At 34.7% G+C, this 144179-nt stretch overlaps 9 protein-coding genes and 1 non-coding gene across 43 annotated transcripts in view; 4 read left to right on the top strand and 6 right to left on the bottom strand.

The window, feature by feature from the left end:
* The first annotated feature begins 1336 nt into the window (after positions 1-1336).
* On the top strand, positions 1337-4481 carry LOC18439899 (pathogenesis-related thaumatin-like protein 3.5). The gene is made up of 4 exons (XM_006850054.4): positions 1337-1650; positions 1947-2144; positions 2765-3006; positions 3873-4481. The coding sequence occupies exons 1-4, from the start codon at positions 1605-1607 to the stop codon at positions 4095-4097; spliced, it is 711 nt and encodes a 236-aa protein (XP_006850117.1). The 5' UTR covers positions 1337-1604; the 3' UTR covers positions 4098-4481.
* A 1589-nt stretch (positions 4482-6070) lies between these two features.
* On the bottom strand, positions 6071-21827 carry LOC105421083 (uncharacterized protein At4g14342). The gene is made up of 5 exons (XM_011627156.3): positions 21212-21827; positions 17952-18049; positions 17759-17844; positions 17488-17611; positions 6071-6493 (listed from the first exon to the last, which is right to left on the bottom strand). Exons 2-5 carry the CDS (start codon positions 17955-17957, stop codon positions 6446-6448), a joined length of 264 nt encoding a protein of 87 aa, XP_011625458.1. The 5' UTR covers positions 17958-18049; positions 21212-21827; the 3' UTR covers positions 6071-6445.
* A 5350-nt stretch (positions 21828-27177) lies between these two features.
* On the bottom strand, positions 27178-30572 carry LOC110007748 (uncharacterized). The gene is made up of 3 exons (XM_020670615.2): positions 30396-30572; positions 29896-30177; positions 27178-28505 (listed from the first exon to the last, which is right to left on the bottom strand). Exons 2-3 carry the CDS (start codon positions 30166-30168, stop codon positions 27747-27749), a joined length of 1032 nt encoding a protein of 343 aa, XP_020526274.1. The 5' UTR covers positions 30169-30177; positions 30396-30572; the 3' UTR covers positions 27178-27746.
* A 3950-nt stretch (positions 30573-34522) lies between these two features.
* LOC18439901 (ras-related protein RABA4d) lies at positions 34523-42886 on the bottom strand. Its single transcript, XM_006850056.4, has 2 exons — positions 42130-42886; positions 34523-35141 (listed from the first exon to the last, which is right to left on the bottom strand). The coding sequence occupies exons 1-2, from the start codon at positions 42354-42356 to the stop codon at positions 34697-34699; spliced, it is 672 nt and encodes a 223-aa protein (XP_006850119.1). The 5' UTR covers positions 42357-42886; the 3' UTR covers positions 34523-34696.
* A 3687-nt stretch (positions 42887-46573) lies between these two features.
* LOC18439902 (translocator assembly/maintenance protein) lies at positions 46574-58673 on the top strand. 23 transcript variants are annotated; one of them, XR_016052810.1, is made up of 13 exons: positions 47089-47207; positions 48137-48348; positions 48532-48588; positions 48725-48784; positions 48962-49030; positions 49193-49285; positions 54169-54273; positions 54353-54430; positions 54608-54640; positions 56456-56584; positions 56919-57024; positions 57103-57356; positions 57602-57926. XR_016052810.1 is itself a non-coding variant. In XM_006850057.4 (11 exons), the coding sequence occupies exons 2-11, from the start codon at positions 48235-48237 to the stop codon at positions 57291-57293; spliced, it is 1002 nt and encodes a 333-aa protein (XP_006850120.1). In that variant the 5' UTR covers positions 46574-46813; positions 48137-48234; the 3' UTR covers positions 57294-57475. The 23 variants fall into 23 exon arrangements, 13 of the variants coding, with proteins under 13 accessions (XP_006850120.1, XP_088719127.1, XP_088719129.1 ...); XR_016052808.1 differs by lacking the exons at positions 47089-47207; positions 54608-54640 and adding an exon at positions 46576-46813; XR_016052812.1 differs by lacking the exons at positions 47089-47207; positions 57602-57926 and adding an exon at positions 46576-46813 and having other exon boundaries at positions 57103-57475.
* A 2740-nt stretch (positions 58674-61413) lies between these two features.
* Positions 61414-65794, top strand: LOC18439903 (uncharacterized). The gene is made up of 2 exons (XR_016052813.1): positions 61414-62051; positions 65253-65794. It is a non-coding gene; the product is annotated as an uncharacterized LOC18439903 (transcript).
* A 31446-nt stretch (positions 65795-97240) lies between these two features.
* Positions 97241-102803, bottom strand: LOC18439905 (transcription factor bHLH130). Of its 2 annotated transcripts, XM_011627158.3 has the most exons (7): positions 102071-102803; positions 100889-101464; positions 100101-100444; positions 99237-99407; positions 98751-98816; positions 98522-98590; positions 97241-97606 (listed from the first exon to the last, which is right to left on the bottom strand). In XM_011627158.3, the coding sequence occupies exons 2-7, from the start codon at positions 101448-101450 to the stop codon at positions 97538-97540; spliced, it is 1281 nt and encodes a 426-aa protein (XP_011625460.1). In that variant the 5' UTR covers positions 101451-101464; positions 102071-102803; the 3' UTR covers positions 97241-97537. The 2 variants fall into 2 exon arrangements, with proteins under 2 accessions (XP_011625460.1, XP_088719124.1); XM_088862998.1 differs by lacking the exon at positions 98522-98590.
* A 25015-nt stretch (positions 102804-127818) lies between these two features.
* AGL26 (tRNA (cytidine(34)-2'-O)-methyltransferase) lies at positions 127819-133778 on the top strand. Of its 11 annotated transcripts, none has more exons than XR_016052818.1 (7): positions 127819-128032; positions 129592-129692; positions 131545-131660; positions 131904-132045; positions 132652-132736; positions 133054-133107; positions 133330-133435. XR_016052818.1 is itself a non-coding variant. In XM_020670867.2 (7 exons), exons 1-7 carry the CDS (start codon positions 127843-127845, stop codon positions 133606-133608), a joined length of 840 nt encoding a protein of 279 aa, XP_020526526.1. In that variant the 5' UTR covers positions 127819-127842; the 3' UTR covers positions 133609-133778. The 11 variants fall into 11 exon arrangements, 3 of the variants coding, with proteins under 3 accessions (XP_020526526.1, XP_006850124.1, XP_088719140.1); XR_016052821.1 differs by having other exon boundaries at positions 131904-131962; positions 132612-132763; XR_016052817.1 differs by having other exon boundaries at positions 131904-131962; positions 132612-132736.
* A 3464-nt stretch (positions 133779-137242) lies between these two features.
* Positions 137243-140164, bottom strand: LOC18439907 (receptor protein kinase-like protein ZAR1). Its single transcript, XM_020670786.2, has 2 exons — positions 138144-140164; positions 137243-137968 (listed from the first exon to the last, which is right to left on the bottom strand). Exons 1-2 carry the CDS (start codon positions 139336-139338, stop codon positions 137370-137372), a joined length of 1794 nt encoding a protein of 597 aa, XP_020526445.1. The 5' UTR covers positions 139339-140164; the 3' UTR covers positions 137243-137369.
* A 2549-nt stretch (positions 140165-142713) lies between these two features.
* LOC18439908 (uncharacterized) overlaps positions 142714-144179 on the bottom strand; it is a 7890-nt gene continuing 6424 nt past the window's right edge. Inside the window, exons 5-6 of the mRNA XM_006850063.4 lie at positions 143865-143963; positions 142714-143237 (exon numbers count right to left, since the gene is read on the bottom strand). Coding sequence (XP_006850126.2) covers positions 143087-143237; positions 143865-143963 — 250 coding nt within the window. The 3' untranslated portion in view covers positions 142714-143086. The remainder of the gene's footprint in view (positions 143238-143864; positions 143964-144179) is intronic.

Here is a 144179-nt window from a genome sequence, read left to right on the forward strand (position 1 = left end):
ATGAAGTGGGAAAGAGAGTGCACACATATATCTTAGAGCATGAAGTGGGAAAGAGAGTGCACACATATAGCATGGCGTGTTAGAACATTGATTTTATGGTTAAAGAGATATATCTTGGAGTTCATACTGTACACAAAATGTCCATGACAAAAAGTTATGAGTTTCCTAATTCTTAATTGAAAATGAAACAAAGGGACATGGACATTGGACCTCCATAGCATAAAAAATATACCTTGCCATATTTTACACCAATAGGTAGTCCAACATCTGCAGCACAAGATGGACGGTAGAGATAAAACTTACCCCACAAGTATTCTTACAATGGCTGATCTCCATCGTCCGTTTCTAGATGATGTGCCTAAGTATATTATGGTACACCACACAATTTAGTGACGAAATAAAAGGGCGAAAAGTTTGTACAAGGTTGGAACCTTATAGGAGCAAGGTCACAGCAATCTAAGCTGTTCATTGTATGCCGTTTCTCTTTTTTTGGGTCGATATGGCGTTTTAAACATCGATCTGGCATATTTTTCTGTTATTCTTTTTGGTAGTAGTGGGATGTTTGAAATATCAACCCGCTTTTTTTTTTTTGTCTAAAATAGTTGGTCCGATATTTCATATACCGATGCATGCATGCACGATACATGTGCAAGCATGTAAGGTACGTGCCAACATCCATAATTACAATCTCTCTGTGTAATTACTATAAATATGCACTCTTTGTGTGTGTAAGTGTGCGTACACGAACGAATGCGTTCATACACTTGCACAAGGATTTATATTATAATTTCACATCCAAAAAGTTGGTGAGCAGGTAATTCAATATTTCAAACATCGGACTGTAATTAAAGACCCAAAACATGAAAAGTACCTTACAATGAGGTTGTCCCGTATCAGGGACATGTTACAATCCAACTTTTTGGTAGACCTCTAGGCTCCCAAACAGTTTTACAATTAAAAAATTAAAAAAAACTGATCTGATCTAGTGTTGCAAATACGGGATTGACAATCAAACTAAAACAAAAAAAATGTAAATTTTGAAAACACTTGGAGCATTCTGTAATATCGAAAATGTTTTCCCTTATGGTCGTAAATTTCCTACCCGTTTGTCTAACTTTACCCGTGAATTTATGATGACAAGAGAAATCTATCACAACAACCACAAGAGACAAATTAATTAAACATCTTGTCCCTTTTACAACTATTCCAACTCATTGATCTTGATTAATATTTTGAAATTAAATCAGAAAATATAAAGAATATTAAATAATTCATATCTCTGAATATATATATATATATATATATATATATATATATATAGAGAGAGAGAGAGAGAGATATTTTTCTCTATTAATAATAAAAAACAATAATAATAATAGTACTATGCTTAACAAGAAATCCCACCTTGTGAAGAAAAGATATTTGAAGTTGTCTCTCATTTACGAGTGAGAATTAGTTGTTTCTCTTTTGAATCCGATTTCGGTTGTTTATGGGTGACAGGTTGGTGGTTATTCTTGAAATTTGAAAACCGGAGTTATTTTGGGGGACATTTCTTCCTATAAATGTGCATTTAACACCAAGGACAAGGCATCATCACGACCACCATGGCCCTCCGCTTCCTCATCTTCTTCCTCCTCATCTCTTTTACAGGTTTGCTCTCTCTCTCTCTCTCTAAAAGATGAAAGTGTTTCAAAGATTTCTCTCTCTAACATATGAAAGTGTTTCAAAGATTTCTCTCTCTCTCTCTCTCTGTTCAAAGATTTCTTTATTACTCTCTCAAGGATGAAAGTGGTTCAAAGATCTCTCTCTCTCTCTCTTTCTCTCTCTAGAAAGATTAAATGGCATCTTGAGAACCTCTTTGTCAAGAAAGATTAAATGGCATCCTGAGGTCTATTATGGGTCTCTTTCTCTTTCTCTTTCTTCCTCATCCATAACTATCACTGCAGGCGGTGCAGTGTTCACCCTCAAGAACAACTGCCGCTACACAGTGTGGCCCGGAATACAGCCAGGCTCGGGGCACCCTGTCCTCGCCAATGGTGGCTTCAGCCTGCACCCAAACCTCTCCGTCTCCGTCACCGCTCCCAACAACTGGTCCGGCCGCTTCTGGCCACGCACATCCTGTCACTTCGACCAAAATGGCATTGGTAATTACTTCTTCATCCCTTCCCTTCTCTCTCTCTCTCTCTCCTCTACTTCTTTAGGTTTTTTAAAGGCAGTTATAACTAATTGCTAGAGTTTTCCATTAAAGAAACACAAGAAAGGGGTGATGAGGTTAACATTTGATCGATATGAATATTTACTATGAAAAAAGTATCCATGTCATTGTATCTCAATGATATTGGATTAAAAGTTGTAAAAGATTGATAAATTTATCTTCATCATCGCAGCCTTTTCTTTATGATTTGGGGTCCCGTGGCGGCTCTATTAAGAATCGTACATTTAGTAAACGACCCGTACATTAAATACTGAAATTTTAAAATAACATTTAAAAAAAAAGGGAGATTCTTTATTCAAAACCAGCTCTTATGGATCATTGTTTACGAAAATAAATATAAAAATCAGAGTGTTGTGACACTAGTGCTATTGGCAGTTCCACAGATAACGGGTGATATTTGAACATAACAATTGTTATTATCATCATAATGGGCGTGTAACATAACGGTCCTCACGGTTATATCCCCGTTATACCCATTTTAAAAAAAATTGGCATTTCTTTTTTAATTTGATAAGAATTACGCATTAATCATCAAAATAAATTGTACAGGAAAATGCGTCACCGGAGACTGCGGTACGGGCCTCCAATGCACAGGCACCGGCGGAGCACCTCCAGCATCACTTGCAGAGTTCACCCTCAACGCTCCTGTTGATTTCTACGATGTCAGCCTCGTCGACGGCTACAATATACCTGTGTCTATTTTCCCGAGCTTAACGGCAAAGGGTTCAGCTGAGTGCCATGCGGTACAGTGCGTGGGTGACTTAAACAAGAGGTGCCCCAAGGCTTTGCAGGTAAGCATGGATCATAAAATAATGAAATAACGATTATAACGCTCATTACATCTGTTATAATAAAATACTGTCAGATCTGTTAAAATATAATAGTGTTATAGGACTCGGCTGAGTCAACTCACATTCGCCACATATGCAAAGCCAAGTTGCCCCGAGTCGAGTCGTACAAGGATGCACAAAAATAAAATCTAAAAAGTTGTAAAAAATATGCGAATGGTTTGTATGTCTTTTTTCTTTTTTTTTAGGGTTTTTGCCATAATTTCTATTTCTTACTTCTTCTTTTTTAAAATTATAATTTCTATTTTTTACATTTTCCTATTTTTGGATCGTTTTAAAATCTCCCCATCTATAAATCAATTTTTCTTTAGGTCCGTATTTTTCTAATTTGGACTCTTCACTATTGTTTTGGTTCTGTTTTACTTTTAATGCCTTTATTTTATTTTTCATACTTTTTTAACTTTTCCATTGCTTTTCTGCCGTGTAAGGGACTCGGGGGAGTCCAGCCTCAGCCTCAGCCAATGGCCCAGTACCGTACCTTGGCCGAGATAAGTCTATATAATCTTAATTTCTGGGAGATTACTTTTAACATTTAAATCGGTAGCGGAAAACTTGATAAGTCGAATCCGACTCACCTGAGTTACTCACTCATTAGGCCGTCGAGTTCAGAACTGACACCGAAACGAGCCATTCTATCCGATATATTTTATTATCATTTTTGTTGAGTGCCAATCCTGACTCAAGCTCTGGGGACCCTGGCTAGTCCGATCCATATCATGTTGTCAAGCACTGGTTTACAATTACTATTATTTATTCCCTGATTTATTTGATATCCATTATAACTTGAAGCTATATTTTGAACGTTGCAGATGGTTCAGGGGGGAAGGTTGGTGGGGTGCAAGAGCGCATGCCTCGCATTCGGGACACCGGAATACTGCTGCACCGGTGCATATGCGAGCCCCAGCACATGCCAGGCGTCAAGGTATGCGAAGGCGTTCAAGGCCGCCTGCCCAACCTCATATAGTTACGCCTACGACGACGCCACCAGCACGTTCACCTGCCCCGGCGCCGATTACACCATCAAATTTTGCTGAGGTGGCTTTGTGGCTGTCTGGTGGGAGGGTGGTTTTTATTTTCCCAGTTTATTTCCATGTTTTCTATTTATTTACACTGGTTCAAAGCAAGGTGTTGATGTAGTTACTGAGATTTTATGGATGGTAGCTTGGGAAGTTGAATAGTTGGAAGCAACACTTGGGCTTTGGTGAGTTGGTAGCTGGGAAGTTGGGGGAGGAAGACATGCTTGGTTCATATGTTATTTTTTTTGTTAAAATCGAAGGAAAAATAATTAAATAAATAAAGGAAAAAGAAAAAAAAGACAGAGACTTCAAAATTAGCTGCTTCTCTTTGGGCCTGAAGAAACAATGTTAGGAATTTATGTAAGTCATTTCAATTAATGTGAATTCTTCAAGGCCATCTCCTATCTTGTCTTTGTAAATTCGCTTTATATTGTAATAAGAAAAAATAGTCTAAGCTTGAAAAACCTTTCAATTGATCATCTCGGCGATATAAAGAAATAAAGAATTTCAAATCTTAAAAATAATGTATCTTCTAACATATTATCTAGACCGTCTATTTTCAAGATTTTCAAGTATTAATAGATCTGCTTGATTTGTACCATTTTTTAAATTTAAAATTTTATAATAACGGTTAAACATAGATTTCAAACCGTTATAAGGTTTCTCGCACCTGAATTAAAAAATTTAGATGTGTGCCTTGTATATTATAAAAGGGTAATCTTGTACAAACCTTACCCGATTAATAAAGGAAAAGGCTGGTCTTATACAAATCGCACCCATAAACCGCACCAATTAATAAATGGAAAAAGTTTATATAAGATTTAAACCTTATACTGTAAAAGTAAGATGCACCAAAAAAAATGCATCGAAAAAGGTTATTTCATCGCTAGAAAATTCTCCAATTGATCAACTTGACCTCGATATATATGGATATGAAAGACAAAATAAATTTCAAGCCTTAAAAATAATGCATCTTATAACACATTATTTAGACCGTTCAGCTTTAAGATTTTCAAATGCTCATAAATCAGCTAAATTTGCACCATTTTCAGAGTTTTCAATTTCATTATAGGGGTGAAAAATAGAGTTTTCAATTTCATTATAGGGGTGAAAAATAGACTTTCAGGCTACGATAAGAGTTTTGCCACAGCAAATACAATTTTCGGCCAGAAATACATCTTTTAAATAGATTTTGAGGTGGTCCTTGCGGTGCTTGTTTAAGGTTGTCACTTACCCTGAATAAATCCATGAGTTTAGTCAAATGCAGCAGCAGTAGTTAGTTGCTCTTTTCATCAAACCGCATAAATGGCTTGAACCATAATGCAACTAACTAGGATGGTTGCGCTGAAGCCAAGCCAATCAAGTTTGGCCCCTCATCACGCCTTCCTAGTAAATTTTTTATAGCTTTTCTTTTATAATCTTTAAGCAAATCAGCCAAATTCAGATACAAGGTTTGACAGAATATTGTTTATTTTTTGACAATCATCCCCAGCCCTTAGATCAGGTGGCTAATGTGATTTCATAAGATACTTTTTCAGACTTTAAGCATGATTCATGGCACTCCCCCAGCCGCCAGATTATATACCTTATGGCTAGAGGTGATTGGAACCTTCTGGTGCGAAAATTACACAATCCTATTGTATACCCTCTTGACAATAAATGAAAATCTATGGCACAACATGCAAACCAGGAAAACACCCTTGGGCATAAACTACCCTCATATTAATAAATGGGAAAATATAGAATGAAATCATTTATCTTTGGTAGAAGGTGATCACATTAATCTATTGAATGTGAAATTGGGTGGCTGCAATTATTCCATTAACCAAGCTCAAACTTCAAAATAATTTTTTTCAAACTTTATGACACATCCAAGCTATCAAATTTCACATCGGATGTTTGTGAGTAATTTTGACTACCTTGTGTCAAATGTTAATGGTCTCATTGTAAACAATCCCTGATAAAATTCTCAAAACTGTTCAATAATGTAATTGCCACCGGAATCTTCTATCATGCATAAAAGAGCATAACATTTTTGGTGCAAAATACAAAAGGGCATACCGACCACCAACCCCAACTTTTGGGGTTTCCACATCACCTCTCAACTACAGAGTTTCTAAACCATTTCAAAAAGCAACCCTAATTTAATTTACCAAGCAACCCATTACTCAGCGGGGAACAGCTTCAGTTATGACCTAAAAGTACTGAAGGAATATTAAGTCCAGGTTCCTAGGTAGCACATTGGCTTGCTTCGAATTACAGAATCAACACGATGCATCGACAGTTTCTAGTACCGAAAGTAACAACCTTGTCATCACTGGTGCACACAAACTCCAAGTGCCATGCATGAAGGGATATGGGACACTTCAATCTTCTTCTCTCTCTGGCGGTAAACCACAGGGCAACAACATTTTCTGCAAGAAGATATGAAGTTTGGTGAACCGAAAGCAAGTTGATGTAAAGTTCTATGCAAGTGGCTTATCTCTACTAGCATGTCAGGAGAAAACCAGAAAATCTAGAAGCAAACATGTGATTCTATCTTGATATCTAGAAACCAACAAATGCGATAGTTTTTTAGGGGGGCATTTGCTTGCTTTGCACTGAGAAAGAGGATAAACTTTGCAACATGCGAAGAATCAAATATGGATATTTAGGGCAGTAAGACAAATGTTTACTCCTCGAAATAAACGTGATCATACTAAAATCCACACTGATGACGAAGTTATTAACCATTGTGCACCAGTTTATAATGGCCAGCAACAATGAGCCATCAAACAATGTCCCTTGATTTCTACTATGCATATATAAGGCAGAAAAGACCCATCAAGTTATCAGTTGGTTCTGTACAATTTTTGGCTAGTTAAGCCATGTTACCTCCTGTGTCCAATCTAGTACTGAAGCTAGAGATGCAAACAACAAAAACATTCCCCCAAAAGAAAAACATTTCTGTAATTATGATCAACCAAAACAAAACAAAACAAAATTATACATGCAATAAACAAAACTCTGGACATATCTTCCAAGGATAAAAAACAAACTATTTATATACCATAGAAAGACCAAAAGATTGCCTGCACTCAAGGAATTATTTGAAGGAAAACATATATAGACCATAGAAAGTCCAAAAGATTGCCTACAATCAAGGAATGGAGGGAACAAACACCTTAGTTGATGCAATTTGCGAGACCAAGATCAGAAAATAAGTAAGTGATGCCTGACACCCCGATCAGAAATGTATGGGGAGACTTAAGCAAAGTGGGAATAAAAATGCATTTCTCAAAGGACGCGGTTAGCATAAGACCAAGACCGCATATCGACAAATGCGGGCTTGGCAATAAATATGTTTTTTAAATATAATTTGATCCTAATTTTTAGAGAATATATAATCTTTAACATGGAGATCATGAATATGAAAAAATAAATAAATTAGAAATAATAATTATATTAAGGAAACATTTGGACCGTTAGTTATAATTGTTTTTAGATGGACCACCTATTTGCATCCATCTTTAAGATGGATACTTTATACCTCTGGACCGCATATTGTACAAATGCAGTCCAGCCCGCATGAAACAATTGTTCTCTCTCAAAATATAGGAAGAGGATATAGATATGAGTATCTTATCCAACCAAATTAAACATTTGCTCGTATATGACATAAATGTGTCTATCAACACATCGATGCTTATAGATAGCTTATCATAATGCACAATATCAATTATCTATATGAATTTTCTACAGATTATATTTTTACGATATTGTATTTTTAATCATTTCATATTTGTAAGTATACTTGGAGTATCGAGCATCAATATAAGTGCTTACACAGTACATCACCAATACGTTAAGCATATACAAGTATCCATGCATCACAGTTTGAGGGGAAATATTTGAGTTTGTTAGTAGACAAGATGTAAACCAGTAAGTACATGTCAAAAGCCATATCCAAATACTAGAGCAATATTTCAACATAAGTCTAACAAAACAATAAACCTAACAATCTTTCAGTATTTAATTCAGGTAATCAGTAAAATGGCCTATGAAGACAATATCTTGATGCATTTGGATGAAAAAATCATGCACCAATGGACTTTCTTTGGGATGATTCTAGTGGTGGTTTTACCAACAAGAGTCACATAACGGCGCCCCATAGATGACATCAGTCCAAGAGAAAGATTACTGGTCCAATGTAGGTAAAATAGTTTGAAACTACAAAATATTTCAAAAGTATTGATTGATTCTGGGGTTCATCTGTAGTTCTGTACTACCCATTGTTGTTATACTGCCTTTGTATTAGACGCTACCTTCCTGGATTCATTTAACAGATCACCCGGACTGTGGGATGCCCCAATTTTTGACATGTACACCTAATTTATAATGACATCCGTAATAACTCTGGGACTCATCTCAATTATATCTGAAAAGAGATTTTTTTCTCCAAGGTTTCTTTCTCTCATCAAAGATTGACTCCTATAAGAAAGAAAAAATGACATAAATAACAAGGGCCAAACCAAATTCCAAAGTATTGCCAAATCATAGATCAAATACAAGGCAAGCCCAAACAACTCAAGAAGCAACTTGTTGCCCAAAATACGTCACAATCTCATCATACGCCATGACGAAAACTGATTTATAAAGGGACGAGTTGATGTGTAATCTGATTAAAACATTGGAAAAAACACTAATCTTTCATTGTAAGTAAGATGGGTAGTATGAAAAGAACATGCATTCTTATTCCTAAGATAAAAACAGTGTTCAAAAAATCGACTTGGCCAAGGTGTACTCGGGCCCTGGCTGAGGCAATTTACTCGGGCGAGTCCCAGTAACTCGCCCGAGTCCAGTGCATTTTTTTTTTAAAGAAAATGAAAAAAAGCACATAATATGTACATTTAGTGCGAAGCTTTCCAACATCAAATAGTCCATGGCTTGTTGGTTATGCCATGGGACATTGGCGGCCTCCTTAGCAGACGTTGCAGATTCGATTCCTGATGGCTGGCGAATTTTTTAAAGTTCCTATGAAATAAAAAAAATGACAAGTTTTTATAAACAAAGGGGTGTTCTGCGGAGATTTGAACCCTAACCATACGAAACTACACATAAACGATAACCAGGGAGACTTGATGACTTGTGTAATATAAATATGATGTAAAAATAGTTTATAAAAATGTTGTACAGCCAACTCGCCTCGCCAATAGAGCGAGGCCGAGTTACTCGACCAAGTCCTAGTGGCCTTGGCCGATTTCCAAAACCATGGATAAAAACATAAAATTCCATTGGCTGCTCAAAGAAGTTTTCAAGGCATTTGCTACCTATTTAACTTCCATAGGAACGTCTGAAAGAGATCAAGGTCAATAGAGTAGGTGTTACCCAAGACAATAGTAAAGATGCACCAGATGCCAGATATTAATGGAACTTCTAGCTGTTCTTCATGTAAAGTTAGGAGCATCGTGAATATGCAAAGAGCTTTCAGAGTCGTGTGTGTGTGTGTGTGTGTAGGGTGACTTTTTTATGAGGTGCCCACCTTATAGTATACAAGTAAGGCGCACCGCTAAATTTTGCTGAAAGATGTAGTTCCAGTGTCGAAAACCTTACAATGGCTTGAAAATCCATGTTCAACCCCAATTTTCAAATTTAAAATTTCAACAACGATGCAGATCAAGTAGAAATATAAACACTTTAAAACCGTGAATAGACGGTCCAGATAACTTGATACAAGATGCACTACTTTTAGGACTTGAAATTCTTTTTTTTTCTTCATATCCATACATCTTGAGGTTGAGATAATCAATTGGATGGTTTTTCCAATTTTAGAACTCTTTTCTACCAGATTTTTGACTTGCATCTTACTTCTATAATATGAACTTGCAATATATATAGAGCAATAATCTAATGCAACGGTTGTATCATAGTATAATGCAATGACACTTCTAAAAAACCATGTTTGTGGTATTTGTAAGATCCAAAATTTTGCACACACTCTTTCTTCATCTCAATAATTAATCCCAAAAAAAAAAAAAAAGTTCAATTTGAACCCTAGATATAGTCAAAATGAGTCCCCTCCAAAAACGAATCTAGACCACTCATTTGGTGAATTTCAAGATCTTGGCCTTTGTAAACTCAAAATCATTTTTTTCTTTTTTAATATGTTTTCATCTAATGATAATAAAACCATCCAAAAAAATTGGAAATGGAAAAATTCGTCTAAGACCTAGATCTAAGCATCTTACCAAATGAACGGCCTATGTTAATTGGGCTAAAAAAACTTTCTAGGCTGTATTTTCAATTTTTTTCTTTTTTGTGATTGTTCATTAGAATGAAAAGAGTGTATATTTCAAAATTTGGATCAAACAAATGGCCATAACATGGTTTTTGAAGGTTGTTGCATCATATTACTTTGCAACCGTTGCATGAAATCATTGCCCATATATATATATATATATATATATATATATATATATATATATATATATATATAGATAGATATATGTGTGTGTGTGTGTGTGTGTGTGTGTGTGTGTATGTGTGCGTGTACATTATGTTAGGGTACTCACCCTATAAAGCATTTTATAATTGTACTCAACAAATTTTTGACATTTACATACCCTTGTTTGGTAATACAATATTTTCTTTTTAGTAAGGGTATAAAGGTATTTGGTCATTAAGAGGGGTATGCCATCATCCACATGGAGTGTGACATCACCCACATGAAGCACTAGATGTCACTAGTGTGCTACATGTGGGTGATGTCACACCTCATGTGGATCATGTCACACCCCTCCTAACGATCAAAAATACCCTTACTAAAAATGCTCCATGTGCACAACAAGGAATATAAGAGTCCAAAATTTGTTGAGCACAAGTATAAAATACTCTATAGTGTGAGCACCTTAACATAACCTTATATATATAAGAAAACGTTTCCATACATCCAAGGCTCTAAACAATCAAATTGGTGCCCACCTCAAAATTTTCACTAGAAGAGGTTGTTTTGATTCCCAAATATCTTCAAATAGATCATCTCGACCTCAAGATGCATGGACATGAGAAAAAAATGGATATCAATTAGAAATAGTGCATCTTGTAATGCATTTTTGGACCCGTCAATTTTCCAGATTTTCAAGTTTTCATGGATCTGCTCGATCTACACTATTTTGAAGCTTTAAATTTTATAAGGCTATCACAAAGATTTCTAGTGTTAAAACCACATTTCTAGATACTATTTGAAGGTGCACTTTACTTTGATTGTTTAGAGCCTCAACTCTATACAAACCGCACCCATATATATATATATATATATGAGTAAACCTTACAATAGCTGGGTTGTTAACTCTAGACAAACCTATACATACATACATACATACAGATATATATATACATCATCATCATCATTTTAGCCTTTTTCCAATTAATTGGGGTCGGATACATGAATCTTAATTCTCCACTCTGCTCTATTAAAGGCCATATCCTCAATGAAGCCATAAATCTCCATATCTTTTAGAACTATTTCCAACCACGACCTTTTGGGCCTACCCCTTGCCCTTTTCAGTCCTTCCATTTGAACTAATTCGCACCTCCTAACAGGTGTTGTACTTGGTCGATGCCACACATGGCCAGCCCACTTATGTCTACTCTCTCATTTTATTGCCTATTGGTGCCACGCATAAATTCTCTCGAATAGATTCATTGTGAATTTTATCCCTTCTTGTCTTGCCACTCATCCATCTCAACATCCTCATCTCCGCTACACTCATTCTATGAGTATATTGTTTTTTGTCTGCCCAACATTCGACCCAATAGAGCAAAGCTTGTCTCACCGTTGTCCTATAGAACTTGCCCTTCAGCCTCATTGGTATGCGACAATCACATAAAATTTCAGTTGCACACCTCCACTTCGCCCACCCAGCTCTAATTTTGTGTGCGACATCATCCTCGATCTCTCCATTTTCTTGGATTATCGACTTAAGATATCAAGAGTGCAGTCTTTTTGTACTTGTTGACTGTCAATCTTAACTACTTCCTTGTTTCTACTCCTGTTATTACTAAATTTGCACTGCATATACTCAGTCTCAGTCCGATTAATTTAAAAATCATTGGATTCTAGAGCATCCCTCCAAAGTTCTAACATTGTGTTGACGTTGTTTCGGGTCTCATCAATCAAAACTATGTCATCTGCGAACAACATGCACCGCAGTACCTCATCCTGTAGGCGTCTAGTGAAGTCGTCCATAACTAAGACAAAGAGGAACAGGCTCAATGTTGACCTTTGATGTAGACCTATTGTCACTGAAAACTCACTCGTCTCTACACTAGTTGTTCATAAAGTCGTAACCGCTCCATCGTACATATCTCTCACCAAGTCGAAGTAGTGTCTAGAGATACCTCTTTTTTCCAACACCCGTCAAATCCAATCTCGAGGTAGTCTACCATAAGCTCTTTCCAGATCAATAAAGACTATGTGGAGGTCTTTTTCCCTTCTCCCTAAACTTCTCAATCAATTGCTTAAGTAGGGTATATATATATATATATATATATATGGAAAATGATAGAGTTAGCCATGCTGCTTAGATAACTATTTACGCCCAACGGCCGAGATTGAATTTGGGCCGATTTGACGATCACGATCTCGTTTCGTATTTTAATTTTAATTTTTTTTCTACAAATCCAAATCACTTGAAAATTTAAGCGTGTATTATTTAAAAATTGGAGAATCTAATAAAAATATCAAAAAAAAAAAATTATAAAAAATAAATTGACCAAAATACCTCAGAAACTTTGTAGGGGTATTTTGGTCAATTTATATTTTACGGATTATTTTTGTAATATTTTTATTAGGTGCGCCTTGATGAGAAGAACACCTAAAATATTAAGCGATTTGGATTTGTAAAAAAAAAAAATGAAAATGAAAATACGAAATAAAGTCGTGACCATCAGAGGCCCATATTGAATTTGGAGCATTGGCTATATATATATATATATATATATGAAGTTTCTATAAGGCCTAAGCTTTTTGAAAACAAAATAAAGCCTCAAGTCAAATCCTCATTTGGAAAACACTTTCGGCAATGGAAATCTCCATGATGGCTCTAAAATCAATTTTCAACACCGAAAATAGAATTTGAAACTCAAAAAATGATACAGATGTTGCGGATCATGGAACACTTATTTTTAGGGCGAAATGGATGATCTAGATAATTTGTTACAATATTACACTATTTTTACAGCTTGAAATCCTAATTTGTTTTCACAACTATAATGTTCAAGCCGATATGATTTGATGTAAAGGTTTTTCGATGCTTGAATTGCAATATTCAATGAGTTATGAGGTGAGGCTTTACTTATTTTGATAGGACTGCAATCCTATCAAACCATTTTCTTTTTATAATTGTACTCAACAAATTTTGGACACTTATATATCTTTATTTTGTAATACAATAATTTTTTAATAAGGCCATTTTTTGTCATTAGGAGAGATGTGGCATCATCCACATGGGGCGTGACATCACCCTCTTGAAGTATTAAATGCCACTAGTGTGCTCCATATAAGTGATGTCATACCCCATGTGGAAGATGTCACACGCTTCCTAACGATCAAAAATACCCTTACTAAAAAAATGCTCCGTATACAAAACAAAGGTATATAAGTGTCCAAAATTTGTTGAGTACAATTATAAAATGCTCTATAGTGTGACCACCTTAACATAACCTTGCATATATATTTGTCAAGGGAGTGGCATCTTTCAATCATAATATGCAAGGCCTACCTCGAATGCCTTGTTTAATGGGGACACAGAGATCATTACATCTAAAGGAGGGTTAAAATTGAAATAATGGCAAGAGCAAGATACAGATCATCCTTTTGGCTGGCCTAGGTGAGAGTGGGATTCAAGTTCTATACCATGTGCTGCAACCAAACCACAATAAAGCACATATTCAGAGGAGGGAACAGTCGAACAATTAGAAGGGAGTCCAAATGAATAAAATATTAATGATTGGATCAGAACCTGCTAGCCATCCATCAATGACAATACCAGCTAACGCAGTCTCTAGGATTGAGGTGCATGGCTGGAGAAAGAAGTTAACCGGGTTGAAATATTATGTATTATGTGAAACCCTGGACAGTAGAAGATCACTGGAGGGGTAGGGAACCTTTGGAATAGCTAGTAGTAATGGTAGGTTCTCCTAGGCAAACTTAATCAAACGAATAGGAATAAGTGCTACTACAAGGATAGAGCGGAATATGAAGAGACCATTAGAACGGTCAAGGATAAGATGGAAACAGAGATAAAGCCGCTTGGGATATCTTTTTCTTTTGTGATGTACTGACTTTGGATGTATAAATCTTTCGAAACACACATTCCCTTTGTTTGCCAAACCGAGTGGGTTTTTGTATATACAGCACCCAGCCTGTGATTTGCCAATTTTTTGCACCTTGTATACTTTTCTTTTATACAAACATCAACAGATTCAAAAAAAACAAAAAAGGATATCCTTTGATGGGTTAACCCTAGAGAATGAAACATGGGGGTGAAAGAGACAACATGGCTAGAAAGGGGAGGGGATAGAGTATTAAAAAAATGGATAACCTTGTATTCTAGATCAACCATGATAAATTTGAGGCAGAACCGAAGAAAGAGGTAAGGAAGAAAATAGGGAGAGGGCTGGATGACAGCTCATATCAGTGAAAATCTTAATGTAGAATGTAAGAGGGTACTTGAAAGGTTGATAGTAAAGGACTGCCAAAGAAGATTGGTTCGATGAATTCGTACTACAAAAAATCTAAAGCTGGATTCAGTGGATGCTCATAATGTTGAGGTAGTTTTAGGAAGAAGATAGTGTGAGTTGGAAAAACTCTGTGGCAGGAGATCAGAAACCAGTATTATCTTGGTGAGGGCTGAGTTGGAGCTGGTTAAAGAATGGGAGATTATGCAGAAACATTCTGTTCTCCGTTAAATAGAGAATAAAACCTTAAGTTTCTAAATAAGCTACATCTGTGGTGTACGGGTCCATTGATCGGAGCAATAGAGAGTTTTGGGAGGGAATGGGCCTAGTAAGGAAACCTTCGTGGGTCGTTGGTACTTAACATAAGGGTGGGGAAGGTGGGGGATTGGATTTTGTGGGGCCCTTAGAATCAGCACAAGCGTTGAATGCCAAAAGGGGTGGAGTTAAGAAAAGTGATGGATATAAAAACTGGCTTTTGCACAGAGTAAGCCTCCTCTTGCATCTCATAATCTTGGTTTGCATAATCTTGAGAATTTCTACAAGCACTTTTTGGGCCCCTATCATGTGGAAGGCAATAACACAATGTCGTCGGTTTGGTGCACAATGAGGCTCATTGCAAATGCACTGGATTCAATCATGTATAAATGTCCTCTGAGAGGTCAAACATGGGCTTAGATATAATAGCTAAAGATCATCAAATAAGAGTGCACCATTAGAAACCCCATGTCATAGCTCAGTGCTTGGCCTAATATATATAAGCTAATATTATGGTCAAGGGCACCTCATGTATATGTCATGCAAGACTTACAGTGAACAAAAATATTTGTTACCCATCAAAGCAAACAGAAAAAGAAGGAAGCTCGCCCCACAAGCCCTTCCCAGAAAGCTCCTCCTTAACACGATCCTTCTTAAACATGGTATGACATCAGACACACAGAGATCCCCGATCCAACACCATCCATCCTCACGTCAGTTAAATCATTCCCCACCACAAATTGCATGATGTTAATATGCATATGCTACCAAAGGAAAGCCGGGTCCAGCAGGCTTCCGTAGTATGATTATAAAACTTGATCAAACCATCTAGAATGTCAAGCAAACCTGTTGGGACATACAGATACTATATGGCTTGAATCAAAATAGCCCTAGAAGGCAATCCAAACAGATATTATGTGGGACCACATACCAATGAAGGAAACTCATTAACCGTCCATCAAATGGCTGAGAAGTGTCTGTCAAAGAAATTAGGCGGGGTCTACATTAAAACTCAATACCTTCTGACTAACACTTTATAGTTGATGTAGCACATATCTTCGGAGGCAATGGGATGGCTGACAGGTTAGCTAAGTTTAAAGCTGATATGAATTGTATGGGATGTTCAAATTTTATGTCGCCTGAGGATATTTATAAATGTAACCCTATCCTCATTTCTTTTAGATAAGTATCTGTGCTTACATGAAAACTAAAAAACTTCCTTCAGAAAAAACCAAGATGTTCATCCATTATTATAATACAACTAGACAAAACTTGACAAGATAATGAATCCCTCTTGACGACTAGGCATTTCTCTCCTATATATAATGTGGCCACTGAAAAAGGACCGTGAAACTTGGAGAAGATGATGCTTTCATAGTTGCAACAGCCAAACAAGCTATTACTAACACAAAAGGCAGAGACAACTGTACTAATTGCAAATGGCTGATTGATCACTTCTAGGCAATTGCCATCTTTACAAGCAAGCAGCTGCATGCCAGGAAGACGGTTGAAAATGGAAATGGTATCAATTTGTTCAATATGCTGAACAAACAATAGTGAAAAGTGGAAACAGTTGCAATGATATAGTCAGGTATAATTGTTTCAACAATGAAAGTGCCACAGAGGGAGCAATTTAGCCATCCAGAAAGGCAATTAACACGTTATGCCCCTGCTTGCCTAATAAGCTTTTTCACCGCTTTCCACTATCAATCTATAAAGAAAACAGCCATCTCAAGTTAGTATTTTCTGCCTTATCATGCCTTGCCCCTTTATGTCTTCCCTAGCCAGTCCAATACAAAAACCATTTCCATGCTCTCATACTTTATCACAAATAAAACAAATCAAAAAAAAAAAATAAAGAGAATACACACACCAACTCTTGACCTCATACCTCCAATGTAGTGCACCTTCTAACATGATTCACTAGAAAAACATTCCAACAAACCTTAAAGGATAACGAAGAAAAACACCTAAAGCCTTCCACCCACTTATAGTCCAATCAGTCCTATAACCCAAATGCCACAACTCTCTGTGAACAGGCTACTGATTTGAAATAAATAAGACTGCACCAGTCAGTTCATGCAAGAGACACAAAAATGAGAATCGACTGCTATATCATCAAGCCACACTAGTTATATAGAGAGACTTGAACAGTTCATGTTCCTAAGAATGAGCAAAACATGTGTTATCTTAGAGCTATTGACAAAGCTCATTTATGATATTATCTGATCTGAGGGTGAAAAGGCCCGACCACAATGCACTTAGATGCTCCATCACTTTGCAAAGAATGAAACCTAACAAAAGGTGCTTTAGTTAAAATTTTAATATTATGCAGAATAGATTGTTAAAAACAAGATGGATGCATCAACAGACGAGAACAATGAAACAAAGGGCCAATGTACTACTTCAAAAGGGATAGTGAATTTAAGCATACCTGCATAAAGTTGTAACGCTCTCTCCCAATCGATTCATTTTCTGCAATAGCAAAATATGCCAACATGGGATAATGGCCAACATATGATGCATAGCTATCGCGTTGAATGTTCACTGCCCACTCACTAAAAAACCAAAAGAACTGAGATGAGAGAGAGATCATCCAAAAAACCATAATCTCTTGATTCTCTACAAGATAGAAAAAGAAAGAGGATAAATTCTTTTTGTTTTAACAATAAAAATGAAGAGGTGAATTGGTTTTTAGAACTTACAATCTGTTCAAATCAGCATGGCCAGTGCCAACATATTTTGCTTGGAGATGCTCGAGCTGCGAGTTGATATTAAACCTGTCGCTGGCCTGTCAGGAAAACAGCAGTGTGAATACTCATGATATTGAAAAAATGCACCACACTTTTGGTATTGAGTCAAGCACCAAGGAAAATACAAAGTTTGATTTCAGCGTACCTGCATCTTTGTTTCTTTAGGCCTTCAAAGGAAAACAGGTTTGGAGTTTGGACAATCCCAGTTGCTTAGGAAGGTGTCTTTCAAAATGGAAATTCTATCTGCAAAGAAGATTTTAGAATCAAAGAAGAAATCAAAAGAATCAAAAAGCAACACAAAAAGATAGGCCCAAGAACAATGTGACCACATAGTATAAGGATGCATTTCCAAAGCCAATTAACATGTTACAGTTTAGAGTGATAAAATTGGTGGTTATCACTTTCACCAAGCCATCATAAATCTAACAATTGATGGTAGAGAAGCGTGGAAAACATAAAATGAACAGAGCCGTCATAAATAGTTTCATATTTCTAAAAATTCCTCTACAGGATTCCTCTAGGTAAATTTAGATTTTGCGATTACTCAGGAAGCTAAGAATCCCCACAGAAAGTTCAGGGTTTCATAATAAGGAGGCCACTAGTAGTTATCAAAAAAAAAAAAGGAAGCCACTAATTAATAAGGAGTTAAGGATCATTCCCTTCTCCATAGAAAGTATAGTTCTAGAAAAAACAGAGAATATAAACACAGAAGCTCAACATCATTTCACTAAGGGTACGTTTGGTTCACACGTAAATATTCCCCGGGAAATATTTACATATGTAAATACTTGACCTGTGTAAATATTTGCATATGCATTCCTTTCACCATGTTTGGTAGCACATTTAAAAACCACTGTGAAAACAGTTTCACATGTTTCGTAGCACTTAGTTGGTGTGAAAATATTTACACAAAACCTTGAATAGAACTTGATTTAATTCACTACTATTTGATCATCTCTCGCTCCCTCTCTACTAAACACTCTCTCAAACGTGGAGAAAAAGATTGAAATTCACCACTATTCAAAAATCGCTCTCTTCTCCCGACTCTACTCTCCCTCTTTCTCTTTTTCCCTCTCGCATTATATTCCTCTAAATCGAGTGGGCAATTCGTCATATTATGCCTCAAAAAGACCCAAATTACCTCATTATTCCCAACTTTAATCTCTCTCTCGCTTTTAAAAGAGAATGAGATCATAAATGCTAGCATTCGAGAATAATATCCATTACAATAACTGAAATAATTAAACCGCACAATAACATGTCACGTCCCAGTACCAAGACTGCATTGATTAGAGAGAACAGTCCTCAGCAAATAATACATAGATAGTCAGTAGAGAGACTAGAGATTTGCAAATTTTTCAATCACAAATTGTTACGAAAAAAAGAAAACCCACTACAACTACATAACCATGAAGTGTCAATTCCTTCAAAAACATAAGATAGATAACCTACAAACTACCACAACCTAGTGTCTATTTCCATAGCATTCCCACATTCGATTAGCAATCGCCTCACGCAATCCTAGAGGGCTATCAGCATCATCCGCATTTGGAGTATTTCCTCCGACGAGCATTTCGCAATGCTCTTCTCTCAAACATTTAACTCGTCGTCAGTAACAACCCTTCTTGTTATCCTAATAAAGTTATGTACTATACAAGTTGCGATGGAAATCTTGACACATAATTATACAAACACTAGTGGATAAGATCAATCCATCAACTTGCCCTTTGAGAAGCACATCATTTGTTTCCATATAACATAGTAGAACGAAAAACAAAAATTCCATAAAACATCATAGTTTCTCAACATGGAGAACAACTTTCAAAGAAAAAGATGACAAGGGAATGAAAAATGAGTTATATTCGCTGCTCTTGAAAAAATAAGCTTCAAGCAAATCATGGAGAGAAGAGCTTGACATGCAAGAGGCACCATTATATTGACAATGGTTTATGGATATGCAGGATAAAACAAATGAAACAGCAAGATACAATAAAAAAATATACATTAAACACTAACAAAGTTAAAAAGAAAGAATACACCTAAATGAACCAGCATTCATGCATCTATAGTTCGAATTTCAAAACAAGTGTCCAACCAACTTTCAAAAAAAACAAGTCTGCAACCAACTCATTACTCTAGAGATCTCTCTCCTCCTTCCATGCCTCTCTCCCTGACTCATTCCAAGGTTCTAGAATTTCCACTTCAGTAATCCCATTTCAGATGAAAGTTTCCAAGTTCTAGAAAGGAGAAGAGGAGCTTGGTTCTCATTACAGATACTGCAGGGGCTCGGTGTAGGTTGGGGAACAGTTTGATATTGCCATGGAGTTTATCTTTCTTACAATTTCTTTCCACGACCAGTTTTCCTCATCGGAAAAAAATAAAAAAAAATAAAAAAAAAATTTAACCTAAATACCTCCTTCATAAAGCTTTCACACCTAAAGTGGACAAGGGACTGGTCCCACTACTGTCTCCTACAGTCCTACTCAATAAGAGCACACCTAAGCAAAGACTAGCTTAAAGATGGAAAGATTTGGCCATGCCCCCTTGACCATATTTGACTACAAGTTAGCAACAGCCTGTAAAATACAACAATATACTATTTTCACTTCATTCAGTCAACACTGAGGGTGATAGTTTTTCACCAATACCAATAGACCCATAGATGTTAAATTGGAAATTCAAACAAATGTTTTCTTATAATTAAAAAATCTGATTCTTTTTCGATGAAAGAACAAGTGATATCTCGGTAAGTTAACAAAAATGCAATTTAAAGAGTGATTAATACATTCTCACAAATTACAAATTTCCAGAAACTTATACAAGTAATATTCTTTCATAATACGTGGTCTTCTAACTTTTGATATTATCTCAAATTCTCAATAACAAAGAGAAAAGGATTGGATATGAAAACTAATGGAGCTGAGAGTTTTTCCAATATTTCGTGCAAACTTCTAAACAACCAACACTAAAAGTTATAGAGACAGAAAGATATTGTAAAATCTTCACCAGTTATAGAGAGAGAAAGATAAACCCCGAATCAGCAATTTTTATGAACTTATGTGATCAGGGAAATTATAAATAATATAAAATGCAGTTCCTTAATTAGTGAAAAACTATATAGGGATTCAAAATGGGTCTAGATAACATACGACTGTAAATTAGGGATCAAAATAATTGGGGATGGGATGAGAATTTTTGGACTGAAAAATTGGGATAAACTAAATTTTAGATGAAAAAGTGAAGTAAATTGGGGATTCAACAATTAGGGTTGAAAAATGCAGTAAATAAATGCATACATTAGGGGTCTGAAAATTAGGGCTTCAAAGTTTCATACATTAGGGATAAGAAAAATATAAATCAGGGCTTATAATGCATAAAAAATGGATCACAATAGCATATACATACCTGTGAGAGAGAGTTGAGCTTCTGAGAACAATGCTTAGCTTTTTGAGCTTCTGAGAGAGAGAGAGAGAGAGAGAGAGAGAAGGCTGGTTTAATCGCTATTATGGGATGGGGTTTAGAAAGGGAGACGAGGGGTCTCGGGGACAAGGGATTTAAGTAGATTGTATATCTTTTCCGGGAAAATTATTTCATGGTAAAATATTTTACTATGGTATTTTACTTGTATATGCATTTGAAACACGATTTAAATAGGTAAATATTTCTCGAAAACTATTTACGCGCAAATCAAACGTACTATAAGTTATACAATACATTTAATCAATGACAAAATGGTAAAACGCTGGTAAATAGATGGGGCTTCCCCTTTTCTTGAGAATATAAAGAGAATTCTGTAATTTAAAGAGAGAGACTGTTCCAAACCAGAGTTGTAGTTAAGGTATTCTATCTTAAGCTTTTTGAAAAAACAATGGAGAGAGAAATGGGTTTGAAATTAGGGCCATAGACTTCTCGTATGCTTCCAATATTTAATTAGATAGAGATAGAGCACCTCCATTTGAAAAAGAACCGAGCTATTCAAAGGATGATGGATTTAGTGTTTTGAAATCGAGATTCGAGATCAATAGTGTGGATCATTCACCCGAATATCTATGTTAGATCGTTAGGTCGGAAATCTAGATTGGGTCTTAGTCACTCCGAATATGTGATTCAAAAAATATTATAAAGTAAATAAAATAAAATAAAAATAAAAGTTAGGGTTTATAGAGTAAGGATTTAGAAGAGACCTAAAAAACAATAAAAAAGCTTAAAAAAAACAAGAAAAAAATAACACAGATTTTAAAGGGAACCTGTCCTAGACGTGTACCATTCTAGAACCAGTTTGCATTCGGTTCCAATCAATTCCCATCCAACTCAACGATTCGGATAAAAAATCATATGGTTTTAAGACAGTGGATGTATCAATTTTGCATTAACACAGTAACTTAATGATTTGGGGATGAGTTTGAGATAAAGGCGGCTTGCAGGGGAGGGGAGCAACCAACCCCTTTACATGATTCAAAAATGGTCTCAGACATATTTTCCTTATCAACACCGAAGCCTTTCTCGCTGTCAAAAGCCTAAGGAGACGAACATGTGTAAAATTACATTGTTGGCAATAATAATAAAAGAAAAATGCTTTATACGTCGGGTAACACATAACTACATTTACGTCCCCTGAGGCATCTCACATCCATCTTAGAGATGGACGTGGAGTGATGCTCTTTCGGGAAAAAAAAAGATCACATCCCAAAGGTTTAAAATTTTTCTTCAAAAATTATTATTTAAGTTTAACTTTTATTTTTTTACATATTTCCAGGTTGAACGTCATTAATACCTGAAAACTTGACTCCAAAATCCATCTCAAAAATGGATCACGATGGAGGGAAGCATATGTACATAAGAGTCTTAGGACTCATAAGAACCGTGTCCATACCAGAAAGATCATCTAGCCAAATGATTTTTTAAGCATTTTACAAGCACTTGAATATCATTGCACAATGAAGTTCAGACAATGTTGAAGTTCATCACGGGAGACGAAGGGAACCTCACAGGTCTATGCTTCTTTGACTTCTTCAATTTTGGAATTTCCTTTTATCCACATACTCAAACATTCGTGAATATTGAGATAATGGTCATTTATTTTACTCATGAAGCTACATTTGAACAATCAAATGATTAAAAGAAGCATCTGTGCCTCTTTAACATAGAACTCCACAACATGTATAATGGTTCTTATATTGTGTCCTTTAACATAGAACTCCACAACATGTATAATGGTTCTTATATTGTGTTCTTTAACATAGAACTCCACAACATGTATAATGGTTCTTATTTTGTGTTCTTTAACATAGAACTCCACAACATGCACAATGGTTCTTATTTTGTGTTGGTGAGTATATTATCAGCTTGTCTTCTGGTCCCATCGTAAAGTAGTATTTCGGTCCCATCGTAAAGTAGTGATGATAAGTTGATACGGCCCAAGAGAAGTTGGACTTGACCCCAATTCCCTCACGTTTCTTGATGGAAATATACTGAATGCATCCATATCGGCTACAATGAGCAAAGCCGATCATGAAGACCTTCATTACATGACACTCTTATAACCACCCATTTTAAAATTTAAAGGACAAAAATGATTGGGACCTTCATGAACAAAAGAGAGAAGGCTTTCTATGTGACACCACCTACATATATATAATATATGTGACCCCTAGTCTCAACCATTAGATCTAAGTAGATAGCTAAGATGGCTTGAGTCACATGTCACAAATTGGCTTTTAACCGTTAAATCTTGATCGGATAGTTCAAAGTTTTTTATTTTTTATTTTTATTATATTAATCAGTATGAAGCAAAATTTGGAGCATGCATAGATCAAATAAGGGTGCACATGATAAAAATAATAATAAAATATTTTTTGTTATGAAAATTTACCAAAATACCCCTAAAGGTTTCAGGGGCATTTTGATCATTTATTTTTACATAAAATATTTATTTTTTATTTTTCTCGAGTTCACCCTACTTTTATGATGGGATGCTCAAAATTTCATAAAAAAATAAAAAATAAAACAATGTTATACTTGAAATTAAGGTATAAACAATCATAGCCGTTCAATCTAGATTGAACAGCTGAGAAATTGGATCCTGTTGGGGTTAAACAGTTTTCAGACAATCCCATTTGAAAGGGCAGTGGAGCAAAGAGGAATGTATTTCTTAGTGAGACAAAATATCGTGCTTGCGTCGTTGTCAGTGAAAATATCTTTTGCCAACTTTATCAATGAAAAAAATTAAATGTAAAAAAATGAAAATTTATCTTTAATTAATCCCTCTTTAAAATGCAAGTGGTTTCCAATCTACGATTTCCTATGGACCAGACCTCTATCTTATTGTGATTTTTCTTCCAATAAATTCAATAAGGTCAGCTGTAGATTTACAGAAAATATTGTCTTATTTTGAATCTTCTTTGTCGCTGCTTTATTTTGAATCTAGACTGGTATTTTCCATTCTTTTGGACATATGTGCCCTCTATAAATCAATTATTGACTTTCTATGCTCTCCGAATAATTGAGGGATTTGTTCATATGAACTAATAAAATGAGTTTCAAGTTCATTGCATAAGAATTGAGGGATTTGTTCATATGACATAATAAAATGAGTTTCAAGTTCATTGCATAAGAAAATTCTTATGCAATTTGGTTGAACCAGTGTTTTAAAACCCAACAATCCAGATTGGGAATTGATGATCCAAACTAGGAATCTGGCCAGAACCAAACCAGTTCTGGGAACATATTGGTTCTAGCTTGGTTCCCCTTAAAACGCTCTCTTCCATTTTTCTTTAAGGGTATCTAATGTCTCGTTAGGTTCCCTCTAAATCCAACCCAGATGAACCCCTATTTTAATTTTAATTTATTTTCTTTCAATATTCGTTTGGATCACATATTCTAGTTTGCCAATCTAGCAATCCAATACGGATACATGAAGCGAACTATCCGCTTTACCAATTCAATTCTTGACACACTAGAATGAATTGCTAGCTAGCATCAGAGGGATGCAGCTTACTTGTGTAGCTTGGAGGAATATGATCATCATCATGGGATTAAAATCCATTTTTTCTTTACTTTTTTTTCCTTGTGTAGATCGGGGGATAAGGAATCCCCTATGAATGAAACTCAAGACATCATGTTTTGATACCCCACCATCCTGACCAATCGACAAAATTCAAACATTCTCAGTGAATTTCTCCATCAAGTACAGGGATTCGACGTTTTACATGGCTTGCCCATTTATGCTTCTTATATCATTTGTTCTCAATTTTTTTCCCCATGCAAAGAATAAATAATTACTTGTAGGAAAATTATTGATTTTCTTCAAGTTGCTATATGTTCTAGAACTACAAAAGTTTTGAAAAGAAGGGAAAACAGCACGAGTCACCATGAAGCCCACCTCCCATGAAGAACATCTGCAAGTTTTGTGCCTCATTTCACACATTGGTGCTTGCATTTATGTTATCCACACTTCTAATTTTGGACTAGGTCATTTGGTTATTATTGACATTTATTTGTATCGATTGGTTCATGCCCCAGGTTCCCTGAAACTATCATGGGATGGATCCATATTTGATATTTCATTAGGTGAACCTTGCTACTTAGTACTTCACCATGAAACACCTAATCACCTCTACAACCCTGATCAGATATCTATCCCTTGACCTTCAAAAACTTAACATCGCGGCTGATGTTATATTCTAGGGCGTGGTTTGCATAAGCTTGCACCCTTAAACAATCAAAGTAAGACGGATCTCCAAATTTTATCCGAACATATAATTTTGGTGTAAAAAATCATTAGGATAGCCTAAGAATATATTTCAATTTTTAATTATAAAATTTTAAACTCCAAAAATAATTAAAATAAAGTAGATCTATAAACACATTAAAAACTTGAAAATAGACAGCTGAGATAAGGGCAAGCTTTCTATGCATCCCCTACATCATAGAAGTTCTATCATCCCCCTCCAACCGTCCATTCTAAATAGAGGGTTAAGATTGCTCCAATCACAATGTCATGTCTCTACAGTATTTTATTTTTAATTTTTTTCTATAAACTATTTTGACACCAAATTTTGGACATCCATTCCTCTATTAAACTCACACCAGCGAAATTTATATATAAAAAAAATTCAATAAAATAAAATAACAAAAATACCCCTTAAATATTCAAGGGGTAGTTTGGTCATTATATTTTATTGAAAAATTATTTTTAATATTTTTTATAGGTGTTCTCCAATGAGAAGATGACACATACCAAATTTCATATTCATACAATTTGTATAAAAAAAACTAAAAATAAAATACTCTGAGACATCGGATATAAGATCAAAATGGTGAGTGGCTGTCTTGATCAATATTAGACGGCCAGATGGTAGGGGGAGGATAGAACTTCTATACTATAGGAAAAGCATAGAAACCTTTCCCATGAGATAATGCAATGTAATATGCACTATTTTTAAGATTTGAAATCTTTTTTTTTTTTCATATACATACATTACAATGTCAAGATAATCAATTAGAGTGCATTTCAACATTAAAAGCCTTTTTCTCAATGAATTTTTGAAGTGCACCTTAACTCTACAAATTAAAGTTGGGAAAAGTTTATATACAATCGAGGCTCTAAATAATCAAATTTGAGCCTACCTCAAAAATTTCACTAGAAGATGTTGTTTTGATGCCCAAATATCATCAAATTGACAATCTCGATATCAAGATACATGGACATGAGGGAAAAAAAAGATTTCAAGTTTTGAAAATAATGTATTTTGTAAAGTATTTTTTGACCGTCAATTTTCAAGTTTTCATAGATCTGTTGATCGACACTATTTTTTAAGCTTTAAACTTTATAAATAAAGATAAAAATATATTTTAAGGCTATTACAAAGATTTCCGATATTGAAACCACATTTCTCGACACTATTTGAAGGTAGGCTCTAATTTGATTGTTTAAAGCCTAGGCTCTATACAAACCGCACCCATTAAAGTTGCAACCTTATGTAAACTAAATTCAATATTCTAAGCTTTTTGTGACTTAGATATTGCAAGTGATTTCATCATCTATAGAATCTAGACCCATCACCTCCATATATGAGCAGCCTAAATCAATATTTTAAAACCCAATGATTTTCAATCTAGATGGAATTGGTCGAAACCGAATTGGTTTGGATAGTATGGGTCCCCCCATTCCAATAAATTTTACTTTAAAGCCTATTTAATTTTTTTTAGATCCTTTCTAAATCCACATTCCATAAACCTCTATTTTAATTTGTATTTTATTTTATTTATTTTTAAATATTTTTTGGATGACCAATCCGAATCGATCCATTACCAACCCGAATCACAATTCAACAATCCAACCCACCGCAGTGGGCACATAACGTGGTGGAGACACCATAACCATCTCCCTCTTCTGACTTTGTTTCAATTGCCCATCAGAAAGATTGATATTACATGTACCCGGAAAAAAAAAAAGATTGATATTACAAATGTACAGGGAACATGGCCAGTCCAAAAGGAAATGAAGCAAAAACAAAAGAAAATGAACCCTACTTAAATTGTACATCTTAAGCAAAACAAGAGAGAGAGGGTGTGTGTTAGGGGGGGGATAAGAGTTAGAGAGAGAGAGAAAAAAAGGGGGACTTTACTATTGGAGATTGAAGACAAGAGTGTCTTCTCACAGGAACTCATCATCAAAAGATGATTGAAACAAGGTGTTTCACACACTCTCAGCGCATAAGCATCAGCTTACTCTGCTTCATGTTCTTTGCTCCCTGTCCAACCACCTGATTCCTGCCACCAATCTTGCTGAATCTTGGATTCCTAAATTGAGTGTGCAAAGAGAGAGAGAGAGAGAGAGAAATGGGGAAATGAAGTATTCACCGTTGGGGATTGAAGAGTGTCTTCTCACAGGGACTCATCATCAAAAGATGATTGAAACAAAGTGTTTCACTCACTCTCAACGCATGAGCAACACCTTGCTCCTCTGCTGCTGCTTCATGCTCTTTCCTCCCTGTCTGCCCACCTGATTCAAGCCACCAACGCTGTTGAACTTCGGTTTCTCAACAACTCCACGAGCTCTGCTACAAACATAATCGACTTCTTCTGGCATCTTTGTCACATTTTCCGGCAAGCCCACTTCAATTTCTGGCACCCTGATGTCAGTTTCCAGCACTGTCATGGACATGGGGGCTTCACCCTCGTTGATCACGGGTGGGTCCTGGGGTGCGGAGATAGAGAGAGAAGGTTGTACAGTGCTGGGTGCTCCTCTTTCATCCACATTGGCTGGGTTCTGGGATGTAGAGGTTGAGGAAGAAGGACTTGCAGTGATAAGTCCTCTCTGATCGAAGTTCTCGGGCGTAGAGAAAGGGAAAGAAGGATTTGCAGTGAGAGCTGCTCCCCTTTCATTTACATTGGTGATGGGTGCATCTCCTTGATCAGCATTGTCAGGGTTATAAGGTGTAGGGAGAGAAATAGGTGTTGTTTCATCTCCTTGATTGACCGAGGCTGGATTCTCGAGTGTAGAGATAGACAGAGGTGTCACAGTGACAGTTGCATCTCCTTGATCTTCCCCAGTCGCATTCTGGGGTGGGGATATAGAGAGAGAAGCACTCTCAGTGTTAGAAGGATATGCAGAGTCATCCAGTTGCATAGTGTCTTCCGCTCTCGGCCGAACAGTTGCGGCTAGCCTTTCGCGAGCCCTCTTCCTCTCGAGAGCCTGTAATATAATCGATTTCATTTGGCCAAAAGTACAAATATGAATATATTCAGTCATTATTTCAAGAGAAATCATCCATCAAAATCAGATGTTTCAAACAAAAGAATCTGAAATAATCAATCAAATTCAAGGGAAATCAGGAATAATGCTCAGCATCTAACAAAGAATAGTGCTTAAAGAGAAATATTTAAGAATTCAGACAAAAGAGCCCTGAAATAATCCAATCATAATTCAAGGGAAAATCAGGAAAAATGTTAAATACCAGCAATAAGATTAAGTGGCAGTGACATCTCCAAACCCAACAATGTAGCTAATAAAAACCATGTTTCCATTGAAATTTCAGTAAAATCTCTAATCGACCTTTGGGAAAATTTCAGCTTCTTTTAAATCTTTTAACAGACACTAACCGTGACCCTCGATTCCAATTTAAATTTCATGTAAAATGCCACTAAATCTCCATCAAACAGGCGAAATTTTTGGCCAAAACTTTCAGTAAATTTGGGCTGATTTCGTTTTCAATCAAGCAATCTTGGCTGCAATTTGTGCTAGGGAGCTGAAAACCCTTAACAAAGTCGGAAAAAAATCTTCCAAGAATTATATTACATCAATAAATTTGTGAGCAACAATGATGATAAAAAAATAACACGAGAAATCAGCCAAAATTTACAGAAAGTTTCCGCCAAAAGAATAACAACAACATGGTCAAAAAATGAAAAAGATAAAGATAAATAGAAATAACATAAATTCCTACAAAGAAAATTCAGGCACATTTCACGGAATTGCAAAACAATTTGGATGAAAAGCATGGGCCAATTAGGTCATTTCAAACCAGGCATCAGATCGACGGCTAAGAATACCAGAGAATGCATTTCAACAAAGCTGAACCGCACGATTCAGTGGACGAGGATTCTACCCGTTCTTCAACTCCCAGTAAACACGATCAAGCCACAAGCATGCTTGTTGGACACTTGCAAGAGTCCACCATGTGTTCACATTTAAACCGTGGATTCAGAGTTTCAGACCAAATAGAAACTACACCGTCCATTCAAAGGCCTAGAAACTCAGAGCAAGTGCGAGTAGCGATAAAAGCCAGACAAAAATACTGAATAAAAACTATCGGCCGGAATCCAAGATTCCGTCCACCTTGAAACACATTTTCACCAGAAAATTGGCATTTACAGTGCAGTAATGATAAAACAAGTAGCCGGTAAACAAGATACCTGCCACCTGAAACAGAGATTTGTCCAGAATATAAGATTCCACCTACCTGAGATAAAGACTTGTCCGGGAAATCTACAGTGAATGGCTGTAGCCTTAGCCCTTGGCCAGACTCTTGGCCGAAGGGCAAAATTCCTACCAGCGGAAAATGCAGTAATGTCCGAAAACTTACCCTTACAATGGCCGTAATGTCTCGAAGAGGTGTGCGTGGATACCAAGCAGGCAAAGGACTCGTTCTTTGACGTTCTCTTGATCTCCTTGAATATGCAGGTGGCATATTCTCCTTGTTACTCCCTTGAATCTGGCCATTTCCTTGCCTTCTTCTCTCTGCAACTGAAATCTCAGCCGTTGAATCTCTCCTCACATAAATCTCTGGTGCCGGCATCTGACCACCTGCGAAACCTCTGGCTCCGAATCTGGGCCGTGCATCTCTGGCTTCAGGCATTTTAATCTCCTGAGAAGGGAAATATCAGTAGCCGGAAAAACCATAAAAAAAACCTCTGTTATGGCCAAAACCAGCAGTAAAAGATAGTTCAGGCCACCGGAAAACCAGAAACCCATTTTTCTAGTGAGATTTTGTCTGAAATTTTCCGGTGGCCTGAGAACGGATATGCAAAAAGAAAGTAAAGAAATGGAGCAATTAGGGTTTGGTAAGAGAGAGCATTTTCTGACCTTCTCTTTGAAGAAACCGATGAGTCTTTCATCTACTGGTCTTTGTCATAAAAGCATAATCCAATATCTATATGTATTAATAATTTTTATATTATTATAATAATGCCGGAGACAAATATTTCCGTCAGTTTCAGGCGAAAACGTTAAAGTTCCGGCAAAACTGGCCCGTTTGACCACGTGAAAGTGTGAAAGCAACGGCTATCCAGATGCGGATTCCAACTAAGGTCCCCTACAAGTTATCAAATTCCGGCGCCATCCAGCTTGAATTTAAATTTCAAATAAGATGGACAGTGAGGAGCCCTAACATCTCATTAAATTCCTGCGCGGTCCCAAAGACAAGGACGATGCATTACCCCCTGCAGAAATCCTGGTCAATCCTTCTTCCCCAATACAAGGTCAAAAATAATGGATGAAGTTTCTCTTTAAGAAAAGGATGAAGTTAGCATACGGATGCATCTACAGGTAAGGTGCATCTTCAAATTTTATCATGGTTTATAATTTTGATGTGAAATATTTTTAAGATTATCTCAAAATCTATTTTTATATCTAATTATAAAATTTTAAATTTCAAAAATGGTTAAAATCAAGTAGATCTATAAACATATGAAAATCCTGAAAATGGACGGTGTAGATATTATGTTGTAAAATACACTATTTATGAGACTTAAAAGCGTTTTATTTTTCATGGTCATACATCTCAATGTCGAGATGATCAATCAAAGGGTTTTTCAACATTAAAACTACCTTTTTCGATGGATTTTTTATGTGCATCTGTAGCTCTACCCATAAGGTTGCAACCTTATATAAACTTTTGTTTTAAGAAAAGGGAAAGGTTTATATACTTCCTCTACAACATAGAAGTTCTATTCTTTCATTCCCATTCAGCCGTCTAATTTTGATAAAGAGAGCCACTCACCGTTTGATCCTATATCCGATGTCTCAAAGTATTTTATTTTTAGTTTTTTTTTATACAAATTGTGTGAATATGAAATTTGGTACATGTCATCTTCTCATTGGGCCGCACCTATAAAAAATATTAAAAATAATTTTTTGATAAAATATAATGATAAAAATACCCCTTGAATCTTTCAAGGGTATTTTGGTCATTTTATTTATTAAAAATATTTTTATTTTATTTTTCCCTAATTTGAGTTTAATAGAGGAATAGACGTCCAAAATTTGATGTCAACATAGTTCATAAAAAAAAAATTAAAAATAAAATAGTGTAGAGACGTGACATTGTGATTGGGGTAATCTTAGCCTTCTATTCAGAATGAACGGTTAGATAAGGAGAAGGATAAAACTTCTATGTTGTAGAGAAAGCATGGAAAACTTGTTCCAAAAGGGAAAGGTTTCAATGCTGTAAGAAAACTCATTTGGAGATCTGCCTACTTACTATAATTTAGCCTCCCAAACTTTTAAGAAAACGAAGACTGATTGGCCAAGTACATAATTCAACTGATGGGCAAAAGCCCATCATCCATGGTGGCAAAGAGGAAGAGAGAGAGAATGTGTTTCAACGTGGGGTGGGTTATAATCATAGTTAGCAAGTCGGGAACTATCAATAAATCGGCTTACCATAAAATCGAAAACAAATTGTTTTTATTTTAAAAAGTTGAATGAAAAAATCAGGTAAAAAATACATACCAACAAAAATACTTCATTTAAATATATCACAAATATATCATACTAGACTCAAAAAATCAAAGTAAAAAAATCGGATAAGTTTAACATCACACCTACTTAAGTACATAGAAAAAAAATACATGAATTTTTTCTCATTAAATATTTGTATGGTGATCCTCCTTCAATAATTGTGATTCAAAGCACAATTTCATGCCAAACACCGTTGATATCTTAGGGTTGATAGGTCACCCAAAACATCAATATATGAATTAGGTACGAACCGTATGACTACTGAAGACATCAACCAAAAAAAATGTGTTTTAAATATGGAAATTTTTTATATAAGGATGCTACCTTATAATGTAGAACTACCGATGCCCATCAAAAATCCATTGGAAAAGGTAGTTTTAATGTTAAAAAACCCTTTGATTAATCATCTCGATATCGAAATGTATGACTATGAAAAATAAAAAGATTTTAAGTCTTAGAAATAGTGCATTTTACAACATATTATCTACACCGTCCATTTTCAAGATTTTCATATGTTATAGATCTACTCGATTGTAACCATTTTTGAAATTTTCAATTTTATAATTATATATAAAAATAGATTTTGAGAAAATCCTAAGAACATTTTACATCAAAATTATATGGGTGCGTTTTGTATAGAGCATAGGCTCTAAACATTCAAATTAGAGCCTACCTTTAAATAGTGTCTAGAAATGTGGTTTCAATACTAGAAATCTTTGTGATAGCTTTAAAATATATTTTTCTCGTTATTTATAAAATTTAAAGCTTAAAAAATAGCATAGATCGGCAGATCTATGAAAACTTGAAAATCTTTAAAACTGACAGTCCAGAAATGCGTTACAAAATATATTATTTCCAAAACTTGAAATCTATTTTTTCTGATGTCCATGTATCTTGATATCGAGATGATTCATTTGAGGATATTTGAGCATCAAAACAACCTCTTTTAGTAAAAATTTTTTGTTAGGCACAAATTTTATTATTTAGAGCCTCGGCTCTATATAAACTTTTCCCAAATTATATACCATGATAAATTTCGAAGGTGTGCCTTACCTATGCATCCGTATGCAAACTGCCTCCTTTCAATATTTTCATTTTAAAATATGCTTGCCATAAATCTGTTGTAAAGACACAAGTGCAATCTTTATCTTTTTCTCTCTAAAATCTGCTTTTGATAAACCTACTCTCGTGTCAATTGGATCTTACCATTCTCTCTCTAAAATTTGCTTTCGATAAACCTACTCTTATTCTCTCTGACTTTCTCGTGGTATAGCATCCATCCCTTATCCTCTTTCTGTGAATTCTCTCTAGCTCTCTCTTTTAGGTTGAATAAAAATCCACCGATCTCAAACTCAACGGTTTGCTTCACTCTTTTTTTTTTGAGAGAAAAAGAACTTGGGTGCTCTGTTTTTAGAGAGAGAAAAAGAAGAGGATCCGAACTTTTCCTCTATAATTTGCCAAATCAAGAAGACTAAAACCCTAAGCTCTTTATCTGTCAAAGCTTCTGCTCAGCCTTAATTTCTAACCCAGAAGAATCTCTTAATTTTGAGGAGCCCACGACTACAAAAACCAGCAATTCACATAATTGGTGGCAAAAAAATCTCTTTGCAGCAGGATTAGGTTTGGGGATTGGGTGTAAGATAGAAGCAGCACACAAAGACACAAAATCTCAAAGAAAATGAAAATTTAGTTTTAGGGATTGAGCCCAAATTTATTTATTTGTTAAAAAAATGAAGAAAATTTAGGCTTTCGTAATAATTGGATAATGTCATTCAACCCTAATATATATTGGATTTTTTGATGGAATTTTGTCAAATCAAGAATTGAGGACTTTTGATTGAATGGCTTTCATGCATTGTTATTCTAATTTATGAGGTGAAATTATCATGAGATTGCATCTTTCAAGTTTCAAATTAGAAACAAATAAATTCTTTGTAAGTTTCTATTTTAGGATTTTTTCTTTTTTTACAAATAATATATGTTTTAGTCCCTTATTTGCATGTATTCTATAAAGGAGCATTTTGTAGATTAATACATGGTGCATGGGCAAAGAATATTTTACTATATTATATCTACCAAACTATCAGATTAAAAATTTATCAAAAAATAGAAAAGCAGAACACCAGTGTCAATCTCAATCGCATAAGTGGAGTTCAAACCAGATTTCAAGATTAAAGCCCCAAAACCCTGCGTTTCACCATTTAAAGAAGAAATAGGCACATGTATTATAGGCCTCATGACCACACGTGACATTAGACCATGACGGTTATGACAGTCCAATCAACCTTTAGATGGTGATGGAGAGAGGGTGGAACCCCCAAGAGTAAAACATGTACATCTGCACACATGAGTTTCTTGCTACAAACCCATCAATTGGATGGTGACGAACCTCATGACCCCGTACCTTATGATAATAAGGACCACAATATATTTTACCATAATAGAAACAAAATAATTTTCCCAAGAGGCACTGCAGCAAGCTAAAAATGCATATGAAACAAATCCTCAAAGACAAATCAAATTTCTCGATTAGTTAAAAAAGAAAAAAATAACAAACAATATATATCTCCGCAAATTTCACAAAAACCAAAAGTGAGACTAGCACCCAAAGTAGGCACTAGGCATCCTAGGAAGCTCAAGCCTCCCTAGGAGGAATAGCAGCAAATTTGCTTCTTATTTGAGGGCTCAGCATCGGGACCAGGCAGCACAATCTTGGTCCCTTTAAGCAATGCTGAATTGCCTCCTTGATCATCATTAGCCACCAATGCCTTCTTGCTGACAATCCTATATATCTCGGTGAGCACAGTTAAAAATGCGCTCTCCACATTTGTGGCCTCAAGGGCTGAGGTCTCCATGAAGAAGAGATTTTCTCTCTCGGCAAACTCCTTGGCATCATCAGTAGGGACAGCTCTCAAGGTCCCAAGGTCCGACTTGTTGCCAACCAGCATGACCACGATGTTCTTGTCAGCATGGCCTCGCAGCTCATCAAGCCATCGGGCCACGTGGTCAAAGGATTGGCGCTTGGTCATGTCGTAGACTAGCATAGCACCCACTGCACCTCGATAGTATGCACTAGTCACCGCTCTATACCTGTGTTATTTTTTTTTCAACTTAAGCATGTGAGCACAATAGAGTCATGATTGTATTAAAAAATATCAACATTTATAATCTCACAAATTTTGAGAATGAAAATTAATTAATGCCATGTAAGTACTCATATTATGACTGACAAACAACTTTTTTCATTCCGTTACTTCTGTTTAGGCCCTATTTTGCAAGAGCTTTTCAAACAAGAAGAGTTCAAAAAGGGTACAACATAAACACACAGCAAAAATGTTCCTGCACAACCAGGTACCATAATTGCAGAATTCCTGTTTAATGCGCTATAAAAACAGCTCCTTGATCATCAAAGCTAGTAAGGTTGAATATGATGGTGGGAGAATTCCCGTTTAATGCGCTACACAAACAGCTCCTTGATCATCAAGGCTAGTAAGGTTGAATATGATGGTGGGAGAGTATGTTTTAATCCCAAAGACTTTGGAAACCATAATCCACTGGGTCATCACCATCCACTAAATCATGAACAGCTATGGAAACAAAGAGAGGCACACCAAACAGTTTTGAATCTAACGGTGTGACCCACACTATCCATCACCATCTTCAATGGACAGTGATGACCCGTGGAACAATGACAGAGGGTGACTTGGTCACTATCAAAGCCTTGTGATCTGACCATTAATTTTATAGTTAAGGGTCAAAAATTCATTGTCATCACCAGCTAGAAAGTTAATGCCATCATACTTTATAGAATGAATATCTCAAAATGACTTTTCAGAAAAGGGAAATGAAAAAGGAAAACATCAATTGTATGGCAGTAATAAAAAGACCTCAAAATTATGTTATGCTACGGATATTTAACGGCCTCCTACTATAAACAGTTGCAAGTAAAAAGCAAAGCCATCCATCTGTGCCATAAATCAGATGTATGTAATGTTTAAATGACAGTCCTGATTGATCATATGCAAATATCTAGTCGAATCTCAGATAAGTTGAAGGTACTTAAAATAAAGAACCATCAAGGAAAACCAATTGAAGATACTATAATAAAGAAGCGTCAATTGAACAAAGCATCTGAAATGTAGTTGCTATTCTACTTTTATCATTTCACAGGGAAATCATGATAGTACAACATTCCACATCAAACAGCACAGAATGGTTACATGGAACAATTCCTAATTTACACTTTTGAGTGCAAAAAAGGTCATAGCAAAAGCAACTCTATAGAAAATAGAAGCTATCCCAAATGATGACCCCAAAATTTCCACAGTTCAGTAAAAACTGTCAACTGTGTGATAAGACTTAATTCAACTTTCCACTAACTCAAGGTGCATGAACATCTTAATTTGGTTGCACTCCACCAACTTTAGGGAAACTTTATTTATTGCACAGTGAAGTTTTCAATCACTTCTAACCATACACAATCAGAACAAGTGCATTCAAGTGGCACTACCAAATTTTCATTCAGTCATTGAACCTGTAAAAGTTTGCCTAAGATAAATTTAACCTTGTAAAGTGAGAGACCATTAAGAGGAACCGATTCCTAATGGGTTTGATCTTGATGTCATCAAACAACATGATTCATTGTTATATGTGTGTTTGTGTCAAGTTTGTGTGGAATGTAGAAACCTATATTAGTTGGCAACCCCTCTTTGGAAAGGCAGCACCCGCATTTCATATGGGTAATGCAAAGAAAAGACAACAAAAAAACACCATGTGTTCACCAGATCACACGTCATCACCTCCTTAATTGTTCTTTTAAACATAATTCATAACACAACATAGAATGCACAAAAATCTAATACAAAATCATTCATCTGAGAATTTTAAGACTTGAGGTCATCAATCCTCCAATCCACCACAAGCTATGAAGGAGCCAACAAGGGTCAGTTATTTATCCAAGCCTGGGATGTGCTAGACCAGCACAAGTAGCAATGAGAACATTTGAGGAAAAAGAACCACGTTACAGGCTTAAACAAGCAGGATAACAAGGACTATCACAAGATACTGATCTTTCTGGAGCGACTACAAGGCTTACTAGAGGCTCAGTTTATTGTACTCTAAATTTTCTCTACAAGGTGGCTTTTTATAATTATTTTTCTCGGAGTTTGTAGAAAGTAACCTCCTGTTGTATTTGTAGAAGGAGGTGTGAGACATATTTGTCCAATCATTGCCTTCCGATATATGAGTAGCTCCTAAGACCAAGAATATCACCACATAAACTCCATTGTAGGCATACAGGCCAAAAGGCTCTTGCATGTCCAGCCCTCCACCTACCAAACCCATGCCAACCTGCCATTGTGCTACATAATAAATGTATTACAAGTCATCTCTTAGCAACCAAAATCCCCTATTTCAATAACCATCACAAACCCAATGTAGTCTCATGTATGCGAAGGACATGCACAAAATCTTGTCAAATGAAATATTTGTAGCCCTTATAGTCTCTGAAGATATGTGAGGGGTTATCATCATCAAAACCTTTTTCCAAACTATTTGGGGTCGGCTACACAAATCATAGTCTGTCATTCTGCTCTATCAAGAGCCATACCCTCAGTGAGGCCATAAGTCCCCATACTTCCAACCATATCTTTTTGGGCCCACCCATTGCTCTTTTTGAGCCTTCCACTTTAACTAACTTACACCTCCTAACAGGTGTTGTACTGGGTGTGAGAGGTCATCCTTCTATTCAAATGTACTCTTGACTTCATAAAACTCAAGAAGATGCAAAAAATTCAGGCAAAACTGTAGAATGCTATAATGAATAGACAAGAAGATGTTGTACATGGTTATAATTACAAATGGCAACTGTCCTCATTTTATAATGAAATAGACAAGTAATGCATTGACTACAATACAATCCTAAATGTTATCTTCGAGAAATCTCCCTTCTAAAATGACATAAGGTTACACAACTGAAATGACAATTTCATCTCTTTCAGGCAATTATCATTTAAATACCAAAATGAATCAATTCAAAACAGAACCAAACTAAAAAGAATTAATTAATTAGATCAACTAAAAATAACCCTTGAATAATCGGGTCCAAAGAACATTAGAGATCAGTATTTGATCCGGAATAACCTTCAAAGCTCCTTCAGGAAATCCACAACCAGATGCTTATCGCAAAAATGCCTCACCATTCCGTTACTTCGGAAAGCCATTACAGGTAGCATAAACTCAAAGAAGCCAAATGAACAAGAGTTAAAAAATGATTTCCTATTCAAGTTTATGCAAAGTTTTAGCAAATATTTGGGGTCATCAACTACAACATCAGATACCTTTTATACAAGTGCGTGTCACATTCTATGGTTCAAGCACATGTGCATGTCAGTTCAATCGATAACATTATGAGAAGACCATTGATTCATAATGTACACAGATGTTCTAATAAACAAAACCAAGTGCTCCTCAGGCCTGAGAATTGTGCTTCAGGTCTCAAAGGCAAATTGGCCTTTCAAGGAAATGGCCTCGTGGAATAGGACTAGTGTTAAAAAAACTGCGCTCATGCTCACGACTTGGCTCCTGCCCGAGGTGAGTAACTTGGGCGAGTCCGAGTTGACTCACCCAAGTCCTACATGGATTGCCAAAATTTTTTTTAAAAATTGCTAAAAATAATTAAAAAATCAGTAAAACACAAAAGAAGTTATAAACATCATTGAAAGTCTACAAAAGTTGGAAAGGAAGACGGATTGTGAAAAAAAATGATTTCAAACTTGAAACAATTTAGAAAAATGAGAAAAAAAAGGGAAACTAGAAAATCAGAGTGTATAATAAGAAACAAATCACAAAAACATCACAAGAAACATAAAAGTTATATAGAAACATAGTCATACATCATTTATCAGTGATTTAGAAACAAAACTGTTTATTTTTTAAGTGATTTTAACAAAACTGAGTCTGTCTAAAATACGTGCCTCATCAGGGCATCAAGGCCGAGTTACTTGGCCAGATCCAATTGAACTCAGCCAGGTTTTAAGACACTGATTTGGACCATGCCACATTCCACAGAACCATAGGTCACCTCATCATGGACTACAAAACCATCTATGTGGCATCTGGGCCTTGAAGCAGAGGATTGACTATACTTGATTTACAACAGAATTGAATAGACAGGGATGATGAGTCAAATTGGTTCAAAGGAATATAATATGCAGATTAAGAGGTAAGATTGCGACTGATATGATGAGCCCCAAGTTTCCAAGAAGAAGGATGAAGTTAAGAAGCATGTCAAAGGGCCAGAACTAACATAGAGGGATAAACTTCCCTTTGTTTTATGATATTTTTAATCAGACTAGAATCAATGCTAGTTATTACTTTATGGTTTTGTCACGTCATGTGCCTCATGAAAATAGGTTCCCATGGTTTCATAAAAATGATATCCAATATGATTAATTTCATAAATTTTTATATTATTGCCATAAGCATTACATGATAACCTCAAATTACATAAACACCCATATTCTTTAGCCAATAACTGAAGTTCTTGATGAATGAATCACAATCAAATATATATGCTAAACCAAGAAAGTGGTGAACTTCTCCTCATTTCCAGGAATTCAAAAATTCTGTTGCGAAAAGCTTGGGCCCAATTATCAAATATCAAATCATATGATAGGTCCAGACTCCAGATTTTGGCTTTCAGTCTTTGGGGCCATACTTGACCACAATTTAGGCCCATCCACAAGAATCCCCACAGATAGGTCTTTAGGGTACATGCCTAAGCTTTTGGGCAAGAAGGTACCAGGAGACAGTAAGGATAGGTTCTTTACCTTCTTCTGCGTAGTGTCAGTAATTCTCCTCAACATAAAATCAATAAATTATTTTCATTGAAGAGATCACTACAGTGAAGTGAATTCCATAACTGGTTTCAAACTAGTTTTGTAAGTAACAAAATTTCCATTTCCATTTGATTTGATAGGCATAATCTCTATGAGGATAACCTTGTTGCTGTGCTTATTTTGTGCAATGAGTGCAGAATTCGGTACTTGGTTTAGTTTCTTTCTTCAATTGTTATCTCTTGCTCTTTGTTAGTTCAACCAAATAGAAAATCAAGACATGATGGTGTACATTTAAAGAGCATACAGTAATGCTATATAAGACTCATAGCATACAATGTTATTAGTATTTGGATGCAACACCAACTTGCCACACCGATATAGGCCTTAAATTTCATCAAGAAACATACACCCATGCACGTGCAATGAGACCTTTACACAGAAGCAAACTCACATAATGACACAGATGAGGATACTAAAAGGCCCTATCAAACTACTATATGGATGCCTTCAGACCCCAAAGAGCACCAATTTACAAATATGTTGACGTGACAAGCATGCTCCTGAAGTCTGTACAAATTATGTTCTCTGACCTCAACAGGAACCACTTGAACTGGAAAATTTAGATCTTCTGAACAAGTTAACCATTTCCTCAGCATCACACAAACTAATGAACTGTTAATTCTGAAGTCAACCTTTTGTCGAATCATATCAGAAAAGCAAATGCATAACAGAATAGAAAAGCACATGCATAATAGAATCTTTCTAAACCTTTCTCTAATGCAGTCCATTTATAACAGGACCAATTTCCCCATTTTCCTCATCTTAACTCCCTCTAGTGACTATCCTGGTTCCCGCTGAAGATTGGGTAGCGCTCATGGTGCAAATAAATTATACGTCGAATCTTCTATCAAGTTCAAGATATTCAAGGACAAGAGGTGGAGGTTCCCAAGGCTTTACTGCAAAGTCTCAAAGATTTCCTCAGGTATCGGACTGTAAACATTTATGCAGATCTGGTGTGTGTAAAGTGTGTGAAAGGGGAAGGAGACAGCATATTTGCACATAGTGAATACACTTTAAAGAGGGAAAGTTTTGGATAAATAAACATGTTGTGGATATATAAAGAAAAAGCAAAGGATTGCCTTTCTATTACATGGATCAACTTCTAAGTTTGAGAAGAAAGGAAAGTGACAGGCAATTAGGGATGATTGAAAATTAAGGACAAGAAAGGAGTGATTCTGTACACCCTTGAGGGTTCCTTCTCCAAAGATCTGACATGGTCAAATTGTAACCTCTCAAGCAACCAGATAGACTTTAAGGGAAGCATCATCTTTGGTCCTAGATAGACTTTAAGGGAAGCATCATATTTGGTCTTCACTGGTTTAGGTGATAAAGAATCATTGAAGTAATTTTTCAAAGTACATAGATTAACTTGATGGATCGAACTGTTAGTAGTTGGATTTCATTAAAGATCTTCTTGACATACATTAAAGTCATTTGGGGCAAGATTCAGAAAACCGTTATAACCGTTAAAGGCCAAGAGGCAGTACCTTTACGATGGCCATTATAACTGGCAAAGCAACCATTATTTTCAGATATCACCCATTATTTGGTGATATTTGATGGAATGAGCAGTGGTCGTTGCCCATTATAACCATGACAATCACATCATTTAGACCCGATTGGGTGTCAGCTCTTTACCATTATAAATATATACACACATATGCATACTTATACAAAGATTTATACAGGTATGTACATCTGCTACAGTAAAAAAACCAAATGCATATATATGCAGTTTTTGGTAAATAACAGATCCCGAAAATGACCAAGGCTAAGACCTGGGAAGCAAAGAACTCTTAGCCTACAAAGAGTCCTAGTTGCAATGAATTTTTTAAATGACGAAATATTTCTGTCTTAAAGAACAATGGATATTCATCATACATCTCAAACATGTAATAACAGACAAAAATCAACCCATGAAACACCTCAATTTCTACAACAACAAAAAGGTGTCATTGTATAAAGAATAATGAAGAAACACAAATTTTCAGGCATCATTCCTGAGAAATAAAGTAAAAATTTTACAGCAGGTATTACAACACAATTTCCAAATCCAAAATAGAAATAAAAAAAGGCCCATCAATCCAATTCAGCTACTAAAATAAGAGATGAATTCTAATGAAATTGTAATTTTTAAACACGCAGGCAAGAGCTCGCAAAGGTTTCGATGGACGCCATACCTCTCTTGCCCAGCTGTGTCCCATATCTGCGCCTTTATTGTCTTGTGATCGATAACTATTGTTTTCGTCTGAAACTCAACACCAATGGTAGCCTTCGAATCTAAACTGAATTCATTTCTAGCAAATCTTGCCAATAGCTGAGACTTTCCCACCGCAGAATCCCCGATCAAAACTATCTTAAACACATAATCAATCTTCTGGTTAAAATCGCCATACAAATTCGTCATCTTCAAACCCAAATCCAAATTTCCTTCAATTCCCGTTATGCAATTGAGATGCAAGAGGCAACAGCCCTTCGAATAAAATCAGGTCCAAAATTTAGCTTCCAGACATCTTCTGAAAGCTAAACAATAATTCCTTTGAAGATGACTCAATTTGCACAAAACAGGAAACTCATTCATCCGTTTCCCCGGATTAAGGAAAATCAGAGAAATTACTCTCAAATGAAGGCGATGGAACTAGTAGGAAAAAACAAATAAAGATCAAGAGATCCTGAATTCAAGCACTTTACTATATTATAAATGGAAAAGTGAAGAACTTGAGAGATCAAGAGTTGATTTTTGTGGAGGAAAAACCTCAGAATTCAGAGTCCTCAACTTTTTCTCATTGGGTTGCTGAAATGCAATGTGGGAAAAACAAAAACAGGATCAAATTAATAAGAAAACCACAATTAAAAAAAGGAAATCGTCCCAAAACATAAGAAAGAAAAAAAAGGTAAAGGTCGGAGCAGAGATATCTAGGGTTAAGAAGAAGAATATAGAAGAGGTGGCGAAAAGAGGAGAGGGGAGAAGAACTTTTAACGGCTTCTGATCAACAAAGGCTCTCTCTCTCTGATATAAGGTTGAGGCCGTTTACTATAAGAAATTGTTCCAATGTCAAAGAACTGGAGATGTAAAAATATGAAAAAAAAATTTATTTTAAGATTGAGAAATAGTGTATATTGTAATGCATTATCTAGGTAATCAATTTTATTAAATTTAACTGTTTATAAATATCTATATTATTTTTGAAGCTTTAAATTTTGGGTGCAGTTTGTATAGAGCCAAGGCTCTAAACAATCAAATTAGAATGCACCTTCAAATTGTATAGAGAAATGTGGTTTTTCTATTGAAAATACTTGTGATAGCCCTAAAATATATTTTGATATTTAATTATATAGTTTAAAGCTTCAAAAATAGTGTAGATCAATAAATCTATGAACTTTTAAAAATCTTGAAAATTGACAGTCCAAAGTGCTTTACAAGATGCACTATTTCCAAAACTTGAAATCTATTTTTTTCTTATGTCCATGCATCTTGATGTCGAGATGATCAATTTGAAGATATTTGGCCATCAAAACAACATCTTCTAATGAATTTTTGAGGTGGGCTCTAATTGAATTGTTTAGAGCCTCGGTTCTATATAAACTTTTTCTTTAAATTTTATAATTAGATATGAAAGTGAATTTTCAGGTCCTCACAAATATTTTTGCTACTAAAAAATCATATTTCGATACAATTTTAAGGTGGGTTTTACTTTAATTGTTTAGGGCTTCAACCAACATTATACAAACCACACCCATAATTTTTTTTGCCATCTCTAGAGTTTCCCTTGTAAGGGATGTTAAATGACCATAAATGTATATCATTCTTAATTAGTAACATAACATGTAATATCATTCTTGTTAAATGACTATAAATGTAATATCATTCTTAATTAGTAACATAACATGTAATATCATTCTTAATTAGTAACATAACAGGTAAAGGCTCGTTACCTAAAAAATAAAACTTTGGCCAAGTATTAATTTGCTTTGGCCTAAACAAAATTAGACAGTGTTTATATAAGTCGGCTGACTCATCTCTTTATGCGTTTCCTCCATCTTTGGATTCAAAAATTAAAAGAGTTTGACAATGTATGCTACGGTAAACATAAATAAAAATAATTTTTAAAAATAGTATTATTTGAGGCCTTTTTTTAGACGGTTGTGTTGGAGCTTTTGGTGGGACCACCACTTAATATTGATTTTTAGTTGCCTTAGGGAACGTGTCATGCTACATTTTATTTTATTTTTTATTTTACGTCTCCAACGCTATACTTTTTCTTAAAAAAAACTAGAAAAGGCGGTATGATCATGAGACTTTTGACCAATAGTATAGGGGTTATTGTAATCGTCGAATGTGAAATTTAATAGCTTAATTTGTCACAAAATTTGAAAAAAAAAATTTAAGTTTTGAATATTTATTTTTTTATAATGTTTTTAAAGTTTGAGCTTAATCAATGAAATAAATGCAGCTATCCAATTTTACATCTAATGGTCAAAATTTTGATCATTTTGTACCAAAAATAAATAGTCTAATTTTATACTTTTTTAAAAAAACGATTTGCAATGGATAAGGAAACAAGAACAAATTACTTCGGCTGCTCTAAAAGCTTTTTAACTAGGATTCCTTAATGTAGAACCAAGGTGGACCTCAAAAATCTATCAAAAAAAGTCGTTTTGATATTGGAAAACCCTCTAAATGATCATCTCGACATCAAAATATATGAATATAAAAAATAAAAATAAAAAGATTTCAAATTTCATAAATAGTGCATCTTGCAACACATTATCTGGACTGTCTATTTTCAAGTTTTTTTTGTGTTACAGATCTACTTGATTTGAACTATTTTTGGAGTTTAAAATTTTATATTTAGAAATAAAAATAGATTTTGTAAATCCTCTTATAAATTTTTAGCACCAAAATTACATCTTATAATAAAATTCAAAGACGTGATTGTTTAAAAGTGCAACCTTATGCAAACCAAACACTCTCCTTAATATCTTCTATAAAGAAAGCGTCACTCGTGCTCGGGAACCGGTATCTCACGAATGGAAGAAGTTTGTATAAGGTTGTGACCTTATACTGTAGAAGAAAGGTGCATCTCAAAAATTTTACAGTGGAGAATGTTCCCACGCAGGAGAACCCTCTAACTTATCATCTCGACCTTGAGATGAATAGACATGAAGAAAAAAAAAAATTTTAAGTTCAAAAAATAATATATCTTATAAAAAGTTATTCATCTACTCAATCTGTATCATTTTTTAAATTTTAAAGATAAAAATAGATTTTGAAAACAACACCTCCAAGTAAATTTTATAGGTGCATCTAACTTCTACAGTATAAGGAGACAACCTTATACAATTTTTATAGATTGTATATATGATCTATTAGATTAAAATTCCTTCTAAAGGATAAGATTTTACTACTATAATGCATTGTACAAATTCAAGTATTGTACGAAAAAAATTCCTATTTGAGGTAGCAAGATCACAATATATATTTGTGGGACCATAGATATATCTATTTGCAACTCTTATGAGGTTAGTTGTTTGATTGTTATGCATAATATCAGTAAATTTATGTTCCTATATATGATCTATTAGATAATATATTACATTAACATTTATTCTAAAGAATAAGATTTACTTTCTTCCTTAAAATAAGTTGTATAATGCATTGCAAATTTTAAAATATTCTCCAAAAGATAAATGGACAATCCCATATATATTTAGAGCAAGCTTTCCATGCTTCATGTTTTCCTATAGTATAAAACTTATATACTACCCCTTATCCAACTGTCTATTCTGAATAGAAGGTTAAGTTTGTCCCAAAAACAATGTTGTGTCTCTACACTATTTTATGTTTAATTTTTTTCTATAAAATATTTTAATACCAAAATTTGGACGTTCAATACTCTATTAAACTCATAGTAGCAAAAAATATTTCCAATAAAATAAAATGACCAAAATACTTTTGAAAGTTTCAAGGGGTATTTTGGTTATTATATTTTATCAAAAAATTATTTTTAATACGCCTCAATGAGAAGATGGCACGTACCAAATTTCATATTCATATAATTTGTATAAAAAAAACCTAAAAATAAAATACTTTGAGACGTTAGATCTAAGATCAAACGGTGAGTGACTCTCTTGATCAAGATTGAACGGCTAGATAGTAGGGGAAACATAAATCTTCTATGTTGTAGAGAAAATATAGAAACCTTTCCCATATATTTACTACACCTATTATTCTTAAACACATATTCCTAACTCTTTTTCAAACAGTAGAATCATGACAGACATTATGTTGAGAGACGACAGAAAACTATGCACTTAGAGTTATTAGGTTCAATAAACAAATAGAACAATCAATCGGCAAGTCTACTGTTGAAGAGGAGTAGTTTGTGGCTGAGGTATAAACTGCTGAGTAATAATCTAATGCAAAGGGATGTATCATAGTATAATGCAACGAAAAAGAGATTTATTTTGATCATATTTAAGATTAAAATTAAATTTATTTATTTATTGATTATTGAGATGATTGGATTATATTTAATATTTAAATTAAATTAAATTTATTTATTTATTAATTATTGAGATGAAGAGAGCCATGGTTTTATACTAGCGTCGTTGCCTTTTACAATTGCCTTTGAGATCATTACTCAACGCAAAAAGCCTCTCAACTTAAACCCAACCCGACGAACTCCCTCCTTCATCTCTAAAACCCCTCCCTCTCTCTCTCTCTCTCTCTCTCTCTCTCTCTCTTCTTTACTCTACTCTCTCTCTCCTTCACCTGCGAATCGTCGATTGCTCGAAGCTTATCAATATAGACAGTTCATCTTGCTTCGACAATAATTTTTCACCCTCCATTTTTGTGAATCTGTAAGTTTTATTTCAGTTTTCACATTCTAACTTTCATTCAATATGCAATAATTCTATTTATAAATCTGCAAATAGATATTTCTGTAAATATCTATTTTTGTTTCGCAAAACTGTGAGTCTGGCATGAGTTTTTGTCAGAATCTGTAATTCTGTGTTTGTTTTCCCCCAAGACTGTAAATGTCGTGTTTTTCCAAACAATTTCAGAAAAATGCAAAGAGAGTTTTTTTTGTCATAAACACTGTAATTTTTGTGCAGACAGATACAAAATAAAAATAAAAATTGCAGATAGCTATCATCTTGGGCTAAAGCGGTTCATCGTTATTGTTGTCATTTTGAAAACAATTACATTCTTGCAGTAGCGCCATTTCTGTAACCTGTTTCCCCTGCTAAACAGGTAAATGTGTTCATTTTTTTGGTTTGGTTCATATGCAGTGTGAATTATGTTGGCTGAGACATGGATTATGTTACTTGGATTATTATTTTTCATTTATGAGTTTTACTTGGCAAGTTGATCTTGTGTTTTGATCACTTAATGATTTCGGGAGAGATGGGAAATTTGGGATTTGGGTTCTGGTTGATGGGTTTGATCATGTTACGTATTTTCATTTCAGCATTTCTAGTGGTTCCAAGTTTTTGGATGGTTTTTGTTGGATTATATCAGTCTTCTTCTTTTCTGTTAGGTTATCAATTTTTAGATTTTTTTTTGTATTATGTTCATTTTATTGAAGTTGTGGATGTGGTTTTTTTTTTTTTTCTCTTTGATGGATTAGTTGGGTTTAAACCCGCAGAATTACAAAAATAAACATCTTCCAATGAGAGATAGGCTTGAATCTATTTTTGGCTCTACTGCCAACTTCGCATTCTCTCCCAAGTGTTCGAGCTTCATGGTCCCCATTCTTAGTACCTGGATTACAACAACAAACCTCCTCTTAGGTGCTACCCAAAATTGTAGGACCAGGTTTCTTCAAGGAACTTCCATCAAAGTTTATGCTTAAGTGTTGGCATAGTCTATCGAGCATTAACATGCTATGCTTAAGCATTAGCATGGTATATTAACTATATGATCATGGTTGTAGTGTTTTCAGTATTTCTTTACATGATATCCCTGTGGTGTTTTCAGTAGTTCGTAATATTTATATGATCATTTTCATGGTGTTTTCAATATTCCTTATATGTTATTGTTGTGGTGCTTTCAGCATTTATATTATCATTGTTTTCAGAAAATGTATCACATAATTAAGTTGCTCTGAGTACTGCTACTTGGTTCTCTTGTTAAAGGCTCAATAATGATTTTAACCTATACAAACCTGACCCAATCACCAGGCCTTCTATAACCTCTGCTGGGTTTGGAAAAAAAGAAAAGAAAAAAGAAATTCAAGTTAAAAAGGGTCAGCAGAAAGAGAAGGGAAGGCATCATCCATATGGAAAGTAGTAATAGTAGAGCGGAAGAGTTGGCAGCTCCTCTCAATGATCTCCCCCACGTTGACTTCTGCTGTGCCTACGGATCTTCTCTCCTCCCAAATAACTCTAACAAGGTGTTTATTCTAGTCTTTTCATTTTCATTTTCATTTCTCTCTTTCTCGCTCTCTCTCTTTCTCTCTTTCTCCAGGTCATCTTCTTCTCCAAACCCCTAGTTTTTCTCTTTTTTATCCCTCTATTTCTTCCCATGCCGCTCTGCCTCTCCATACAAATGGGATATCTCTTTCTTTCCTCTGCAGAAACCAATGGTTGATTACATTTTAGGTGTATCAGATCCCATGCAGTGGCATTCTCAGGTGAATATCCCTCTCACTCACATTGTGGCTCTGCGTGCTTTATTCTTCAAGTCCTAAGTATCCATTGCCTCCTAAAATCTTGCATCATTTCTCATCATTTTTATTTTACCCTTTTTTGGGAAAAATTGAAATACAGAATCTTGAGAAGAACAGACATCATTATGGATCATTTTTAGCATACCTTGGTTCAAGAACGGTATGCATACATTGTTCTCTATTCTCTCTTATATTTATTTTTTGTCTCACTTATGAATCAGTGAATTGTTTTAATGGTCTTCTGTTGGAAAGAGTCCGAATTTGCACTTAATTGGGATATCTAGCTGTCTGGTTTGTAGAAGCATTCGTGTTTAAAGAGTTTATTGGGTTGTGTTAGATTACGCAAGTTGCGGATGAGATAGGAGTAGGGGTACACTTTAATCCATACGTGCGGTTTGAGGATAAGGTAAGTACCCTATGCCTTTGCATACTATTCTGACGTGACATATCCTTTCTCTTTACCATATTAGTTTTCCTGTTATTTAGTTTAGCATAACTTGGAAATACAAATTGTTTTCAAATTTTTCCTTTATGTTTCGTTGATAAATTCTTTTTTGAACATATGCAGGTGATCAAATATGGGGTTATTCGAATGCATGATTTGTTACAAGATGTATTGACATGGAACAGGTTTTACATAAGTGGTCGCTTACAGAAACCTGTAAGTGCATTTTTTTTGGGTGCTTTTCTACTTTTTATTTTGGAGGTTTTTTTACTTTTATGATAAGTACAAATATGCTCTTGTGCACTCCTTGAGTAAGTGCACTGGCATAAGCAGTCATTACAAGTGCACTGGCATAAGCAGTCATTACATGCTTCAAGTGTCTCGAATTGGACTGACTGAAACTAGTCTGTAACATAATTACGCTTCACACTATGTGCTATGCCTATTTACCACAATATTGCAAGAACTCAAGAAATATGTTTTCCTATCCTTAGTGTGCAGAAACCAATAATATATACTTCTTCTTTTCCTTCTTTAATAGTTAACATGATTTCATTAGTTGTAAAAGAACAATGCAGACATGGATTGTAATGTTGTGTTAGCGCATATAATGTGCTCGTCCAGGAGCAAGTTGTATTTTGCTCCCTTGGGCACAAAAGACCCACTTAGGAGGATTTCATTGATCTGAAAATTTGGGATCCACTTCTATGCACCTGGATTTAACTGTCCAGGATTCTGGACGGGTCTACAGTCAATCCTAAACCGTTTTTTTCTTTTAGGCATTTCTAAATAGCATATTCAGTTTTTTGTTGTTTTAGGTTGGTTGATAGGTTGAGTAGGTCACATCACCAAATTTAATCTTAAAGATACTACCTACTAGGGCTTTTCCCAAGAGAGCAAATTTACATTTTGGTACTGCAAGTGCATGTAATCTTTCCATATGTTTTATATCTTACATACTCCTGTTTTCTTATTACCATCAGGTGGCAACTTGGAAATTGATGGGAGTCATTTGAATTTGCAATAGATTTGCAGAATAATTGAATTTTACATTAGATGATAGATAGTGTTTTTCAAACATATCAAAGCAACCTATGTGCACATGAAAAATTAACTTTTTGTCATTTTTCATTTGTATATAGTTTTACATAATTTATGATTTTACCTTTTTATTTTTTTTATTTTTTTTATTTTTCTCCTATTTTTCCTTTTTTTTTTTTTTTGGGAATTTTGTGTCCCTTTTTCCATGACTTGGGTAGGAGATGGTGAGTCCACTTGGGCCTCACCGAGCTGACACGCTTCATCACTTGCCGAGCTTCAGGGCTAGTCCTGATTTTAAAGCAGTGCAGGGGACAATCAACTCAACCCTAGATCATGGGTGGGTGAAATATATTCTTAAAGAGTTGAAAGAGATGGAAAGAATGGACTGAAGCTTACATTTCAATAAAGAATGGACTGAAGCTCTGAAGGTGGTAAGAAAGACTTCTTTGTGAAGAAGTTTCATTAACTTTTTAAGGCACTTATGAGTTACATAGGACACATTTGTTAACCACTAAAATCTCAATTTTTTTTTCTTAGCATTTTCTTTTATGCGTGAACCAGGAAATTTGTGACAAACCTGGATAGAAATTTTGCAGTCAACTAGATCCTAGTTAGCTCTTAAGTTCCTATGGACTTACATTATTATGTTGCACATTCTTTTATTGTCATTTGACTCCTTTCTTATGAATTCTTCTCTGTTTTTTGCAAATTGGTGGGTATTACATGGCAATGGAGCTTGCAATCTCCAAGATATTTTGATCAAGGTTCTCAGCCAAATCTGTCCCTCAACTGGATGTGAATACATTCCAATGGAATCGCAGGCCGAGGAGAAATAGGTTGGCTGTAGCTATACTCGATAAATTGGTATATGTCCATTATAACTTAAGCCTCCGAATGCGGCAATTGAGGAAACTTGAGGACTGCTAACTTATCAGTTGAGGAATCGGACTTGGGCTTGAGTGGTTAGCAGTCGACGTTTAGTAAGGCTACATCTTAAGTTCTATTCCTACTGCTGAACTACCCCCTCCCCACCCCCCACCCGCCATAAAAAAAAAAAAAAAAAAAAAAAAAACAAAAAAAAAAAAAAAACAAAGTAAAAACTTGTCAAGTCGGATCGTATATTTGTAGAGTTTCCAGATGATGAGTGATTGGTCGAAGTGGAGGGTGCAACTTCTTAATGAGAGAGCACTGCAATAAGTGTTGTGTCCATTTAAAGGGGATGAGAGGAATGTGAGCCTGAAGAGGCACAAGTTGGAGGTGTACGAGTTGAAGAGCAAGATGATGATGATGCCATTAAGCAAAGTTTGAAGGTCCTAGAAGAGATCCTCAGAGCAACATAAGCAACATAGTGGAAGCGAGCATTAGGGACTAACCTTGGGAACTTTAAGTTAGGAGGGCCTACCTAATTTACCCAACCTTCAAAGTCATTCTTGCCTGTTACAGAGATAGTCAGAATGACCACAATACTGTTAAACTAGAATTACATTTCACGGACCATTTCCTTATTCCAACTATTTGGAGAAAGTAATTATGTTGCATGTCCTCTTGCTTTCAGCGATCAGGTGCTGGCAGAAAATTTGTGTTATTATTGTCATTAATGCATGTTTGATGCCATCTGGAGTTCTGCTCCCTTAGCTCCCAAATAATTCAAGCCTATAATGCTGCTAAATTTAGAGCCTGTGCCCCCTACATCCTAAGAGCATTCCCTCTTTGTACCCTTTTTGAGTTTCAAAAGCACTATTTGAAAGAGACCTCGCGTAGTTTTCAAACAATTCTGGTATCCATTATCTCTGACTATGGATTGACGACTTATGAGGGATTTTACGTTGTTTGAGCCATGGTAGATCGCTGTAGATTTAATGCGTGCTATATGATTGTACATTAAACTAGTTTGACCCCATTAAATTTGTTTTTTTCTTTCAAAACAGTATTCAGACAAGATGGAATATTGGATTCCTTTTAGCATGCATGCTATTCAAATAACATACAAGAAGGTAATGATAAGGGCCTTACTAGAATGCTCCTTTCCCTTTGACAACCTCAAGTAAAAAATGACTGGGAACAGTTTTTGGGGCAGAAAGTAGCTCATTACCTAATGGGTGTAAAAGATGCATTGATGAAAATAGTGTAACCAATTTATGCTTTCCTTGTATTATTTAAGCGGATGGTTGCATGTGTTTTTAAAAGTACTGTCATCAAGCAGTTAAGTGCAATGGTCCTCATTATATAATTCTAGCCTGAGGGTGAGTTTGGATGGACTGTGTAACTAACTTCTTGGTTACTTCAAATAAAGAACTAAGGCAATGCCCTTTTTTGGTGGCATTTTGGAGCATTCTCTGGCACTCTTCAAATAAAAAGCGTTTAGAAATGTTGCAAAACTGGCGCCCAGCCAAAGTGTTCCATGGCTAGTATATTATGATAATACTTTTAGTCATGATTAGTAGGTATGTCCAGACTCATCCTTATAGTCTTGAATAATCTGTATTGCTTCTGGTGCGATTTCTACTAAATCTTCCATATGCACTTTTACGAGCGATACACTTGCACTTTTAATTGCTGTACCTTTCTTGCGATGATTGTGCTCTCAGGAACAGTTGCGCTAAAGATGGCTAGTGCATGATATGAATTCATTGCCTTCTTCTGTCTGGTTAGATTTCCGACTTGGAAATTGTCATTCATGACATTCTTGTATAGAAGTCAATCAGACAAAAATCAGAATATATCAAAGGTGACATGAACACTTTGGAAATCTAAATCCTTCTTCTATCTTATTTTATAGTATTACTGATTATGCCAAATCACTGCTACAAGTATTTTTATGAGCCAAAACATTATATTATACTATTCCCTAAGAAATCCTTGGTAGGTAAGAGAAAGCTCTAGTGGTATCACCTTAAGGGGAAGAGAAAGGAAAACGGAAAAATCTCAGTAACAGCCCAAACTTTTTCATCTATAGCTGATTAGGCAAAGAAATTACAATACACATATAAATATAATTGACATACACCAATATTCAGAAATAAAACGTTTCGTTTTAAAAGAAAAAGAAAACATAAACATGGAGAAATTTTGAGCAGTAAAATTCATCAAAAGAGGCAGAAAAAGAAGTTGAGAAGCAGTAGAAAGCTGTTCAGGGAATAATGGCTATGATGTGGGGCCGCATCAAAATGGGTATTATACCTGTGTCACATACTCAGAAACACATGTAATATGCTAAAAAGCTGATATTGTAGCCGTGTCCATGGCTTTATGTGTATCACAGTTCATCTGTCTTTACAGAAGAAATTACTCCAGCCTCTGGAGTATAAGCCTGCCTTATGCGGCTCTTTTATGAGTTCAAGTATGGTCCCTATATATGCGTTTAGCTAATGCTATTTATAATCCTCACTTGAGGTCATTGTGGTGCTCATGTGGCTACTGATAATATATTCTTTTTCTACATCATGTTAGCCCCCCCTGAAGTGCTATCATTCTCCCACATTCACGAAGAAAAGCTGTCGGTTTATGTATTCCCTTAGCAAAATCATCTGATCAGTGATGTACTTCATGGCAAAAGAGAATGATACTGAGCATTCAAAGTTATTTTATGTATTGATGATTGCAGCTAAACGAACACCTTTAAAATCTCGCCAAAGGGTAGGGGCCCAAATCCCCACTAACTTACCCCTTTATTTACCCCAAAAAAACACCTTTAAAATGCCCAGAATTGTCCTAGAAATGTAACCTGTCATTGGCATTCTCATATTGAGGAATCAGTGATCTACATTAGTTTGAGCATGGCTAACTTTCCACCATAATATTCAAACACAAGCGCATGATTTGACTGGCATGTCACCTTAATGGACGAGTTGTTTTGATGTCTACTCATTTTCTGAAGCTTAATAGCCCTAGGACCTCTCTTTTTTTTAAACTGCACCACTGTTTCCTTTGTATTGGAACTTATTCCTAATGCAATCTTTTGAACCTGTTAGCTTATTTATGTTCGAATACTCTTCGCCTTTCAACTTAATAAATCTTGAAGGAGTTCAACATGATCAATTCTGCTACTCCCTTCACAGGTTCATATTCTAGTGGATAGTTTGGATGTTGGGAATGTCAACTTGGTGAATTTAAAGGCCGCTGCTTCAGCTGCACTGCTTCTGTTGCCATCTGAATTCAATGAGGTATGCTTTTTAATTTTTGTTTTCATTGACTAACGATTGACCAGTACCACCAAGACAACTTAAATGTGGTTGGATGCAGGAAGATCTGTATGCCAAGATCTGTTCTCTCTCATACATGGGCGACCTGAGAATGCTATTTGCAGAGGACAAAAACAAGGTTTGAAGAATGCTTCATTTAGGATTTGATGGGAACTATGTGGCTTACTACTGCCTGTTTCTTTATCTCCTTTTTTTTTTGATATGCTAATGATGGGAATGGAGGGTGGGATGTTATGTTGAGGCATCCAACCGCAAAAATTGTTTCTTTATCTCTTTTATCCCTTTCTTTTTTCAGGAGAGCTCAAAACATGTCTAAAGTTCGATTGATGTATGGAAACTACAAACATACACAGAAAAAAAGCAGTATGCTTTAAGTTCAAATATTTTCATACTGTTATCATAACCTTGTCATGTTTTTGCACCAATCCTATGAACAAAATGCTCGAGTGATATTCCCTTGAATTTTTTATTCATGTTTTCAGAATAACTGTCTTTGCTTATTGAGAACAAAGCAGGTATATTTGCAGATGCCAACCATACCAACAACTGGATGTGTTGTATTGGTTATATTTTATGTGACCAAGAATGGAGAAGAAAATGATAAATGAAGAATGAAAGGTATGAATATGAAACTAGGAGGAGCGGAGAGGATGTACAGCCCCTGGCCAATTGACTGTTAAGTAGAGCTTAGCGTGTGTAGATGAGGTGTGGGCTTGAGTAGAATCGTTGCCAGAAATTGGCATGGAAGTTTTAAGCTTGTAAAGTGGATATAACAATGCAAGTATCCAAAGTTTGGCAAGCCAATGTACCTGTCTGTTGTCATGCCTTCCTGGTTCTTGGATGTCATGTCAATGTTCACAAGGGACAACCTTTCTTGCGATGTTGAGAACATGGGCCTTCTTAGACTTAGTTCTTGCCACCTGCTAACAATACCTTTGTGTTGCTGCTCTCTGTCAATGCATCCAATGCTCAGTTCAGACTTCAGAGTAAAGAACTTACAGATTCTCGGTTAGCAGGAATTGTTTTGCTCCCCCTAACAGAAACTACTCGCCTTTGATTAATCCACTTGAAAGTTTGTCTTTTGAATGTTGTTTTTTGCTGGGGGAAGGAAGTATCTCAACTTTGAAAGACAATCAAGAAGTTCCATTTGATTGACTAGATGGTTTCGAAGAATATCACTCAGAGCAATAAACAACATCAAGTCCAATATAAAAACAAAAAACTGTTGACATAGTAATACTGAAACATAATTGGCTTAAAAAATAAACAAACTTCTACCATATTAGAGAATAAACAAAGTTGTATAACCGTGTGAGTGACACATGGGTGATCCAATTCCATCTCACGTCTACTGGAAAACTTGGAGACTTTGGATCTCAAGAGATGGTTGGACTGGCACCCTTGAGAGCCACCAATGGAAACACTACCGTTTCTTTTATGTTCTTTTTTGTGTTCCTTCTGGAGCCAGTCCTCAATATTGGAATTAACAGTAAGAATTTTCTCTTGTGTACCTATCCTGCATTTAGCCTTTTTGTTTGCATCTTTCGCATGTTTTATTTTGCCTCTAGGGGTATTCCTGAAGCTAACATTAATCCAAAATTTGCTTGCTCATCTGTCATAAAGATAAAGAGATACCCACAATAAACTGACATTTTTCATCTGTCTTGGTCGGACAATTAATTGGTACGGGCTACCAAGATCGTCATATTAAGTAAATGTGAAAGTAATGCAGTGACGTTTGATGGTTCATATGTTCCCATAACAAGTATGGGTGATTTTCAATCTCTTACTATTTCTTGATATAAGTGGAAATCTCTGATGATGTATTGCATGGAGAGGACTAAGCTGTTTTATTTAGGCATCTGTTCCCTATTCCCTGATGTTATTAGCTTCAGCTTTTTAATGTGTTTTTGATGGGTGTCAAAATCTTGATAGCTTAAAAATTAATCATCATTGTGAACCCTGATTACCATCAAGTTTTTAATAACAAGCAGCTGAAAATTCTCATTTATTGTGGATGTCATTTCCACATCAAGCTGGAGTTGCTTATAGTTGACATACATATTTTTGACTGATTACTCCTCTCTGATACCTAAAATACTTTATTTATGATTATTGTTGGAACTTATAATGATTTCCACAGGCAAAAAGTATTGTTTCTGGAAGTCTTGACAAGTTTCGGCAACTGTATACACCATTTCTATGTGAGTTTGATACCAAAGGATTGCTGAAATTTTCTCCGACTGGAGATCCAGATTCAAAAATAGTTCAGGTACAGTCCAAACCCATGTGTTTAGTTTTCAAGAACTCAAAATCAAATTTCCTTGAAATTGTTTAGTTTTCAGTTGAAAGATGTGCAAAGTTATGCCCAAAAAAAAATCTCTCTAGGTATTTGTTTTGGAGCTCGGTTTATATAGTTGCTATAAGCCCATTGAGAATTGTGAGTTTTGTGTGTGTGTGTGTGTGGTTGAGGCATGACTTTTTCTTTGGGGCCACTGCTTCTTGAACCACAAAAAAGTTCTATAACAGTATTATATTTATTTACTTACTCAAAAAATTATTATATTTATTGTATTAAAGTATGTAGTTCACATGGATGTCTCCAGGACTGCAGCTTATCCGCAGCTTGTTCCCTTGTTTCTTTCCTTCCTGCTACAGTGCAGAGCCGAATGTGTGCTGAGTTAGGAGAGAAGCAATATATGAGTGAATCTGGTTTGTTTTCGTTCCCTTTTTTTATTATGAAGCCATGTCACAATGACCCTGCCTATGTTATAATTCAGTTATGTATAGGGAGACTCAGACGCCAAGTTGTTGTCCCATCCAAAGAAGCAGCTGCAAAGTGCATGGAGAAAGCATTGAGGCGATTGGTTGCCGTTTCGAGCACGCGGCAGGCAGTTTCTGGATTCTTTGCTGCCGGAGGTGTCAATGCAGGTCGTTATCTGGTAAGCAAGATATCAAAGGCACTGTCTTCCCGTTCATGAAATCTCACAACACATATATGGAGTAAGGAGGCTCAAGTGAAAATGTTCTCGGCAAGCTAGAAGGTGATGAACGCTTTTTGTGCTTATGGGTATGGATATGGTCTTACATAATTTTTGGATTCTAACCCAATTTTGTATTTTGGAAATGATGGAAATTAAATTAATTCTCTTCATCCAGGCAATTTCAAATGCTTGACAAATTTATTGAAGCAACAAGAAAACACACAACATGCAAATTATACATACCCTATGTACATGAGAGTTTGGAGGCTCCTGACATTTCTAACCTCAGGGAAATTTGGATGCAGATATTAATTTAAAAAATTACTCTAAAATCTTGCATTTCGGCCGGGGATGATATCCATTCAAGTTGACCCAACCCGCTTTCGATCTGCCAGGTTGATCCAGGAGGTTAGTTCAAGTTTGCTTGACCTGGACCTGGCATGTCAGGTTTATGTCCTCTTGACCCAGACCCACCCAGGTCTGGGTCCACCCTCAACCCAGACCTGACATGTTTACATCGCGCCCTTTCTTTTTCCTCTTTATATTATAAAATGTTGTACCGATTTAATCGTTACAAAATGGAAAGAAAGCATACATTCATATTTAGTTAGAGTAAGTTTTGGTTCAAAATGTTTCTTGTGCTCATTCCACATTGTCAACACAATATAGTGAATCGAAAAACACGATAAATAAACCAAGTTGACCAGATTTAAGCAGAACGAGCTGCTTTGAAGCTTTAATCGGTCAATTGGCTTGAGCAGGTACTTGCAATATTTGCTGACCAAATTCAACAGGAAACTTTGGCTTGGGCTGAGCTAGTCACCCACCGGTTTCGAGCTAGCTCGAGCTTGCTTCACCGGTTTTCATGGTTTTTGTAAAAAATAAAAAATAAAAATTGCCTAGAACTGGTGGGAAAAAGGGGCAAAAACGTGCGGTCTGAGATCTAGACGATACCTCGTTGGTTCCGAGTTGGCATAGCGAATTTTGAAACAATTACTCTTAGCCATTAGTGTTATTCGAAGTGGTTTTGCTAGGACGATTAAAGGGGGATGGATTACTTGTATTAATTGAGCATAGAGAGAGAGAGAGAGAGAGAGAGAGAGAGAGAGAGAGAGAGAGAGAGAGAGAGAGAGAGCATCTCTCTTAATAATGGGACTCTTTTTTTGTTCATCTTTTATCTTTAATAAAAGAAAACATTTAGAAGTACACGAAGGACTAACTGTGTTTTTGGTATTTTAAATATAAAAAAAAAAACGCAAAGGCTTAGGGGATTTTTTTTGTTGATTTTTTATTTATAAAAGAAAACAAATAAAAGTATACTAGAGGCTGACTGTGTTTTTGGTATTTTTAATATAAAAGAAAGTACGCGAAGACTCAATTCACACAATGGAATACAAGAAAGAGAAGGGAGAGAGATACACAGGGAAATGAGGGAGAGAGAGAACCGAGCTATTAACTGAAGGGAAGGAGGGAGATGGGAGAGCAGAGAGAGAGAGAGAGAGAGAAGCAACGTATTGACTGAAGGATCTTGAGAAGAAATAGATGATAGAGAATCAAAATAGGATAACCAGCTTCTGGGACTTATGATTCTGATTGATGGGTGTAATTGTGGTGCTCTTCCACAATGATCTCACTTATTAAAAATAAGATTTAGGAAAGTCAGGTTCTTTGAATTAAACGCTCCAAAGATTATGATATCTAAACTAAAAGTTTTCTTAAAAGTTCTCACTTGCGTCATTATGAAAACAAGGTTACATGTAGGCCTTAGAAAGGAATATCAGAAACCTTTACATCACATTACATCAAATAAAAAAAAAGCCGAAAAAAATTCTTTCTTCACATTCTGTAACAAGAAAAATACAAGCAAAAAGAATCTACATTTTAAAAGAAAAAAGCATCTACTTTTTTTCTTTAAATAAAGAAAGACAGAAGGCATACAGCGTATATAACTGCACCCTCCTGTCAAAGATCTACAAAGGAGGCTTTTTTTTTCATATTAAATTCTGGGATACACTTTAGAATAAGTAGGTGAATATTCAAAGAATAATTTAAATTTTGAGTTGTTAAGCAGTTAGATCTGATTGTCCTAAAATTAGAAGATCGATTTGAATCTTAGGATGTATTTTTCCTGGTATTTCAAAAAAAGTTTATTCAAAGTTGGTCAGGTTGAAGACTTACATCCCAAAATTCGTGGTCCTAAGAATACTTCTAATATGGGTTTTGCTCGAGGGAGTGAATTATTAAAATGCTCTTGTGTGGGGCGTGTGAAACCTTTTCTTTCGGTTTTGTTCTATATATATTTTCAAAGGGAATGTATTAAACTGAGGAACCTAACAAAAGTTTGTTTTGATGCTGAAAAGCCCTCCAACTAATTATTCCGACCTCAATATAATTAAAAATGAAAAAGGATTTTAAATTCTTAAAAATTGTATTTTGAAACATATTATTTGGATTTTTCATTTCTGATATTTTTTAATATTGATAGATCTACCACTAGCGGGAGCTTTAAAATTCACAATTAAGGGTGGAAAAGATTTGTGATTGTTGCAGGGCTTTCCGGCACTGGAATTGTATTTTTTGACAGGGTTTAGAGGTGCATTTTGATTTGTTTGATTAAAGTTGATACCTTGCGTAAACTAGACCCATATTTAAAGGAAAAGTATTATATCCGTAAGAGGGTGCATTCTTACATTTGCGTCTTCCGAGGCATAAACTATGCTACAAAGCCGGATGTAAATAAGGACCCCTCAAAGAGAAAAAGAAGAATCGACTGTTTGACTATTTTCTTAAAAAAAATGTTGTTTTTATTTAAAATTATTATTATTATTTACAAATGAATGATCTCCATGTTAGGGATCACGTATTTAATTAGGGTCAAAATTTATTTCAAAGATAGGTTATTAAGAGGGCCACATTTGAGTCCGATGATTCATAGAAATTGTCTCCAATTTAAATATATGATACTTCTACAGGGTGGGATTTCTACGAGTCGGCCTACTCATCTTTACAAGTGCAACCCCTATGCAAAATCCATTTTAAGGATAGATTTTAAATCTAAATCTCATAGTTCAATAGTGATTATAACTCTATTTTAGGGGATTATACGTTGTGAGACCGTCTAACATTATTACAAAGAGAACACCATCATTCCTAGCTGCGAAGTGTAGAATTTAATAGCTTAAGTTGTGTCACAAAATTCGATATTTTTCTTTTTTTAAACTTAGTTAATGCAACGACGCTCATATCCACTCGATTTAAAATCTGAAGGACAAGAATAAGGAAAATTGTTTCATATGCTGTCCAAAAGGTGTAAAGAATCCACCTTAAAGGTGGATGCAAGTAGGTGTTCCATTTAAAAACAATAGAAACTAACTGTCAAAATATTTTTTTACTAGAATTTTCATTTCTAGTTTTTAAAATTTAGTTATTTGTTTATATTCATGATGCCTTTTTGAGAATGATATTCATGATCTCCATGTCATAGACTATATGTCTTTAAAAATTAAGCAAAAAAATCCATCTCAAAAATAGATTTATTAATCGGCCCGCATTATAGGAGGGCTTAGCAGTGCAAAAACCGGGTCCCAAGAATAATAATGACGATCTTGTACTAAATGTAACTGGAACTTTTTGTATACTTATCTTGTCAAAAAAAAAAAAACGAAAAGTTTATAAAAGGTTGCGACCTTAAAAATTTAGATGCACATAAAAAATCATTGGAATTTTTTTTTTTTAAATGTTGGAAAGCCTTCTAATTGATTATCTCGACATCCATTAGTGTCCAAAAAATAGTGTATTTTGCAACATATTATCTAGATGGTCTATTTTCAAGATTTTTATATGTTTATAGATCTATTTGATTTTTACTATTTTTAAAATTTAAAAATTTATAATTAAATAAAAAAATAAATTTTAAGATAATCCTAAAAAATCTTTTACGCCAAAATTACATGAATTGGAGGTGCGCCTTAATTGTATTGTTTAAGCTTACCGAAACCGCATCCAAAAAGCCAAAAAAAACAAAACCATTCGGCACTTGAGTTTCTTGCACCCTCCATTTCATGTTTTGGCTGGGTGCCCTTCTCTTAACGTCCATCATGAAGATGGACGTTCGATTTGATGGTCTGGGGATGCCTGCGTCTGCGTCCCCTGAGTCATGGCTCGCAGGATACCTGTCCTTCCAAAATGGATTGGGAAGGAAATGGACGATTTGGACTCTCTCTCTCTCTCTCTCTCATCAAATTTGCAAACTCTCTCTCTCTCTCTCTCTCTACCCTCAGTGCCTATGGAAGAAAGCACAGAGGCGTTCCTGGTTCGAAAACTGGAGCTCAATGATTACTCCAAGGGCTTCATCGAGCTCCTGTCCCAGCTCACGGCATGCCCCCATATCACTGAAGAAGACTTTCACTCTCGATTCCATGACCTACAATCTCTAAGCCAAGATCACGTCATTTGTGTCATAGAAAACCCTAATTCCCATGAAATTGTGGCCACTGCTTCACTGTTCGTGGAGAGAAAGTTTATCAGGAACTGCGGAAAAGTTGGTCACATAGAGGATGTGGTTGTTGATTCTAGGGTTAGGGGATTGGGATTAGGGCAAATGGTGGTGAAATATTTGTCGGATTATGCCAGATCGGCTGGCTGTTATAAGGTTATATTGGGTTGTGCTGTTGAAAACAAAGGGTTTTATGAGAAGTGTGGATTCAAGGAGAAGGGTGTTCTGATGTCATTATATTTATGATAAATGAATCGATGGTAATTGTGATTTTCTGCGTTTTGATTTCTTTGAAGTTTTAAGCCTGTGGTTTCCTTTTCTTATTTTTTCTGATTCAAAGTCGATTCCTTGTTTTCATTTTTATAGGCATTTGTGCCTGTGTTTCCATTGATGCATGAATTAAGAAATTTGATATGAAGAATTAATGAACTACACTAATTTCTTTCTTTATTGAGTTTGTATAAATTATGTCTCTGATGAATGTAATGATAAAGCCAGTGATGTGATGCTTGTATGCTGAATTCTTGATTAGCACCCATTTGTAATGAGTTTGTGAGATTTGGCTTGGAAGTTTGTGACTCCCAAATTGGAGGTTATTTATTTGGACCGTCCGACAGTTTAGTTGATTTCTTTGAAACGGGACCAAACTGGGTCCGCGTGAAAAACATCAGGAACAGGCCTGACACTCGCTGGTTCCTGAGGTTTCTTTGTTATAACTTGGCCGAGTCCAACTCAAACTCTGCTAAGTCTGGAGCACTGACTCTGACTCAGGCCTGAGTCCAAGTTAGAAACACTGGTCTGGTTTGGTTGGGTGAGATTCTGTTGTTATTTTCACTAGGATTCTCTTCTTTTTTTTGGCTGGTACTTTGGGTTCCAATTTGTGGTAGTTGCTTATAATACGAAACACCTAGGCTCGTTTCTTTCTTTTCCTTATTTGATGGAAATGTGTCTTATTAGTGAAAGATTTGGGTCTTCATGAAAGAAATAGTTTAATATAATAAGTTTTTTGAGTGAGTTTTAACTAGTTCAATATAATTAGTTTATGGAGGAGTTTTTCTTGTTAACATAATTTTGATGGAGCTAGCATCAGGGTGGACCAAAATTATTTGCACAAAATTAGTAACTAGTAGTTCATTACATCCAGTATGTTAAAGAATGTTTCTTAAGAAAACAATTAGAACAATTGCCTTATAAGGCATCATCCACCATTCTGTCTTGAGTCCAATTTAAAGAAATTTATTAGACTATATTTCTTCCAAATATATGCCATTTAATTTTTTTTATGTTAGTTAAAAAATTTAAGACTTGTCATTTTTTTAATGGAGAACTCAATTTTTCTCATCCTCAATTTGTATTTATGAGAAGTCATTCTAAAAGAGCTCAAAGAAAGTTCGAGTCCCAGTGAGTTTTCCGAGTCGATTTGCTTGTAAGCCATTCGGCAATTAGGAGGCACCCTCAAATCTTGAAATGCACCAGCATGGATTTGCAAAGTGTTTTCAAGGTCCCTTCATGGGTAGCTTCGCTTTGAAGGGAGTAAATTGTTACTTATTTGGAAAGTTCATTATTGGATGCAGCAAGGGCTTATAATTTCAAATTCAAGCTTGCAGTCAATTTGTACCTTCATTGTTAACAATCATTAAGCTCTCTTTAATGCAAGCTACAAAGGGAACTTGGGACCAGTGAATTATGATCGTTTTTTCTCTTTCTTGGTATGAGGTAATAACTTTAGTTTCTAAGTAGGGCCTCTAGGGTTATAGATATCTTGTTGAGGATACCTACGTTCTTCTTAAGGGATTCAGGTATTTGTGATAGGCCTATCAAAACCTACTGTTATCTTGGGTGTACAGCCTAATGCTTTTAGATCCCTTTTAAAGGGAAACATTGCTCCACTGAATTTGTCATTGGCATTTGAAAGAATATGTTTTCTGTGATATTTATGGTTTATTTTTATAGGTATGTGATCTCTATTGTAATAAGTTGTGACTAATCATATACACATGAGGTGATTTCAGTGGCTAATAGATAAGAAAATGCCATTATATCGCAGGAGGGGTCTTGAGGACTTTTGTCACTAGTTTTGTTGCACTGATAATTCACTGAAAAGAAGAGGAAAAATAATACAAAAAACTTATTTTTAACTGTCATCTCACTAGAAGTATATTATTTATGGGAACAAAGCCTGTTAGGGATATAGTTTAGAAGACTCTAGAGGCATGTAGAAAGGCCATAGTCCATGTGAGAGTAGAAAATTCTATAATATGACGTGCAAAATGTGAGGAACCCTCTAGAAGCCAAGAGAGCTCGAAAAGGGTCCATAACCATTGGATCGTCGCCATGTGGAACGATCCTTGCCATTGATTCCAAGGCCACCCCACCCCTATGGAGGGGAGGACCCTTGTTTGTTGGGCATCAAGTCCTGACTGCTCATGTGTTGTAAAGCTGAGTCTATTGTAAAGCTTCTCTTCTTACATCAATACAATTTGGTATTTTCTCATGTGCTTGCCTGGTTTCTTTGTGCTGTTAATTTTCCCTAGTACTTGCTGTGGTCTGAGGGTCTTATAGGCAAAGACACCTAGGTGGGGCTACTGGGTAGGCTGACTTAGTGCAATTAGAAGGTTGGGATACTAAGTGCCACATGGACTAAAGCCAAATCAGACTAGAAGTCCGTGACAGGGGGTATCAGCAGAAGCCGCAACCACTACAATTTTCTTTGTAACTATTATTTGCTGTAAATGACATTTATCATTTACAAGGAAAGGCAATTAGCCTCTTCATAATATAATAATCCTAACAACCCCCTATCCTTTCTAGAAATGTGTCAAAGTAGGTCATCAATAAGTCGGCGCAGTCTTCTAGAGACTTCAATGGAGCTCCTAAGAAGGAATAGAAAATCCACAAACTTGTCCCAAAAAGACAGGAAATCCAAGTTACTTTGAGTGTGTCCGAGTGAACTTGTCAAATGAGAAGCCTAGTTTTGGACAGGAGACTGGAGACCTCAGTGTTTTTGACTAGCAAAGTTCTCAACGAGCAAGTTCTTGCAAGGATTTGACCATATGTCTGTTCAAGTATGGCATATAAAGAAAACTCCCTAAAAAAGGACTCATTTCTTATCTCTGAATGTATCAATTTATGTGACCGCACTGACTTTCCTCCTTTATATTATGTGACAGCACTCAATTTAATTTGTTCATTATAAAATAACAAGAACAATGGGAAAAGGCTCTGATGATGATGATTATAAAATAACAACGGCATAAAAGATTTGCAAATCTGCAAGAAAAATTTATCTTGGTCCAATGAAATTGGGTTCAGCAGCTAGTAGCTGCATTTTATTAGACTTGTCTATAACTGGGGAAAAAAAATTACAGATTTGTTTATTAAAGAAAAACATTTTGAATAGATGTGTCACATAATATCATGCTAATTTGGAGTTACTTTTTCTTGTTTTGGAAACTTCACAGATTTGGATACTATTATTCTTACCAGTATGCACTTGCTGTATATTTCTTTTATGAGGAAAGTGCACAAAGGTACATTCTCTGATTCTTAAGGAGATTCTGTGTAGTTATTCCTCGATGGCGATCTCCATACCATATCATCTGTAATATTTTAGTTCTATTGGCTTCTTGTTTAGCCTTGTATTACAATTGTAGGGCATGCGTGAATATAAGTTTGTGTCTATGATCATAAAGGAAACCTGGATAACTTAGTGTGGTCCTTATGTCCTTGTGCTTAGCATGCCAACCAAATAATCCAGAAAGCACGAGTAATTTCCTGTTCTGGTTCTATAATTTATCTACAGTGAAGTATGTAACCGATTCTTTGCTTTCTAGATGAGATTAGGAAATGCATTGTCTCTGTATCTGCCCCTTACCTACTCTTCAATGGGTGCCTTTACAAAAAAGGCTTTTTCCATCCAAGGAATTGGAAGAGTGTAAGACATGCCAAAGATGCAAGGCATAAATTGTAGCCTGATCAATGAAAGATGAAACAAATCCCAAAACATTTCCTTTCCTTCATTTTTTTATTTATATTTTTTCCTTTTTGATGAAATGTTAATCGATCTGACATGGAAGAGCTTTTTGTTTCTTTAAGTTTGTTTTCTGCAGCAAGGCCATTTCTTTTGTGTGTGTGTTTTTACTTTATATTGTTGGTAACATGGTTTGTGACACATGGACTTCTCAAAGGTCACATATGCACGTATGATTTCGGGCTGTAATGCAGTACTGCTGGGTTGGTTGTGATCTTTGGCCCTGGTTTTCCAAGCATCAGCTGTCGGCCGATTTTTTTTTGGATGAAATGTAATTGATTTGACGTTGGACAAAAAATCTCCGTAATTTTCAAAGAAAAAAAAAGGGTCCATTTCATCTGTGTGACTGTTAAAACTTTATATTGCAGGTAAAATGGGTTGTGAGGTCACATATTAAGGGTTTAAAAAATGGATCGGTGCCTTGGATCGGGCACCTCAAAAATCCATCCGGATCGGTGAATCGGATAGGGAATGGGCTAAATCGGTCAGATTAAGCTTTAAAAAAATTATTAAAATTCATTATAAATATTGTTTTTTAGGAATTTAATAAAAAATGGGGGTACTACATTATTAACTTTCATTTTTTTCATCAATATATGAATATGGAGATGTTCTTTTCCTATATGAACTTATGTTGACCATTAAATGTACATCACACAAAAGAAAAATTATAGAATTATTATGGATGGAGTATATAATCATTCATGGTCTGCGATAAGAATGGATAAAAAATGACCACCAAAATCTCGAATCGGTTGGATTCGGCCTTAAAATTTTAAAATATTATAAATAATCATTATAAATGTTGGTTTTTAGGAATCCAATAAAAAATGAGGGTACTACATTGATAACTTTTTATTTTGTTACATAAATATGCGAATATTGAGATGTTCTTTTCCTGTATGAAGATTCTCATCAAACATTTATTAAAACCTAACTAAATACAATATTATACATTGAAATTAGAATTATTGATTTGTATTTTATTATTTTATCATCATTTTACTATACAAATAAGAATAAACTTGAAATTCGTCTTATAATATAATCTAATTTAAAAATCTAATTACAACTACAACAAAAAATAATATATTGCATAATTTCTAATGTAAATAAATTAATATATAAAATACAAGATTTGATTATCATTGTAATTAGTATAATTATTAGTTACAATATTATAATAAATGTGATTAAAAAACAAGGATATAACCCTCACAAATAAATAAATCTAATGTATAATAATTAGTGTTGATATAAATGTAGAATTTAGTAACATAAATTTGCAATTATATTTTAATAAAATTAGGAAAATAAATAAAAAAATTCATATTTGCAATGCGAGATAATTGATAAAGCAACTTGAAATAAATTCTAAAGCGGTATGAGTTAGTATTATTTTTCGCTCTTAAAATATCTCATAAACTAGTGTTTTTTTTAATGATCAATAAACCAGTATTAGTATTATTTTTTGTTTCTTTTAATATCCCATGAGCTAGTAAAATAATTTCATATAATTATATTAATTTTTGTAAATTGTTATATGGAATTTTATTTTTGTAATTATATACAATTAAAGATTAATTATATGTACTTTATGTTTGTATATTATAAAAAAAATAATAATTAATTTTTAAAAAATAAATAAATATAATTAATCTTAAAAATAACTATAGACCATTTCATTTGTTATCCCTACCTAATGCAAACACCGTATATTACGCCTAAAGCATGGTGAATGTAATCCTGTACAAATGGCATCTATATTTTGTAGCAGTCCTCATGGGTGATGAAAATCTCCCAAAATGCCCCATTCACGAAGCTTGCAAACTCTACATTTTTTTCAAAGGACAGCAGCCTACCAGTTCGGAATTAGATGTTCCATGAGAATTATCGCAATGGCTCAAATGTCTGATTTTTGAGTAATAGACGCTCAAAGGTGGTGGATTTGGATGTGTAGACGGTGAAGATCGATGTGGTCGCAGAGGCCAAAATCAGATATTCGAGATAGAAATTGCGAGATTTTATGCGGTACGGTAAGAAAGTTCAGCTGGCCTGGCAAGTTTTTCAATCCAGAAGTGATTTTGATGGAGAAAACCAATTTTTTAAGAGGGTGTCGCTTTCGTGACTTTAGTCCAAGGCCGTCATTTCTTGTATAAGGGTCTGATATGAAAGTTAGCATCAATAGACTCGTCACAGTTCTTTTCAAATGGCCAAATGTGAGGATTCTGTTCCCTTCATTCTCTAGTCAAGAGAAAAGAGCAGTGAATTCTAAAATAGTAGTGTTTTTGAGTGGGCCGACGAACACAAATCAATTGCTCCGTCCTTCGGAATGACCAAGAATTCCTGAGTGTGTTGGCGAAGAAAGAAGGCTAGCATGAAGCAACTTGACTCACTTTATGTTATGTCAAGGATTCGCCGTATTGCAGCCTAGTTCTTCCCCGATCGCCAATCGAAGACTCCTCAAACGGATGGCCAAAACGACACTTGACAACTAATAATGTAGTAGTAACCTCCAAATGAGGACTGATCTATCAGTTTCCGGCTGACTCGGAGAGATTGGATTATTATAGAAAAAAATAAAATTTAGATTAGTAACTTTTGCCTGAAAATGTTCAAAGAGATTTGAGAGTTGATACAAAGAGATAGAGTAGCAAGGCCACCGGATCCAATTCGAGGTAACATTCCCAATTTGAACGAGAAGAAGGGCATGTATACACTAAGAACCTTTACTTTTGGAATGAGGAGATCATAAGTATTATTGAATGGTGGATGTGAAATTTTGTAGTTGAGGATGTGTCAATTGTGACCTCCCTTTCTGTATCAAAGGTAAATGGTTTTGTCTTTCTTAGGTAAAGTATATAATGAAACCATTTACCTTTGGTACAAGACGGTCACAATTAATCTTGACCATTTGATGTAAAATTGAATGGCTGTATTTATTTCATTGACCACATTCAAAGGTCAAAATAAATTTCCTTGAACTTTGTGATGCACCGAAACTCTCGGATTTCATATTGGATGGTTATAAGTAATTATGACCTCTCTATACCAAAGGTAAATGGTCTGGTTGTATACAACCCCTTTTTCTTAAAGAAAAAGCTTATATAGAGCCAAGGCTCTAAACAATCAAATTGGAGCCTACCTCAAAAAATTCACTAGAAGAGGTTGTTTTGATGCTCAAATATCCTCAAAGTGATCATCTCGACATCAAAATGTATGGACAAGAGAAAAAAATGGATTTCAAGTTTTGGAAATAATGTATTTTGAAATGCTTTTTGGACCGTCATTTTCAAGTTTTCATATCTATACTATTTTTAAAGCTTTAAACTTTATAAATAAAGATGAAAATATATGTTAAGGCTATCACAAAGATTTTCAGTATTGAAATAGAATTTGTCGACACTATTTGAAAGTAGGCTCTAATTTGATTGTTTAGAGCCTAAGTTGCATACAAACCACACCCTTTTCTTAATGTAGCATTTTAAAGTTCAAAAAAAAAAAAAGTAAAAAAAAATAAAAAATGTATAACTGATTGGGCAAAAAATCTAAAATAAAATTTCTAGAATGTTGTGACATACTTCAGTTTTTACATCTGATGACTAAGAACAATTGTGATCTCTTTGTACCAAAAATGAATGTCTTGTAATATACAATCTCATTTGTAAAGCTTTAACAAAATTTAACTTCTCAAAAAATCATGCCAAACAAATGATAGGTCTCAAGCTGGTTCACCTATGTTTTAAGTATAATAGAGACAAAAATTGGTTTTTTGTGAAAAACTACTCCATTTGGTTTCGATTGAAAATTGGAAATCGTTGATATTTGCAAATGGAACACGCTCTAGTCACTTCAGGAACAAGCATTATCTATTATGGTGTCATAGATAATATGTTTATGTGCGCACGTTACGTGGGCACCATACTATTCTGCAATCCTTACGCCCAAATATGAAATGCCAAAGTATTTTGCATATTGCCCTTTTAATCCCTCATGTAAATCCAATTTAGAAATAATTTAAGACCCCACATTTTGGGGATGTAACCTCTTAGACCAATAGACTTAACCTAATAAAAACAATACCAAAATAAATTTTTTATGAATAAGAGAAAAAATAATATCTCGAGATTGAACAAATACCTTCAATTTTTGAAGTGCAAGATCAAATTTTCTTTTAAAATTAATCATGTGTTAAATTTTTAGGTGGTTTTCGAATTTTCAAACTGAAAAAATCTTTCCAAGTAAATCTTTTGACTGAGGGAATAAATACACACTCTGCTTCTGCAGGAACACATCATACATGCTAGTAGGAAAATGGATGGGCTGTTGGGTGTTCACTCTTCTTTTAACATCCAATTTTATCGGGGAAAGGTTTATACAAGGGAAATATCCGATGAGAGCATTTTTATACAAGGGAAATATACGATGACAGCATTTACTTTTTATGCAAGAAGGTTGTGAAATTAGGGTTTTGATAATGTGTGATTGACAAGGCGCAATGTTCAAAGCAAAATTTCTCAGATGTTGTAACACATTTTAATCTATTAAATATTACATTCAATAGCTAATAATGATTGTGACCTTCTTGTATAAAAAAAAAATAGTCTTATAGTATCTAATCCCTTATATAAGTTAGCAACCTTATAATATATAGTAAGATGCACCTAAAAACTCCATGAAAGAGGTTGTTTTCATGCCTAAAAACTCTCCAATTGATCATTTCGAGTTCTAGATGTACATATGTAAAAAAATGATAATAAAGGAATTTCAAGCCAACAAAAATTTTGGGATCTTGTTTAGGATAAATTAGTGGTATTGGTGAAAGAGTTTTTCCTTAGAGATCACATTTTTAAAAGAATTAACTCAACCTTCTTGGCATTCATTCCAAAAAAATCAGTGAGCAAAGAGCTTTCCGGTATCAGGCCAATCAGTTTGCTCACGAGTGTTTATAAAATCATTGGTAAAATCTTAGTTGAATGCCTTAAAGTGGTCCTGCCCTCCCATATCTCAACCTCACAATCTGCTTTTATCCAGGATCACCAGATTATAGATAGTGTTCTGGTAGCGTAAGAATATATTCATTCTCGAGTATTGAGTAAGAAGGCGGGTGTATTGTTGAAATTGGATTTGGAGAAGGCTTATGACAGGGTTGAATGGGGGGTACTGTTAGAGATTATGAAGTTGATGGATTTTGGAGCCAGATAGAGGAGTTGGATTTATAGTTGCCTTTCTTCTGCCCATTTTTCTATGATCTTCAAAGGTAGTCAATCCTATTGGCTTTTTTAAAGCTTTTAGAGGACTTCGTCAAGGGGGTCCACTCTCTCCCTTCTTATTCATCATTTATGCTGAATGCTTTAGTTTTAATGTTGTCTAGGATTGAGAGTTTGGGCACCTTTAAGGGCTTCTAGATTGCAAATTCTGATATTACTGTTTCTCATTTACAATACGATGACGATACTCTCATTTTTTGTGATGCGGAGGCAGAACAACTGGGAAATATCGTGAGATTTTTAAAAATTTGCGAAGTGGTTCTGGGAATCAAAGTTAATTTTCACAAGTCATCATTGGTAGGTCTTAATTGTGCAGGGTCGGTGGCATATAATCTGGCCCTCGTAATGGGGTGTAAAGTGGATTCTTTCCCCATCACCTATCTGGTGTTTCAGATTCAAAATTTTCTATTGTCGTATGGGATAAGATTATTGAGAGGGTGCAAGTCAAACTTGATATGTGGAAGTATAAATATCTATCCCTGGGGTGTAGGATAACTCTCTTAAGATCATGTTTGGCCAACGTTCCTGTATACTAGATGTCGGTGATTCAAATTCTAGCTTCGGTAGGGAAAAGAATAGAGAGAATGACGAGAGATTTTCTGTAGGTTTGCATGGTGAGAATAGGAAGTTTCACTTGCTTAGATGAGATAGAGTTTGTACCCCTAAGCGTGAAGGAGGGTTGGGAATTCGGAATGTAAGAAACTTTAATCTTATTATGTTGTATAAATGGTGGTGGAGAAGTATTCACTTGAAGAATTATCTTTGATACCAAGTTTTGGTTAGTAAATATGGAATGGATAGTTATGATTTATGGTTGGGTGGTGGTAGAGGTAAGTAGATTTTTATATGTGGAGAGCTATTTCTAACTGTAGGCCAATGATCTGGTTACTTCAGGTGGAATATTGGAAGTGGTAAGCATGTTTTATTTTGGCATCATAAATGACTTGGGGATTTTCCTCTGAAAATTGCATTCCCAGACCTTTTTCATGTGGCTTCTAACCAAAATATTTTTATCTGTGATGCTATGGAGAGGAGAGGACAACAGTTTTCTTAGAATATACCTCTCATTTACAGGCGTCTAAATAATTTGTTGCTGTCCCAATGGTGTTCGATGATGGAACTCTTGGATAAAGTCTATATCTCACAAGATGCAGATGATGTGTTAGTATGGGAGATTGAAAGTAATGTTATTTTTTCTATTAAATTCTGCTATAATTTATTCTTTCATGATCGGTGGAGATGGTCTTCTCCCCATCTTTCCCAAATTTGGAGATGGCAAATTCCCTATAACGTTCAAGTGTTTGTGTGGTTGGCTGCGCAAGACAAGATCTTAACTATAGACAATCTTCATAAAAGAGGGAAAATTTTGCTAAACATTTGTTTGCTATGTAAACAAGACGGAGATCAGTTGCACATCTGCGCTCCATTGCCCTTTTACTTCTAGACTATGGCATTGGTTAATGGGCTGAGTAGGAGTTTATATGGCTTTGCCTTAAAGTTTGCTTGAGTTTGTTTATCAGTTTAGTTTTCCCTGCCTAAAGTTGGTGGTGTAATATGGAAAATTGCAAAAGGTGCGATCCTCTAGGAAGTATGGAAGGAGAGAACTAGGAGAACGTTAGAGAGGTCTACCATGTCTTTTGATAAATTACTTCAATGAATTAAGCTTTCTATTTGGTCATGTCTCTCAGTGTCCAAGGAGGGTTGGGGGATCTCAAAAGTTGATGTCATGGTTAATCTCTAGTCTATTCTCTCTTGGTGTGCATAGATGCCGGCTAAAGAGTTAATGGGTGGCCCCGCCTATGGGTTGTCTAAAGTTAAATTTGATGGATGTTCCCTAGGGAACCAGGGCCCAATTGGTATTGGAGGTGTTTTTCGAAACTGTTTTGGAAGTGTTATGTTATCTAATGCGGGGCCTATTGGTGTTGCTACAGCTAACTTTGCGTAGTTATGCGCCATGCTTAGGGGTGTGGAATTCTTCACGGATAGGAATTTGGGTAGCACCTGTATGATCGAAGGAGATTCTTTGAACGCCATTCAATGGTGTAAAAAGGAGCAGAAGGTATCAGGGGAACTTCGATCTTTATGATTGCAAGTTATGGACGCTTTTATGTCTGTATCTGTTTATTTTTCCCATATCTATCGTGCAGCTAATGGTATTCCTGATACCTTAGCTAAGGGTAGAGTCTCTCTCGCGTTTCTCTTACTATTTCTGGTAATGTAATTTCCTTTTAATCCATCAATAAATTTTTTTGAACATTGACAAAAAAGAAGAAGAAGGAATTTCAAGCCTAGAAAATAGTGCATATTATAATGTATTAGTTGAACTGTCTATTTTCAAGATTTTCAAGTATTTGTAGATTTGCTCTTATCTATACTATTTTTTAAGCTTTAAATTTTGTAACTAGATATAAAAATAATAAAACATCTTTAGGTATTATTTGGAGTTGCACCATATTTTGATTGTTTAAGGTGTGCCAACCATGACCCATTTTTTCGAATGAAAAAAGTTTATATAAGGTTACAACCTTAAAATGTAGAATTAAGATGCAGTTCAAAAAATAATGGGTGAAAGTTGTTTTGATGTTTGGAGTGTTTGGAAACCATCTAACTGATCATCTAGACATCGAGATATATGAATATGAATATGAAAAAAAAAAAAAAAATTGACATCGAGATGCATATATATAAAAAAACAAAAACAAAAATTTGAATCCCAAAACTAGTATATCTTGCAATCTGGACCGTTGAGGTTCAATATTTTCATGTATTTCTAGATCTACTAGATTTGACCTATTTTAGAAATTTAAAATTGGGAAAAGTTTATATAGAGCGGAGGCTCTAAACAATCAAATTAGAGTCTACCTTAAAAATTTCCCTAGAAAAGGTTGTTTTGATGCTCAAGTATCCGCAAATTGATCATATCGACATCAAGATGCATGCACATGAGGAAAAAATGGATTTCAAGTTTTGGAAATAGTTTATTTTGTAGCGCATTTTTGGACCGTCAATTTTCAATATTTTCAAGTTTTCATAAATATGTCGATCTACACTATTTTTGAAGCTTTAAACTTAATGAATAAGAGCAATGATATAATGCAACGGTTGTGTCGTATTATAATGCAATGACATTTCTAGAAAACCATGTTTGTGGTATTTGTATGACCCCATTTTTTGCACATACACACTCTCTTCATCTCAATAATCAATCCTCAAAAGGAAAAAAATTCAATTTGAACCCTAGATATCGTCAAAATGAATCCCCTCTAAAACCAAATCTAGACCATCCATTTTATGAATTTCAAGATCTTAGCCTTTCTATACTCAAAATAAATTTTTTTATTTTTTAACATTGTTCATCTAAAGATAATAAATCCATCCAAAAAAAATGGAAATGAAAAAAGCCTTCTAAGGCTTAGATCTAAGCATCTTGTCAAAATGAACGGCCTATGTTAATTGGGCTAAAAAAATACTTTCTAGATTGTGTTTTCAATTTTTTCTTTTTTTGTGATTTTTCATTAGAATGAAAAGAGTGTGTATGTCAAAATTTGGATCAAACAAATGGCTATAAGATGGTTTTTTAAGGTTGTTGCATCATATTACAACTATTGCATGAAATCATTGCCCTATAAATAGAGATGAAAATATATTTTAAGGCTATCACAAAGATTTTCAATTTTGAAACCACATTTCTTGATACTACTTGAAGGTAGGCTCTGATTTGATTGTTTAGAACCTAGGCTCTATAAATATCGCACCCTTTAAAAGTTTACAATTGGATATGAAAATGGATTCCCAAGCCATCTTAATAAATTTTTATACTAAAATTATATTTTATCAATTCACTTTTTCCAACGATGAAGTTTCTATAAGACCTAGGCTTTTGAAAGCCAAATAAAGCCTCACCTCAAATCTTTGTCTAGGAAGCATTTTTGATAATGAAAATTTCCATGATGGCTCTAAAATCAATTGGCAACAATAAAATTTGAAACTAAAAAAATTATACAGATCTTACGGATCTCTAAATACTTATTTTTAGGGAAAAATGAACGGTGTAGATAATTTGTTTAAATATATATTATTTCTAGGGCTTGAAATCTATTTTTTTTTCATAGCTATAATATTCAAGCCGAGGTAATCAATAAAAAAGTTTTCCAATGCTTGAATTGCAATTTCCGATGAGTTATGAAATAAAGCTTTATTTTTTATTTTTTTATTTGTTTTTTATAGGGTTGCAGTGACCGTGGTAGCACCAAAAGTTTCTTTACGAAAAATGGAAAAAATGTCTCCATCATTGCATAGATCCCCCTCGTTATAACGGCGCCTGTCATAAATAACGATACATTGAACCTTGGACAAAAGACAGTGGGTCCGAATTTTGAAGCTGTGGTCCCCCGCAACTACACAGACTAGGGCCCTCCTAGACTTAGACACTAGAATACAAAAAGAACCCGAAATTAATGCAAATTGAGGGGCATGTGCACCCAACCCTGATTTCAATTGTGGGAACATACCTACCCAAAATGTACACACTTTTTGGGTGGCAAGGACAAGAAAACACATATGGTCATAATTATGGGTGACTAAATTGGAAAATTTAATGTTGGGTGTAGTTTGTACACAGAGGCAAACAGTTAAAGTAAGGTATACTTTTAAATAGTATTGAAAGGTAGTGTTTAGGAGCTAGAAATCTTTGAGATGACTTGAAAATTTATTTTTATATTTAATTATTAAATTTTAAGTTAAAAAAATAGTGTAGATGAGTAAATTTATGAACATTTGAAAATCTTAAAAATTGTTAGTCCAAAAATGTATTATATGATGCATTATTTTCAAAACTTAAAATCTATTTTTTCTCATGTCTATACATCTTGAGCTCAAGATGATCGATTTCAGGATTTTTGGGCATCGAAACAACCTCTTCTAGTGAATTTTTGAGGGGCACCTTAACTTGATTGTTTAGGGCCTCATCCTTAAATCAACTTTCTCCTTGAATGTTTTGTCTATTTGTAACTAGTGGAATTCAAGACCATGTGTTTTTTTATGGGTAATTTGATAAATTTTTCAACCAAACCTAAAGTTGAACTTTTATAGATAAAAGGTATGACTCTATTCAAACGGGTACCTTTTCACACACTTTTGGGGTGGCAAGGATAAAAAACACATTTTGTGATAATTATGGGTGACTGAATTGAAAAATTTGATGTTTTATCCATTTTGTAACTTTTCCAACTCAAGAACATGTGTTTTTCATAGGTAATTTGATGAATTTTCCACCAAATATAAATTCGAATTTTCATAGATAAGGGTATCATTCTATTCAAACGAGGTCCCTGTTCATAGACTTTTTGAGTGACAAGGACAAAAAACACATTTTGTGATAATTATGGGTGATTAAATTGAAAATTTTAATGTTTTATATATTTGTCACTACCCTGTGTTTTTTTACTAGTAATATGATTTCCAAACTTTTATAGATAAAGGTATGATTCTGTTCAAACGAGGTTCCTTTTCAAAGATTTATGTCGAATAGATTTAGGTTTAGAACCTTTCTTGTCTTTGAATATAGTTTCTTTTTTGACTACTGGATTTTTAACATATCCTAAGTCTAGGTGCATTTCCAACTTTAGGAGCTTGCTTGATGATAGTCAATTTTATCAAAATTTAAGTTATTCTACGTAGAATTAATATATTTTGTATTTCATTATTTTGATCCCTAGAAAAATATTTAGGGTTTCCAACGATATTGTATTAATCACAATTTAATGTGGGTGGAACATGGGTTGGAGTATCTAGTGACAAAAAGATAAAATAAACAATTAAAGAAGGTGAACTTTCCTATTTAGCTCTCTCAAGCCCCTTTGCTGTAAAATAATAGTGTGCAAAAGGTAATCTAGGCAAATTAGTCTTTGGATATATAAAAATATAAAGTCGCTCAAAATATTTTTCTATTTTGTATAATATAGATAAATTTATTAAGCAACGGAGCTTTTAAAATTTAGAGAGAGAAAGTGGGCACGGTTTTGATTGTAGAGAGAAAAATCAATAAAAATTCGTTGGGAGAAAGAGAGAAAATTGAGATAGTAAAAGGCAAAAATATTTGATAATAAAAAAGCCATTTACTAGTGTAAAGAAGCACTTAGAAGTGGTTGTTAATGTCACTCTTCATAATGCCAAGTAACTTGGATTTCCAACAGTTACAATCCAACGGCTACAAGGGGCACCATGTTCATACGCCCATTGATATGATGGTTTCATATAAATGGGCTACTGATCTGGGTCGCTCCTCATACAAATGGCCCCAACCCAAACCCATATACGGGCGTTTCTGTGCCGATGCAAGCATGTGTCATCAAGTGCCCTTGCGCGTGACAAATGTTCCGTACAAGTGCCATCACTCTCTCTTTTGTTCTATGAACATAAAATGTGACAATGTTTTTATATTAATGCCTCTCTTTCCAAACTTCACTATTTAACGTGAGACTAAAATCCACTACTTTCTCAATCTCTCCATTAATTTAAAACTTTGGAAAACAACATTAATAGGTATTCTATTTTAAAATATACTATAATATTTGTGACAATTTGACTGGTATTATCCCAACCGTACCTTTAGATCCGACGCTTGGAGATACCAGTCACATATTATTTGTATGTTGGTGGGTCTATAGAAAGTTTTACCATAGTATTTTACCTCACTAAAATACTAACAAGTATTAACGTACTTAATCATCAAGATTCTCAATGATAAACCTTGCCCTTTTGTGGTAGTTGCACTAGTGGAGTAGGAAAAATTAGGTGGCCCTAGAGAGGACATTATGGTGGGTAACTATGGGCGTACTGCGTGGATTTAGGTAGTTAGAGAAGGTAAATAGATATGCATTTGATGTTTGGCAGTCGAGGTGAGGCAGGATATCCACCAGATTATTAGGTCAAGAGAGATAGGATTGGCTTTTTTTTTTGGGTAGATCAGTAGGGATTATAGGTCCCGATACATTTTAGAAATAGAATTAGCCAATGGTTTTCAAATGCATTAGTGGAACTGGAAGCCTAGACAATTAGCTGAAGCTCACGTGGTGCAACTCGACCCTAATCCAATTTTCATGATTGGCCTTTCGAACGATATATGATGTGGAGAATATTGTTAGAAATGTGGTTTTAGATATTTTGGTATCTATTGACATGGTGGACTTTGGTGCATATGAGAGAGAGAGATGTTGAGCATTTTGCTTTTTTTTAGGGTGGTTGAGGTGAGAGAGATAGAGATATTGAGCTTTTTGCTTTTTTTAGGGTGGTTGAGGTGTGTGAGTGCGCTTGCCACTTACAAGAGCTTAGATGGGATCTAGCAGGCTGGCTAGTCTGATGATGTCTTTCTATAGAGGGATCAGATACTGCACTTTCTACGAATATGGTATTTAGATATTCATATGCACCATCAACCATCTATACTTATCATGGGTAGTGGGGTTGAGTAACTGTTTGTTGTTATATCTTTCTATTGGGGGGATTGGAAATATGCTTTGTCAGAGTATAGTGTTTATGCTCTTGCACCCAACATTAATTTCTAGAGCATTTTTAGGGTCAAAATGGTCAACACAATTGGTTATATCGTTATTGGTACCATTTGAAGGGGTTTTCGGCCTTCACTGCAATATTTCTATTAACGTTGTTAAACTGTATTTTTTAGGAATTATATTTATTTTATTTTATTTTGAGTGATGTAGTAAGATTATATTTGTAATTTTGTAAAATAGGATGATATAGAACAATTAGGTGGTTAGTAGCTATTAGTGTAAATAGGTAGTTATTGTTGTAAGTGGGTAATTGTAATAGCTAATATGGTTGTAAAAACATCTATTATAAGAGAGATGTGTGGTGGGAAAATTAGGTCACATATATCAAATGTGTAACGCTTTTATATACGTTGTTTTTCATCATGGAATAAAAAATTAATTTTCTTTCATCTTTTGTTGATTGGTCTTCTTTTATCTCTTTGGTGATGAGTCTTGAGTTAGTGTGACATGATTACACTAATTGAGAAATAGATTGTTTAGGTATTGCGGCATCTATCTTTCTCTACAATTTCAGATAGGGTTTCTCTCCATATCAAGGAAAAGTCTTCAAAACACCTATGGGCGAATTTGAATAGTATTTCATCCTGTAATGGACATAGCATGTATGTTGTGGTTATACTGAAAAACCGCAACGGCTTTATGAAAGCCGTGGCGGAATCCCATTTTTTTTTTGTGAAAAAAAGCTGCAACAGACATGCTATATCCGTGGTGGTCTTTTAATCTACACTATTGAAAAAATTGGACGGCGTCAAGCTTTTGGGTGAAAATACTGTTCATTTTTGCCCATAGATGTTAAGTAGTCTCTTCCCCATGCCAACTAGTATTAATGGACATTTTGCTCTCTTAAGCTCTTGAGGTTTATATTCCAAAGAGGCATACCTCACTTTTCTGCTCTTTGGCCCTTGTTTCGCAGGGATTTGATGACATGTTTAGGGATGCTCATAGTACTTATACAAGTTTATTATGTGTATCATTCGTGTTGCGGCTTATGGTACTCTGTTAAACTGTTATACCAACTTTGATGATTATTTGATGTTTATGTATCCTATGTGCTACTTATTATATTCTTATAGGAGCACACATGTATCATTCATGATGCCAAGAGCACTTATCTTGAATTTTATCTGCAATTACATGTTAAGCTTGTTAGCTTCTGCAAAGAAGCTCTGCATTATAATCTCTTAGCTGAGCAAACCGAGGGGGGCGCAAAAGTACAGTTGCAACCACTTATTAGCCTGCGATTCTTTACTCACACTTTCCTAAGCAACTTTTATAATGCTTGGGTGAGTGCGTATAGAGGATCAGAGAAGCATGAGTTGAGGCATGTTTTAACCTTGTTTTGTGCTTCCATTGTTTTCTAAGAGCAAGATCCATCATGTTATGCATTCTGGACTATATATGTACCTTTTCGGTCCCTAAATTCATAGGAATCCTTCTTTTGTAGTGGTTTTTTTTCCTTCTTATAAGACATTTGAATTGGCTCTTATCTGGTAATTCATTGTGATTGGATTTAGTTATATGAGACTACAAAACTCCATTTCCGATGGATATAACTTATTGGGCAACAAAGAAATGCTGGCAAGATGGGTGATCTCTGAAAGAAGGCACTTTTCGAAAAATGGCCCTCTCACAAAGTTTGCAGGCTCTGCATATTTTCCTAGTTTTCCAAAGGCCAGCAGCCTACCAGTCATGAGTTTCATCATAGTTATTCCATGGGCATACTGTCTGATTTTTGTATCGGCCTATGGCTTGAAACCGTTGTTTAAGGGGCCAAGCAGTAGAAGCCAAAAGACGGTGGGTGATGAAAATTGAAGAGGTGGCAAAGGCTAAAATTGGATATTCGATATGGAATGTGTTCGTCGAGGAGAATTTTCGGAGATTTAGTGTTCCATGGCTGGTTTGCCCATGTGGAGGAAGGTCCACCCTCTTTCTGCTCCTTTGGTTATGTCTAGTGTTGTTTGCCATGGGAATAGGTGGAAAACTCAGGCCTCATGTGCATGCATAAGTCTCAGGAAAAGTGAGATCCCGGCGATATTTTTTGGTATGGGCGTTGCAAAAAGTTCTCGGAAAAGTAAAATTTGGTGCAAATTCCACCATGGTGGTGCAAAACCTGGTTGGAAAAGTGGATTTCCAGCTTTTTTTCTAAAAAAAGAAACTAGTGGAAACGAATTGGATTATGACTTATGAGAGCCCAAATTCAACAGAAGTTAGGCCTGCTATCATTGTTGCTGTTCCGTCTCTTTTGTCCAGCTAAAAGTTGCTAGAAAATTGAGTTTTGTGGTGGATTTTCTGGCTTGTGGTGCAGAAAGTGGCCACAATAGTTGATTTCCTACCTGCTTTTCAGCAGGGGTGTCCTTTTTGGGGATATTCTCTATTAAAATTTATAGATTATCTTTGTGAAAATATCATTTCAATGAAAATCATTGAGGCTCTCAAATCCACCATCTTAACAAAAAAAAGATCATTTCACTCGAGTATGTCCTAGAATATTTTTGTTAAAAAGCAGTCAAAATGATCTTGATCTAGGTTTGAAATCCTAAACAATCGGACGTGTTTTAGTAATTCTACTAGTATCCTAAACCAAATGACGTAAATACGGTCAAAATAACCTAAAAGGCGTGGTTTGTAAAAGGCGTCAACCTTAAATAATCCAATTAAAGAGCACCTCCAAAGCTCATCGAAAGATTGAATCTTGGTGTTGGAAATTTTAATAATGGCCTGAAAAACTACTCCGCATCTAATTATGAAACTTATAACTCGCAATGGTACTGATAAAGTAGATCTATAGACACATAAAAATCTTGAGAATGGACAGTCAAGATAATGTATTACAATATCTATCAACTTTTAGTGTTTTAAATTTTTTTTTTTTTTTTTTTCTACATTCTTAAATCTAAAGGTCGAGATTATTAATTAGAGGGTTTTTCAACATCAAAACATTTTTCAATGGATTTTTTAGGTGTTTCTTTCTACACTTTAAAGTTGCAATCATATATCAACTTTTTCCAAACCAAAAACATGGTTTTTCAATTAAATCTCTGGGGACAGTAGGAATCACTTCAAAAGAATATAAAATTAAAAAATAAAATAAAATTATTTGTGATTGTTGTAATCTCCATTTGAGTGATAAAATTTCAGTAACCTTGCCCAAAAAAAACCTTCGCAAAAGAACTAATTGGGAATTTTCCCTATTGAAAACGAGTTTATGTTCAAGAATAATTAAAGGAGTGATTTCAATGCAGAAACCCATGTTGGAAAGACCAGGCAATCTAACCGGTAATCGTCTAGTTAGATCGGAATTGGCCACTAGTCAGTTTCAGTTTCTGATGGTTTTGGTGATCGACCGGTATTTTGAAATTTTTTTTTAAAAAAAGTATATAAAATCCCAAAAAATAACGAATTTGGTTTGTAATACTTTTTAAATATTCTTTACATTATGGTAAATATTAGAAATTGTTTTGGTCATTAATACTCACTTTTATATTTTTCTATCTTTTTTGAATTTTTTAAAAATACATCTAGGCACAAAATGATTATTTTAAATTTTTCTTTTTCCATTAATTTTCAACTTCATTTGAATGTGTTTTATTTTAATAATTTTTTATATGTTTTTCATATTTGAAAAGATTTTTTTATACCTTTTTTTATTTTATTCAACAATTTTTTGATCACCCAAGACTTGTCTGGTTAAAATGGCTGAATGAGCCACTTTACCAGTTAAGCCAATTAAACCAATTATAGTTATGTCTAGTTATAACCGTTTCGATTCGATTTTACGAACACGGATAGAAACACATAGTTTCATGATTTAGTTGAGAATTCAAAAGGAAAAATGTCACTTTCTAATGTGAGCGTCTCACGTGAAATTTACCATTTTGTAAGGTAGGTTTGTCATAATCATTTTTGAATGGTCAAATGTGTCTTGAGGGATCCAAAAAGGACATTTTGAATGGTCAAATGTGTCTTAACGGATGAAAAAGGACATTTTGACAATTGAAAAGCAGGTGGAGATAGTGTGAAGATGTGTAATAAAAATAAATGCTTTCAGTGTATATGATCCTTATTTGGAAAATCAGAGGGCAAATCATGAAATCACTATCATGGAAGCCACCACAATTATCCATGTCGGCAATCCACCCAATGGTTGTGCAGGGTCCTCAGTGATCCCTCTTTTACATTTTTGAATTTTCAAATATTGAGATCCCAATCAAGATCATATATAGTTGCTTGATGCGAAATAAGCGAATACAACAACAGAAGTGCGGGATAATAATAATTAAAAAGAAAATATACGAGAAATAAAACAAACACAAAAGGCAAACCATAATGATATAATTTACTTAGTTCACCTTTAAGGGTTAGGTCTACCGTCTCATCAAGTCAAATCATTGTCACAATAAAGATTATAGTTTTGAAATATAAGATTTTTTTTTTCTCGTTGGAGATGATGATATCCAAAATCATCCACAAAAGTAAATCCCATATTATGTGAGATTGAGAGTGATATTAATAAGTTTTCTAAAAAAAATAGAAATCCTAAAAATATTAGGACTCTTAATTATACCTCTTGGTTTTAGAGATATATGTAACATCTATAAAAAGTTTTTTATTTAGTGGGGATTATTAATCTTATAGATATATATATAATAAGAGAGGAAAAAATGAATATCCCTTATCTGGGTTACCGTTTAGGAAAGGCGGAGGATGGACCTCCCCCTTAAAGAGAATAAAGCTTTTTATGGAGAGAAACAATACTGGAAAAAGAAAGCTTCCCATAGAGAGAAACAAATGCTTGCTCGACTGGGTTTCGTCGAGGATTAAAGAGGTAACTGTATATTCCAAAGCATTGTTTGCTCGACTGGGTTTTGTCGAGGGTTAAAGAGATAACTCTATGTCCATTTTGTTGGTATAGTTTATTTCAGTTTGCTGCCCGTCAATGTAACCCTTTTGGGGTGAATCACAAAAATATGTGTGTTCTTGTTGCGTGTATATTTTATACTTTATGGAAAACGTTTACATAGAGCCCATGCTCTAAACAATCAAATCATAGCCTACCCCAAAAATTTCACTAGAAGAGGTTGTTTCGACGCCCAAATATGCTCAAATTGATCATCTTGAAATCAAGATGCATGGACATTAAAAAAAAAAGGATTTCAAGTTTTGTAAATGGTGCATTTTGTATTGTATTTTTGGACCGTCAATTTTTTAGATTTTCAAGTTTTCATAGATCTGCTCGATCTACACTATTTTGAATCTTTTAAATTTATAATTAGAGATAAAAATATATTTTAAGGCTATCGTAAAGATTTCTAATATTGAAACCACATTTCTCGACCCTATGTGAAGGTGGGCTCCACTTTGATTGTTTTAGAGCCTCGGCTCTATACAAACTACACCCATATTTTATTTTTTATATTATTATATGTTTCTACATCTAAGAGGGCTCTTAAGTCCGAACATCTCTAACAATTGGCATGAACATCATTGATTTTTCCTTCTAAATTTGCACTCTCGATTGAACAATACCATTTATCAATCTCTCTAAAAGTGAAAGTTTAACCAACCCAAAACCCATGAGAAAATCATCTATGTTTACGAGGTCATATTTATCTCTTGGAGACCTGACCCAAATCCTAGGAGATCCCTTCCCATGATACCAAAAGGGTGAGCTCTAACGAGGACAAAATATTACATCATTTTCTTTTAATCGTTGACGAGTATTACTTCTTCCTTGACCCTTTTTAATATGGAAAAAATTATATAAGTGCGATGCTCTAAACAATCAAATTAGGGTGTACCTCAAAAATTTGACTAAAAGGTTGTTTTGATGCCCAAATGTCATCAAATTGATCATTTTTTACTTCAAGATGCATGGACATGCGAAAAAAATAGATTTCAAAATTTGAAAATAGTGCATCTTGTAATGCATTTTTGGACTATCAATTTTCAAGATTTCATAGATATGCTCGATCTTACACTATTTTTAAAATTTTAAATATTATAATTAAAGGCGAAATATATTTTAAAGCTATCACAAAGATTTCCAGTATTGAAACCACATTTCCCGACACTGCACTTTACTTTGATTGTTCTATACAAACCGCACCCTATTAATAGAGGGTTTATTTCTTACTTTCCAAGAAAGCTTCTTTTTTCCTGTTTACCATAATACCTTTAATATATTATATATGTGATGACTTTGACTATCACGCTACGTACTCCATGCTGTAGTAGTGACTAACAAATGAGAACTACATCCTCAGTTTGGCTGATGAGGAGAGAGTGGATTACAGGAAAAAAAAAGAAAAGAAAAAATGATTATAGCAACAAAAAAGGGAAAAAATTGTATTAATAACATTTTTTGCCCAAAAATGTAAAAGACTTATGCGAGTTGATACGAATAGATGAAATAGCAAGCAAAGCCACTACCTCCACCCAATATTCCACCTTACTAATTCGAGGCTTGTAATAAAATAGAAGTTGCAGACAATGGAAAATTCCCAATGTGAACCATAACGGAACCTATTTCGAACCATAAAGAAAGACTTGAAAGAATTTTAACTATCCCAAAAGTCGCATGATACAAATGATATGTCCCAAGCCACTTCAGTTTCATATAGTGTCTAGGTATGAAATAGAGAGAGGAAATTCGTTTTTTTTTTTTTTTTTTTTTTTTTTTTTTTTTTTTTGGGGGGGGGGGGGGGGGGAAATGGCACTATATGTGGTTTTGGTTTTAAGAAAGGCGAGGACTTTAAACTTTCTCTCGTCCCAAAGCTAGGTAAAAAAAAGGTGATGTAGATCAATATCTCGTTGCTACAAATTTTTAATTTTATTTTTAGAGATGTGAGAAGACTTTTTCTTGTTTTTTTTTTAATTTTTTTATTAGAGTTAATTTTTGGAAATTGGATAAGTATGGTTTTTTATGTTAGTTTAATAAAGTCCATTTTTAGCAAGTTTTTATTTTTCCTTTTTTTTTTGGATAATAAAGTCGTTTTTTTTTTTTTTTTTCTTAGGATGCACTTTTGTGTTTCCTTTTGTTGATTTATTCTTAGTTTTTTGTTTCTCTCTTTAAAATGTGGTTGTTTTGCCGATTATTGGCGACTGGCAATTTTCAACTGTATCACAAGATGAGTTGTGTCAGGTAAGTAGCCAATATAAAACTTTTCATGAATCTTGAATCCACGACAGATCAGGATTCATGTAGTTGACACTAAATAGTTAAACAAAAGCTCTAATCACGAATATATCTATAAATATTTACAAATCAAACACCCCGTATCTATGGTAAACGTCCCCAGAAATATTACTTTCTTGGCACACGGATGACTCAATATTATGGTTTAAGAGGCCACATCATGTGGATGCTACACTTTTCCTTGAGAAAAATGATAATCTTTAATCCTAAATAGAAAAGAAGGTGGGGTTTTGACCCATTTCCATCATCTATATTTATCGGACGGCTGTGCAAAAATCATATGGACAAAAACAGTTTTTTTTAAAAAAAAAAGTTGCAAAAGTCTTCTCAACATTGTAAAGTAGTTTTAAGATCCAAAAGAGAAGAGGAAAGTTAATGCGCATATCGCTCTATTTTATATTTTTATTTCAAAAATCAATTTTTTTAAAACGTTAATACACTCATATACCAATTTGTTCCTTGTTTTTTAAAAGACAAAAGTACGCATATTTGGATTTCGAAGGTCCGAAGTTATTAAAATCCCTTAAGTATTTTCGACGGTCAAAAATGCTATAAGAACCATTGAAGACAAAAAACTTTGGATTTTCAAAATCCAAAGTTTTTCTAATGAAAGAACAACCAGCAGTTTTCAATTTATGGGGTTTTTGTTGAAAGACAATACAAAAAAAAGTTCAACAATAACATCAAAATTTCAAAATATGACGACAATAATACACAACTAACTTTGGATTTTAAAAAAATCTATAGTTGCTTTGTTCCTGATGGAAGGCCACTTTCGAAACTTTAGAGTAGTGTAGGGTATTTTTGAAGAAAAAAAACAAAAAATGGAGAAAATGGTTATGAAAATAATATTTATAACTTATGGGGATTTTTGTTAGGGTGAGAATTGGGTGTCTAACCCTATAATATTGAAGTAAGGTGCACTTCAAAACTATGCTGAAAATGCAGTTTTGGTGCAATGCTTTTCTAATCTTATAATATTGAAGTAAGGTGCACCTCAAAACTATGCTGAAAATGCAGTTTTGGTGTTGTAATGCAAAACTCTTCCAAAAATACAATTTTGGTGCTGCAAAACATTGCGATGATATAAAAATATATCGATGCCTCCAATCATGAAATTTAAAGTTTTAGAAATGCTGGCGATCAAACAAATCTACATACACCTGAATATCCTAAATACGGATGGTCTAGATAATGCGCTAAAAACTTAACTATTTTTAGAAATAGAAATTTCCTTTTTATGTCTATGAATTTGGAGGTCAAGATTGAGATGAGGTAGTGGGTGTGTGAGGGTGTGTGGAGATCCCCATTGGAAGCCTGCCATCACGGAAAATCAAGTTACATTGAACCATGGAGAAAAGACAATAGGGTCCGGAACCTTCAAATTAGGCCCCTCCAAGACTTGGACACTAGAATACAAAAGGGCCCGAAATCATTCACATTTGGGAAGCCCGTGCACCGAACCCTAATTTCTTGTGGTGGGGGTCATTTTGGCCATCCCATCCTATCACAATCCACCATAAGTAGCATAAAGCAAACCGGTGGAACGCGACAATCAAAAAAAAAATCTAAAAAGGAAAAAACTTATATAAAGTTGCAACATTAAAAATGTAGAATTAAAGTGTAAATTCATTAAAAAATAAATAAATTGTTTTGATGTTAAAAAAAATCATCTCAACACAACACGGAGATGTATGAATGTATAAAAAGAAATGACCTTACGAGACCCTCCCATACGATGTGAGAACGACCATAAAAGATCACAATTAAATTTGACACAGATTTTTAAAAAAGTTAAGTCCCACACCTATGTAATAATTTTTTTAGAGATAAGTGTCAAATTTAATGATGATGTTTTAGGATCCTACACACATAAATGTAGGAGGGCCTCCTAGGATCATTACTCATGTGAAAAAGAAGAGATTTTGAGTCGTAAAACTAGTGGAACTTATAACATATCATTTGGACCGCTCATTTTTAAGATTTACATGTATTTGTAGATCTTCTTAATTTGAATTATTTTTAAAATTTAAATTTTAAAAATTAGTTGTGTAAAGATTATGTGTCATTCTAAGAATTTTTTACACCAAAATATATATGTTATGATAAAATTTGGAGGTGTGCTTTATGTATGCAATATGCTCCCAAATTATGTAAACAATTATTGAAATAACTTATACCCCTGAAAAATTTTCAGAAACCAATTCTCAGTTGATAAATCCTTATCATATCTATGATAAGTTTAGTTTAAATTGGACCAAGAAAATCAAAAGTTGTGTGGAAAAAAGAATCCTGAAGCTATAAAAAAATATGTTCAAGCCTATTCTTTTGACCAAGACCAAATACCCAATCTGAACAATATGTTACCATTACCTTACCTAGTAACCTATTCCCCCAATGGCTTAGAGATGGTCATACCCATATCCATTTTGGTGCCATAAAGCTAGCTATGACTTTTCATGGAACAATCAAATGAAGCCAATAAAAAACAGACAGAGTTCATATAGATGTAGAAGATTACAATCAAAATAAAGTGTCTAAAGAAATGAACAGAGTAAGAGAGGCGGAAGATCAAAACATCATAGATAGACTGAAAGAAGCATACCAGAAAGTGAGCATAAACAAAAGCAAACTGGAAACAAGAACTAAAGCACATCAAAGTAGTAATCTAGACTGACAGGCTCTAAGCAGCTCTCTGAACTCAACAAACATCTTACAAGGCATTTTATAGGCACCAGACTTAAAATCCGGATTTCAAACCAAAATAAAAAGCAGCAAGTGGCCGACATATACAATGGACTAGTGTCATGAGCAGTGGACAGGTGGCATGAACAGTGGACAGGTGGCATGAACAGTGGACAGGTGGCCGACATGAACAGTGACAGGAGGCCATCATGAACAGTAGAATCATCCTTATCTTGAACATAGAGTCATCCTTATCTTGAACAGTAGTGTCATCCTTATCTTGAACAGTAGTGACGGGTGGCCTTCTAATCTGTGTCATAGTCTAGGGGCAATCCATCGAATTATAACTTGGTGATGAATGGTTGGATGTACTATGTGAGGGGCCAGTATAAGAATCATCATTGGAGCTATCGGTTGGCCTTTTAGGTGGTGGAGGATGGTCAGCAAGCCATATATGTAATTGGTGTAAAAGGGCAACACTTCAGGGAGTCTCATCATTCCATACTATTGTTCCTGCATAAACATCCAAAGGAATCCATTCTGGCTGGATTCTGTTAATGTAGCACATGAGGATTTTTAGCTCTTTCCATAATTCAGTTTGAAATAACCAAAAATTCAGGAGATTAGAATTATACCATCCAATAGTTTGGATATGGGGGGGTGATGAAAGTATGTTTAGAATAAATCTGGAATTGAAGGTTTAGGAGAAAGGCTATAATAACATAAGGTCTATGATAATAATAAAAAGATTCAGTCCATTGATTATAATGGTAATTTTTTAATAAAAACTTATAAAAGTTGAAAGCTCTGGGGTTGGGATGGACATAATTATTCCATTGTAGGTAATGACAATGTCTGAGATAGGATAATAATTTTCTCACAAGAAAATTAAAACAGATATGATGGTTTTGGGTAAGATACCATAGAAAACAAATGGCTCCTTTAGGCATATTATAATAATGTCTGGTTTGAAATAAGGATAAAAAAAGGATATGTAGGATGGCATCGAATTCCTTGAAAACATTCTCCATGATTTCTAATTAATATTTCATGCATTTTTTGTTGCATAGTCTCATTTCGTGCTTTCATTGTCTTGGTGAGTATGATGTCATAAATTTCATCAGGAACATCTCTTGGTTCATTCTCATCCATTCTTATTATGGCTCCGCAGAAGGGGATGATTTGAAGCATAGTATCTTCAGAATATTTCTTTCGAGAAAACATATCGGCTAAGATATTGTTCTTTCCAGAAATATGTTTATATTCAAAATTTCATTGTGAAAACCAACTTGCCCATCTGAGTAACTGTGGATTTGAAAGTATCTTGTTTTTGAACCTGAGCTTATTCGGAAAAGTTGAAAGATCTATTTCTATCACGAAAAAATGTCCTATTAGATGAAATTGGAAATTTTCAATTCCTCTTTTTACTACATGCATTTCTTTATATGTAAAGTGGTAATGAAGTTCAGATTATTTGAATTTTTCGCTTTTATATCCACAAATCATTCGTTTTTTATCTTTTTCTTCAAGTAAGATCCATGTTCAAAATTCATCCGAAGCATCAGTTTGTAAAATCATTTTTCCTGTAGATGGGATTTTTAAAGAAGGAAGATTATGAGAAAGTCTTTTGAGCTCAAGAACACACTTAGTCTGTTTTTTTGTCCAAGATGATGCTTTTTTCTTCAGAAGGAGATAAAGTGGACTAGTGAAGAGAGTAAGCTTTGGAATAAAAGGGGACATATAATTCACAATTCCTAAAAATGATTGAATCTGCTTTACGAAAGATAGAATATCTGGAAATTCTAGTAAGTGTTTTGCTATATGAGGCTGGAGTTTATACATTCCGTTATGAAAATGCATACCAAGGAAATCAATTTTTGTCGGAGCCAAAACACAGTTCTTTTTAGAAAGCATAATGCCATATTTATAACACAGGAAATAGATTTTTTCTAATAGAAGTATATGACTATCAAGATCTGGAGAGAAGAGGAGTATATCATCAATATATACCAATGCTTGTGTTGAGATTGGTTTAAAAATGTTGCTTAAAACTTTTTGAAAATATGTAGGTTCATTTTTTAAACCAAAAGGCATGACAGTCCATTGAAAATGATAATTTGGAAAACAGAAAGCTGTTTTAAGACGATCATTTGAATGAATTCCTACTTGCCAAAAACCTGTTTTTAAATCAAATTTAGAAAAGATGTGTGCATGAGAAATTTGAGAAAATAGTACAGTTTGGTTTGGCAGAGGGAATTTATCATCTGCAAGAAAAGTATTCAAAGGTTGATAATTGATTACTAACCTAAGTTTTCCTTTGATTTGTTCTACTCTTTTATTTACATAAAAAGCTTCACAAGCCCAAGGAGAACTTGTAGGTTCAATTAATTGTTCCTTTATCAAATCTTGAATTTCTAGTTTAGCTTGTTCCAAAAGATCTAGATTTAAACCTCTGTGTGAAGCTTTTGTGGGATTTATGTTCTCATTTTTCTTGAAAGGTAGTTTGACATAAAAGTTCTGATTTCTCCAAAGAGGATTTTTGCATTTTTTGAGAAACTCAATATGGGAATTTGCACAGCAGTCTGTCAAAAATTTTTGTTGAATGGGTAAGGTTAGGTTCCTATAATGTAATCCTTTGGAGGTCCATTGAAGTTTTACCTGATGTAGGACATCAAATCCAAGTAATAGTTCTTTATTGAGCAATGGGATCCTAACAGTTTGTGCTGGATAACTAGTTTGGGAAAAAGTTTTATCAAAATGGGTTTGCTAATCTGGTTTATGGTAAATTTTTCACTATTAGCAGCTCGAAAAGTTTGGTTGCATGTTTTCCAAAACTGTTTTGGTAGCAAATCTGGTTTTAAGATACTAGCTGATGCTCCTGTATCAAAAAAGGCTGCTATTGACAAAGGTTTGGCATAATGTTAAGGAAGTATTTGGACCAAGGCTATTGGGGTTGGCTGAAAGTGTAAACTGGCTATTTCTGCATGACTTTCCTGTGGAGACAATAACTCTGAGATATGAGTGTTGCTTATTTCATTTACCTCATTGTCGTCAGAATATGCAATAGACAATAGGGTTTCTGAAGTCTGCTCATCATCAAGAGATAACATAGATTCTAAATCATCATCAATTTCTTCATCCAGAACTTGTGAAAGGAGGTGGATAATCTTTTTCTTCTTTTTCTGATTAGGGCAGTTTTTCTCAAAATGTCCCTTTTGACCACAAGCATAGCATCTATCTCTTTTATTGTGTTTAAAATTCCGGAACCTTGATCTTCTGAGATATTTAAATCTCTTTTATTTTTTTCTTTTTCCTTCGGAGTTTGAGGTTTTTGTCATTTTTCCAATTAGATGGACAAGCACATTGTTTCTGTGAATTACATTTGATCTTGAGATGTGGTTTATCACAAGATTTTCCTAATAGATGCTTATTGTTTTCCATTTCTTTGACAAATTCAACTTGGTTGCACAGTCTTTCTAAGGCATGGAGAACATATTGATATAATTCACCAAAACTGGTGTTTTGAATAGTAAGCCCTTGATTTTCCATAGTCTTTGTAGCTTCTTTGCCAATAGTCGGAGGTATAGATTCAAGATAAAATTGTTTTAGGTTAACATCATCAATTCCTCTTATCTTATGGTACCTCTTATTCATTTCTGAAAAGTGTTTTTCAAGATCTTGTATCTTGAATGAACAACATTTGAGTTGACAAAACTCTTCTCTTGCAGAGATTTGTTCATGTTTCACTGGGCTTGAGAATTCAGCAACAAGATAATTAAGAAATTCAATAGTGGACTCACTATTTCGCAACTATATTTGCCTGTGTTCTCTAAGACTTATGTACCTGTCAAAAAGTCTTCTTCTTAATCTAACAATGACTTCAGAAATTGTACCAGCTAAAGAATTAACTGAATTGAGTATTTCAGAATGCATCAATCCTTGGATTTCTCTAAATCTGTCATTCCATTGAGATGGTGGAATGTCATAAATTGTAAAGCCTTTGGAGGAGTCACCATATGTTGGGATCGGTTGAGGTTCTTGGTGGTTAGGTGGTCTGAGGTCTTCTTCCATTAAAGGGTCAGGTTCAGGTGGCTGATCCGGAGGATTCATCATCAATAAGGATTCAAAATCTATAAAAGAAGAATATGTATCTTCTATAAATGTTTCAGATGTATCAGTCATATCATCTAAGGAGTGGGTTTCATTTTGAAGATTAACTTCAGGCTCTTTTGTTAAGTTCTTAAAAAAAGAACTCATATCATTTAAGGGTTTAGAAGGAATATTCATCTGAGCAGGAAGATGCCACAACATCTGATTCAGTGTCAGAATTTTGAAACATTTGGGTTTCTTGTTTTGGTATTTGGGAGTCAGTGGAAGGATGGACAGTTGTTGGTGGTGAAGTTGTCTGGGGACTAGGAATTGGATGTTGAGATGAAGATGGGGTGTGCATATTTGGTTTTTTTCTCAATTGGGGAAAAATCATTGCTTCAGGAAATTGTCTTTCCTGTGCAAATGTCCTTAATGATCTGAAACCATAATTTCTGAGAGGAATGAGACCCGTGGCTGGATAAAGAGTTCTCGTGGGAGGAAAGGGTCTGGATTTCTTAAAATGGGATAAGCCTGGGTATGTGGAATTGGTAACAAAGGTTGATATTGGGATTGGTATTGATGCTGAGGACATTGGGATTGATATTACGATTTCCAAAGGTCTTTTTCAAGGCTTTGAAGTTGTTTTTCCAGTGAGGCTTTTTCTTGTCCTTTTTGAACTAGCAAATACGATTGCTCATTGGTATCTTTTACTGTATACAAGATTTGCATCAATTCTTCATGCAACAATTGAATTCTTTCTTTTAATTGAACTATTATACCTGATAATCCCTTCATCAGGTGGACATTGCATTTTGCTTTTCTTCTATTCGAAGTAGTGCTAAATTCTGAGATTTGGCATTCTCAGCTTGCCAATTTAAACTAGCTTTGGCTGGAGAAATGGACTTTTATAACCCAGTGTTGTCTCTTACATTGGGATTCTTAATTTTCCATACATGCTTTTCATTTTCTTGGGGTCTCTCAAAATCATGTAAAGGAGAAAAATTTGAGGTATAATTTGAACTTTGCGGATCAAAAGCTAAACAGTTTGGAATATGTTTATCTTCTGGATCATCCCATCCTAAGGGAACTTTTACTGAAACAGGGCATTTGGATTTTTGATTTGAACAACCATATGTCACATAGTAATCCCATTTTTCTAAACTTTCTTCAAGCAAACCAACAGATGGATCACACTCCATATATCTTTGATGAAGATTTTGTTGTGATGATTTTTTCGTTTTGCTTTTTCTTTTTGGAAAATCATCTAAAACTTCTTCAAGACAAGTAGAGCAATCACAGGTATCAAACTAGTTATGACCATCAGAAGTTTTTTGTTTATAAACTGGTTTTCCTGTTTTATCAAAAGCAACAACAGAAACTTTTTCAAGCAATCCATGAAATTGAGTTGAAAGTATATCTCTGATCCGGTTTTCAGCTATTATTTGATTTTGAAAATTTATCTGCACAGTTCCATCTTACATTCTAGTCATTCTAGAATCTGATTGCATCAATGGCTGACATTGATTTTGAAGAGTTCATAATTTGTCACCCATGTAGATGGAATTAATTCAAGCAACCTTTCTTGAGAGATTTGTCTAAGAATATAATGACAGACCGGTTGGGAATTGTTATCAACTTTGATAAACAATGCTGTATTTTCTTGTTCTGGGGACAAAAGGGTAACTCTATCAAAAGCATGGTTCTGTAGTCGCTACACCATTTGATAATAGAGTGTATCTACAGTGGCTGTTTCAATCTGTTTGGTGCCTGTAATCTGCAACTGGACTTTAAAAGCTGAACTCAAATGAGGGTCCTTGATATGAATATTAAGTTTGGGAAAAATGTAACAAATGTGGTTCCTGCGTTCAAGGTTATTTGTACAGTTCCAATACATGCATGCTGGTATTCTAAAAACCTAGAATCTAACAAAGCAATTCAAGAAACTGCTTCCATACCTTTTCTTCCATGAAAAGTCAGAGCTAGCTTTATGGCGCCAAAATGGATATGGGTATAACCATCTCTAAGCCATTGGGGGAATAGGTTAGTAGGTAAAGTAATGGTAACATATTGTTCAGATTGGGTAGCAGGTATTTGATTTTGGTCAAAAGATAAGGCTTGAACATATTATTTTATAGCTTCAAGGTTCTTTTTTCCACATAACTTTTTGATTTTTTTGGTCCAATTTAAACTAGACTGGTCAAAGATATGATAAGGATTTATCAAGTGAGAATTGGTTTCTGAAAATTTTTCAGAGGTATAAGTTATTTCAAAAAGCTGATCTTGTTTTGAAAACATATGACGGAAATTAGAACTAGAAGAAGGGATATTATCAACAACGATTTCTGAAACAATATCTTCTACCATTATAAAATAGATTATTATGTTGACTGTATATTTAGAAAAGAAGGTAAGGCCCGCTTTCCTTTCCTTTTGTGTTAACAAAGTATGAATTCCCACCACCGCTTTCTCGTCTTCAACAAAATTACTGTTATGTTAACATCATAAAACATTGACAGTGGAATAACATCAACACTAGAAATCAACCTTCAGTACATACCACGTTTTTTGATGCGAGAGATCCTAGACTAGCTAGGCAGACGCAGAGCATACTAATCTCAATAGAGATTAACCCAGTCAGTATAATAATCATAAATTGCAAACTTATGACAGATTAGAAGGCCACCTGTCACTATTGAGATGTGCTTTTAATTTGATTGTTTAGGGCCTCAACCTTATGTAAACTTTTTTTTTTTAAGCATGGACTTTAATTTTAGGGAAATTTATAAAATTATACTTAGTATTAGCCATCTAATATTACCAATATGGTTTGATTGAATTGCAAAATGTCCCTCGCAATAAACATGACTTTCGGTTGAAATAGCAGAAAAAGGATGAAATGTTACACAATTTAAAAGTGCAGTATATTTTGATAAAGTTTTCTAAATTTTATTTGGTTGTATGATTGTGAATTTGCATAAAAATAGATTTGAAACGCGAGAATAAGTCGTTTCCATATCGAGAAACCCTCAAATCAATCATGCCAAATCGTGATGTATATACATTAAAAGAAAAAATGGATTCCCAATCTAGAAAATAGCACATCTTATACCGCATTATCTAGACTATCGATTTCAATATTTTCAAATGTTTATAAATTCACTCGATGTACACTCTTTTTTAAGCTTTAAATTTTAAAATTAATAATAAAAACAATTTTTAAACCATCACCAAAATTAAAAAAAAATCATCTTCCGATTCTGTTTGGAGGTACGCCTGATGGTTTAGAGGCTCCACCTTATACAAACCACACAATATCTAAAATGAAAATTTGAAAGAAACCCGAAGGCAGCTCATGCATAAAAATCCATCCAATGTTATTCCCGACCACACCATCTCAGGATTTATCCTTTTCGGGTCGTATCTTTCTCTCTCTAGGTATCTTTCCCTCTTTCTCTCTCCACTATTCGAAGTCCTATGCCATTTGCCTTTTCGGGGTTCTGTCCACGAGAAATGCTATCTATCCTCGTGCGGTTACTATTTCCACATGAAAAGAGAGAGACGTTTATAGGGAGGAGAGACAAAGGGTAAAGAGAGGCGCGTCACAGATGACGTGGAGTGCACTGGGACCAAGAAAAAGGCAGATAAGCGGCCCACAATAGTTGGATACAGCAGAAAATACAGTATTGATGTACAGTATGCTCCCGCATTAACATGCTATATGCACTGCAAGGCCAATTCGGAGAGACTAAAACTTTGCAACTGTGAAAGTGGATTTCTAAAAAAGAAATTCTCACCCTTCCCAGGATGGAACACAAGTAATGGGCAGAGTCTTAAGAGATGCACCACCAATGGTTGAAAAAATAGACAACTAGGGCGGATCATCCACCCACTAATTCAAAATCAGATTCTCGATCTAGTAGTTAATTAAGAACTATTAACAAATAAAATGATGGTTTATGGGTTAAGATCTACCGCATCACCTTAAAAATACTTCAAAATATAAAATAAGGGCTTCCAGGAGGATTCGGCGATTTCCAATTCTTTCTCGGAACAAGTGTGGCGAGATCCAATTCGCATTAGGGATCGACAATTCCAAATACACACCTCAAGCTTCCAAACACTACTTGACACGGTGCAAATTTCCCTTTTCTTTTCCCTGTTACTCTCCTTCTTTTAAAGAGTGTGGTTTTTATAAGGATGCGACGTTAAACAAAACAATTCAATTAAGGCGCACCGCCGAATTTTAGCACATGCAATTTTCATGAAAAACACTATTAGGATTATCTATTTTTATATCTAATTATAAAATTTTAAACTCCCAAAATAGTTAAAATCAATCAGATAAATAACCATATGAAAATCTTGACAATGGAAAGTCTAGATAATATATTGCAAGATCCACTATTTTTTAGACTCAAAATCTTCTTTTTTTTCATATTCATACATCTCGACATCGAGATAATCAATTAGAGGTTTTTTTCAACATTAAAACAACCTTTGCCGATGGATTTTTGAAATGCATATGTAATTCTACATTTTAAGGTTGCAACCGTATATAAGCTTTTTCTTTTAAAATATTTATACTTTCACAAATCCCTCTTGATGATGATTTGACAAATTCCTTGTTATTTCCTAATAAATAATACATGGTATATAGCTGAGAAGGTAACAAATTTCTTTCTATTTCCTAACAAACACAAATATTACAAGATACAACTACATTCATTACCCTTCAATTCTTCTCAGGAGGGTAAGAATTTTACAAGGACAAAAAACAGAAAGATAATACATTCTCTCTCTCTCTCTTAACACCTTATGTACAGTTTGATGATGCTAATAAAGGGTGAGGCCGACGTTTGCTTACCTGACCTCTAAAAGCCCGATTATTTCCATTTTGGCCCTTATTTCAGATTGGGTACGACGGCTTTTGCTGCTTCACTGAGCAGGTGCAGTTTGCTCGGCTATCAGAAAGGTTCTGCAAAATGTGCGGTAAAAACGATTTAATGTGAAGGGAAAAATGACAAAAATGCCCTCCAAGTTCATCCTCATTTCCGAGGCCATTTTGGTAAGGACAAGGTTTATATGAGTCCATATAGTCACCTATTAAAAATCTATTTTTGAGATGGATTTTTGGACTTAATTTATAAGGTTATGTAATCTTTTATATACAGATCATGAATGGAATAAATAAATAAAATTTGAAAATTAAAAACAATCATTGTGTAAGAAAAACATTTGGACCCATTGTTTTTAGATGGCCACCTATTTGCATCCATCTTTAAGATTTGATGCTGTGTACCTTGGGACCCCATATTGTAGAAATGGGGTCCAGCCCCCATGACACAATTTTCCTTTCGGTAATAGTAAAATTGAAAGTTAAAGCACAACTAGGGGGATCAGTCATTAAGGCATGCGCCTGTTTACCTAATTAATTTTGAATCCGGAATTTCTTCAACGATTCATTTGACACAGGCATAAAGATAAAGAGAGGTATAAATGTGGGGCAGATACTCAAGAACTCGGGGTTACAAATTTACATTTTTTGTGTGAGGTCATAATACTCAGATTCTGGATCCAGCAGGTAGGGTACATGTAAGTGCACCCGGCTCTAATCAGGTAGGTCAGATCCGGGTTCACCAGACCCAACCAGACTCGTTATTTTCTATTTATATCTTTTGTATAATATGTTTTATGTACACTTTTATAGTTTGATTGGATCCAACCCAACCTGAGAGGTCAGGTCCAAGTTCAGAGGACTTAGATCCGACATGGTTGGGGTCCGACCCCAGACTTGTCGGATCTGGTCCCAGTTCTTACGATCTAACTAACAACACAAATACATGTACATGCGCGCACAGACACACGGGGGTAGGGGGGGGGAGAGAGAGACCTGGACTTGCTTTTGGAGGTCTTTTATATACTCCACTGCCAAATCCAACATGTCTGCAGTGTTCGTTTGCTGCATCCACAAGCATAAAAAAGATTATACACAAAGGCGAATTGGGATTAAATTATAATTTCAAAGGAAGTGCACCCAGAAAATCTCAGCCATCCTTCCAACACCTATCTGGGCCCTCAACGTCAAGCATGGATGATTAGATGGTTAAAGATTTGGTTACCTTGTCCATGTTGGGTACTAGCTCTTGTAATCTCCTCATCCTTTCGCTGATCTTGGTTCTCCTCACCTGCAACAAAAATACTTACTGAAACTTTGGGCTTTATAGATCTTTAATTTCACCTTTAAATTCAAGTCCTGCCGAAATTCATTGGGTCAAAATGATCCAGATTTTTGGTCATTTCTCCCACATTTGAAAGGAAACTCCACCCAGTTGCTCGTCAAATTCTTGTTAATTCTTGCTCAAATACTGAGCTGAATTCCCAGTAAATCATTTGAATATAAAAGATAAAAGCAAGGCAAAAAAAATGATTGTAACTTAATGAGCCTGAATTTGTGCAATTCCAATCAAACTCAGACTGAACTTTCAATTTAAGCTCTGATGATAGCATGAAAGTGACAGACGCTACATTTCCTCTGTCTAATACAAATATTAGAAGAATTTGTTATAAAATGGAAACAAATAAATCATACATTAAACAATGCATACCCTTTCTGCAATGCTCCTTGGGTGAGTGGCACAACCACGTTTTGCTCGAACCTTACAAGGAACAGAGTCTTGAAGTTGCAGAAGCTTTTCCATGGCTGCCATCTCAGTCGAAGTCTTGGGCAAGCTGAAGTGGTGCATCAAACCTGGCCTATGAGTTCCTCCCTCTCCATTCTGACCGAAAATACAAAAGTTGAAACAAGAAATGATTGATATATTAATAAAATAGACTAAACTGATCAAAGATTAATACTAAATGAATTGCTATGATTTTTGTAATGCTTTTGATTGCTAGCAAGCAGCAAGTGGTGTCTTCCTTCCAAAAGAAAAATATGATTTTTGGAATAACAAAAGCAAAGCATTGGCTGCTCATAGATTCATTCAGGAGGGGCAGAATAAAAAATCTGTGGGAGCTCGGAAGCAACTTCATTGGTGTTATTGCCATAGCTCAACAAGATTTCACAAAGGTTTCAAATTCCTTCTCTTTCAAACATCACTTTTCTTTTGTTAAAACTTTCAAAGATTCTTCTACAGCAACTGAATTTCATCTAAAGTTTCAAATGCAATCCATAACCCATACCAGATGCTTGCTATGAGCTCACTGAAGCCTGAAAAGTTCGACCGTAGTCAAAAGTTCTAACAACCATGTAGCTGCTCCATTGCATTAAGCTCTTTAAAGCAACCAATAAATTTAAAACAAGGATCCAATTATAATACCAGTAAATTCCAGGTAAGAACTTTACTGAGTAGTGGTTACATTACGCCACAGATTAAAACAGAGCATTTGGTTAACTCTTTCATCTAGAAATTTCTACGTGCTAGAGAGAGAGGGGGACAAAAGAAACTAGTGAGAGGTTTGCAAAAGACCTGAGATTCTGATGTTGACTTCCCGTTCAAATCTCGAATTCGTTTCCTCACTGCAGAAAAGTCAGCAGCAGTTTCAAACCCAGATAAGCTCTCAGCAACAAGAGTAGAATCATCCCAAGAACCAACAGGGAAACCTGGTATATAACATTGGCCCTGACTTCCATTTCCCAAACTTCCTTCATCTGAGCTACTTGGTCCAACAGTTTCTGAAACTATCTCAGAGATCTGAGGTAACATCCCTGCATGATTTCCCTGTTGTCTTGAGAAGCTCATATGGCCCTTCAATCCATTAGAGCAATTTCCAGGCCTAAAGTTGTTGCCCATGGTTCTCAACGTCGAATAGCCTTGGTATCAGAAAGAAAAGAAAGAATCATGGATTTAGAAATCAAAATGCGACTGGAGATAGGTGCCAATCTTCTCGATGAGATTTAGGAAAACAGGATATAAGAATCAGGAAATTGGTAATTGAAATAAATTCAGTAAAAAGTTGCACTCAGGAATCTAGGTACTAAATAAGAGAGAAAAAGAACCCAATATCATCCAGGAAAGGATGCCCCAGTCATACATCAGATATTGCACCAGATTCCACATGATGTAATTGCATACATGAAATTCCCAGATTTTATTCCTTTCTCTTTTCTTTATCTTTTTCTCTTTTTTACCTTTCTCCACAAAATTTGGAATCTTTGTTGAGGCCCCAGAAATATTTCAAATATTAAAGAAAGAGAAACAATAAGAAAAGTTGGGAAAAGTAACAAGTAAAAGGGATATCAATGAGAGCCACTCACCATTTTCACCTGTCAAATGAGATAGAAAACCAGCAGGCGAGCTACTTTGTCTTAAAAGTGAACCATTAGGGTTTTGATGCTGATAAACCATATGCGGTGAAGCCCCAAAACCCCCACTCCTCTGTTGAGCCACCTCTGGTTCATTTTCAGCTACGAATCGATCTCCATGCAGCCTTTGCCCACTGTTACAAACTGGTTTTGTTTCCATTTCAAGAACATCAGGAGAAGCATGAGACTGTAAATCTCTCGACTCAGACGTGAGACAAGAAGAATCACAAGAGAGAAGCCTTGCAAGTACATTCTCTGACTCGGGGCTTGAAGATCGAGGCAAGAAATCATCGTCACAGTCTTGAACCAGGCTAGCAAATAGTGAACCAGGTGCTGACTTATAGCGCATAAGACTGGATGCGGTGTTTTGCAAGGGATTGGTGCCTGCCCCAAAATCCATTAGTGGTCCTCTGTTTCGATCGTCTTCCTTGATCTGTGATAAGCTTGAGCCTTTGGTGTTGTTGCACAGGTTCAGCTTCAAGCCTATAGGTGAGGTCTGAGCAGCTCCATACATGTTTCCTGATTGATCTGTAGTAGCAAGTATGCAAGATTAATGGCTGAAAAATTAAATGGGAATGAAGAGAAAATGACCAAGTATTACATGTAAGGCAAGGATTGTACGGCCATTGAGATTAAAAATGGCCAAATGAATAAAAGGAAAATGAAGAGAAAATGACGATTGTGATAACGAGGGCCAGGAGTTTAAAGTCTTTGCAGTTAAAAATGGAAGAAAATTTTAAGAGAATGGCAGAGAAGAATGATAAGATATAAAAATCAGGCCAGGAGTTCAAAGCCTTAAGTTTAAAAATAGCGAAAATCAAAGGCAAAAATAACAGAGACTATAAAATATGAGACCAGCAAGAGTTGAACGTATTTGGTGTTAACGGTGGCCGAAGAAATAAAAGGAAAAAGGAAGAGAAAAACAATGAAATACAAGGAGGGTAGGAGTTGAACGTATTACAGAAAAATTAAAGGAAAATGAAGACAAATGATAAGGCCTGGAATTCAAGATCTTGAGAGGTTAAAAATGGCCGGAAATTTAAAGGAACAGGGAGAAAAAATGGTGCAATAGTAAAGTGAAAGTAAGGAAGAAAACCAAAAAAAAAAAATGAGAGTTCTCAGTTCGTTGTTTACCTTTAAAGGAGAGCTTGACGACGCTGAAAGATGGGGAAATCCAGTAACTTTTTTCTAATCAGCGATACTTTGGCGAAATCACTTTTGGTCGAGACTTAAATGATGCCAGAAGCCAAAGGAACCGCCCAATCTTGATTTCAACGGTGAGGATCCTCTGCTGAATTTCCCTTGGAGATCTGAACTTTGAGGGGACGAAACCTGATCAATACTTGCTTCTTTCAAGCAATCTCTGAATGAAAATGAAGAGAGAAAGAGCGAGAGAGAGAGAGAGAGAGAGAGAGAGAGAGAGAGAGAGGGCTGAAATCAATGGTTTTTTTTGCCTGTTTCCTAAGCTGATCTTTGGTCGAATCTACTGAAACATGGTACTTTCCCTTTTAAGCTACATCTTTTGCTGCGACACTGATGAGCAATTAAAGATGGGGTTAAAAAACCCCTAAAAAAAAGGCATCAGGTAATGAAATCTTATACGGGAGACTGGGTTAATTGATCTAGATCTTCGATTGAGTTACCACCTCTTTAACCACCATAAACGCAATAAGAAGCTATACGACCTGATATGATGCCCAAAAAAGGAGGGATAACCGGACTTCGGCCGGAAAAAAATTCAGTGAGTTTCAGTGACTCTTAATCCTTTGAGCTCAAAGGAGTTTGACCATAGCAGTTTCTCTTGGCTCTTTTGCTAAGGATTTTCCTTCTCTCTTGACTTTTTACTGCTTGTCAATAGCGATAGAGGCACTGGATATCACAGTCACTTTAACTGAAAACTCCTCCTTCTGCTACACAATTAGAGACTGGTTCAGAGCTAAAAATAGAACAAATCCTGTCTCTTTTAACCGAATTATAAACTTTTCAGAGCTTAATCTCCCGACCTTTAATGGAAAAACACTGGACTGCACTTGCATACATAACCATTGAGTGAAACATCTCTTGCATCCATGAGTGAAACATCTCTTGAAACCCTAAGCCGATTAAGAAATCAATAGAAAATTATCCTTCATCTAATTCACTGAAATTCTAAAGCTTTTCTTCTCTATAAAACTCAAGGGATGCTAAAATAGATCAGAAAACCTACAAAAACAACAATCTCCTTCTTCTTCCACAAAAGCCATCAAATAGCCATTAGAGAGAGTATCAAGCAATCAAGCTACCTCCATTTCTGAACCTCAATGTCCCTGAAACCCTCTGCAACTCAAAATAGAATTAAAAAACAAGAAATATCGATGGCTTCATCCACTTAGCCATTAACAATGGTCACAAACTCCAAAATAAACAATAAAAAACTCAGAAATTCTCCCTTTTTCTCCTTCAAATCCTTTAACCTCAAAGCCTAATCACCATTTAATGCAATGAAATCGCCATTAAAAAGGTCTATTCTTTTCTCTTGTTCACTGGTTGGGAGCACGATAACTATGGAATAGAATTCTCACCCTTTATTTATACGCAACCCCTGCGTAAACTACAGAGGAGTAAAGGAAAACCCTTTCGCCATTGATGGCCAATGAGAACTTCTCTTGCCATTTATAGAAGAACAATACCGAGACTGCCCTTGCTGATTCCCCATTATACCGAGATTCTCCCTGAATTTTTCGTGGATTTACGGAACTGCACTTCATGTGGAAATTTATCATTTTGCCCCTGTCCGACTCTTGTTCCCATGAGGATGCTCGTGCTGCCACTAAGCCTTAGGTCGGCAGCTTAAAATTACTATGCTACCCCTAATCTTGAAATTACTAAAATGCCCCCTTTCTTTGACCAAAAGTTTTGTACGATTGAATCTTTGTGGACCCGCTTGTGAGTGGTCTCCCCATGCCAGATTTTGATTACATTCATACGGACGGTGCAGGTTACTTCTTGCAGGTGATCACTTGACGGTTTTGAGTACTCCCTGGGAGTTTTGTTTAAAATCCAATTTGAAAGGGTGAGGTTTACATAAGGCCGCACATATTTAAATTTTGCATGGATATGTAGTTTCATGGATGGAAGCTTCATAAATGATGGCTTAAGAATCTTTATTTCTAGATATAACTTTTAAATTTCAAAAATGTTGTAGATCAAGCGTATCTACCAATACCTAAAAATCTTAAAAATAAACGGCTCAAATAATTTGTTACAAAATGAGCTATTTTTAACATTTGAATTTTTATTTTTTTCTTCACATCCATACCTCTCGAGATGGATACGATCGATTGAAGGAATTTCAAACGTAATAACACTCTCTTGTAGAGGATTTGTAGTGCCCATTTCTTCAATAACACAAATTTGGCGCTTTATATAAACTTTTTTCGCTTTTATAAAAAGATAAATATTGAGTTCCTACCATCTGTCGATATTGTTACTTTTTAAGGTTAGATCACTAAATTGAGGAGTTTACATCTTTATTAGTTGGAGTCCTAAAAGCTTAGCATAGCTGGGCGGATTTTTAATTGGTACTTTGGCTGATATAGTCCAAATAAAAATGTTTACCAAAAAATTAGTAAAAAATAGCATTTAATTGGTTTTAACGAATCAGACCCGTTACAAAAAGTTGTATATATTCTTTTAGAACTACTATTAAACCAAATCCTTCACCAGTTTGGTGTGGTATGATCTCGATAACACTTTGGATCCAAAACTATACAAGTTCATTATTTCAACCATAATGATTATGAATCTACAAAAAAATATTTTGATTTATCTCCTCTTCTTTTGAAGTTCATTTCAATTCTTAAACAACCGTTAGAAACTTGGCCCAGTCCACTCGTACTCGGCCCCTTACTAAGCTGAGTACTCGGTAAAACTCGGGGTAGTTAAAAAATATAAAAATATAAAAATTATATTAAATTTTGAAATAAAGCGATTGTATAAAAAAAGATTGTGACCTTCTTGATATCTATATACTTTTCCATATTTATATGTATTTGAAATGTTTTCTATAATGTTTTGGGAGTATTTCTTGCAATATACCTTGTTTTTATATGTTTCTCTTGGTAGGATTTTTCTGAAATGTCTATAATTTATATATATTTTCACCTTATTTGGATTTTTTGTGTTGCTTTTTGTTTAGTTTGATATATACACTGGCATATCCGAGTAGGCTCGACCGAGTAACCAAGCTCAGGCTAGCGCCATGCCCGATGCCTAAGCCAAGTTCGAGACATTGCTTTAAACATCATCACATCTGCGCCATTTTTACGCCCAAAGAAGAATAAAAATTACGGTGATTGGGAGCTAAAACCTTTCAAAACTAGAGGGGACGCATGAGCAGTTGAATCCACCAGCACCTCTAGCTATTAGATGGGGTGCTCAAACCATATCTTCGAGCAAAATTTAGAGACCAGATCGCCCAAAAACCAAATATTGCTTGACCTTTGGACCACTTCGTTTTAAGTCGATCTCCTTATCCTCTCTTTCAAATCAAAACCAGACAAAATGAAATGAGAGGGCAAAGATCACTCTCTCCAACTAAAGACTCAAATGAGAAAACGAAATCTCCCTCCCTCCCTCCCTCTCTCAATTAGGGTCTTCGTTGGATCGAAATTTTCTCCTGTATTTTAAAACTCGGAGATTTCTGGTCATGATCATTAATTTAGATGGGAATCGGTCGGATAGTATAGGTTCCGGCCCGGTTTTTCCTTTGTATTTTTTTTTGTTTTTTAAAATTTATTTAATTTTTTTAGGTCCTTTGTAAATCCTCACCTATGACCCCCTCCTTTAAATTTTTATTTTATTTTTTTAATCTTTTAAATCATCAATTGGGACCGATTTAAACCCAATTTGAATCACCGATCCAACGATGGAAAACGGATCGAAAATCGGAGTTTTGAAATACTACCATTCTCTCTCTAAAATGGGGTCAACGAGGACTAACCCTCGTTCTCTCTCACCGCCGCTGCCAATGACCGTGGGCCGCAAGGACCGTTGGCATATAATGTATGTAGTCAACTTTGGCGGGGTAATCCTCTCTCTCTCTCTACATCTCTCTCTCTCTCTCTAGCTTAAGCAGCTAGTATTAGGAAGGGCCCTTTCCTAAGTTGTGATTAGTCAATTGTTGGGGCGTTAATGCCCTCAGTCCCCTTACTTCCCCTCTCTTTATCTCACCTCCCTCATCAATGCATACTGGAATCTAGGGCCTGCCCTAGCATGCATGCTTGTTAAACTATAGCTTGGGTCTTTCTCTCTCTAAAACACGGGATTCAGAAACTACAGGCTGGGTCTCTCTCTCTCTCTAGCATGATTGAGAAAATATAGGTTGGGTCTGTCTCTCTCTCTCTCTAACATTATTCCCCTAGCCTCTCTCTCTCTCTCTAACACTACTCCCCTCTTCTCTCTCTCGCTTTCTCTCTCTCTCTCTCTTTAAGAGAACCATATTGAATGGTGTCATTGAATGCGGAAGTGTTCGAGGGCATTTAGTCCTCAATCTTTACCTTTGATTGAGTTCGGTGGGTTAGGAAAGAAAAGAGCACAACGACATTTAATTTGTCAACTTCACTCACTTTCTAAAGGCTTTGACATTTCTTTTCTTTTTTAAATCGGAACCAAATCTACTATTTTGACCTTAATTCATCAAAAAATTATATCATGAAAATAGACTGATTGAGTGTTCCCAAACTCTTGGCTCGACCCCTTGCGGATCCGACTTATCCCATTTTGGTGTCCAACTCGGGGATATTAAAAAAAAAAATTTAAAAATAAATAATTTATTTGGGATATGTTGTTTTTTTGTTTTCCATCATTTTCCCAAATATTAGAAAGTGCTTTGGTAATAAATACTTACTTATTTTTATATTTTTCCCATTATTTTTAGATCATTTCAAAAATACCATAGTAACAAGTTGGTTTTTTAAAATCTATTTTTTTTACTAGTTTTTTAGTCTCATTTCGATGTGTTTTGCTCAATCTTACTTAAAATATGTATTTCTTATTTTTTTTAGATTTTTTTTTTTCGTGTTCTTATGTTTTTTTAACCTTTTTTCTGCTACAATACTCGGACTACTCGGCCCGAGTCCAGATCAGGTATGGGCTGAGTATGTCATATGAGTACTCGGCCTGAGTAGTGGCTTCCAACAATAGAATGAATAGATCAATAGACGACGTTTATCATTTGAGGTGAGCACATATGGGATGGCCACTTCTAAACATTAGTAAATATTAGCTTACTCGTTTTCACATTGAAAAACAGGGGTCTTTGTTCCACAAATCTATACCAATAATTTTTAAAGGAAAACGTTTATATAAGGATGCAACTTTATAATGTAGAACTACGGATGCACCTCAAAAATCCATCGAAAAATGTAGTTTTAATGTTGAAAAACCCTTTGATTGATCATCTCATCATCGAGATGTGTGATCATGAAAAATAAAAAGATTTTAAGTCTCAAAAATAGAGCATTTTACAACATATTATCTACACCATCCATTTTCAAGATTTTCATATATTTATAGATCTACTTGATTTTAACCAGTTTTGAAATTTAAAATTTTATAATTAGATATAAAAATAGATTTTGAGATAATCCTAAGAACATTTTACCTCAAAACTATCTACCATGATAAAATTTGAAGGTGTTACATCTACAGCTACGGATGCATCTGTATGCCAACTACACCCATCTTTAAAAGCTGAGGTTTGCATAAGGTTGCAATCTTGAACAATCAAAGTAAGGTGCACCTCCAAACTTTATTATGAGATGTAATTTTAGTATTGAAAATTCTTAGAATGGTGTAAGAATCTATTTTTATCTCTAATTATAGAATTTTAAATTCTAAAAATATTTGAAATCAAACAGATCTATAAGCATATGAAAATATTAAAAATGGACAATCCAGATAATATGTTGCAAGATATACTATTTTTATAGGTTGAAATCTCTTTTTTTCTCTATATCTATACATCTCAATTTTGAGATGATCAATTAGATCTTTTTTTAAGAATGAAACAACCTTTTTCAAAGAATTTTAGAAGCGCACCTTAATTCTACATTTTAAGGTTTCATCCATATATAATTTTTTCCATTTTTAAAAAACATAAAAAGTCTAGAAAACAGTGATTTTTCTTTAACACGAATAGCACCGATATTCTATTTGATGAGAGTACTAGATCTAGCCCTCGTGGTTATAGTCCAAATTTTGTAGATGGTCTCACTAATAATATATGAATAATATTATTTTAAAGAACCTTTTTAGTTCTGAAATATGTAATTGTCCATCCAACAAACGACCTTCATTCATTGTGAGAATAGTATTCACCTGGACCTAGTGTGTAAATTTATTTATTTTTAGACTGCTCTTTGGATGAAAAGCATGTGTATGCAACAAAAAAAGAGCCTTGATCTATTTATATATAAAAAAAAAATTGTGTATGTGCCTGTGTAAGGAAAAGTTTATATAAAATATCAATTTTATATTACAAGAGCAAGGTGTGACACAAAAGTTTGTTATAAATGGTTGTTCTGGCACCAGACACCTGTTAATTGATCATTTCCACTTCAAGACGCATGCATATGAAGAAAAGAATGATTTCAAATCTTAAAAGTGGACTTTCATGCTATCATAAGAGTTTTCGAAACCTAAATTATATATTTCAACTTTAGTTATTTAACGTTGACACCTTTTTTATTATTGCAAATTTTTTTATAATGCCTTTATATATTACAAGATGGCTTTTGACTATAAATAATTTATTTATTTTAGGAAGAGTATTATTGTCTTTTTAAAACACTCGAAAGCTCAATTTTAAAATTTAAAAGAACTCATTTAAGTTACTAAATGATTATTGTATTTTAAAAGTAATTTAAAATGATAAATATGCCCTTTTCAAAATTCCTGAATGAGTTAATATTGATATAGTTTTGATATTTGCAAGGCCTTTATATTATAATAAAGTCATAGGTGAAGTACCGTAGAATTTTATTTATAAACATTTTGTAACGTTTAACGTTTTTTTATATATATATTAAACAAGAGCAACATCCTCTCTACTCTTACACGGTGTCCCACTATATTAATAACTCTTTCGTCCCCATTTCTCTCTATGCATGTATCTACCTCTCACATTTCTTTTCCCTTCCCACCTTTCTCTCTTCTATTCTATTATGAACATGCAATTAATGTCCTTAATATCTCATTATTTTAATTTCTCTCCATTTACTTCTTGTCCCTTTTTCCCTCCCACTTATATCTCTCCTACACGTATGGATAGGCAAAGTCTCTCTCACGTATCTCTCTCCTACAATTATGGATAGATAAAGTCTCTCTCTACTGCGCATATATATATATATATATATGGCTGCTTTATAGTAATGCTCCTACATCTTATTTCTCTCCTCAATTTAACTAATTTTTATTGTTATATTTTATTCCTCTCTTTTTTTAACAAGAGAACGCTTTCTATGCTTCCTCTACAGCACAACTTATATACTTTTTATCCAACCGTTCAATCTGAATAGAGGGCTAAGATTGCCTCAATCGTAATGTCACATCGCTATACTATTTTGTAGGCCTCTATGTTTTGCTTTACATTATTTTCTTATCTGGATTGATCTTTGGCTTTTAGTTGAGATGGTGTTGGATCCTTGACCCAATATATTTTGGAGATTATCTTATAAATGTGCATGAGAAACTTGGCGATCGCCTTCTGAATTTTTCACAAATGATGAGACCGAATTATTGCGAGGATCATTGGAACTTTTTAGGCCCAATCATTGCATGTTGAGGTTCACCAAGCCATGTCCTCGAGGTGTCCAATGGAATACTTTCTATGATGAGCAAGAGTTAGAGAGAATAAGCAATACTTGTTCAAGACTGATTTATGAATTTATCTCAATTTTTTTTAAGGCAGTTATTTAACTTATGTGATTGTCTTTGTAGCTAAGTGGGATGAAGATCCAATTAATTGGAAAGAGGGTAAATCTTGATGTATATACATGGCCGTGAATGCATTTTTAGCATATTATTAAGTTTGTATATCTTGAAATTCTTTTTTATATTTTTGTAGGATACACTTATGTAGCTTTGCATGGTTCCTCGGGGCATTAGAAGATCTCTCAAATACATGGCACAGTGACCACCAATATATGTGACTGAAAATGGTGAGTTCCCATTTCATTTCTTTAGCTATTTTCTATAAATTGATTTTCTGGAAAACTGTAATTAGTATTATTTGTTTATGTTCATTATATATGGAGGATATCCACATTGAAAACCAATGGCTTCTATGTAATTTGTAATTAAAAAATTGTTTTGCATTAAATTTGCCATCTAGAATAATTTTATTGTTTATATAAAAAAGAAAAAAACAAAAGATAATTCTTTCTCTCTTTTTTTTCTTTTATTTTAATACTTACTATAAATAAATAATATATTTATTAAGAAAAGTAAAAATATTTTAATTTATATATTTCGATCTTATTAAGTGATTTTTATTTTTCTGATTTTCTATTTTCTTTATGAACATGCTCTCTCTCTCTCTCTCTCTCTCTATATATATATATATATATATATATATATATTTCTCCCTATTTCCATGTAACTTCTATCTAACTTCCTATCTTAAATGCTTTCTTATTTTTTAGAATTTTCTCACTATTTTTATGAAACCTTACTCAATCCTGGATGCTTTCTATTTTTTAGATTTTGGATTTTTCTCTTAATATGCTTTCTCATTGTACTTTCCCTGTAGATCGATACAACTAATTATTGACCATAAATGCATGTTATAAATAGAATAATAATAATGTTTTATAGTGTATGAGACATGTTTTAACATTTTTTTTCTTCGTAATTTTTTACAATAATATTTACTTATAGTTATATAATATAGTACTGAGATATTTAAAAAGAATTTCGAGTCGGTCAAAAAATAATAGAAATCGATTGCTTGAAAAAAAGAAAAATTATTAAGAAAAAATGTGAATTATATATGTCAATAAAATAATACTTAAATAGGTGAAAACAATCAACAAAAGATGAGAATTATATAAGTCAATAATATTTTACTATAAAAAATAAAGGTACAAAGTTAATACTTATATTGGTAAATACAAAAAAAGAAAAAGATAATCCCTTTATTGTTTCTCTTATTTTTTTATTTTTTATTTTTTTATCTTTCTTTTTTAGCTTTTATAATAATACTAAAAAAGAGATAATTCTTTCATTGTTTTCTCTTTTTTTTTCGTAACTTATAAGTAAATAATAGATTTACTAATACAAGTAAAAAAAAAAATAGTGAATGATATTAAAAATATGAAAGAGAAACAATGGGATAAATGTGCATATATATATATATATAAGCAATGATCCAATGCAATGGTTGTATCATAGTATAATGCAACGCCACTTCTAGAAAACCATGTTTATGGTATTTGTATGACCCTAAATTTTACACATACACACTCTCTTCATCTCAATAATCAATCCCCCTAAAATAAAAATTTGTTCAATTTGAATCTTAGATATAGTCAAAATGAGTCCCCTCCAAAAACTAATCTAGACCATTTATTTTGTGAATTTCAAGATATTAGTCTTTATAAACTCAAAATCATTTTTTTATTTTTTAACATTGTTCATCTAATGATAATAAAGCCATCCAAATAAATTGGAAATGAAAAAATCCTTCTAAGGCCTACATCTAAGCATCTCACCAAAATGAATGGCTTATGTTAATTGGGCTGAAAAAATACTTTCTAGGTTATGTTGTCAATTTTTTCTTTTTTTGTGATTGTTTATTATAATGAAAAGAGTGTATATTTCAAAATTTGGATCAAACAAATGGACATAAGATGGTTTTTTTAAAGTTGTTGCATCATATTACTATACAACGGTTGCATGAAATCATTGCCCTATATATATATATATATATATATATATATTATGGGGAATGGTCTCAGACCACTATGGTCATTGAAATATAATGAAACCACAATTCTAAAAAATCATGTTTGTGACGATTATTTGATCTCAACTTTGACATGTATTCTCTCTTCATCCCAGTAATCAATACTAAAAAAATAAAATTCTAACTTACACTATAGATGTTGTCAGAATAAGACCCCTCTAACAATAGATCTAGATTCTCCATTTAGTGAATTTCAAGATCTAGGCATTTATAAATTCATTTTTTTTTTAACAACATTAATCCAATAATAGTAAAGCTATCTAAAAAAAATTAGAAAGGAAAAAATTCTTTTTAAAGCCTAGATTTACGTATCTCACTAAAATAAATGGCTCATATTAATTAGGCTAAAAAAATATTTTTAGGATATATTTTAAAATTTTATTTTTTTTCACATTGTTTCATATGATTGAAAAGAGTATATATCCACAAAAATAGGGTAGTAAAAGAAATGGCCCTAACATGGTTTGTTTCATTATATTTACTATATATTATGGCGTGAAATCGCTTCCCTATATATACATCACGTATCCACCCTAAGGATGTATGTGAAAAAATGTTACTCCGACATAAAAATAAATTAACGGTCCAAATTTATTCCTGAAAAACTATTATTTTTAAAATTTTAAATTAATTTTTTTTAACATACTAATGCTCCCCATTTTTATATGTTCCCAAAAAGATTAAGGTCAAAATCCATCTCCAAAATGGATTAAAGAGAAAGGGTGCATATCTGCATATGAGTCCGCCGACTCATAAAAGTTAGGTCCTTATGTACATTCCAAGGTGTTGGCCAGGTTTTTTGACAACCTTCCGAACCCATACTTGTTAAGGTTAGCTTTTTGAGAGGATATGCAAAATTGAATTCTTCTTTCTGAAAGAGTTTGATTTCTTTTAGGTTTTCCTTTGTCCTTTGGATTGTATGCTATGACATATAAAGATTTCATGTGTTTGAACCCTGGAAGTGGAACTTGCCATTCCACTCTAGATGCTCATTTATCTCCAAACAAATCATTAAACAATCCAATTAAGGTGCACCTCCAAATTTTATCATAATATATAATTTTGGTATGAAAAATTATTAGGATTATTCTCATATCTAATTATAAGATTTTAAAATCTAAAAATGTTTAAAATCAAGTGGATCTATAAACACGTGAAAATCTTGAAAATGGACAGCTTAGATAATGTGTTGCAAGATGCATTATTTTTGGAACTCAAAATATTTTTTTTTTCATATTCATACATATCGATGTCGAGATGATCAATTAGAGGATTTTTCAACGTTAAAACAACCTTTTCTGATAGATTTTTTAGGTGCATCTTTACTTCTACATTTTAAGATTGCAACCATATATAAACTTTTTCCAACAGTGAAACCAGTAACTAGTATTTTAGAAATCAGACTGGTTGATCGAACTGGATTCAACAATTTTGAGTTTCGAAGAGGTTCGGAGTTGAACGAGCTGGTTTACCAAATCTTTGGGGTTTTCTATTGAAAATAGGATAGAAAAAATACAAAACCAGCGTGAATAGGTGAAAGACCAGAGGAAACCTGGAGGGTTTTAGACCCCCAATCCAAATGCCACAATTTCGGGCGGGCTCTCAATAATAAAATGCTATTAAAAGCCGTAGATAGGCCCAAACGGATATGATTGAAAAATAGTGAGAAAAGATATAAAAACTTATGTCCCGACTAAAGACACGGAGGAAATAAAAAACAAATTGCAAGGCTCATTTGGCTCCCCTAAAACGAATTCCTTTTAAATGTCAAGGAGAGAGAAAATTGTGGGTTGATAGGGAGAGAGAGTTGATATGGCGTTTATATGAGGGAGATGATTGGGTTTGAAGAATGTCATTTTCTCGAAAAATGATGGAAAAACGGGGATGACATGGACATTTTACCTTTAATTTAGGCATCAAACACCGGAAATCCCTAAAAATGATTCATTTCTAGGGAACAATAAGATGAAAATTAATTTTCAAGGATCCACATTTTTTTTTTTGGCGATAGATTAGTGGGGATAGAGTCCTTTATCTATAATAGGAATGGAACTCAATATATAATGTTGTAACATGCACCACATATACATCGAGTCTAATTACATGGAATGACCTACACGGGATTAAGTATTTGATTATGATATTGACACAAGAAGGAAATCATAATACGACTAGGATGGATATTTTCGATAAGAGAGTATTGAAAAATAGGAGGATGCAAAGAAACAATTTGCACTTAATACAAGGTCACAATAATTGATATCTGTCATATTTTAAATCAGGCGGTTGTGAGTGTGTCGTGTCATTCATTAGATTTTAAGTTTTTTAAAAAAAATCTCGAATTTTGTGGTATATCTCCAACCATCCAATTTAACATCTAATAGCTAAGAGTAATTATGAACTCCTTATAACAAAGATAAATAATCTCATGGGACATGATCCCTAAAAAATATCCTTGAAGATATATTTAGATCATAGGTTTGGATACAAATATAGATCGGATGGGAACCATTCCAATATACAGAATCTTGAAAATGGCTTTTAAGAGAGAGAAAAGGAATGACACTTTTCCTATTTGATCTGAAAAAGTTGCATGCCACACCTCTCTCTCGTTCTCTAGGACCTACATCCCAATGCTTTCCGTTCCATAAGTTATGTTCATCCGGTGCAAGAACTCTAGGATCATACCCCATCAAACTCAAGGATATGCATCATGTAAAGGGTGCGTTTTGTACAGAACTTGGGCTCTAAACAATCAAATTAGAGCCCACCGTCAAATAGTAGTGAGAAATATGATTTCAATATTAAAAATCTTTGTGATAGCCTTAAAATATATTTTCATATTTATTTATAAAGTTTAAAGCTTCAAAAATAGTGTAGATCGACATATCTATGAAAACTTGAAAACTTGAAATTTGACGGTCAAAAATTCGTTACAAAATACACTATTTTCAAAACTTGTAATCCATTTTTTCTCATGTCCATACATCTTGATATCGAGATGATCAATTTGAAGATATTTGGGCATCAAAACATCTTCTAGTGAAATTTTGGAGGTAGGCTCAAATTTGATTGTTTAAAGCCTCGGTTCTATATAAACTTTTCCCTTACGTAAATCGTGTATTATTTAGTTATTATCATATAAATCTTGCATTTAGTTTTAATAATTAAAGGGTACGGTTTCTATGAGTCTACGGACTCACATGTAGAAATGCAGGAGGCTCTTTAAATTTTATTTTTGAAATAGAATTTGATCCTAATGTTTGGGAAATATATAATCTTTAACATGAAGATTATTAGTATGTAAAAAATAAATAAAATTTTAAAACTAGAAATGATATTTGTTGGAGAAAATATTTGAACAGTTGATTTACATTTTCTTTAGAGGACTTTTATTTACTGGATCAGGTTGGATGGACGGTGTAGATCTCCAAGCCCGTATAATAACAGATGCGGGCTTAAACGCAACAAACAATTTTTGATAATTAATAGTCAACCAAGATTGCAGTAATCAAACTCTCGACGAATGAGCTGCATGCAAAAAAGAAGGGAAAAATTTAGCACAAACCAAAATAAAAAATTCATGTTAAAAAAAGAAGGTATATAATCTCTATTCGATCCTTTTAACTAATTCCAATGCGAAACCAGATGGATATACATAGCCGACATTGGTGAATTTTAATGTTGTACTTTTTAAAAGATAAAAAATTGCTTGGTCTCCGATTTAGAGAGGGAGAAAAGTAATTTGCATCTCCTTGACAATAACGCAATCTTGTCGGATTCTCTTGAGAGTCTTTTTCAATTTGGTGAAAAAAACGTAGCAATTCAGTGTTTTAGTCAAGTTTAGAGATAGAGTTTTGAATTTATTTTATTTTTTATTTTTTAAAAAATGATCATATAGGATTTTTTTTTATTCATGTGTATAAGATTTCAAAAGATCATCATTAAATTTGACATGGATCTATAGAAAAGTCAAATCTCACATCCATATGATAACTTTTTTAGAGATTCGTACTAATTTTAATGACGATTTTTTGCTGACCTACATATATGGATGGGGGAGGGTCTTATAGGATCATTACTATTTTTTTAATTTAATATAAATAAATTATACATTCATATCATCATAGCTTTTTCCAATTAATTAGAGTCAGGTATTAAATATTTATAAATAAATAAAAATAAAAATAAAAATTTCAAAAAATAAAATAAAAAACTTGTTTACATAAATATTTCTTTGCTTTGGCCAAAGAAGCCGAAGTTTCGACCGAATCGACCCAAAACAAACCGAAACAACAATACCAGATTTTGTTGTCTAAACTTTAGACCTAAAATCCAAAGAGTTCAATCGCTTGAACTGAAACGAAGCGGATTTGACAACACTGATACAACAAATTTCTTAGAGTTACGAAGCGGATCTGACAACACTGGTATAACAAATTTCTTACAGTTACGAAGCGGATCTGACAACACTGGTATAACAAATTTCTTAGAGTTACGAGAAGTGAAAATCAAAATAAGAGAAACAGTGTCGTTCGTGAGCTAGGGGCATAATCGTAACATTCCAAATATTTTAGTGCATTTTAGTTATTGCAAACAACGGCCGCCCAGCAGGCTTCTAAGAGAAGCAAAGACGGTTCCTTACTTTTGAGTTTTGATGCATGGACCGCGCGCGCGCATGTTAAAAGTCCTGCGGATTGGAGCCTCACGTAACGTCGAATCCGATCCAAAACGGCGGCGTTATCCCATTGGCCTCCGCGTCTTTTACACAACTGCCGACCTCTTGTGGATAAGGCTCTTCTCTATTTTTTATTATATTTTAAAGATATCAATAAAATTGTTTAATGACTACTGAAGTAAATCAGACTATTATTTTAGTAGAAAATGCCTCGAGTGCTTTTCTTTTTGAGTAAGCAAATCTGAATAAGTGAGGGTATTTAGGTAATTTAATTTGTTAAGGCATTTGAGCCGGACCTAAATAACTATGAAAATTGTTTTATGGGGTGAGGGTTGCATATCTATATTCATCGGCCTATGAACTATCCATCTTAAATATAGATGTAAATAAGGGGTTTATTTAAAAATAATTGAAACTACAATCCAAGTATTCATGATCTGCATGTTAGAGATTATATGTCTTTAAAAATTAAGTAAAAAATTCCATCTCAAAAATAGATTTTTAAGAGGTGATGCATTTCTACAAGGACTCATTGAAACCATGACCAAGCATCTAAACTCACGATATGTTTCATAAAAATATTTGCGTCTTTTGACTCAAGTAATTTAATTGGGCCCAACTTATGGGTATTGGGAGCCCAAATCCCCATTGACTTACTAAAACTACAAAAAAAATGGGACAACTCACCAAAATGCCTTATTTGGCTTTTGTTCCAACTCGAAATAAGATTTCTTTCAATGAAAACCAAGTTTCTAGTGCCAAACTCAAAACAAGCATGGGTATTTAAGTTGTGTGGCTCAAGTAGCTCAAACATCAAAATGTCCTAACTTCTTCAGAATTACAATTTTTTAACAAATTTCTGAATGAGGGGTTACATGTAAACATTATTAAGAAATAACCATTTTATTGGTAAATTTGTCGATTGAACCACCTCATTGATTTTTTGAGATACTTTGACCATTTTCCTGGTTTGGAAAATATTATGTAAGGGGTTAAAACCCTTACAAAATTGTTCGAAGGGGAAAAACACCCATTAATATTAACGGGTGTACTTTGTAATTTCCACTTTACTCAAGTGCCTCATCAAATATATTTTAAAAGTACCTAAATTATCCCTATTCAAAGTTGGGGAAACTCATAAATTGTCAAATTATTGAAATGTCCTTGCTTGTTCGATGCTGCCAACCAGCATTTTTTATATGTTTATCAAAGTAAAATAAAAATTTAAAGTAAACCATCTAATATTAATTGAGATATTTTGACCAATTTAATTATTTTGTAAGAGGTATCTTCCCTTTTTTTTTTCTTTTGAGCATCAACTTGTAACTTTTCATTAGCTTGCAAAATCGATGTGCATGGCCAACTGCACAAAATCACAACAAAAAGACCACAAAAAGAAGTACAAATAAATTTAGGAAAAAGTTTATATAAGTTTGCAAACTTATACTATAGAAGTAAGGTTCAACTCAAATATTGGTAGAAAAGAGTATTTCGAAGTTAGAAAACCTTTCAATTGATCATATCGACTTCTAGATGAATGAATTGAAAGAAAAGAAAAAGAAAAAGAATTTTATTTAGAGTATGGACTTGGTTTGGTATCACGATGGAGGGGTGGGGTATTTCAAGAGTGGATATCCAGCATAACTTAGCACATTTGGGTACTTTAAAGATTTCTTAAAGTAAGATCAATATAGATTTGGATTCCGCCAGTTAGAGGCTAATTGAAACCTATATGGATCATCTTTTGGGAACCCTGATAGGGCAAAGGTTGGGGGAGTTTGTCGAGATGATTGGGGAGTTTGGAAGGACAAAAGGTTGGGAAACTCTTTGATTATAAAAAGCTAATTCTTCCAATGTTATCAACTAGTGCAATAGCTCCACTAAACCTCCTTGGTGCTTAAGGTCTATTTGGTTGCAAGTTGTGGAGTTTTTTGCCAGCATTGTAAGTTTTAGCCATGTTTATAGAGAGCCTAATTCCATGACTGATGATTTAGCCAAGAAGGAGGCTGCTTTAGATTCCTTAGTTATTTCTCAGGATTTGTTTTAGACATGTTATGCCATTTCTAAATATCTTTTGATCTATATCAAGTATTGTTGTTAAAAAAATAAAAAATAAAAAATAAAATAAATAAAAGAAATTTGAATTCCTAAAAAAGTGCATATTGGAACAAGTTATCCCACTATTTTTAAGTGTTTATAGATATGCTTGATTTGCAATTTTTTTGAGATTTTTAATTTTCATAATTAGAGTTGAATATGAATTTTTCAAACTCCTAAAATTTCTCACATTAGAACTACATTTTCTAACAAAATTTAAAGATGCGCCTTACTTATATAGTATGAGGTGAGCACCTTGAGCAAACCTCACCCATAAATTTATAACCATATAATTTATCTCTTAACCACCTTGGATAAGTCAGTATCTCTCATTTAATTCCTTATATTTTTATTTATTTTCTCTAAACTATCTCTCTTGCTGCAACTTGGGACAAGCCCCTCTCTTCCCCCTCTTGGCTTTAGTAACTGTAACCCTTCCTCTAACCTCTGATTTAATTTCTCTCACTTTAGTTTTATCTCCTTTTCTTTCCACCTATCTATTATCTCTCTTAGAGTGCAAGAGGGATAACGATCTTGAAGGCATTGCTCGATAACCCGGCCGGGTTGTACTGAACCAGCCGACTTACTTGGAACATGCCACTGGCCATTGCCGGTTTTGGCTTGGGCACTTAGGGTGGTCAATCGACTTAACCACCTTAACTTAAAAATAATAATTCAAAAAAATTATAAAAAATAAGAAATTTGTTTGCAATAGATTTTTTTTTTAATGGTTTCTATTGTTTTGGAAAAGATTGGGGAGTATTTTGGCCATAATACTAATTTTTACAATTTTTATATTTTTTAAAATATTTTTAAAATATCTCTTGCACAAATTGACTTTTTAAAATCCATTTTTCACTATTTGTTAAAGTCTCATTTGGATTTATTTTGTTTAATTGTTCTTTTAAAGTACTTTTCAAAACTTTTGGAGATTTTTTTAACTTTTTTTAGCCAAGTCAAGACCTGCTTAATTAGGGCCGGTTACTCCGACCGATTCCAAGTTACTCGGACCGAGCCCATGGCGGGGTTCCGAGGCCGGTTTCTGCAATCAAACACTGCTTAAAGTTAGGAGGTAGCCTTGCCATGTAAGCACCACAACGGTTGAAGCCCAAGCCCAAGGTCAAGCCCGGGAAATTCAGCCCTGTGAGAATTGTTAAATGCAGGGATCGATTCCGTCACTTTCCGTCATTGACCCTGTGAGGGATAGCGGCGCAGGGAATTTACGTTTAGATGCCCTGGAATATTGGGAATGATTAAACTATCAAAATGCGCTTTGTACAGTCGTCGGGTCCTATATGGGAATTATACGCCATACATCTCGGCCTGGTGTGGACCATGATGGGGCCGGCTAAGCCCACCTTGGTCCCATTTTTTTTTTTAGTTTTTTTTTTGAGTTTATTCGGCTAAGCCCTGCTGAAAATTTATTTGGGTGAACTAGTGGCAAAAAGTAAGAACGATTTACTCGAACTCCCTTAATGTTTTCAGGTACGTAGGAGCATTTTTTCAAGTCGATATTTGTGCCATTTCGATATTGTGAAATGTGTGCGTAAAAAGAGTAATTTGTCATTGGGATATAAGAAAATAAAATATCTCTTGTTGCACTTCGAGGTTCTATGCACCTGAACCAGAAGCCTATTTTGTTGAGAACCATAGCCCTATATTTAGAGTGAAAAAGTGAGTAAATATGAGTAGAGAGAGGGATTAGTGCCAAAGCTCTTTGAAAATTCGTATGAAAATGGTGTATACTGTGTATCTCAAGAATGTGAAGAAGAGCCATTTTAAAAAATTCTAAGAGGTTCCAAATTTAGTCTTGAAGTAGTTACAAGAGCTTTTATATAGAATTTTAAGAGGTTATGGATTTATGGTTGAAGCAGTTCTATGCACTACCTAGTGTACACTTATTGTGTGCCTCTAGAATGAGAAGAATACCCATTATAAAGAGCTCTAAGAGGCTACGATTTTATTGTTGAAGTATTACATGCACCACTAAAAGTCACTTGTTACATGCACCACCTAATTGTGATATGTTACAAGCCTTACCAGGTCAAATTTGACCCTCTCTCGACCCAATCTGTTCGTATTTATAAACAATTGAAGCTTAAAATTGGCTCTCTTGTTTTTTTTTTTTTTTTGGAGAATAAGTAATATTTCACTCCATTCTTAAAATTGGCTTATCTCGAGCATTTGTTGCTAAGGATGGACAGTGATGGCTATGTAGAGGCGTACAAACTACAAATGATACGTATAAAATGAAAAAGAAGAATAGGTCTAAATCTCAAACTTTTAATCTCTACCCTTGAAACGGATACGTGATACCTGTACCACAATGTATGGTGTGTGATACGCGATGGAGTCATGCATTATTTGTTTCGAATTATAGATAGTGGAGATCAATCATAACCAGGCAAAAGTTCATATAAGGTGCCACCCTTATATCGTAGAACTCAAAAACTCAATAAAATAAGGTGGTTTTGATGCTAAAAAAATCCTCCATATATTAACCTTGAGATATATGAAATTGAAAAAAAAGAAGATTTGAAGTCTTGAAAATTATGTATTTTGTAATGTATTATCTGGGTCATTTAATTTCAAGTATTCATAGATCCACCCAATCTAAACTATTTTTTATACTTTAAATTTCATAATTAGAGATGAAAATATATTTTCCAGCCATCATAGGGATTTTCGATACTGATATCATATTTTTCGACACTATTTGAAAGTACATCTTAATTTGATTGTTTAAGATTGTACAAACCACACAATTGAAGGAATATTTCTCTTAGGGAAACATGAGTACTATGCATCCAGCTATGAAGTGTGAGCTGCCCCCCTCTGATAGTGGTGGCAATGAACCCGGACTTGACTCGGGACCCGACGGCTAGACCTGACTTGGATCCGGGTATGGGTCCAAAAGTTGGACTCGACAGGTCGGGTGAGGCTAGACCGGACCTACGTCTGGGTATGGGTCAAAAAGTTAAACCTGACGGGTCGGGTGTCCAAATCTTGGACCTGAACACTTGGACCCGTTGCCACCGCTACCCTCTGGTACACCAAGTTGATTTTGTTAAAAAAAAGTAACAATAAATATTTGAGCAAAATTTTTCATTGCTTTCAATCCTTGTAAAAATCCAATCAGAATTGGCATTTTGTTGTCCTAAGGTACATGCATCTCAAGATGTGTCTCGAATCACAAAATCCGAATGTTATTCCAAAGTTATTTTGCATCCATAGAAGGATTAAGCTGTGAGAAGGAACAGATTCTATACTTCGTACAGGAATAGAATTTCAGGTGCTTATACCCAATATAGTACGAGAATAGAATTCGGGTACTTATACCCAAAATCAATCTTTACTTTTGTAGGACCATTGGAGTTGACTAAGTCCTCCTTTGAGAAAGATGACTCGTTATACAAGTAGGCAAGAACACATGTTAAAAGATTTTATACTTGTGCGGGACGTATGGTGTCAAATGTGCACAAAAACTCTAAAACTGGATGGGTTGAATTATTTTTGGAAAAGAAAAAAAAAAAAGGAAAAAAACCCAACTAGTAACGAGCAAGAAAATAAAGAAGGAAAAAATAATGTAAAAATAAAAATCAATAATTTACGTTGTTTGTCACAACTGTAATCACATCACAGGCGAAGACAATTGATGGTTCTTCACTAATAAAAAAAAAGAAAATTATAAGAAGTCTCTTACATGAGAAAGCTATGTAAGAAAGCTAGTGGAAAATCTAATATCTCACAACGCCTCTCTTTGCAATTTTCTCTCTTTGTACAACCAAAGGATTCTCTACACAATGGCTTTACTTATTATCCCTCTCTACATGTTTATTTATCGGGAAAAGAATGTAATCTAAAAGAGACACAACTGAGGCTCCCAACTTGTCTTCTTATTTAAAGTGACAAAGCTAAGGGATAATATACGTAAGATCATTTATTTTTTATACAAGGATGTCACAATCACTCCTAGCCATTAGATGTAAAATTCAATTGTTTGATATGTATCAAAAGTTAAAAAAATTTATTTTGAACTTTGTCCATAATCAATGGCACACCCCACCAGCCAATTTCACATTTGAATGAGTTGTGACCTCCTTGTCTTATTATATACTTTTCCAAAAGCTAATCCTATAAACTCATATCTGTTAATCTATTTCTCATATAGGAAAATACAACGGATAATGTGTCATCAATTTTGACAAATTGTGACTCTTCTAAATACTCGTAGGTTCTTGATTTAGTATGTTCTTATGATATGTGCCATCATTGGGATTTGTTCATCACTATAAGACCATTTGTTGTGTGCGGAAGATCTAAAACCCAATGGCTTCATAATCACATGGATGGAAATCATACAAGATATATGCATCAAATGAGACCCATGTTTAGGAGTACAATATTGTACTGATATAGTAAAGGGAAAAGTTTATATAGAGCCGAGGCTCTAAGCAATCAAATTAGAGACTACCTGAAAAATTTCACCAGAAGATGTTGTTTTGATGCTCAAATATCTTCAAATTGATCATCTTGACATCAAGATGCATGGACATGAGAAAAAAAATGGATTGCAAGTTTTGAAAATAGTGTATTTTGTAACATATTTTTAGACCGTCAATATTCAAGATTTTCAAGTTTTCATAGATATATCAATATACACTATTTTTGAAGCTTAAAACTTTTTAGATAAGTATAAAAATATATTCTAAAACTGTCACATAGATTTTCAATATTGAAACCACATTTCTTGATACTATTTGGGCTCTAATTAGATTGTTTAGAGCCTATGTCCATGCATATGTTTGAGTAGTAGAGTTGAATAATCATTCTAGCTAAGAGAAGCATCAACTATAAAGCTGACATCAAGTCGACTCCATTGCCCAAGTCCATCACACGATAAACTATCAATCACACGATCTACAATATATTTTCCCACAGCAATATTCACCAAGTTAAAAGTTGATGGCTAGTTTGTATTAAAATCTTAGCTAAACTACAGTAGCATATAAATTTTTCTTCTGCATTGGATTTGGAATTCAAACAATTGATCGTTTTAGAGATTTTTAGGGAAATGGGTTGGGTTTGTAGTGGTAGTACCCTCACACCCTAATCAAAACTACTTAAAATAACAAGTAGGGATTGTCTTCCCCTACTGAATTACCCAAAAAAAAAAAAATTAGAGATTTCTAAGATGAAGTTCGGCTTCCTTTTGAATTGCGATTCAGCTAAAGCAAAACTAGAATTGGGAATCAAATTCATTTATGTAGATCATCCTACTACTAAACTACAATGAGTTTCCAAAAATACATATTTTTAAATTCTAGTTTATGTGAAAAGGATTGCGGCCTTTTCTACCGTCCACCTATCCCTCTCAAATTAATGAACCCTCGAATCTAAAGGAAAATGCGTGATGTTTTTTGCGAGAGTATAATATGTTTATGTTGGATTGTATATTGCAGTGTTTAAAAGGTTGGCCAACTAATGTGGCCCGATTCCAATGATCATGTATGGAGGAATTTTTTTTTTCCAGTGCACTAATCGGCCGACTAATCAGTCGATTAGTGCACTAATTAGCGATTTGTTCTAAAGATCGGCCGATAAGTGCATTGTCACAGTGCACAGTATGCAAAGCTGTCATTATAACATTTTTTATATATTTCTCGTTTCTTTTTCTTATCCCTATTTTTCTATTTCTCTATTTAAAACTTTATATATTATTACAAATTTTTTATTTGCTAACTGTAGGGTTTGTCATCTTCGGCGAGTATACTCAGACGCAACAAAGTTGGTCGGGTGCGATAAGGTGTCAATCTCGTAAGTCCCTCTACTCAGGCGATATAAAATTTATTGCTTTCATCTGGTTTGTTCTTCATTCTAATACCTACATCATCAATCTCCCGAGGGGCACACATAGACACCAATATGAGAGAGAGATAAAAATTTATCAAAATTATCATAAAAAGACGAATAATTTTAGGCTTTACCTATATTTTTAATGGGAAAAGTTTATATAATGTTGGAACCTTAAAATGTAGAATTAAAGATGCACTAAAAAATCCTTCGAAAAAGGTTGTTTTAATTGAAAAGTCATCTAATTGATCATCTCGACATCGAGATGTATGAATATGAAAAAAAAAGAAAAAAAGAATGGAGGATTTTGAGTTCCAGAAATAGTGTATTTTGCAACATATTAAGGACCATCCATTTTCAAGATTTTCTCATGCTTATATATCTACTTGATTTTAACCATTTTTGGAGTTCAAAATTTTATAATTAGAGATGAAAATAAATTTTCAGATAATCCTAAGAATGTTTTACAACAAAATTACATGTTATGATAAAATTTGGGGGTACGCCTCAATTGGATTGTTTAAAGTTGCAACTTTATGCAAACCATACCCATTTTTAATTGAATTTCAAAATACCCAAGAAAACAAACATGGTCTTTGAGATAAAAACAAGCATGAAATGTTATAGTATTATATATATATATATATATATATATATATATATATATATATATATATATATATATATATATATATATATATATATATATTATTAATATAATTTATATTATATAGTATATATTGATTACATATTATATATAATATATAATATAATATACATTAATTATATATTGATCATTGAAAAAGTATTGCTCCAGATGCCTAATCCTTTTCTCTGAAACCCTATTATGTTTATAATATTTATTGTTTTGTTTTTTTTTAAGTGACAATATAAAAAAATAGGGTGCGGTTCGTATAGAGCCTAGGCTCTAAACAATCAACTTAGAACCTAACTTCAAATAGTTTTGAAAAATATGGTTTCAATACTGGACATCTTTTTGATAGCCTTAAAATATATTTTCATCTTTATTTATAAATTTTAATGCTTAAAAAATAATGTAGATCGAGAGATCTATGAAAACTTGAAAATCTTGAAAATTTCCAAAATTGCATTTTTCTTTAAAAAATTGAGCCACTGATCGGCCGATCTAGTCGAAATCAGTCGGACTAATCGGATTAGGCCAGGGCCGACTAATCGGCCTGATCCGTTGCTTTGAGCACTGGTATATTGTGTTTACTTCCTCGGGTGAAAGATCAACTTGCAAGGAAATTTTTTCTTTTATATGAAAGTTTGGGATCGACCTAAGAAAGCACCGAATGATTATTTTCAAAAAAGCAAAAAAAAAGAAAAGAAAAAAAGATTTGAGTTTTTGACATTTACCTATAATTGGATGGTGTCGGTTCAAACTTTCAATGTTTTTTTTTAAGATACACGGAGTGCAATTTGACTTATTTTGAGGTGAATCACTAGGTTGAAGAAGTTAGTCTTGGGTTCCTATAAATACTCCTAAATGGGGTCTTACCCGAGGTAGTAAATGGATAATATGCTCCCATGTGAGAATTAAGTCTGGCTATTTCATAAAGGGAAAAGTTTATATAGACCTGGGGCTCTAAACAATCAAATTTGAGCCTACCTAAAAAATTTCACTAGAAGAGATTGTTTTGATGTCCAAGTATCTTAATTGATCATCTCGACATCAAGATGCATGGACGTGAGAAAAAAATTGATTTCAAGTTTTGGAAATAGTATATTTTGTAACGCATTTTTGGATCGGCAATTTTCAAGATTTTCAAGTTTTCATAGATATGTCGATTTGTACTATTTTTGAAACTTAAAAATAAAAGTATAGTTTAAGGCTATCACAAAGATTTACAATATTGAAACCATATTTCGCAATACTATTTGAAGAGATTATTTAGAGCCTAGGGTCTATACAAACTGCACCCTTTCATAAATGGTACCAAATCAATAAAATCACGCGCTTGGATATGGACCTTAACTGCACTTCCAATTTCTTGCAGGGACAAAAAGTTCATGGTTGTAGCGATTTGAAAACTTCTGCCTCAACTAGGGTTAGTTCTCTTGACTTGGCGCACCAAGGTTTTAGTAATGTTTTGAAAATGGAAAAATAGGTTGAAGAGCGAACTATTCGTGGAACGGGTAAAAGACATATGTCGGAACTTATAGCGAGGATACGATTTTTAATAGAGTAGAATGACAGTCAGAACTTATGATGAGGATATGACCTTTAATAGAGTAGAATGACAAATCATGATTTATACGGCCAACCCCAAATAATTGAGATAAAATGATATATCATGATTTGTACAGCCAACCCCAAATAATTGAAAAAAAACTCAAATGCTAATAATGATAAGATCGAGTTGTTCGCCCACCGATTGGAATAAGGCAAAACTAAGGGAGTCATACCTTTATAGAGACCCAGCAGTTTATATAGCTGGCTCAACAATTTTTAAAACAGTCACAAGTATCATCTACCTGCCTTGGATGGCACGTTAGACCACCCAAGTGTTATGTCCCCCACGTGTTAAGTCCACTCTCTCTCTATCCCAATCCATCCATTAAATAGATGGGGATAGGTACTTGCTATCAATTTTCTATACTCGAATATAGTGTTTTTTCGATCCAGATTGTGCATATGGATGGAAATCGATGAGGACCGATCTAGTTTTGGTAATTGGTATGTTATGGGTTCCCCTAAAACCTTTTATTTTTTTATTTTTTTTAAGCTTATTCAAGGTTTTATGAAGTTCTCTCTAAATCTCTACCTTATAAACTCTTATTTTAAGTTTTTTTTATTTAAATTTAATTTTTTAAATATATTCAATTCGGGATCTTCGATCCAACGATGCGACATAAACTACAAGTGATCGATCCACCCACCAATCCGAATTTTAAAGTAGTGGTCACATAGATATGTGATCATAGGGATAAGAGGCCAAAACGGAAATCGGTCAAAAAAAAAAGGAAGAAAAGCCCAAAAGGAAATACGACGGAAAAGCCCAAAAGGAAATACGACCACATAGATAGTGGGCCCAAGCCCGAACGGGCATGTCTGTCTCTCTATGGGTTCAAGCCCAATGGACATTAGATATGAGCGTGTCTCTCCCTCTAAAACAGAAGCCCAATGGACTTCACACGTGTTTTTCTCTCTCTAAGAGAAAGCCCAATCAACCTCACACAGTGTTTCTCCCTCAACAAAATCTTTTGGCAAAACAAAACAGAGGAGGAGACACGGTCTTGTGCCTTCAAATGCTCTTGGCTAAGAACACAAGAGCATGTGTCACTTGGGTTATGGATTCAGCAGCATGTAGACTGGCAGCGCATGCATTTCTCTCACCTAGGCCTATGCCATGGCCTCCATGTTCCTGTAAACACGTTTCAACAGCTCTTGCTAAACCCACCCTTAGAGAATGCAATCGATTTCTAATCCATTATGCCGGTAAAAGGAAATAGCTCTTGCCATAGTTTTTTTTTCATGAACTTCTTCCCCTTATTAATTTATTATAATTCATTTCAATTATACTTTTGTTTTTGGCAACGGTAGAATTTGGGTTTGCTCAAAATGGGTTCAGCTATTTTACTTTGATTTCTGTCATCTTGGTTATCAGGGACTTGCCATTTCTTATGCAAACCTCAATGATTTGGCTCAAAATGGGGTTCAGCTATTTTACTTTGATTTCTATCATCTTGGTTATCTGGGGCTTACCCTTTTTTTCTGCAAAACTCAATGATTTGGCTCATTTTCTTAATTTGTTTCATATGAAATGAGTTGTTTTATATAATCATATAAAGAAAGAATAATGGGTGGTCTTTATCTGATTAAACTAGTGGGAAAGTGTAAGAATAGTAGAAACGGATTGAATATGGGTAATTGTGTTTTTGGGCGCTTTGGCTGCATTTTGGATTTGGGTTATCAGTATTTTTCATTTCATCTTGTACCTTTTTGTTAGTTATGTTTTTGTTAGTTATGTTGTAAAAATGGGTGAATAGTTCAAAATAAAATCATCATACTCCATCTTATAAGTAAGTCCATATAAGTTGATTTTTATTTTTGAAATTTTAGTCTGAATCAGTAATTTTGCTTGTTCCTCAAATTCTATAAAAGAAAATACTACGGAAATTCATAAAGGAATTCTGACTAGCTAATCAATGGCAGAGTTTTCCGTGTAAATAATTTTGGTCGAACCAAGTGCATTATAACCCCAACCCACTATGAAACTCAATAGGCTTCTAGGATTACACTTGTTACTTAAGCGAACAAAATTCACATGCTCAAGTTTATAATCTAAATGCTTAAAAAGTTTGCTAAGGTTCGTATTGCCTCTTCTTAGGTGCAGTATTGTCGTTAAGCTCATATTCTTTTTCATAAATAGCCAACTAAATAGATAGATGTAGAAGATGTTCCCCACATGAGCAATGCTATACTCATGTAATGGCTGAGCTATTGTTAGGTTACCATCATGATATGTTAATCAAGCACTTAACGCAACCTGTCATCCCATGATAATTCCAAACTAAGGACCCTAAATGAGCATCCTTTAGCTTATCAAACTAATTTGGCCTATCTGCTATAGCGCCCTCGTGATCTGGAATGAGAATTAGAAGATCACTTATCATAATGAGGAATCCTTTTTTTAAGAATAGTTGCCCTTTGGTGGTCCTTGTATCTGTTTATGGTTGATAGAGGCAAAAGGACCAAATAGCCTATAAGTATCTAACAGTGACAAGATTCTTAAAACTTTATTACAAGGTGTTTCTTGAATCGTTAAACTCATATCTATCGTTCATGTGATTTGTGAGTTTTAACTGCATTCAATGATTTATATCCAGTTATTTGTCTAGGATAATGAACTACTCCCTACAATATAAGTCTTTGTAAGCTTGGGTTGAGCTTTTGAGTCCCTTCAGTTATTTTTGCACTCTTTGCCCTTATGTGAAGTTTCCTTTCTTTAAATGAAGTTTTATCCCTTTTCCTGTTTCTTTTTCTTTTGGCGACAGCAAAACGAAGAGATGCATCTTCTTGGACATCTGGCATTGGTGAAGCTGTCAATGAAGTTTCTTCTGATAAATTTCTCAATGTAGTATTATTTTCTCCTCAGGTACATCTCACTTGAACTCATAAAATTATCCTGAATTCAGTCTATCAACGAGAACGTAACTGCTTGTCTTTATTCTTGAAGTCTCCAAAGCTTGTTCTAGAAAAGGAATCTAAGACATGTTATAACTGGAAAGTGTTAATGTACATGATGTGGTTGATTTTTCATACTTATAAGCTGATAACTATAATAATTAAGTTTCCTCCATTTTGCTTTCTACTAAAATATGCAAAATCTAATGATCGCACATTGCTCAGTTTACTAGTTCGTTCGGGTGGTGCCTTTCTCTGAACAACATTTAATACCATGAGCACTGTCTGAACTTGCCTAATATTGGGCTTGTCAGTGATTAGGTTTTTGTGAAGTGACTTCTAAGTAGTGTTGGGCATGGTCATCAGAGATGATTGCTTAGGACTTACTTATTATAGCTACCTATTAATCCTCAGTAAAACTGGTCTTTTTCCATCTCTAAATGAATCGCCATTTGATAACACTTTTGTTTTGTTTTTATAAGTATAATAAGTGCTTGTTTTTAGATTTTTTATAATGTCAGTTGTGGGAGCGATTGGTCAAGGCCTCGATTGCAACTTGAGTATCTGAAGGAAAACTGATGGCTTGTGTTCATTAGCCTTTCTCATGTCATATTCCATTCTAAAGAACTTCGAAATATTTGGAGACTTGCAAGATGGTGGCTTATTTGTCACAATCACTATTGTTAAAAAAATGTCAGGTGGGCATGAAGAATATCCTAGACCACATTCAGTAAATTATTTGGAGCTATAAAAGGAAAGATATCAGTAAATGCTGTGATCTTTGGACATTTTTTAGTTACGTGAAATGGTCGGTCCATCATGGTTGGTCATGTTTGGTCCCAAGCCGATCATGCCGGTCCTAAGACCGGATAAAAGAGGAGGGCTGTGTTAGGTACGGTAGCTTGCATAAAACTTTGGCACTTTTTTCATGAATCCTGAAATGGTGTAATTGAGGGTATGAACCGTTGATAGAGCAGAATTCCGGAACATGATTTGTATAGCTGACCTCAAATAGTTGGGATAAGGCTCTGATGATGATGATGATGAGTAGCTTAGTGTAATCATTTCTTCGAATGAAGACAAACTACTAGGTCTCACAATTGTATCATGTATAGAATAGTTGTGCACAGTTGGAATAAGGCTTGGATGATGATGATGATGATAATACAATAATTGTGCACGGATTATAGACTTAGGTTGTCTGAAGTAGGAACAGTTATCAATTTTCAGGTATACAATAGGATTTGCTAGGATTTGTTAGGTCTCAGAACAAGTCTTTCCTTAGTACAACGTTTGTAATTTCCATTTGATTGGTGTGCTTATTTGAGAAAGAAAAAGAAAAAATTAAAAAAGAAAAGGAAAGAAAGATCAACTGATACATTTTTGCCAATTATTATTTTACTTTCCTGCCCCAGTGATAAAGGAAGGGGCCTTCCTTTTTGAGGCTGTTGTGGGCAAGGATGGATTCGAACCCCTGAAACCATGGTTCACATGCTCTAATCCTCTGAGCTATGGTTCCTGCCCATGTCCACTGCGCCTATTCCCAGGAATTCTTTTCTTACTCGGAGTTCCCTTGATCCCAGCTATAAGTAGAGCAAGTAGTTTTCTTATAGAACCCCCCCCCCCCCCCCCCCCCCCCCCCCCCCACCACCACACCCCCATCAAAAGAAAAAACAAAAAAATCAAAAAAACATTTTTCCTAGCCATTGGATGGGCCGTAAATCAATTATTTGCTCGTTAAATGCAAGAGAATGTGATTGGATGCATTTCTAAAATAGGAAAATGGAACAAGTGATTGTGATGCTTTTGTTCTTGGGTTGCAGGGTATTATTATGCTGGCTACCACTGAGATAGTTCTTCTTCTTGTCAGATTCCGGGGAATACAGGGTGTGTTGCAAGAACTTGTGCTGCTTCTGCTGTTGGTCTGCATCTCATTGAGGTAAAATTACTTTTGAAAAGAGGAAAACTGTTCTTTACTTGATCCTTTTAACGTCGAAATTTTCATGGATGCGAGTTTTTTATGCTACTTAAAAAATAATGCCTCTTTGAGGTAGTCAAGGATATGGGAATTTTCTGAAATTACGATGGTTTTGAAGTCTTGACAGTTTTTTAAATCTCAGAATGCGATGAAATTTGCATGTTCTTTTATACTGATGTGGTAAAGACCTACTTTTTCTTGCAGCCATTGGGATTCCAGGTAGATGATACAAAATTAAAGCGTGCTGGATTGGATTATTGGCCGTATCCTGTTCTACTTTTATGCTTCTGTTCTCCTGAGCTCTGGTTTATTACCTTATGTAGGAGACCACAAACCAAGTTCCATGGTGAGAGAGAGGTTTATACTTTTCAAAAGAAAAGAAGACTGTTTCTCAAAAAAAGAATCAAGTCTTGATACCTCAAAAACCTTTTTTATTTTTTTGTTATGAAGAAGTTTTTTTAGGAAAGTAGCAGTCAAAGACAACAGGAACATTTTTGGGGAAATATAAAATCCATTGCTGTACAGTTGGCTCTGATTTGACATAGCCCAAATAGGTTGTTTTGGCTCTCATTTGGCTGATGCTCTTTCTAATCAGTCTGTAGATTGTTTGTGTGTGGTTCTGAGTTGACTGAAGTCTGGCTCCTGTTTGGCTGAATCTCTAGCCATAATTTTGCGTGTTTTGACTCCATTTTTTGATCGATTTCAGTTAGGCTACATTTATGTTAGTTCGCTTCTATGTATAGTGAGAGATTTAATGGAGTGGAACCCATAGGAAGATTAACTTCGGTGCAGTTAAATGCCAACCATGGTAGATGTAGCCTGAAGCACTATAGTCTAGAGGACTATGTTTTTTATGATCAAGTCAAAAGGGCTTTGTTATACTTTAACTGGATATAATTTTTTATCGGTTAGGCTTCATCTTGTAGTGATCTTAAAGCATGAAATCTTTCAGTTGAGGCTTTGACCAACAGATTAGGTACGTGGTGGTGAAGATTCACAAGTCTTGGGAGGAATTTCTGGACTATTTTGGGCAACAGGTAGTATTCCTTTCAGGAAAATATACAGTAAGTCAATTGAGTAAGGTATCCTGTACCACGGAGGGCAATCCACCATCTGTGCCTGAGATGGATGGCAAAGATTAATTGTGTGTGGGTAAATGTTCCACTGGGCACCACTACAGTTATTCTACACAATTGAACAAGGAAAATGAACAGTGTGTGGGTAAATGTTCCACTGGACACCACTACAGTTATTCTACACAATTGAACAAGGAAAATGAAATTGAACAACTTTCTACAGTTAATATTGCTTTCTGCTGGGACTTGAAATTGTCTTGCGTCATTGTGTCTTGCAGAAGGGGGAGAAACGGTTGCTGGCATTTACAAAGAAAGGGACACGAATTCATACAGTGAGTTCTACTGAATTGATTATTGTCTGGTAGTGCTCTTTGTGTGTGTGTCTGCGTGCGTGTGTGTTTGTGTGTGTGTGTGAGAGAAAGAGAGAGGGAGGGAGAGAGTATGAACAGCTTATATTCCTGAAACAATCGAAAATATCTAACAGCTTATAGTTACTGAAATGACCGAAAGTTTTAACAGCTTATACACAATTTGGGATATTTTTTGTGTTTCAGGATTTTGAGTATAAGAGAGGTGATTGGCTTGTGTTTGGTTCTGAGACTTCTGGATTGCCCCAGAAAGTCCACCAGGATTGCCAGAGTGGAGAATATGGGGGTGGAACAATTCAGATACCAATGGTGGAAACATATGTTCGGTGCCTTAATCTGTCTGTGAGTGTAGGAATAGCTATTTATGAAGCATATAGGCAGCTGGGGTATGAACAGCTTGGAGATGCAACGGACAACTGTGTTAATGGAGATCGAGCATATGTATCTGAAGACATATTTGTATGATTTATAAAAAAGAATTGCATTGGCACCTTTAGTTCTAGAGATTGAAGAGAATTGATACAAAATAAAAAATCAAGAGAGAAAAAATGCAGCATAGAATTGTGTCCTTATTTGAAAGAAAGAGAGTATTTTCCTTATTTTTATGTTACAAATTTGTGTCCGACTTCGGTGCAGCCCTGGCCACTTCAAAACCCGATGCAACCTTCCTCAAAATACATAAAAAAAATGGACTCCTCATCCTCTTGACCAGCAAAATCAAGATCTTTGGAGCCCTAAAAATGTTTCATCTTATCCAATGGTTTAAAAACCGGATCGGTGACCCGGATCGGGCTTTTCAAAAACCGATCCGGATCGGCGAATCGGCTATCCGGATCGGCGAATCGGCGGTCCGGATCGGAATCGGGTGAATCGGTCAGAATAAAGCTTCAAAAAAATCCGAAAAAATTATTAAAATTCATTATAAATATTGTTTTTTAGGAATTCAATAAAAAATGAGGGTACTCCATTAAGAATTTTCATGTTTTTGGATGAATATGCGAATATTGATATGTCCTATGTTTGGCAATTTTTTTACCTTTGCTAGCATTAAGAATTGCCACCATCTGTTTTTTTACATTACTAGGGACACTAGTGCATGCAGAAACTTCTCCCTTAACCCCTGCCAAGTGTTGCTTGAACCTATGTACCCCACTACTTATCACTCTTTGACAGTAATTACAAATAATTTTGTCTTTCTTGTTGAGATCAAGTCTGACCCCATGTTGCCATGCAGGGTCTTCTATAGATCTTGACATGATTCAACTGTTTTAAGATGTAAAAAGTTTAAATTAACCTGACAGTTCAAAAAGAAAAATAATCACAATATGTAGTGATAATATGTTGCGGTAGTTCATGTAGTCATATTCGTTGTTATTTGTTATTGCAAAATACCTTTTTTGACAATAATATTTCGTACATATCAATTACAAACATTTAGAATAATACAAAATGCAAGCTCCAAACATGGCTACAACTCAATTATCAAGAACATACATTTTTTGCATTAAAAAATTAATAATAAAAACAATTCTTCAAAGAGCCGGCTAACATCAGTCATTCCAACTTAAAAATCCATGAACAACAAATAAAAAAAATACAGTTTTGTATTGAAAATATAATAACATGCATTTTTTTGCATAAATAATCCATCAACATACAATTTTTTCAACAAAAACTTTAACAATAAAAATTTAAAATATGGTTTAATACCTCATGATAATTAAAACCTTGTCACGATTTTCACATCTTTTCGGAAAATCATCAATTTTCAAAAAATTCGATCATGAAAAAAAAAAAAAAAAAAATTACAGCAAACTCAAACAATAAAAATTAAAAATTAGGTTTAAATGTTTAATACATCATGATAATCAAAACTTTATCACGATTTTCACATCTTTTCGAAAAATCATCATTTTTCAAAAAATTCGATCATGGATAAAAAGAAATAAAAAAAAAAAGTACAGCAAATTTTCAAAAAATTCGATCATGGATTAAAAAAAAAATTAACAAATTTTCAAAAAGTTCGATCATGGATTAAAAAAAAAAATGCATAAATTTTCTAAAAATTCGATCATGGATTACAAAAAATTCGATCATGGATTACATAAAATTCGATCATGGATTACATAAAATTCGATCATGGATTACAAAAAAAAAAAAAAAACATAAAAAAAGAAAAAATTCGATCGTGGATTACAAGAACAAAAAAAAACAATTCCATCATGGATTACAAAAAATTCAATCATGGGTTACAAAAAAAAAAAAAACACAAAAAATTCGATCAAGGATTACAAGTAAAAAAAACAAACATTTTGATCATGGATTACAAAAAAGTTGATCATGGATTACAGAAAATTCGATCATGGATTACAAAAAATTCGATCATGGATTACATAAAATTCGATCATGGATTACAAAAAAGTCGATCATGGATTACAGAAAATTCTATCATGGATTACAAGAAATTCGTTCATGGATTACATAAAATTCGATCATGCATTACAAAAAAAAAAAACAAAAAAAAACAAAAAATTCGATCGTGGATTACTAAAAAAGAAAAAAACAATTACATCATGGATAACAAAAAATTCAATCATAGATTACAAAAAACTCTATCATGGGTTACATAAAAAACAAAAAACAAAAAATTCGATCATGGATTACAAAAAAAAACAAACATTTCGATCATGGATTACAAAACATTCGATCATGGATTACAAAAAATTCTATCATGGGTTACAAAAATAAAAAATAAAAAATAAAATTCGATCATGGATTACAAGAAAAAAAAACAAACATTTTGATCATGGATTACAAAAAATTCGATCATAGATTACAAAAAATTCTATCATGGGCTACAAAAAAAAAAAAAAAAAAAAAAAAAAAAAAAAAAAAAAAAAATTTGTTCTTCACAGAGTCGTTTTACATAAGCGATTTTAACTCAAAAATTCACCTCCAAGTGAATAAATTACATCCAATTGACTATATTTTCTGATAAACAACAATATAAGGAATCAAAAACCTAAATTTTTAACACATTATTTCTAATATATCATGAAAACAAAATCAAAAGGCAGAAAAAAAAAAAAAAAACAGCGGAATTTTTTTCCCCTGACATCTCACTGTTCATATCAAATTTCTTGCTGTAATTGACCAGATTACGTAAAATTAAAAATTTTAAATCATACTAGACACAATAAAGATTAAAAACCCTAATTATTGAACTCATTTTGTTCAAAATATGCCATGAAATAAATCAAATGGCGGAAAAACAAAAAAACCCAAAGTTCTTACCTGTTTTTGTGAACCGAAGCCTTCAATCTCCAAAAAAGTCTGTTTTTCTCAACGATTTTCACAAATTAGTAACAAAATCTTTTGATTAACAGCTTTAAGATCAATATGCCAACAAATTTTGAAAGATTCATGCCCTATTTGGCATGAAATTTCAAAAATGGCGGAAACCCTAAACCCCGAATTTTTCTTGATCCAAAAACAACCAATTTTTCCACCATTAAATCGTAAAAAAAGCTGAATAAAGCTGTTTACAGCCTGAAAAACAGATCACGTGCCGAAAAAAACAAAAAAAATGATCAAAAAATGACAAATTTGAAAAAAATCCGTGAAGAACACTGTGCAACCCGTGTTCTTCACGGACTCGCCGATTCCGCACAGTGAATCGGCGAGTCACTGTGCGGAATCGTCCGGTTCTCTCTAGAACCGGACGATTCCCGGTTTTTGAACCGATCCGGTCCCTTTTTCGTGAATTCCGAGTCGAACCGGGCGAGTCCGGTTCGACTCGGCGATTTTTAAAACGCTGATCTTATCAGTCGTTTGATAAATTTCCCTAAAAGATTAAATAAACTCAAGTGGCTCGGGTCAGACTTGCACCCTGCAGGATCCAAGAAACTTGGGTGAAATATTCACCCTGCAGGATCCAAGTAACTTGGGTGAAATATTCATCTCTTCCTTATTTATATAATCTCAAAAATTATCTGAGTACCAAAGTAATTTCACTTGGAGTTTGAATATCCATTGGTTTAAGTGAGTTGATGCATGTCCAAATAACGTGAAGAGCTCTAATCAAGGCCAATGAGAGGAATAGAAGAATTTTTTTTTTCTTTTGCATTAGACTGAAGATGAACAGCAAAGTACTCCATGATTGTTTCATGAAGAACAAAAATACATCAAAAAAGCTTCACCAAAAGTTGGGTCTCACTAAAGTCACTTCATAGATGACCCACTTCTCCTACTCTTTCTAAAGCCTCTGAAACACCCTTCATCCTTGGCCTTAACTCAGCCTCAGCCTCTGTGCAACCGAGCGCTACATGAAAAACTCTGAGCACCTCCTTCTTTGCATAAACCTCTTTCAGAAGGGCAGGATCCACAATCTCCGAAAGCGCACAATTTTCCTGAAATGCCCCTCTTACAAAGCTCGCAAGCTCTATACTGTCCCCCCTTTCTTCAAAGGCCGGTGGCCTGCCTGTGAGCAGCTCCATTAGCACGATCCCCAGGGCATAAATGTCAGATTTCTGGGTTGGCCTGTGGCCCGGGACCCTGGCCTCTGGGGCCAAGTAATAGAAGCTCAAAGGTGGTGGAACTTTGGCTCTCTGGAGTGGGGGCAGATGGTGAAAATTGAAGAGGCGGCAGAGGCCGAAATCGGAGATCCGAGCTCGAAAGTTTTCATCGAGGAGAATTTTCGACGATTTTATGTTCCCATGGACGAATTTGCCCTCGTGGAGGTGGGCTAGGCCTCTTGCTGCTCCCTTCGCTATGTTTAGCCTTGATTGCCATGGAAGAGGGGGTGGACGGTTAAGCCCACATATGCCTGCGAGAAAAGCCAAAGAAGGTAAGATTCCGGACAATTTTCCGGCATGGTGGTTGAAAAATTGGCCAGAATAATGCACTTCTATGTTTTTTGAAAATTTGGACAAATATTTTAAAAAGCCCTAAATACTCAAAATCAAACTAAAAAAAAATAAAGACACTTGAATCACACTTACCATGAAGGGCCTGAGACAAGCTCCCATTGCTAATAAATTCAGAGATCAAAAGCTTCTCATCCTTTTCCCAATAATAAGCCCTAAGCCTCGCTAGGTTCGGGTGCCCGAACCTACCCATCGCCTCCAACTCCTTCACTACCGAACCTTGGCCCAAACCTAGAAAAGAGGCCCTACCACCATCCGCCACTCTCCGAACCGCGAGCGCCACCCCGTCCGCCACCACCACTTTATACACAATTCCCATTTTTCCCTTCCCGACGACATAAGCGCACGCCCTCAGAAGATCCTCCAAACCATACACAAACGTTTCATCCACAACCCTCAAACCCCCGTTTTCCCTCTCCAAACCATACACAACCGCTTCATCCACAACCCTTAAACCCCCGCTTTCTCCCCCCTTCTCACATTTCCGGCAACCTCCTCTACTTTTACGGCAAAAAAAGGTTGCCAAGATGACGAGAGCAGCAGCTCCGGCCAAATTTCCGGCCAAAATCAGCACCATTGGGCCTTTCCTTCGCTTTGGTGTCACCTTTTCTGGCAAACCCTTAACTTTTCCGGCGACCTCTGAAACTTCACATGGCTTATTTAAAGGGAAGCCACATAGGTTGGGGTTCCCGGAAAAAGCAGTTGGTCCTTGGTTTACCAAGTTTCCAGCGGCAGGAATCCGGCCACTCAGGTCATTGTGGGTCAGATCCAGGCTAACAAAAATTGGGAGATTTCCTAAAGTTTCAGGGATTCCACCTGAAAATCTATTGCAGGAGAGGTTTAAAGTCCCAGAAATTTGGCTTAGTTTGCCGATTTCTTTTGGGATTGAGCCATTAAATTGGTTATCTGATATGTCTAGGTGGGTCAGATTGGTGAGGTTCCCGATGGCTGGAAAAAGTTTTCCGATGAAGAAATTCTGGCGAAGTATTAAGAGGCGGAGGTGCGAGAGGGCACCTATCTCAGAGGGGAGGTAGCCGGAAAGTGAGTGGCCAGAGAGTGAGATTCCTGCGACTTGGCCGGAAATGCACTGGATTCCAGCCCAATGGCATGGGGTTTCGTGGGTTTCGTTCCAGGAAGAGAGAACGTCGTTTGGGTCGTTGGTAATGGCGGATTTGAGGGCGAGGAGAGAGAGACCATCACGGTTTAGAGAGAGAGAAGGAAGGGGGTATAGAAAGAGGAGAGAGAAGAGGCAACGGAGGAGGAGGCTCATTTTCAGAGTGGGTTTGTCGTGGAAGTGAATGAAGTAATGGAGATTGGATTGCCACTTCTGTTTGCAGGAAATGGGTTGTTTTGGAGATGCAGAGGATTCATGGAATATGAAAAAGAGTGGAAAAATGAGAGCACATTTCTCTCTCTAGCTCTCTCTTTTGGGAAATTGAAGAGAGAGAAAAGCAGCGGTTAATGGTTTGAACTTTGAAAGAAGCCGATTTTTTTTGAAAAGGGAAGCTCTGGTTTGTTTTAAATTTTTAATAATAATTTGCTCAGTTTTGGGAAGTGTGAAGTCCTGTCCGAAAGTGACTGGAACTTTAATTTTTTTGAACTCCCTTTTTCTCTCTAGCTCTCTTACCTCCTGGAATTCACGGCCTTCCTTGCCTAACAGCCTCCTGGAATTCACGGCCTTGCCCCTAACAGAGCTCCTGTTATGTTATGAAAATTTTCAAAATTAAAGTCAGTCAGTTGCAGAGAAATTGTTGGATTCTTCTCACCACTTCATTCTGGACTCGTTTCTGTTGTGTGATGTTAACTACCGAATACTCCCAAACAGTTTTTGAGTGTCGAGTTTTGGAAGATTACTGAACTCAGAATGGTAACTCAATTTTCTCCCTTGAACACTCTCTCTCTCTCTCTCTCTGCTTTTCTCAGTCTATATTTTGCTCTCTCTACCTTTCTCTCTCCTCAGGTTTTCTTTTTCTTGGGGTAAAAAAAAAAAAACAAACCAAACTAAGACCACATTTTTTAAGCAACTTACCCAAAGTAATTTTTTCCCTCACTTTTTTTTTTCGAAACAAACTTTTTATGCAAATGCCCAAGAGAAAAAAAAATTCATTTTTTAGATATTCTTCAAAACAAACTTTCTATGCAAATGCCCAAGAGAAAAAAAAATTCATTTTTTAGATAAAAGCGCTACGCAAAAATCAATTTGGACATATTTGACATTGACATTTGGATCTAATAGCATATTATCGGAGTATCGGAGCACCCTGTGGAATCGTCGGATCGCCTCTGCATGACTGCCTTTTTCAATTGTCAGACCGCATTTGTATAGTGCCCCTAATGCCGAACGTCAATTTACACAGTGCCAAAGCTTTACTGCTGAACCGAACTTTATACAATGTCGGAGCCCTAATGCCTAACTGCATTTTACACAGTGCCCGAGACATCCGAACTTTACATAGAAACTTTACATAGTCTCAAAGCGTTACAATTGGACACCACTTATAAGGGGTTGGAGCCGCCTATTTTGGTGGGATAGAGGAGAGAGTGGGTTATTTTGGTGGGATAGAGGAGAGAGTGGGTAAGATAAAAGTTTTCATGCGGGCTATATCGCATTTCTACCTATGCTGTCCAAAAAATGTAAAGCATCCATCTTAAAAATTGATGCAAGTAGGTGTTCTATCTAAAAACTATAGAAAGTAATCGTCCAAATGTTTTTTTACTAAAATTATTATTCTAGCTTTTAAAATTTATTTATTTTTTTATATTCATGATCTTTATATTAGATATTACATGTCCTTAAATGTTAAATCTTAAAATTCAATCTCAAAAATAGATTTATTAAAAGGGGTGTATTTCTACATATGCAGGCTTGGCCGTATAGAAACCGGATCCTTACTACAAACCTTTATTATATTCGGTGCTAGTTCGGGCTCCACTCGACATGATTTAGGCGTACTAAGCATGCCCAGGGCTTAACATGCGGCATGCCCAAAACCGGACCCAACACGAAAGCCCGTTGGCTGACTTGAGCATACTAGCGGTCAAAGTGAGCTTAACGAACTTTGAGCAAGGGTGGCAATGGCCCTGCCCTAACCAGCAGGCTAAAAGTCTTGGCCTAAAGATGGGCCTGGGCCCTCCCTTTATATTTAGCCAGGCCACTAATTAATAGTTTTAGTCCCAGCAAGGACTAAATATACAAGCCCTGAGCCAGGTTTAGTCGGATAGCCGCCCGGCCCATTGCCGGTCCTAACTTTTAAATATCCACAACATGTATTCATCATCATAAATATCCATAACATCAACTGAGATGGAGACCGACACGTTTTGAATTTGAACCAACTCCAAAACATGAAGAGATTTGTAGATCTTACAATAAGTCTAAGCCATCAGAAAATCATTTCGGCAATCTTCCACCACCAATTTGCATGTGCTGGCCCACCTGAAACCCCCCATCCTCTGTCTTTCCAAAACTTCCTTATTTTGGAGGTTTCTGTATACACAATGTCCCTTTCCTCTCTCAATATACCAGGCATCCATTGCTTGTCACATTATATCAAAGGAAAAATGTTTGCATAACGTGTCTACCTCATACTATTGAAGTACGATGCATATCAAAATCATCTATAAGACTGCTCCGACTTTAGGAAAACCTCAAATTTGATCATCTCGATCTCAAGATGCACGAGCATGAAGAAAAAAGAATTTCAAGTCATACAAAAAGAACATCTTATAACAAGATTATTTGGACCATCTATTTCAAAGATTTTTAAATGTTTAAATATCTTCTAGTTCTGTACCATTTTCAAAACTTCAAATTTTACTGTTCAAAATAAAAATAAATTTTCGAGTCATCATAAGCTTCCAACACCGGAACTCCATCTCTGGGCAAAATTCAAAGGCGCGCCTTTTACAATATAAGGAGGGCACCTTATAGAAGCTTCACCCAGCATCAAGTGACGTTCTCTTTTCATATCGTAAATGACGGAAGTGCAATTTGGTATATTGTTTGTATATATTATCAAATTGTAAATGAACAAAATGCAAATTGGTGCATATATTATCAACTTGTAAAAAAACAAAATGCAATTTGGTGCATTGTGTAATGCTTGATTGTTCTAATTTGAATTTCAATGAATTCTAGCAAGATGGTGACCATGTAAGGTGATGGTAGTGATGGCGGTGGTGCAATAGTAGTGGTGGTGATTGTGAGGGTGTTAGTGGTGACGATGGCAGCAGCACAGTGGTGGCAATGGTGGTGTGGGCCTTGTGGTGGTGGTGGTGAATCAGTAGTCACGGCCTAATGGTGGTAGTGATAGTGGCAACGAAGTGCTGGTGATGATGGGAGTGGTGAAGTAGCCATGGAAGTACCATAGCACCAGTGCTATGGTGGTATTTGTGGTAGAAAGGCAGCATCAGTGGTGGTCGTGGAGTGGACGGCAAAGTGGTGGTGGTGGGAAAAGGGGACAGAGAGAGTTTTTCTGAAAACCATTGGCAAAAACATTTGAGTGCCCAATTGCATTGAAGAATTCATTGATATTTCTGATTAAACATGCCTTCAATAAAAAAATGTGCTGCAATTTGGCTGGAAATCAAACAGGGCTTAACATTGTAAGCCAAATTCAGTGAGCAAATTGACAACCACAGAATCTGAAAAAGTCGAGCAATTTATTGCTGAGGAATTGGAGACGAATATCAATAACATACGTCATCATCATCCAAGCCTTATCCCAACAAATCAATAACATACAGCCATAAGAAGAAATGTTTGTACAAATCAATGGGAGTACTGACAAAAGGTACAGCATTTTTTTGGGTAAGTCAAAAGGAACAACATTGGCACATGCATTGCTCACCTACCGTACTGCATATGAATGATCCACCAGCATCAATTTTCAATGTTGTGAGCTTCTATTAATTTGTAAGCTTCTATATACTTCAGTTTCTCATCATTGAACTTCAGAAGACCTTGTGACATCAAAGTGCTCTCTCCAGATGGGTGCCAGAAAATCATAAAATGTGACCTAAAGAGAACCAAATTGCAATGCCTCATAGTGGCCATATCCATGATAGAGAACACAGATTGGGTCGTCTTTCCCATACTCTTGTCCATATTCAGCAATTGCTATCAAACCTCCATAATTATCGTCGTGCATATACACAGTAATTGGCATTCTGCAGAAAGGAAATATAACTTTTGCAGCTCAATTCTCCAATAGAAACATCCATATTCAGATAACCTTTTTATTTTTTTTACTGTGCATATGTCGGGGTTGAGTGGGTGCAGGAGTTTGGTGTGTGTTTTTTTGTTTTTATTTTTATTTTTTGGGGCAGGACAGCTGTGAGATTCAAACACAGATTGCAACTGTAAGCAGCATATTCATCCAGCCCAGCTCAAATTGCAGATTTATCTAAGTCGTTTGCCATCTGTGGTTATTATCAAGGCATCAAAAACTGCCCATTTACGTCCACTGGCATCACTATCAGACGATGCAAATGGAGCCTGAGATCTCTATTCTTCATAAGCATTTGGATTCCAACCTCTACATAAGATTATCTGGACTCACAACAAATATTGAAATGGATATGCTAATGAATCGATCTATTAAGGTGGTCCATATCAAATATCATATTTAATGTCATTGTTAACAGGAAAATTAAGAAAAATTGTTTAGAGGAATGATCAACAAAGAAAAGATAAATAAAAAATCCGTTGCGGATCAGCCCCTACACGCTCATTGTGTGCCATTTTTGTATATGGAAACAAATGTCAAATTTGCAACAAAATAAAATTGTACTCACTGGAGAACATGTGAAGCCATAAGCAACTCTGGCTCACCTCCCCAAACATGCGGTTTCCGAATCTGTGACACATAAGTGTCAAAGTCACCTTCTATAAACCTGTAAAGAACAACAGCTCTACCATAAAAACAAATAAAGGTCTATATCGTATGAAGTAAATAAGAACATATAATAATCATGAAACAAAAAAATCTAGCTCTTAATTTCCAAATTTAGACCTCAAGATTTGGATCACAATATAGATTTCCTTTGAATATAGCTTCATCAAAATATTGGAATAAAATATGAGCGTTAGATGGTCTTGATAGCTTTTAT

This window comes from Amborella trichopoda, chromosome 3 (genome assembly GCF_054954075.1).
Source record: "Amborella trichopoda isolate Santa Cruz 75 chromosome 3, AtrichopodaSantaCruz75HAP2 v2.0, whole genome shotgun sequence".
Classification (NCBI taxonomy): Eukaryota; Viridiplantae; Streptophyta; class Magnoliopsida; order Amborellales; family Amborellaceae; genus Amborella; species Amborella trichopoda.

Excerpts from the sequence above, each read along its gene's own strand:
- LOC18439899 (XM_006850054.4), top strand. The coding sequence starts at position 1,605 with ATGGCCCTCCGCTTCCTCATCTTCTTCCTCCTCATCTCTTTTACAG. Across the intron at positions 1,651-1,946 it reads CCTCCTCATCTCTTTTACAG|GCGGTGCAGTGTTCACCCTC; the intron begins GTTTGCTCTCTC and ends CTATCACTGCAG. Across the intron at positions 3,007-3,872 it reads GGTGCCCCAAGGCTTTGCAG|ATGGTTCAGGGGGGAAGGTT; the intron begins GTAAGCATGGAT and ends TGAACGTTGCAG.
- LOC105421083 (XM_011627156.3), bottom strand. Across the intron at positions 17,612-17,758 it reads CATGCTGATTTGAACAGATT|TGAGTGGGCAGTGAACATTC; the intron begins GTAAGTTCTAAA and ends TTGGTTTTTTAG. Across the intron at positions 6,494-17,487 it reads AGCGTTACAACTTTATGCAG|AAAATGTTGTTGCCCTGTGG; the intron begins GTATGCTTAAAT and ends ATCTTCTTGCAG.
- LOC110007748 (XM_020670615.2), bottom strand. The coding sequence starts at position 30,168 with ATGCCTGAAGCCAGAGATGCACGGCCCAGATTCGGAGCCAGAGGTTTC. Across the intron at positions 28,506-29,895 it reads ACATTACGGCCATTGTAAGG|GCTCTCGAGAGGAAGAGGGC; the intron begins GTAAGTTTTCGG and ends ATTATATTACAG.
- LOC18439901 (XM_006850056.4), bottom strand. The coding sequence starts at position 42,356 with ATGACGAATTTGTATGGCGATTTTAACCAGAAGATTGATTATGTGTTT. Across the intron at positions 35,142-42,129 it reads GACACAGCTGGGCAAGAGAG|GTATAGAGCGGTGACTAGTG; the intron begins GTATGGCGTCCA and ends AAAATAACACAG.
- LOC18439902 (XM_088863001.1), top strand. The coding sequence starts at position 48,235 with ATGGAAAGTAGTAATAGTAGAGCGGAAGAGTTGGCAGCTCCTCTCAAT. Across the intron at positions 54,274-54,352 it reads TGCCATCTGAATTCAATGAG|GAAGATCTGTATGCCAAGAT; the intron begins GTATGCTTTTTA and ends GGTTGGATGCAG. Across the intron at positions 56,585-56,918 it reads CAGATTCAAAAATAGTTCAG|GACTGCAGCTTATCCGCAGC; the intron begins GTACAGTCCAAA and ends GGATGTCTCCAG.
- LOC18439905 (XM_011627158.3), bottom strand. The coding sequence starts at position 101,450 with ATGTATGGAGCTGCTCAGACCTCACCTATAGGCTTGAAGCTGAACCTG. Across the intron at positions 99,408-100,100 it reads AGTCAACATCAGAATCTCAG|AATGGAGAGGGAGGAACTCA; the intron begins GTCTTTTGCAAA and ends ATTTTCGGTCAG. Across the intron at positions 98,591-98,750 it reads TAGTACCCAACATGGACAAG|CAAACGAACACTGCAGACAT; the intron begins GTAACCAAATCT and ends TTGTGGATGCAG.
- AGL26 (XM_020670867.2), top strand. The coding sequence starts at position 127,843 with ATGCTCTTGGCTAAGAACACAAGAGCATGTGTCACTTGGGTTATGGAT. Across the intron at positions 128,033-129,591 it reads ATTTCTAATCCATTATGCCG|CAAAACGAAGAGATGCATCT; the intron begins GTAAAAGGAAAT and ends TTTTGGCGACAG. Across the intron at positions 133,108-133,329 it reads AAGGGACACGAATTCATACA|GATTTTGAGTATAAGAGAGG; the intron begins GTGAGTTCTACT and ends TTTGTGTTTCAG.
- LOC18439907 (XM_020670786.2), bottom strand. The coding sequence starts at position 139,338 with ATGAGCCTCCTCCTCCGTTGCCTCTTCTCTCTCCTCTTTCTATACCCC. Across the intron at positions 137,969-138,143 it reads CTTGTCTCAGGCCCTTCATG|GCATATGTGGGCTTAACCGT; the intron begins GTAAGTGTGATT and ends CTTTTCTCGCAG.